Consider the following 144,179-nt stretch of genomic DNA (forward strand, 5'->3'; position numbering starts at 1 on the left):
CACATTGCTGTTTTCCAGGAACTAAATCAAGTTCAGCAAATTCATTGGACTCTGCAAGGGAATTGATGAATCTATTTGGGGACATTTGATCATTTTAGACTGCAGCTTCTACAACTAAACCCTGCCTGAACCAGTGTCCAAAGTGGCCTGTTTGGTTCCTTCTTGGACAGCTGGCACTCTCATGGAGGATGATATTCCTCTGAAGAGTTTAGTTTCAAACCTCCAGAAATGTGTTTACCAAGAACTATCCAATCCTAAAGTACAATTAATTGTGGACAATTAATTATCAATCAGTTGCCTTAAAGCTGGGACTACCTGGACTAGATCCAGTCAAGTTGCCTGCACAGAAGTGCATCACTACACACTCTCTCAAGAATTTAGGTCATGGATTCTGCCATTAAATTTTCATTTCTTCTTAATGAAACTAAACTTGCTTATTACAGCAAATATCCCAAGACTAGTCCCTTATTAAATTCTTTTCATATTGATACAGCTTGAGAAAAACAGAATTTTATTGGGAACTGCCTCGTATTCTTTGCTGGTAAGCTACAAGAATTGAGATAACATTAGTAAAAGGATTTCAACAGCATTTAATAAGAAGTCATTTAATAGTGGATAGGTGAGAGAATTAAAACAATCAACTAATTGCACAATTTATCTTGCAGTGCCTCCCATAAGGAGGAAGAACATCTGTAAGTAAAAATAATTAGATCTGGTTTTCAATACAAGAGACCACAGTGAAATGTTTGGATGCTCTCCTAGCAGAACTCCAGGTTTAATTCTCCCTAAATCCACAAGCACATTACCTTGCAAAGGCAGAAGAGCCATTTGGGTAGCCAAATGCTTGCAGCCTATTGTTTGTTTTTCCACATTGAATTAAATGAAGAAAACTCTCCCAAACCTTTAAAGGGCTGCCTGAAAAAATTACTTCTAATCTAAAATATTTCTGCCCTCAAATCCAATTTATAGTTTGGACTTATTCATGGGCTTTATGGCCTTTTTGAGGAAATACACTCAGACTTACATATTAGCAAGACTAGTTTTATTTCAACTTTACACTATGAAATACACCTAAATACACACAGGTGATTGGAAAAGAAAAAAATAAATACATGACTCACTATTCAGATTTTTGTACAAAACCAGAAGAACCTAAAGAACATCCCTGAAAGACACAACATTGAGGAAGGCTGAATCAGAGGCAATATTTCCAAGAATTCCAGAAGAACAGGATCAAACCTGTGGCAATTCTGATAAAGTTACTTTTTACTTCCTGCAGGTACAATCACACAACATAAGAGTCACAGACACTTAAACATGGTGATTACAGACAAATCACTCCACCATCCATTCATAAATAATTTAGGTTCCAGAAATCACAACTGCAGTTTTGTTGGGGGTTTGTTGGGATATACTTTAGACACAACTAAAGAAAGTAGAGATGGAAGAAATTCTCCAGAAAAAGAAGAAATATTAGTTTATGTAACACATTTTATTAAAATTTGTGTATTGATGTCCATGCACTAACAAAAGAAAATTAATTGTTGCTTTGTTTTGTAGAACTGCACGTTTTTCACTTTGAACATTAGCTAACAAGCTGTTCATTGTGAGAGAGATGGTACTAGATTGTTTACTTAATTAACAACTTAGTAGATTTAATTCTTTCAAGGCTGTTTTTGAAGCAGAAGAGTAGTAAACTTTTTAAAAATTTTCATATTTTAAAGTTATTTTCACAATTAGGTTTATATTGATTAATGAGCTTTTTTTAAACTTTTATTATTTCTACATGAGGTGTTAGTAAAGTAAGTTTTTTACTGTTACATGGACTACTTTTGATTTTTGATGGTATGGCAGACCAAACTTTATTTTTACAAATGACAAAGTTCCCTTGTGCTAACTGCAAAGGGATATGGAATGGTGGTGAAATGGCGGTGAAATGGCGGTGAAATGGCGCATTTTTGTACAAAACATGATTTGGAGCAACATTTGTAAATTTGTTTTTATTTTTACATAGGGAACTTTGCAATTTTTCTTTTTATCCTTGATCCTATTTATTCATTGTGTCAAATGTCAGACTTCACTCAGCCACTCCGCACCCCCAGGAGCTACAACAGCACTGGGCTCACTTTGAGCACAACCAGGGCTGAACCAGCTGCACCTGAGAGCCTTTGTACCCACACAGGGCTGCAGGGATTGGCATTGATCCTCTCACTGTGCCACACAGAAAACAACTTTAAAAAAAAACCAAAAAAACAAACAACACCACCCACCAAGTGTACTAGGTTCATCTTCTCACCCACTGCCATAACATGTTACACAATTATCTTATTTCTATGCACAATGTAAAAAATCACACCCAAATTTTCTCTTGGCTTGCTGGTGCTGAGTACTGTGGAAAGCTGCACTGGCATGAGCAATGTGCTTCAAACCATGAGCACACCTAAATTAAAAATACAGTGCAAGGATGCTTATTAGAAGACCAGCATTTGCTACACCCAAATAAATGGCCTGGAATGAGATTTTTCTTATCAGCCACGTGGCACTGAGCCAGCCCTATGTGATCTCCAAGGTCCCTTCCAGCACAAACCATTCTGTGATTCTGTGAGGGGAGGAATGGCAGCAATGGGAGGGGACAGATGGATTCTAAACCATTTTCATGGCAGTGGCTGCACAGCCCCAGCACACATGTGACAGCATTGCCTTGCCTGACTCACCTGTGCCTTATTTTCATTTGTACAGGTTATAGCCAGATCAGACACAATCGCTGGGTTCTCTTAAGCGCTGAGACACAAAGGATGTTTGTAAAGCACCAGCAGAGGTTCAGATGAGAGGTTTCATTGTCAGGAAAAGTGCTGGTGACAGGAGCCTGGAGGAGATCTGCTCCAAAGCAGCCCTGGTGTGTGTGACAGCCCCTCAGGGAAGCTGTTAGAACTAAAGAAATTCATCACCCTCCCATCTCATGCCACCTTTTCACCTCAATGCAATGCATAAGGAAGACCAAGGGAAGTAGAGAACACAAGGAATCACCCTGACAAATTTTCCTTGCCAGCCCTGCCAGCCTGGGGAAGCAGGTAATATTTCTCCCAGCCTGTGCAGCTTGCCAAACATGCAATATTTAACTGCCAGGGTGTAACCCCGGTGCAAAGGCAGCAGCTGCAAGCTGGGAGATGCCTGTGCTGGGAAGAGAGGCTGGAGCAGCTGGAATCCACCAGCCCAGCACAGGAGCCCAGCAGCCTGTGCCCTGCTGCACAAACACCAAAGAACAGAACAAAGGGCAGGAAAACCAGGGGCTCAGAGGTGATGAGAGGTTTCTACAAAGCCACCAGGCATCTCCTGCAGGGCAGCTCCCTCCTCCAGCCCCTCCTTCTGTGACACCAAGTATCCCAGTGCTGGGGCTGGACTGGGACCCACTCACTCCACCTGCTTTATTGCCCTGGCCACAAACACAGAATCAGCTTTTTACTCCAGTTTTTAATTTGTTTATTGCTTCTCAAAACCCTCCCCAAGGGAAGCAAGCTGTGAGTCCATGTTTTCTAAAGCAGCTCAGTTCACAGGGTGAGAGGAAAGCAAAAAAACAGTGGGGAAATGGCACAGCAAAATCCATGGACATCCAAATTACACCTGAACTTCAGCTGCAGACCCATCCCTGCCTGGTCTCACTATCAAGAAAGGGCCCAGTGTTTGTAACTGTAGAGTTATTCCCATTTTTCTAAGACAGCAGAAAAGTGTGAAATATTTATGCACAATTCACTGTGCAGAGCCACGAGCCCAAGCATAGCCCTGGGGGAGCCAGGCCACCAACCTGCACAGAGCCTGGCCAGCAGCAGCCCAACAAATGCTCTGACAACACAGACAAGGCAGAAAATGCCCCACCAACATCCTCAAAGCACTTCAAAATCAACTTTTTTTATAAAATTGAGAAGATTCGCAAGTAAGATTAACACTGACCTCTCCTGAGCTGAGCTTCCTGCTCCTTCCAAGCACACAGGCATCCCTCTGCTTGTCTAAAAGATTTATAAAAGTCTAAAATACTTTTGTATCAGCTGTGGGGGTCAGGGATAATTACTGATTTCTAAGTTTCACCTGGCCAGCAGATCAGGCAGACCAGGCAAGCACCAGCTGGGATGGGATTGTCTTCTGTCTCAGAGTTTGCATGGGTTTTTATTACTGGGATTTGGGTTTTGGTTTTGGGGTTGGAAGGTCCTCATCCCTTATAATTACAGGTTCTTTATGTTTGAATCAAGTTTATTAAATTTACTGCGTCATTTCCTCTCAGAAATACTGGTAGTTTACAGTAGGAAAGAAACTCCTAAACTCTGATGCCAGCAGCACCACTTCTTCCCTTCATGGAATTCTAATGTTTTTCTCTATTTTTGACCAATAAATAGGAGAACTATTGCTTAAAATAATAACTATTCACAAATTGTTGCTAACACACATCATTGCCTTCTAAAACAGCCATTTCCTGGAAAAAAAAAAAAAAAAGAAGAAGAGAAAGAATAGCATCATTACTGGAAAAGCAAGTTTTGGAAGAATTACTGTGTTTGGCATGGCAGACACACTGCCTTTAATTTGGTTTTGACAACCACACAAACGAGTCTGTTAAAAAATGAAGAAGGCATTAAATGGATGGTGCTCTCCTGAATCCAAACTTATAACAAAGGTGGTATTTAGGTTTCAGTTTCTTCTGTCACACTGTCAGCTGTGAGCCTTTAAAAGAGTCAATGGCTGGGAATTGGAATCATTGGAAACAATTTCCCTGCAAGCCCAGAGCACACTCACTAAGGTGCAGGAGAGGGCAGAGTCTGTCCTTAAGCAAACTGCACTTTTGTGAAATTATTCAGAGTTAAAAGGTTCATTATGGCTTTTGAAGCACTTCTGCAGTAACGGAAAAAACAATAAAAAGCTGAAGTCTTCCAGTAGGCTCTGCTTTTTTATTCAGCAAATCAAAGTGGATCCAATTTCCTGCTTCTTGGAACAGAAAATTACTTCTTGAGCTGAACTTTTTGGTACTAAACAGCTTTATAATTTTTGGTCTTGTTTAGAAATATCTATAACAATTTTGTTGAACAGCAGGAGAAAAATAATTAAAATTACTTTATGTGAGATAATCAGTGCAAATATTTTTTCTGTACAAAATTCTTTAAAATAACACATTTTTAAAAAATAAAACTCACAAAACTGTCAGCCTTGACATCCAGAAAGTTTGTGTGAATTTTGTTTTACTCTTTTGGGTTTGAAATCCAAGCTTACAAAATCATCACTGTAACTCTGTAACACCGTGACCCATTGATATAATGTAAAGCACCCAAGGACCTTTTCTAGAATTCACATTTAACAATTACTTAATTTCATGTCATTATTGAAAAGAAAATTCAGGCAGTTTTGTGTTTCAGTTATTTGGTGATCCATTTGGCACACAGACATTTCCCTGTGTAAAACTATGACACTTTCAGACAGAGATCTCTTGAATGTTTTCATGGCTGGGCACAGTGCCTGGCAAAATCCAAGTAAGTATTAAAGACAAGTTTTCCAACTCATTTTGAATGCTTATATTTGTCATTGAGATCCCTTTGCTTCTAGTGTTAGAATTAAAATATCAAAGAATGCAAGGAGCAAAGGTGGCCAAGAATCTCCTACAACAATTGTATCCTGTGCTGTCATAAATAAATAAAACCAAATAAACATTGTGGAAAAAACATTCCTAAAAGTGTTTCATGTCTCATATTGCATGTGAACAAATGGATGATGATGGAAAGCACAGCTTGCTTTGTGCTTGAATACTGATGGTTATATCTGAAGGAGCTGTTTTTCTGAATAAAATAATTTTTTGTCTATTTTAAGCAAGCAGTTCCATTTATGTTAGATATTTTTAAGTGATTACCTTAAAAGACCATGTAGCTTATTCCAACTTTTGCCTTGATTGCATAAATCACCAGTTATTTTAATTTAAGTGGAAAATATTCCAACTTGAGACACAAACAGGGCAAAATTTCTGTCTGCTGAACCATCTCTGCAAATTTAAAAGCTACATGTTATTCAGCCTGTCATTTCTGTTTACTTCAGTGGGGAAAGCTGTCTTTAATGCTGAAAGAGCAGCCTGGAGCCTGCAGGGTGTGGGACCAGCCAGGGCTAAGTGAGCAGCCCCACTGGTGATGCTCAGCTGAGAAATGCTGGGCTTTAATCACTGACACACAAAGTGCTTCCCAGGGCCTCTCCCCCATCTCAGCACTCTGCTCTCAGGAGCAGCAGCTAAAATAAAAATGCTTTCCCAGGGTGTGTTGGCCAGCAGCAGCTGAAAGCAGCAGGAGTGCTCTGAGTGCTGCCTGGGGGAGGGTCAGGAAGGATTTGGGGCCAGGGGGATGCAGGTTTGGGGGAGGAGGGTCCATGAGCTGAGGGCAGTGCTTGGTTTGGAGAAGCTGTGTGGGTACCTGAGAAAGATCACAGAAACATGGAATGGGTTGGAAGGGACCTTAAGGCCATCTCCTTCCACCCCTGCCGTGGCAGGTGTTAGGAACAAGTTCCTAAGTTTCAGTTTTCATGTTAATTGCTAGTGTTAAATTCCAAGCCTTACCCTGTTCTGATTCCTAATTAATGTTAATTGTTAATGTTAAATCATTGGCCCCATTCTGTTTCAGTCCCCAGTTGTCTCACCTGTGTGCCCTTTCCCTCCATCGGGTGGTGTCTCTGCTGCTCCCTGAAATGGCGCCTGGGAGGAAGGTGATGTCATGGATTGGTATGCAAATAAAGGAGTGTAAAGGACACTGGGACACTACTTGGAGATAAAAATCCCTTAAGACAACGAGCCCAAATGACATCTGGAACTGAGGATAGTGTTCCCAGATTGGGAAAACAGTGCAGAACACGAATTTATCATCCTGAGCTGCTTTGATTTCATCTCCATGATCCCAACAGCACCCTACCAAAATGACAGCCCTGGACTAAGAGCTGAAATCGTTTTCCTTGGGATTCTCATTGAGGACAGAAGCCCCAGCTCTGCCTGAGCAGATAAAGCTGCACTCCTCCTCCTCCTCTTCTACACCAGCCATCAGGAGCAGTGGTGGTGTGCGCAACGCCTCGGGCTCCCCACCCAATCTGATTTTCCAATAAAGGCCTTACAAAGGAGCTGGTCTCCTGGCCCATTTATCTCACCAGGGACACCTCCCACTGTCCCAGATGGCTCCAAGCCCCATCCAGCCTGGCCTTGGGATCCAGGGGCAGTCACAGCTGCTCTGGGCACCCTCCCAGAGGAGAATTCCTTCCTGATCCCCAATCCAAATCTTATTCCTTCTGTTTGAACTCATTTGTCCCATCACTCCATCCCTTGTCCCCAGTCCCTCCCCAGATCTCCTGGAGCCCCTTTAGGCACTGGCAGGGTCTGTAAGGTTTGCCTGGAGCCTTCTCCAGACTGGACACCCCCAGCCTCTGCTCACAGGACAGGTTTCTCAGCCCTCTGAGCATCATTTTTCATCATTTTTCCAGATGTTTCACAGGCCAAGCTGTTTGCTCTTTCTCCACAGGCTTCCAAGCTTTCAAATGAGGTATAAAACAAATCCTCTCTGCTTTGCAAATAATTTTTCTTTCTGTTGCCTATTTTTGTCTTCTAAGCTACAAATGAAGCTTCCAATCTGGTGCTGAAAAAGAAGCAGGAGTGTGGAGGAAGGGCTGGTGCCATGTCCAGAGCCTGCATTTGGCTTTTCCTCTGCCCAGTGCATGAGGAACCTTCCCAGAGCTGTGATGTGAATATTCACACAATAAATTCAACGCCATGACCCAACACTCTCCAGTTTTTCCATTTCAATGCAGCAGGCTCTCAGCCCATCAGGGTGATTTAGGCTTCAGTTGCTTTTTTCCCAGCTGGAAATGGCCACCTAGTCACCAAACCTGCTATGGTATCTAGCAATATTAATTAGTCCACCTAGTAAGCCTTATAAAGAGCAAAGCTTTGAATTTCTCTATTCTATTTCCTAATTAATTCACTGTATGCACTGCACAAAGTGTTTTATAAGGAAACAGGTACAGGCTGCCAAGTCTTCTTCCCCTGTAAAATCCAGGCTCTGCTGCTTGTATTGGAAATAATTTTAGCATGCTGAAAAAAAACAGAGTAAGGCATTGGACAGAAATAAGCATTCATATTGAGAGATTAAATATATTCCAGTTCAGCCATAGGGTTTTGAACATTTCATTTCCACCAGAGTCTCATTTTAGAGCATATAGGTAATTTTGCCCTGGCATGTAACAGAATTGATTTCTTTGCTGAAATCAGAACTATCCAAATTCCCAAGTAAGGAGCTCTGAGCTATGGACAAGGGGATTTGGATTTCCTTTCCCTCTTTCCTGTCCCATCCAGAATCCCTAACAAGTCCCTGCTTTGCTGTCAGCTACCATCATAAGTTGGAACACTTTTTAAAAGTGAGGAAAAACACTGAAGTTATTTGGTTTTGACACCCCAGAGGGAATGGGTGACACTCCATTGACACTCCCTTGGGGATGGGTGAAGGATCTATTTCAGTTTTCAGAGTTTTTTTGCTTCCCTGAACTTTTATATGACATTTTTCCTTAGCAGATATCAACCTTAATGCTGATACAAGATTAATGTAAATGTGATCTGGTTTGGGGAATTCATCCCTTTTTGGGTGAGGGACTAAACATTTTAGGGTGTGTTTTAGTGGTTTTGTGTTTGGTTTTTTTTAAAGGTTTTATTTCAAATAAGACATTTGATTGAAGAGCAAAAATAAACAAAGGAATTCTTCCTTTGCAAATGTCATGCAGGAAGGCTGTTTTTATTTGGCACAAATAGTTTTTAAAATATGTGTATTTCTTGGTTGATTCCTCCTTTCCAGATTCCAGATTTTATCCCACAGCTTCAGTCAGTCTGCCTTTAATAAGCTTTCACAGAGTAAGGAAAGAGTTGGGCAAAAAGTTAATTTGCAGCAATTTTGATCTTTGTGATTACACATTGCTGACAAGACAATGGCACAGAACTAATAAAAGGGGCAAGGGAAAAGCTGGGGAATGGGAGAGGAAACAAAGGTAAAAAGGGGTTTAATGCACTCAGATCTATCATGCAGAGTTGAAAAGCCAGACTGTGAAAAGCCAATTAGTGCACCAAATATGAAAAGCACCCGAATTAAGCAGAGAGAACATCACCAAAGAGAGCTGAGATAGGGATGCTCCCAGCATGCAGACATAAAAACATTTCAGAAGAGTATATAGGAAAATGTTTTTAAAAAGAAATGAAATGCAGTGGGAATTCACTAAAAACAAACCATAATGGGCAAATGATAGGCTGTGAAATAAAGTATAAAAGCCAAATCTTTGTAGTGTCTAACACTGACAAAACACTTTAAGGCTGAGTTTATGAGGTTCTGTGCCATAAACATCAAAACTTAAAAAGCACATTTGTTGCTTGATGCAGGTTTTTATTTACTCTCTTGGAGTGTTAATGAGCAGAAAGATGGATTCTAGTATAATACCCATGGTACCAGAACAAAAAATAAGGACCAACATTAGCATTGATGTTTTAAATTATTAAAAAATGTCTTGAAAATTGTATTTCCTGTTAATCAACTTAGATGCTCCTTGTGGTGTGAACACACTGAGAACTGCTTTGATATAAAAACCAAATTTTAAGTAATTTTTCTGCATTTGGAGTGGTAACCTGCTGGCTTTTATTCAAAGGAGATCAAACAGAAATGTTTTATCTGGTCCTCTTCCATTTGGATAAAGAAAACTATTTAGATAGTACAATAACAAATAAAAAGCTGTTTGAGTTTCTTCTAGCAATTACTGACAAAAATGGGTTTAAAACCCCAAATACAATGAGAAAATAATTTGGCAAAGTGTCTACACTGAGATATGAGAACCCTGAATTAAGGAATGGGGGTGCTTCCTGCAGGCTAAATGAATCCTGTCCCTGCATCCTTGAGCATTTGATATTTCTGGAGGCAGTCAGAGCCTCAAGCTTACATCAAGTCAACACCCAGGATTCTCATTGAGCTCAAGTTAATATTTTAGTTCAGTCACCATGCCAAGATGATTTGCAGTGCATGAGGAAATTGTGCTATGTCTGCTCTTCATATGAGGATTTTTTTCCTTTCAAATAATAAATTCCTCACAGTCAGAGGTTAGCTTTGCAATCAGGACAGTAAATACTGAATTGCTATGAAACCTGAGCACTGCCTTCATCTTTGGGATGGGGCTTTTTTTGCTTTTTTTTGGCTTTTTTTTGTTTGGTTGTTTTTTGTTGTTTTGTTGGAATTTTTTTTAATGTTTCACCTTTCTGGATGTGACTGCTGAGATGTTTTGCTCAAGCTTTGAGGGTAAGACTGCTCTGTGTCCAGTGGGAGGTGTCCACAGCAGGGGCTTGGAATGAGATGATCTTTAAGGTCCTTTCCAACCCAAATCATTCTACAATTATGAATTCACTGTCTCACTGATCTGTCCTCACTCTGACACACCAGAATCTGTTTTTCAGTCCTGGCTCAAGGACTGCATCATGAAATACAATGGCATACATAAATACCTGACAGGCCTTGGGTTCTCACCTCACACAACAAACCACAGGATCATACCATGCTGGATATTTCACTTCCCAGCAAAAGCAGCTCCATGAAGATTCCCTAAAGAAGTTAATTCCAGCTTTGAGCTGAAATGACAGAGCTGCAGGTTAGTGCAGACCTCAATAAATGAGTATTGCTGAAGGAAGGAGCCTCCTGCAGCTCAGCCTTCCAGAAAACATCCAAAGTTGCAGATGAACCAACTTTTAACTGTGTTAGAAATGCCAATTTTGTTACTTCACCATCTCTGAAACATTGAATGTTTGATTTCACAGCTCTTCAAGTGTTATTTTAAAGCTGTTGACTGAATACTGTGTTTAAGCTCCTGCTGATGTCTTTCAATTTATTCAGCGTGTAAAATTCAAACTTTTCCTATTTTTCTGTGACTAGTTCTTTAACCCACTAGTGCCCAACAACCTAATCAGGCACACTCTAGAGATCTTTGATAATTTTCTGGAGAATTTACATATATATGTGTGTGCCCATGTAAAAAAAAAGAAATATATATACATACATGTATGTATTTACAGAATCTCCACACTAACAAATATTTTTGGGCTGAGATAAAATCTCTCTCCTCCTGGAAGTTTATTTTGCTGACTGAATTTTCAGACAGCACAATTTTTTTTTTCTGAACTGAGTATTAAATTCAGAGCAAATGAAGCCCCTACCAGATCGCCAGCCAAGGCTATTACAGGCTGTCATTCCTTCCCACACCCCCTTGTCCCTCCAGATTAGGAAATAAGGCTCAAGAGTTGCTTTTCCTCATGCACTTTTTCCTATTTCCTTTGCCAGTGAACAGATGATGCCTCACAGACATCTCCAGCTCTTCCCAGCACTCTGCTGCCATTCCAAGGGCTTGCTTTGCTATCTTGTCTCAGAGAAGGAAAATGGGAGTTTTAAATAAGTACACCTGCTCCCTGCAAAAGGGAGTGCAGCATTTCACTGCACAAATATTATCTGGTTGGGACAGAACTTGAAGAAAAATCCTATTTCTGTCCATAAAAAGGTGGCATCAGTATGGCACATACATCCAACAGGAAGAGTTGTGCTGCAGAGTAATTAGTCACAAAATAGGCACAGAGGTGGCTGTAACCAGACTGGGAATTCCCCTAGACCTGGACAGTGGTGACTCCAGGCTCAGCATCTCAGCAGAGCTGTGCCAAAGCTGTGGCTGCTCCCCAGTGTCCCAGCCTGGCAGGAATTTCTCACAAGCCAGGTGTTTGTTTCTTCATTTCCAGCTCCTTCCTTCTCCCCCCTTGCACTGCAGGACACTGAGGCACAGCAGCACTTCCAGCAGAGGGAAGCTCTGAGGATGGGTGGGAATGGATGGGATTCTGAGCAGTGCAGGAAAGTTCTAAGGCTGGGTGGGAACAGATCTGACACTTCCAGCAGAGAAGGAAAGTTCTAAGGCTGGATGGGATGGATCTGACATTTCCATCAGTGTACAGAAGCTCTGAGGCTGGATTGGAACGGATTGGACACTTCCAGCAGAGAAGGAAAGCCCTGAGATTGTCTGGGAATTGTTCTGACACTTCCAGCAGTGCAGAGAAGCTCTGGGGCTGGATGGGAATGGATCTGACACTTCCAGCAGTGCAGTGAAGCTCTGGGGCTGGGTGGGATGGATCTGACATTTCCAGCAGTGCAGAGAAGCTCTGGGGCTGGGTAGGAAAGGATCTGACATTTCCAGTAGAGAAGGAAAGCCCTGAGACTGGCTGGGAATTGATCTTACACTTCCAGCAGTGCAGAGAAGCTCTGGGACTGGCTAGGAATGGATCTGACACTTCCAGTAATGCAGAGAAGCTCTAAGGCTGGCTAGGAATGGATTGGAGACTTCCAGCAGTGCAGAGAAGCTCTAGGGCTGGGTGGGAATGGATCTGACACTTCCAGCGGTGCAGAAAAGCTCTAGGGCTGGGTGGGATGGATCTGACATTTCCAGCAATGCAGAGAAGCCCTGAGGCTGGGCAGGAAGGGATGGGACACTCCAACCTTGGCAGAGCAGCTCTCTTGATTCCCAATTTCCTCTCCCCATCCCAGAGCCAGCATGCACAGCCAGCTCTGGGGGCTGTGGCTGTGCCAGGCTCAGTTAATCAGTGTTAAGTGGAGTGTGTGGTGCTGCCTGAGGGCAGGCAGCAGCTGATTTGAGCTGGGATGTGTTTGTCATCAATTACAGAGATCGATTTCCAATCTGGTCAGATTGGCCAGGACTGTGTTCCCAGGCAGGTGCTACAGATGCTGCCACATTCTAACTTGTCTCTTTAGGGACTGGCTTCACCTGGAGTTTTGTCTTTATGTGCACAGGTATTTACACCTGCATCATTCAATTCCTCTCCTGCAAAGTCCCCCAAGTTAATTTGTTAATTTGGGCACACACAGCAGGGCTGTGGGTCCTGGGGATGTTACAGCTGCTCCAGCTCAGCTCTTGCCCCACAGAAAAGCAAACACTGCTGTGTGCAAGCACACATCAGCTGAGCAGCAAGGAGCAGTTCAGGGGAGCTCCTGGAAATGAACCTGGAGGAATAGTGTGGATGTGAGTGGAAAAAGGAGTTTAACATCCACAGTGCACAATTTTCCATTCCTCTCATTATGAGGATGCACAAACCTCCTGTCACAGTGGAGTGGGAACTTCAGACAGGTTTTCAGAGTTTAAGTAACATTGTCCCACAAGATCTAGAGATGGTAAATCAGACATGTTTATATACAATTATTTATTATGACAAATGATTAGACAAAAGGCCTCAATCAGATTCATTTACCACACAGTATAAAAGCTAAAACTATTCCTAGGGGAGCATGATGGAGTCAATCAATAGGGAGAGAATCCCTGTTGCCCTCAGTTTGCTGCCTTGCCCCTGCACCACCACTCAGTAATTCAGTGTTTATTAGTAGGCAAGAGCTGCCAAACTGCCCCAGGTTCTTTCTCCTCCTTTTATTTACCTTTTCCATTCAGAGAGCCAGTTTTAAACTCCAAGGTACTGTGTCACTGTGATGGGTTGGTGGGTGAGGGGGGTCTCTAAATTTTCTAAATGAATGTTTTCACTGTTGTAATTGCAGCAGCCCTGCAGTGATCCTGAAAACTGTCATGGGGATATGGGGACAGACAGTTTCACTTGGGGGATGGCAGTGGCAGCTGTCAGCAGAAAACTGAGCTCTAGAGGGCTCAGATGTGTGATGGATAATTAAAACAATTTTAATGTTTGTTATGTCTTTCTCTACATTGCAAACCTTTATGTGTCATAGAGCTCATATAAATAAAGGATGAAAACCTTCAATTTGGCCTAAACCTGAGATTTATGCTCTAAAGAACTGTCTTTGATCCAAAGAAATGCAACAGTGTGTTTAAGCACAACTTATTTCACAGTAATTAATCCATTTTTCACCCTTCACTGCCTCCCCAGTTTTGTTCTGTATCTGCAGGTTCAGGAAAAGCAGGGTGATGGAGGAGCCAGGGAGAGCAGCACTGCTGCCTGCTACAGCCCAGGCACTCATTATTATTACCCATCAACAATTTTAGTTCCAGCACTGCCCTGCTTTGGTCCCTGTCCCAGCCAGAGCAGGACAGCAGAGGTTCTGTGTGAATCCCTGACCCTGCACAGCCCCTGCAGCAGCCACTGCTGGCTTTGTTTTCATTTCTATTGATTAAAGACCTGCAGCACACAAGGCAAATGCATTTGGGTGACATGTTCTTGCTCCTGGTCGTGCTTTGTGACCTTTTTGTCAGATTTTATCATAATCTCTGAGGCTGGAGCTCAGACAGTGTGTGAGGGTGCTTGTGCACACAGCAGCTTCAGGACCTGGGCCTAAGGGACAGAAAATATCAGAATAAAAAGATAATTTTTTAAATTTTATTTTTTCTTTCTTATTCCCCCCACCCCCAACATCAGTATCAGTTCTACAGCTCAAGTTTACAGTCAGTGGAAAATTAAAAAGTTGGCATAATCAGACTAGATGGGGCTTCCACTTGCTGACAGTGGTTTTTTTTCAGCATGAGGATTAAGCAGATGTATAAACATTTTCAGAATTAGCTTCCAAACACCAGATGGAAAAGTAATTGGAGTCAATGCAGAAATCTGTATTTTAAATCACTGGCGTATCTTTAATTCAGGGTTACAACAGGTATCTTTCATTTGCATTTTTTATCTCAGCTCTGATCTCTCTGGGCTTTATCATGCTCAGTGATCATGAATCATCAGCAGTGAAGGACATGGCTGAAATTCCCTTTCAAAATATCATTTACAGGGCAAGCAAAAAGGCAGAAGAAATGCTTTTTTTTTTTAGTTTATGAAGTGAGCAAACTCACCTGGGAAGACTAAAGTGACAAATAAATGTGTCATTTCCCAGTGCCACTCTGAGTGACTTTCCAGAACAGAATCACATTTTAACTTGAAAGTAAAAATTGCCCCTGCCAAGTAATACACAGTAAACAATGGGATTTTAATTACAGCTCAGTTTTTGTTTACTGAGTCAGAAAGTGCCTGGGAGACAACAGCCTGTCCTGATGTTCATCAAACCCTTTGGGTGGATTGCCATTAATTTTAATGGGCTAAAATTGATCCCTTGAAAGGCCTGTGTTTAAAAAATTTTAGGTATGACTTTAGTATCAAAAAGATTTCCTACTTGTATGTTTTTGCAGACCCCAAAGGCTTGAGAGCAATCCTAATGGGGTCACTGCTTGCTGAGTTTAGTGACAGGTACTGCAGAAGTAATTAAAACCTTGAAGTCAAGTAGTTAAAAGAAAATTCTGGCTTCTTTCTTGTGCAGAAGGTCACTAAAGTGAATTTAAAGCTGGTGTGATAGCACTGGATGGCTCCTGAAAGCCTGACACAGAGTTAGCAGAGTTTGACAGGGTGTGTCAAATGATTTCTGTGGAGCTCAAAACACTCATTTCTGATTATTTTGGAAGAAAAGTGACACAAGAATGTGGAAGTGCTTTTTCAGTTAGATAGTGAAATAAGCTGTAATAATTTAAGCTCATCCATGCCATAAATACCAAGCAACTTCCACTCTGGAATTTCTAACCCAGAAGAGGAGGCCAACACTAGCTCAGCAGAAGATAAAACAAGCTGAAGAAAATGTTTTTGATCATAGTAGTGGCCTCTAAAGCTCTGAGGGTGCTCAAAAAGATAACATCAGCTTTTAGGAGCTGTTTGACTTCAAAGAAATTGCTGTCACAGAAAAGTGAAAATTGATGATCCCATTTCTCTATCTCGCCCAACCAGGTAGTTCAGAGCTGCTGGTGCTGTAAAGGGAGCATCACTCCATAAAATCCTGAAGTAATATTCACAGCCTCCCAGGAAGGGAGGGGGAAAAGTGAAATATTACCATGGCAACAGAAAAAGCTGGAATCTAGAAGACAAACCACTTTTCCACAGGCTGCCCCTAATTCTGGGTCATTCTCAGCCATGAAAAGCCACTGATGCAGAAGGCTGCAATGAGCAGGGCTTTTCCTCTTTCAACCTTGCTCCAGCTGACCATTCCTGGGCTCTGTCACGGTGAGCTGATGCTTCACCTCCCTTCAGGGCTTCTCACAAGTATTTTTCTTTTGCCAGCCTGTGAGTTTTTCCTTTCTTGTTCCTCTTAGCCCACTAGCAGGGCAGAAGTTAGAAGGTAGTAGTACAACCCACGATAAAAGAATGCAATAAAAACCAGTTACATTAAAAAAAAATTGGTTCCATTCCAGAAAGAATTTGTTTAAATTTCACTCTGTTATTTTTTCAGGGCTTCACTGTTTCTATGATTAGTGCTATATTTGGTTTAAATTAGTTCTAAGTTTTATCCAGTTAGTGAACTAGAAGTTATTTGCATTGCAAGCTGCCAATACAAAAAGCAACAGCATAAAACAGTCAGTGTGTACACTGGAAGGAACTTGATTCTTTTTCCCCCCTCATTTAGCAGTGCTGAGTGTTTTCATACAGAAGTATGAAAGATTATCTTACAGTTTTCAAAATAACTTCCAGGCCACTTTAATCAGTGTCTTAAAGGATGTAAGCAAACAGGAAGGGATCAAAAACCAGGAATTGCAGAAGCCCAGGCTATTAAAGAGCTTTTTTAAAGGAAACAAAGCCTCTGTGAGCATCACTCTTTCAGAACTTTAATTAGGTCTCTGTTTAAAGTCTGTCAAAGAACAGATGGTTTTCTCAGTTAATAGGCAGCTTGGAACCAATCAATATCAGCTGTCCAGTTCTGACCAGGTGTCCCCAGGAACCTCAAGAGGACACAGTTCAAGGCCAGACCATCTTTCCCAAAAGGAAAAGCTCTATACTTGTTTGTAACCCAGAGAAGAGCCAAAGCAGTGTTTTTCTGTAATGGGAACTTTCAGTTTTTTCCATGCAGAGGCCATGCATGTCCTCCTGTCCCAGTGGTCAGACATTTACAGAGGCCAGTATCAATCAGGACAGAATCCACTCTTGTTTTGAAAGTCAGTGTCAGGTGTAGGACTTTGAAGCAAACTCCATCTGAAGCACAAATTCTTAATTTCAGGATTGTTTATTGGGCCCTGAATGTCATCCATGTGATGGGAGAAATCCCAGAAGAAAATACCAGGTTCAGAAAAAGGATTTGCAGTTTGATTCTGCTTTTCCTTAATAAGTACAAGTTACATTGCTGATATAGAAATGATCCTCTGGGTTTAATCCCTGTACTATCTATTAACTTAGCACAAAAGTTCTGCTTATGTTTAATCACTGTCTGTGCTCCCTCAGGTGAATTTTCACTCTTGAATTCTTTATTGGGCTCTGAATTAAGTGCTACATAAGAACAACTTCTCTCTTACTTTCAAAATCTAGATGTTAATGAAGTTCTCAATACCAAACAACTTTTCCAGCACTGACGAGAACTGGATGTGGCCAGAAAGTGAAAAGGTTCAAGTCAAAGAATCAAAAGAGACCTTAAAGATTATCCGGTGCCACCCCTGCCATGGCAGGGACACCTCCCACTGTCCCAGGTGCTCCAACCCCAATGTCCAACCTGGCCTTGGGCACTGCCAGGGATCCAGGGGCAGCCACAGCAAATCTGGGACCCTGTGCCAGGGCCTCACACCCTCCCAGGGAACAATTCCTTCCCAACATCCCATCTAAACCTACTCTAAAAGCAGATTATTTGCTCATTTTTGTTCATTGTCCTGATAGGTGAATGGGAGCTGTTTTGGATGAAGACTTGGACTTACAAAAATTGACTGCACTGTGATGAGATACAGACACTCACCACGATGTGGAGCCTCCCAGCCCCTACAGGAACTCCCATGTTCCAATATGTTCACATTCTGGCCTAAAACAATCTCATATCATAGTGACAGGCAGCAATAAAAAAGCTGAAGTTCTTCATGTGCAATTTGGAAATAACAAAAGAAATTGGATTTTTGACTGATTTCCCTAAAAGAGAAAATCTTGATTGCTTGGAAACGTAATAGTATACAGCTTTGGAAATCTGCATTTATATAACTGTACAAAATCAGGCTTTTTATCCTTGGAAGGGAAACAGAAAATAAAATACTGTATTTTTCAAGGTGCACTCATTAAAGGCCGTGTTTGGGACTTGAACATCTAACCTTTTTTGCTGTAGTGATGCACATCAATGGTTCAGTTTGTTCCACTTACTACTTCTGCTTTTTTTTTTTTCCCTGCAAGCTATGTGTGACCAGTCTTAGAGACTGGACTTATGTATTGATACAGGAAAGTGATTTACACATATTTATATTTTTTGACCCTTAATCATCTGTCCTAGAAAAGCAATGATCAGGAATTCCTATGAATAAAAAACACCTTCTATTTAAAAATTGTAGTGGGTGGCTTCAGGTAATAACAATTCCTCCTTTTAATAGCTGAGCACTCCAGATGGGCATTTTCCATGGTGAGAACAGAGACCATTATTCCTGGGTAACAGGTAAAGCCCAGCTGCAGGAGCCTGGTGAACACTGAAGCTTTGGTGAAGGGGATTCTCTGCTTTCCTGGAGGCTTGCAGGGCAATGCTGATGTTTGGAATGAAAAGCTGCCAACAAACAGCTGAGTGCTGTCCCACATACCTGCCCTGCTTGGAAATGTTCAACTAAAGCTGCACTTCAAGGTCAGTTCTTGCCTGAACAGCCTGGGTCTGTGTCAGATGAGGGGCAGAGCTCCCTGGTTCTGGTTTCAAGCACAGCAGGGCTGCTCACAGCCAGCCTTGCTTCCCTTTCTTCCTCCCCTCAGCTGCTGCAGCTGGGTGGATCTGTTCCTGCTGGTGGTGGGAGGGTTTGAGAAATGAAACTCAACAGGTGGTGGGATTGTTACTGGCAGCCCATTTATTATCATTAGCTGGTGCAAAAAAACAATGTTCAAGCTAAACATTTTTTTAAAAAATAAAGCGAGTGATGGGACTCTGATCCCTGTATTTGGCATTATTTTTAATTTCAACAAAGCCTCACAGCAACTATTCATCAAGTTCTTTTCCTGGAGGAATCTTTTCTCTGTGTACATTCTGAAGAGAGAACTTGCAAAAATTGTACAGATATGGTATCTAGGAAAAAAAAGGGGCTGGGACAGGCTCTACTTGTCCCCAGAAAAGTGTCTGCAGGGGCCAGAGAGCACTGGTGGCAGTCAGGAATGCACTCACAAGTTACAGAAAGGGCAAGAGCAGTCAACAGGGAGAAGTGAAGCTGATCTGGGTTATGTTTTTTGATCTTTCTGCTTTCACATCAGTGAGTCACAGCTCATGAATGTCCCATACAGGATGCAGTTCCCCCTGAAGCCCCTTGGCAGCTTTGCTCACGGCTCATGATATGGGAAAATGCTGATACACAGTTCCAGGAGAAGCAAAATGGAAATCCCTTTTTTACCTCTTAAGATTGGTAAAGAAAAAAAATCTTGGTTAGCTCTAAAAATGCCACAGCATGATGAAATGCACAACAGTGCTGCAGGACTTCCACAGAATCACAGGAGTTTAGGGAGCACAGTGGCTCCCCTGGTGCCACCTCCCTGCTCAGGAAGGGTCATCCCAGAGCACAGGGCTTGTGTCCAGAAGGTTCTGGAACATCTCCAGTGAGGGAGACTCCTCCCTTCTGTGGTCTCTATTCCAGTGCTCACTGCACAGGGAAGAAGTTATTCCTCATGTTCAGGTGGAACTTCCTGGGCACCATGTTCTGCCCATTGCCTCTTCATGGTGTTAACAGCAAAGAAAATAATAATAAAAAAAATAAAAGGCTGCTGGTAGCAAAGCCATAGTTAATGATTTTGCAAAGATCATGCCCAGTAATTTTATTTACTGTCTTATTTGGCTACTGAGCTGCAGGAAAATTGATCCAATTCTACACTAGAACAGCTCCAATTTTAGCAGAGTAATGTGAAGAAAGAGGAAGGTGGCTGTTGGCAAATTCCATCCTGTTTTGTAGAGACACAGGAACTTCTACAGAAAACTCCCTCAGCACATCAGATGAACTGGGCTCATCCTGCCCTTGGCTGGAAGTTGCTGTTTGAAAGCAGAGATGTTGCTCCTGTAGAACCAGAGAAACTCAAAAAGAAGTTTTGGCTGAACTTCTTTTCACAGCTTTTTTTATAAAGGGTCCTGAAGGTGCTGTAAAACAACCTTATTCTTTCTTATGTACAAAGATTGCCTTTAACAGTTTAGGTTGTCAGTTCTGACACGTGTATAGATGAGTTTATAATTTTATGATTCAGCTGGACAGCAGAGAAAACATCATCATATGTGACTGGTAATAGAAGCTGTACTTGTCTCATCAGTGTAAATGTATTGGGGCAACATTTTTTTTTCTAAACAGTTTAGGATTTTATTCTGATTATTTTATATTTTAATGAGGCATTTTGAATTAAGTTCATTTTTAATGTATGTTGAGTTTGCTCTGTTAATTAGATCTTCCATCTATTTTATATAAATGTTTTGGATGTAGTTTTATACTTTCTGCAAGAACACATTGCAACCATTACTTCTTATGAGATAATAGAAATGTCATAATTTCATGTTCTGTATTAGATATAAATGGAGCTGTCATGCAATATTCCATTTCTGACAAGAAACCAATAAACCAAGAGAAGAAAGAAGGTAAAAAACATTAAGAAAAAAAAAATCCAAAGAAGCTGTGATTGATGGGCATATAAGTGAGCTAGGATCCCCATGAATAATGTTAGTTACACAACATGCCAAAAGGCAGAGTTTCCAAAGGGAGTGATTTTGTGATTAGTTGTAAATTGTAATCAGGACCAGAATAGTTCCGGGAATTAAATGCTGCTAAGCACAGAAATGAAGAAAATGGAAAAGCATTCTGATGTTAAACAGGGCTTTGTTTTTCTTGGCATCATATTTTGTGGCAGCTGTCCTGCCTATAAAGTATTGATCTGGGGGATTTTTTAAATTGACAGCTGAAAAATGTTATTAAAACAAAGCCCAACCTGTGTTGCTGATGGTATTCCATGTTATTAAATCTGAAAGAACTTTTTAAAATCTGATTTTCTCTTCAGTAATTTACCACTCACACATTAGATGTCTTGGGCAATAAAAACATCTGTCATTATTTTGCTTTCTGGAACGTCATGTTTTAACAGGGGTTTGTAACATATGAAGTGCTCAGAGAGGTTTGTAGGTAAAACCATTCCTTTCATTTCAACAAAATGAAAATACAGGAAAATAATTTAATCAATTTTTCATCCTACAGAATGAATTTTGCCTTCTCACAAAACATAAGTTACCTGACAACATTAATAGATACAGAAGTGCCTGAGAGACAAAACTTCTGAAATTTGGTATTCAAGTCCAACATGACAGAATAATTAACACAGGCCATCCAGATTGGTAGAATTTCAGCCTGTAATTCTTTCCTTACTGCTTAGAGTTCAAACTAAAGGAAGAAAAAAATCATCAGTGTTTGGTTTCATGTCTTGCACACAAATTCTCTTACACAAGGTCAACATTGCTTGTATTGCTCTCCCATGGATTGTCTGCACTTACTGATAATTCACTCATTTTCTGGCTCATCAACTCTTCCTTCCAAGAGATTAAATGGCCTTTGTGTCTCCTCAAGAAATATGAGAGAGTTTGATTGTACAGGGATGACAAGAAGGATGGATGGATTGAATTTCTACATGGCTCCTTCCTTGGCTTCTCTTATTTCTCTGCTTCTTGGGAAAGAAACAATCTGCTGCCAGAGCAGGAAAAGCAGGATAGATCCATTGGGAAGTTTTGCTTCTCAAAAAACAACTTAGACCAGGTGAAATTTCCTTGTGAAGGAATCTTTCTGGGCAAGAGGGTGCTGCTGGCTGCGGGGGACTGGCACAAACAGGAGTCTCTCTGGAAAGTACTTTCTATTCTATTCTATTCTATTCTATTCTATTCTATTCTATTCTATTCTATTCTATTCATTTTTGTCTGGAAAAATTCTTGCTACTGGTCTTCCCATGTCAAAAAAGAAATTTTAATTAATTTCCATGGCTCTGTTTCTCTGTTCCTGAATAAAAACATGAACGAAGACCTCTCTGAAACCTTCTCAGGAAAAGTCTGTGTGAGCATAATCAATTTATGCTGCAAGACAAATTATTGTCTCAGAGCAAGATAAAGATATTAACATTTTCTTTGACCTCCTTTACTCCTGTATCTGACTGTTTAAGGTAAATAAACATTTATATTCCCCTTTGCATCTCAGATCTTAAAAGGAAGGACCCATCACGGGTATTTTCACATTGAAACAGGACTTTTGCTTTTGCTGCACATTTTTGTAGACTGCCTTTGCAGGGGTGTGGACTGGACAGGCCATGGAGAGAAGGGCAGGAGGTTGTCAGCAGGGCTTGCCCTCCAAAAACCTGCCAAGCCAGATCTAAATCCCACTGAAGCACTAACAAACTCCCATTCTCTTTCAACTGGCTTTCCATTCCTGATATGATTAATCCTCGTTTTATATGGTACTTCCCACATTTGGTACTGGGCATGAAAAACTGATAATTAGTTTCTGCTAAAACACCCTCAAAAAGATAAAATTAAAACAAGTTCTGCAGTAGATATATATATATATAATGGTCAATATTAACAGAGCTCCGAAAAACAAGAATTCCCCTGCAGAGGACATATCAGGGCTTCTCTGCCACAGTGCAGGGCAGAACCTGCTCTGGGTTTGAGCAGAATACACATCAGGCTGTGTTTAAACCAGTTGCTATTTCTGCAGGACATGAACACACCATGAACACAAAGTATCAGTTTTGCAGCACAGGTTATCTCATGGGCTCCATCTCTCCCTGAGTAAAGGCACTGTCATTATCTCTAGAAAAGTACTTAGAGTCATTATTTCATGTATATTAATAATGATACACTAATTGAATCCTGAAGCTCATTGCTCAGAAGCAATGGATTCAGGGCTGATAGTAGTATTTTATAGTTTTGGATAGAATGCAAGTGAGAGTGTTGCCAAGATAAACTCAAGGTTTGCTTTTATTGCTGGCAGGCATTGCAGGAGCTCCTTTGTTAGAGCTGGAGTTCTGCAAAATATATCAGCACAAAGCTCAGCCCCAAGTCCTTAACTCACTCTGCTGAAGGTGAAGTCCTCAATAATCTGTGCTGAAATTCCCTTACAAAAGAGAATTTAAGAAATTCCTTTCCATCCTGAGGGAATTCTTTCTTGAAACTCAGCATGGAAAGGTAAAGATTGTGGAGTTCATTGTTATTTTAAACAGCCCTCAAGAGAGCAAGAAATGAGACATTTATTACCTTTGCATTGCAGGTTGCCACTGGCACATGAAGTTTACCACTGGATAATGGGTGAGCTTGGACAGGAACACTTTTTATCCATAGCAAGCCCTTGTTAAAATATTGGCAGCGTATTTTGGAGCCAGACGTGGTCAGACACAGCACCAAAAAGCTGCAGGGGACACAAAAGGAATTGCACTGCTCTTGTTTGTCCTCAGACGTGCTGTGCATGGCTGCTGTGGTTTATCAGGCATCTAGAACAGACTCCTTTCCCTCTGTATTCTAATGGAATTTTCTGATCACTCTCTTAGGTACCTAAAAAGACAATTCATCCAGAGAGCTATGCTGTTCACATAGACCTTTTCTGGGCAGCTCTGGAGTCAAGGGACTGAGGAGCTCTGTAACAAATCTTGGCAAGTGGCACATATTCCCTGGATTTGAAACTTGGTACATTCCTAAGGGAACTGCTTACAAAGATGACAAGCCATCTGTCCCTACTTCTGCTGTTTTCTCTGCTTCCACATCCATAAGTTAAGGTAGAAATAATGTTTTCAACTCAAAAGCCTAATTTGGGCTGTAAATTGTAGGTTTGTAATGATCAAATCTGGTTTAAGCCAGGCAGTGAATATTTTTGCATTGCCCTTTGCTGGTAGGGATTTCTTCTTCTAGCACTGACGTCTTGCAGGCTACTGCTCTGTTATTTGCATTTAATCTGGTATTTTATCACATCACCAAGTCCACATTCTGGACTCCTGCTTGTTTCACCCAGATCCAGGATTATTTGCAGTAACCACACTGCTGCACTGGCTGCTCTCTCCCAGTGGATATTCTATTATAAAAAATGTGGGCCATGTAAAATAAACAAGGTTGCAGAATATTGCTTTGATTAGCAAGGTGCTGCAAGGGTGCCTTGGAGAGTTGCATACACTGACACCTGGAATGAGGAGTAGTAAAAGGAAAATATAATTTCATTTCTCTGCAGACATTGTGTGGGCAGAGCTGAGCCCTCCTGCAGGCTCTGAGCCCCCAGAGCTGACTCTGTGACCAGAAGAAATGAGCTTGGACTCGATGCACCAGGCAAGGAAGGGTTTTTGGAATGAGACATTTTCCTTGGGCAGGATAAGGGGATAAGCAGCCCTGCAGAGGCTGGAGCATCCCAGGTACTGTGCCAGGAATAGACCAGGAGCTGCTCAGCCACAGGAGGGTCCAGCTGCCAGCACAGACAAGTTCTCTGCAAAAAGTTTTTCTACTTTGCTCCCAAAACCATCCTTCACACTGGTTTTCTTAACAATTTCCAGCAATGAAGGTTGTAGAAACCCTTCCTTTCCTTCCCTGTCCTACCATCAGCTACAATTTTAAATACATTTGGTGAACTTCAAAATCCAGAGCCCTGGTAGTGAAAGCACAGGATGCCTCAAGCTTCCCTTAGGGCTGTGGCTGATAAAGCACCCGTGCTAAGCTCATTGAATTTATGCCTGTTTTGAAAGAGTTTGTCCTTCCTACAAATTTCCAAAGTTTCACTGCTGGCCAAGCCCAAACCCACAATATTTTTAGCCTTATATTAACTTCTACTGAACTAATCCCTAATTGCTTTACCCTCAGTGCTTCCAGTACAACATCTGATATGATTAGCTAGGCCATTAATTATCTTGTACTTTAACTATGAACCTCCTGCTGAAATTCAAGAAAAGGTCAATGCATATCTGGAGAAAATGATACCTAACAAGGTACATTTATCAGCAAATTAGGCACACTGTGAGTTCAGCACACACAGACTGTCCAAAGGGTTTTTACTCCTGTGCTAATGGTACTTGAGATTTTTTTGCTTGTAGTCAACAGGAGCCTGTCTGGCTAAAAACCTCCCATGGACATCAGTGAACAAAAAATCCTTTATACATTATAACAATGACTCAGATTAAAGAATGCAGAAGATATTTGTTAAGCAGTCCAGTCTGCACAGACACCAAATGACACCTGAGGAGCTGTTGTTGCAGACAGTGAGTCTGTTACATGTTTTCACCTCAAATAGTAAAAAAAATAGTTATTGCCACATAAACCTCCCAAGGAACAGCTTGACAAGCATTTGTTTCCAGCAGTGTTGCTGGCCTGAGATCCACAGCCCCAAGCTGCTGCCTCTGCTGTGGCTGAGAAGTTGTTTGGTTCACCTAAACCAGGAGCTGATCCAGAGGAAAAAGCTTGTTTTTATTTCTGAACTACTTTTAACCTGAGTCCAGGTTTCCAGGCAGCCTCACAGCTGCACAGACACATCCAAGCAGGCAGCTGAGTGGTCAAAATAGGGGAAGAGGCTTGTAGGGTGATGTTACTACTTCAAATATGTCAAAATAGCACCTGAGTGATTGCAGAATTAATTATTAAGTTCACATTGGGGTAAAAGGAGCCTGACACAAGCCCTTTGAACACAGCACAGATGTATTTCCACCCCTGCCTTGAATCTGCTGTGTCAGTGGTCTACAGTTGGCATTTTGAACTTAATGCCATTTAAAAGAAAGGCAACAAGTCAAGGTAATATTAAAAATATACTGAGGACATGTTAAAATAACTCAAGTGTATTTCAGTTCAATACATCTTTGAGAGTTTATAACTTTATAATTTCTCCTGGAGGAAGGGCTAAGCTTGGGATCTATTATCAGAACAAAGGACAAAAGGCTGAAGAAGCTGCCCACAGTCTGCACATGCATTTGGCACTTCTTTATGAGTAATAAAACACCTGGGTGCACTTGGCAGTTTTGCACAGATGGCTGAGCTCAGGAGGACTTGGGAGCCAAACCCAGTTTATTGCAGCTCCTGCCCAGGCAGCTCTCTGTGCCCAGGCTCTGAGGCTGCAGGGAGCTCCTGCTTCAGAGGTTACAGGGCAGAGGTTCTCAGCTCCTTTGCAAATCAAGCACTGATGTCCCAGGAGAAATCCCTCTTGTCTCCTCAGGGCTTTTCAAACAGGTGCCTCATTACATAAACACATAATACATACATATGCATTTATACCTAATAGTTAATTCTATCTCAGTTTGTAGTTTCTGTTAATAACTCTTTTGATGTTGCAGGAGCCACTGTTTTCTAAGTGTATTATCTCCTGAGAGGATTTCACAAATCATTCAGTATGAGATGTCACCACATCTCAATCAATAAACTTGTATCATGACCCTATTAACAAAGGGGCTTCCAGTGGCTGAAACCACATAGATTTGTACAAAGGCTGAGCTGAAAAGCAAAACTAATCTTGTTCATTGACAGAGCTCAGCTCTGAGAAAGAATGGTCCCTTAACAAATCATTTAGCCAAGATATTTTGCAGAAATGCTGCCACCTTCATGAAGGACTTTTGAGGTGATTTATTTCTGCTCTCCAGCTACAATTCCTGTTTTTCACTGTCAGTATTTTCTCCACATGGAGCTTCCACTGAGAAGCCAAGGGGAAAAACCAGAGGAAGTATTTGCCATGGCAAAGCTGAGCTCCCTTTTGCCTGACTACTTAATATGGGCAGAAATCTGAGAGCAGATTCTCCCTCAGATCCCTTCTCCAGCTCCCTTCCACACCATTTTACACCTCCCTGGTGACTGCTACAGCTAGAGCTGATTATTTAGATATTCAGAGCTGTATTTTCGTAGTCCTTCGTGCAGACAGAAAAGTGGGAGCATAACAATCATCCCTGATCCTGCAATGCAGAGAGCACTGTGAATGTGTTCTAAGCTACCAAGAGATGAATAACCAAACCTTTCACACACCTCAGCCTAGGAAAACTTGGCTTCTCACTACACTCAAGTGAGCTCCTGGTTTCTGAATAAACCCTGTCCTACTCATGCACTCAGAGCAGTCTCAAGCATAAACATTGCTTTGGTTGTATTCAGGAGGCATTTTAACAAGATTACATTAAAAGTTATTTGAACTGGTTTTTGGCAGAAAGTGAGCTACAAGGTCAACTGCTTGATTTGTTCTCCTTTTAGGCTCAGATGTTCTCTATAACAATCTCTTAAATAGACACACTTCACTTTTGATTGCCTGCATTTATATGGATCTGAAGCTGGTTTATAGACATATAAAAGATGTTTCTTTTACAGCCTCCATATGTAAAGAAAGCCTGAGAGTTTTGTGTTTTAGGAGCCATCAAGCACTTTGGGGAACTGCATTTTACCTTCAAGGGGGTGCATTAGCTGGGGGTCTCTGTTTTCCAAACAGCTCAGCTGAACACCAGGAGCAAACCCTGTACTCATGGCCACCTCTGCTCAGGTCACTGAGAATTTCCACTGTGGAAAAAAGACAAATACTTTGATCTGCAACAGAGGTCAGAGCTCTGTATGTTCTTCTGCCCAGAGGTCGCTTTGCAGTTAGGAATAAACCCTACAAGGAAGTGCTGGGTGCTGGTTGTGCTGCTGGTCAGGCTGCAGAAATGGGGGCTGTCCAACAGGAAAGCAGCTTTGCAGGGACAGCCCTGGGTCCTGGTGATTTCAGGTGGCACCTACATTCCTGCTTTCCTTCAGCTGCTTGCATCACACAGCAACAGAACACAAGGTTCACATGTTTCCCTGTCTGCTGGTCAAACCCCACTGCAGGGCCAAGGATGCTCCAAGGAGCCTGTTGGGATGCAGCAGATCCCAGCTCACAGCTGCAATGCCCATTGCTCCCTCAGCCTCCTCCTGGCAGACACCCAGGAGCTCTGTGGGACCCAGAGTCCATCTTCTGCTTCCCCTCACCCCATCCCTGTCACCACAGGAAAATGGGAACTCTGTGAGAACATCCCTGGTAAATCTGCACCTGAAGCAATAAACACCCCCTCAGTGGCTCTGTGGAAATGCCCTGTAGGCTGCCTGGAATCATATTTACACTAGAGTGGTTCCATCAGCCTTTGGGAAGTTCATCCTGATTTACAGTTATGAAAATCAAGTCTAAAGCCAAGCTGAGAGTTCAAGAGTTGCTGTTAGAAGTGTGAAAAAACCCCAGACTGCTCCTATTAAATGCAAGTAGGTGCCAGTGATCCCAATCTTTGGGTTAAGCACAGGTTTGCCAAGAGCACTGAAATGGGAACAGGCATGTGAAATGTTTCCCATTATTAAACAGAAATGATTGGGATTTACTATTTCAACTCTGGGGAACACACCCCAATTCAAAGGGATGGTTAATAGAGCTCTTCCTGAATTCCTGCTCCTGTTTTAAGATCCAGTCTCCACCAGCAGCACCTTGGCACTGACCATTTTGTAGAAAACACAAAATGCTAGATTTTATTATCAATCACATGTTAAAAAGAAATCACATGCAGGGAGAATCAGGGAGAATATTATTATGGGAATAGCATTTCAGACAGAGTTTGTAAAATGTTTGTCACAATCCAGGCAAAAAGTTAGAAATATTAATTACAGTAATTTCACGACCATAAGGCGCACCGGACTATAAGGCGCACCCCCCGGGAGCCGGCACATTTTGCAACTTTGTAGATCAGATAAGGCGCACCGGTCTATAAGGCGCACCGGGTTTTTTTTTGCAGCGAGGCTCCGCCCCCAGCTCCTCCCGCGCGCTTGCTGGCCGAGGCCCCGCCTCAATCCGGCAGCCATTGGCTCCCGGGCCTGCCTGTACCCGGCAGGGCCAGGCTATGCCCACCGCCGCTCCGTGCAGCATCCCCAGGGCCCCGCTGTTCTGGGAGTTCCCTGGCGCTCCGGGTGACCCAATGCCGGCAGGCTTGCCCCGTGCCGCCGCTGCCCCGATTCCAGCTGCTTGCCCCCTCCCCGCGTGGCAGCCGCTCCGATTCTGGCGGCTTTCCCCCTCTCCGCATGGCAGCCGCTGTGATTCCGGCGGCTTTCGCCCCCCCCGCGCGGCGGCCGCCGTGCTTCCGGGGGCTTTCGCCCCCCCCGCGCAGCAGCCGATCCGATTCCTGCGGCTTTCACACCCCCTGCAAGGGAGCCGTCCCAATGTCAGCGGGCCGGCCCCGCACGGGGGCGGCCCCGAAGCCGGCGGGGAGGCCCTGATGCCGGTGGGCCCGCCCCGCGCGGGGGAGGCCCCGATGCCGACGGGCTCTCACTTCCGGGGTGGCAAATGTCGCAACTTTGTAGATCAGATAAGGCGCACCGGACTATAAGGCGCACTTCCGGTTTTGGGGGGAGATTTTAGTCAAAAGGGTGCGCCTTATAGTCGTGAAATTACTGTAAACACTAATTGGGAAAGGACCAGGACAACTCCAGCACAGCTACTGGAATTTTTCAGAGCTGTGCAAGGCAGTACCCAGCACCAGGAGGAATTCTCTAACTATGCTACTTTCATGAAGAGCTGTGTGAGGAGGTGTTCCCAAAGGACAGGAACATTCTACTGGTAGAAGCAGAGTCATGGAACAGAGGGAGAGAAGCAGTGAATAAAAAGTTTCTCAAAAAAAAAAGTTTCCAATGAAAAATTCATTTCTGTCCAAATGAGAATTTTTTGGAAAGGTACTGGATTTCTTAGGGAGGCTCTGATTTTTTTTGCTTGGAATTAATTCATAAAAATTTCCTGTCCAACCTCACCCTTATTTTGATTTTTTTAAAAAAATCTTCTGGACTTTTTTTTTTTTTTTTTTTTAATGCTTACAAGCACCTCAGCACAGATGAAAATATAGCAGGGAAGACTTTAAATTTATTGAAGTGCAATTAGCCTTATCTGTTTAATTATGCATTATAATACATACAAAAATAAATCAAAATTTACTGGATATAGTGGAAGCTGTGCTGTGTATGGTGTGTGTTGCAGCACACAAGGAAGATTTCTGCTGAGGAAGCAAAGTATTCATTTGTAGCAGATTTAAAATCACTCTATAAACTCTATTTGTTTTTCCTTTGTTTAATATAACCATAGGTTGCAGTAATTTTTCCTTCCTTTATGTCTAAACTTGCATTTGCTTTTAAGAGGTAAGAATGGCTTGTTACTGTAGCTGCATCTCATTTTTTGTTTCTGTATTCTGTATTCCCAAACCAGTTTCTGCACTCCAGATGCTCCTCATTCCTTCAGCACCCTCCTGTTCCCTCTTCCATTGCAGAGGCAGCTCCTTGCCAGCCAGAGCCCTCTCACACTCCCATCAAATCTGACTCTTCTTGGTGCTGCTGTCCCCTCCCAAGGGGACGTGTCAAAGCCCAGCACCTTCTTAAAAATGCTATTTAAGCAAATTCATCAGATTTCTCAGTGTGGCACAGAGTTGATAAATACAATAACCCTCCACTTTGATATTTAATATGAAAATGAGGCCAGTGCTCATGGGGTTTTTGTTGTGTGTATATATATTTTAAAAAATGTGTAAAACTTTTTAAAATTCTGTCTGACAGGTTAATTTATAAAGATACAAAGACAGTTGTCTCTTTTGGATAAAAAGCTTCCTTTGGCAAACTTGCTCCCCAGAACAAGAAGGATTTTGGAAAGCCAGGTCAGTGGGAAGGCTCAAGACTCACTAGAGGGTCACAGCCCAGGGCAGGCAAGGAGATGCCAAGGGAAGTGCTGGGTCTTGAGAAGCCAAACAGGAAAATCTTGCCCTCAACATCAAATGTGAGAGTACTAGAGAAGACAGAAATGTTATTCTTGAAGGTGCAGAGAAAGGACAAAAGGCCACAGATAGGAGCTCCACCCAGAAAATTTCAACTGTGTGGTAGGAAAAAAATTGCAATCCTAGTAGTGAAACATTGCAACAGGGCCAGAGAGGCAAAGGATCTCCAGCACTGAACAAGGCCCTAAGCAGGGAAACTGGACTGAGCAACTCTCCAAGATATTTTTTGTGATTAAATACAAAACCTTGTTGTGAAGACCCACTGGAAGTAAGGTAATTTTAATTACAGCCATCAGTTTATATACACAATAACGTGTATTTTACATATATCAAGGAAAAAAAAACATACTGCATTTCAAAATCAGTTTACTGCAACAACAGAGTCAAATAGTCAGGAATAAGGTTAAGCCACTAGTATTAAGGAAAAGCACAATGTGTGTGTAAATTGAAGCCAGAGGAAAGCTACAGCAGCTCAGTATTCAGACAGGAATTCCAAGGGTTTCATAATGCCTAACTCACCTCAACCTCATTACATGAAAATGGAGTCTGGATCTAGATTATTACCTAGTACCCATAAGCTTCAGGTTCCTATTTACAGTAACTGTTTTGAGATGTTAAACTGCAAGGTCAAGGTAAGTGTTTTAGTTCTCACAACTGCAGCCTAGTTTCACTAAAATTGCCTTAATTAACTTAGAACAGTCTGTGATTCTATAATTACCAGATCAAAATGTCATTTTAAATCGTTCCTCATTTCAGGATATGTGAACACTGAACTGGCTGTTAACTAACTTCTAATATTTTCAAAGTCAAAAGTTCATTTTTACTTAAAAAAAAGCCACAATAAAACTCTTAACAGAGGCTTAAAAAGGTCTTTATAAAATAATCTCCATCACACTTACAATAGTAAGAAAATGACTCTGGTTGCTAGTTTTTAGTAAATATGAACTGGTTTGTGTAATCTGTATTAAAGACGGTAATAACTACAGTTCACATTTCATTTCTTAAAGATGGACAAACAAATGTGCCAAGAAAAGTAGAATATTGCTGTTTCTCATCAAGTCCTTTCTACTAAGGACATGCTGCCTTGGTAGGCAAAGCATGTCTGGCAGCCAGCTGAGACAGGAGAGCTGAAAGAGAGAAGTTATGATTTGCATGCCAAAAACCTTCTTCAATCACCTTATATTTGGCAATGGGACAATTGAAGTGATTCAAGATCAAAGTGTGTCATTCCATCCATCTCCTGAATGACACTGCTGATCATCTCATAACTTAAGTTTGCTTGAAGTGACACAAGAAGGCAGAATCCCAGCAAGTTCTGGACTGGCAGGAAAAAATCTTCTGATGCTTATCCTTTCATATGCAACTATGAAAACACCAGATGTTCTTCAGAGGGTTTTTCATCAGGTCAGCTGGAGCAATGGGTATGGCTGTGCAGAGAGAACAGAACATGGACATTAGATATAATCTATCAGGTTTTCTATTCCTGCAGTAGTACTCAGCAAATTAAATATGCCACCATTCCATTCTAGGAGGGTTCAAAAAGATCTAAAAATCCATACACGTTTTTAATCAAGTTTGTCATACAGTAAGCCTCTGCAATGGACTTTCTGTGGACACAAATTGCCAACTACAACTGCAAACAGAAAAAGCTCACAACAACTGCTAATAGGGTGTCATTCATTATACATTTTAACCAGCTGTTAGATACTTTAGCTTTTGGTAATAAATTATCCTAGTGAGGATGGTGGTAGTTTTTAGGTTTAATCTGTTGGTGCACTTCTTTCCATTGTTTACATGAAATCTCACACAAAGAGCAGCTTCAAGATGGTCTAGGAGGGTAAATCAAGTAACTCACACAAAATAAATGGATGTTGCTGTCAGAGGCACTACTGGATAATTAACTTCACACCGCCACCCTTCACATTTGAAGGTTTTAAAAGAATAGGAAAAAAGGGAAAAAACTCAAAAGATTGCTAACACTGGGGGAGAATTTTCCACTTTAGTACTTCCAGATTCCTTGTGATGTGATAGTATTTTGCACAGCACATGTAAAGACATCTCTTGTCCTGTAGAAAAGATCCTGGTCTTGTGGTGTGCAGCCTTCCCAAGACACAACTTTAGTGCATTCTGCCCTCCCATTTCAGCCTCTGGTATCTGAATCCCAGTCTCAAACACTGTCCAGTCAAGCCAGTGCTGAGGGACATTCTGAGGGATTCCTGATGAAATGACAGACTTCCCTGACTGTGCTCTGCTGTGTGACATCCTGCTAAGCTGTCCCCCAACTGTGTAGTTCTCAATGAAAAAAACAAAATTATCCCAGTGTCTGCTGCAGCTGAGCAACAAGCCTTGCACTGGTAAATCATCACATCCCATTCCCCCTGCAATGAGGCTTAAAGGCATTTCCTTTGCAATGAGATTCCTATGATTTCAACCAGAGCCATCATAAAGAAATAAGCAGAGAAAAAATTCTGCAACTGTGACTTGAGACTCTGCATAAGCCATTGTGATGACTGATCCAGCACTGTCAGAGCTGTGCAGCCTGCTGGTGCCTTTTTCCTTTTACTTCTCCATGCTTTAAAGAAATGCATTTGATCAGCCTTGACATTTTATTTTAAAAAAGCTGCTATCAACTGACCATCAGAAGCATTTGTTACAAAAGAGTACTCAAACTGTATGGTAGCAATGAAAGATACCTAAAATCCTCCTGTGAAATGTCAAGCATTTCTCTTCATGCTGGGTATTTATGTACCTTGACATTATCAGCTCTTCTGAAAATGGAGAAATACATCAGAAACTATCTTGTATGATTTCAAAAAGGCAAGGTGCATATTATTTCTTCCTTCCCTCTCAAAAAAAAGTATTTTCTTTTCTGTAACATCCAGTGATGCAAATTGGTACACTACAAATCCTCAGTTTGGAAACATGCATCTTAAAATAAAAATACCTGCAAGAATATTTCAGATCTAAGATACTAAATTATAATGTGTATTTAATTTCTTTTCAAAGCAAATTTGTATGCTGTGTTATTTCACTTGCTCTACTGAAATTCTTAATCTACACAAAGATAATAAAATACTGACCTATGTAAGGGTTTCATTAATTTATCTACAGCAATGTTTAACACCTTAGGAGACAAACAGCTTTTTGCTGTGAAATGTGCACCATTGGTCAACCAATCCAGAATGGGCATTAGAGCAGTGAAACACTGTTGGAGTTCTTTAATCAACTGCACTGCAAATAAAGTTTCATCATATCCAATTTCACCAAATTTTCCTATTCTTGAACATTCAGTGAACACAAGAACTTAGAGAGAAGAAGAAGAATAATAAAGAGATCATACTTTGTTGTATTTATAGTGGCAATTATTATCCACTACCAAAAGCACTAACATCAGGTATCTTCTGGCAATGAAATTAAGAACTCAAAGGCTTTCCCTGCATTCAAGTTTAGAAATTGTTTTTGCAATCAAAATGGCATTTTATGGCTGTTTGCTTCATAATTTAAACTTCAGAGGAGAAAGGCAAAGTAAAGACATCTAAGCTGCAGCTGAATTTGATATGAGCACAGAAGTTATGTGACAGCAAACTTACAAATTCATCTTTTTATACATCAATGCTGTGGCTGCTCAGGATTGATATTCATGGTCCTGTATATCTCTTTGAGAAACAGCAAGGCAGTGTCTTCAGATCCCCTATGAAGAATGAAACAAATTAAACAAAAGAGAAGAAAAAGAAATTTAAAAATTCAGTATGGTCCATCTTCTAATTCTCCTAAATCACATTCCATCCTATTTCAGCTCTCTAAAAAGTTTGCAAAACCTCTTGGTCTAGTATTTATTTTTTATGAACATGGCCTTACCTCTACCAACCTCCTTCAAGCTATAATTCTAAACAAGTTCTGAATTAGTTCTGCTATCAACCCTAGCCTATGCATTTACCTTTGTTCTAGTGCACTTCCTCCTGTCCTCCCTAACTTCCTATGCTGCAACTCCAAATCTCCTCCTCCATTCAGTTCTTTGATGTTACTTCTTTACCTTAATCTCCTCAAATAATGTATCACTTTTTGTCCTGAATACATTCCACACTTCCTTCTACTCATTTTGTCCCACTCCATTAATTAGCCAATTAATTAGCAGCAATATTCTAATTCTTCTCTAACTGGCAGGCCCATAACTGTAAACAGACTATGTTAAGTGCTCACAGTCTTCCTCCCTTCCTTACCACTAAAATGTTAGATAGCTCTCAAATAATTTAAAGATTAATTTCATTCAAGTGCCATGTTTAAAGGGCATGTTTTTCCTCCTCTTTTCAAAAATCAAAGCTTTGGGGTAGCTGAACTTAAAGTTAACATTAACAGACTACATTTTCTTCTTCATCTATAAAATGCTATTTAAACACACAAACAATACCAACATCAAAAATAATGATGTTAAACAGTAACAAAGTTCCAGAGCTGCAGGAGCTGTTAGATGTGTCCAGTTTCCTGTGTTTTTTAAAATAAATTATATAGGGAGCCAGTAAAGGAGATTTAGCTAGAACTGTGATCTTCCAAATGCGAGGAACATCATTTGCAGAACACCAATACAGAATTAAACATGCAAGCTAAGGGAGTATATGTATTTTCCACAATTCAGCAGAACATTTCTTGATGGTCTCTGCATTAAATGAGCTGCAAACAAGCAAGCAAAAGGTTCAACACAGAAGCTCTAATCTCTCCAACACTCAGAGCATTTCATTTAAAGCTTTTCCCACTATTCCTCAGGGGAAAAATGCTCTCCTATTTGGGTCATTAATCACTGTGCTTATCTTCCTTACTCGAAGGACAAAAACAGCTACAGGTAGCAAGTTTTTAAAGTCCTGGCAGTGATGGGCTGCCACCCTGTGGAAAGAACTGCCATTCCTGCAGCCCTGAGTGTGGAACAGCACTGCCACCAGCGGGTGACGCTGACAGAGCTCACAGCATCCCCATGACCCCTCCTCAGCAGGGGCTGAGCTCCCACGGGGAAGTGATGATGGCTCTAATGGGACCCTTCAGCTAATGCCTTCAGAGCTGGGCTGGAACCTCTGGAACAAAATATCTGCTGAAAATTACCTACTGAAAATCAAAACCTTCACAAAGAACGTACAGCACTCTTTGTCCAGCACCTGAACTCAAAATGAGAGGCCAGGCACTCTTCCCTCACCAACACCACTTTGCACAGCTCACAGCTGACACCCAAGGTTGGCTGTTACACACCAAGGTGTGGTGTTAAATATAGTTTACACATCCTTTGCTCTGCCAGAAGAAGCAATGAAGTTTTAGCACTTACTGTAGTCTAATAAAAATCCTTAGTGAATAGTTTTATTTGAAAAACTACAGTTGTGAAAATGCTTCCAGAGCTCTCCTTGTTTTGAAAAGGACAGTAGCTAAAAATGTGTGTTTGAGGTGTCAAAAGGTTGAGAGAACAGTGTGCAATGTCTTTATTGCAGATTTGTTCACTGTGTGCTAGCACAACACTTTACTTTGAAATAGGATTATCAACTAGTGACATCCAAGCACAACACCCTGAGCCTGACACTCCTGGACAATCACATACTCTGTGTACCTTTAGCAGTACTGGAACCACAGATATTGCCCTTACCAGTAGCACAGGTGGCTCTGCAAAGCAAACAGGTACTCATTGAAGCTCTCTATTGGCTTCTCTTGTAGAACATAATCAATGCGACGCCCTCCATTCAGCATCCCAACCTTCACTGAAACATCTTCATCTTTTGGAGGGTCTGGACTTTCAGTGATCTTCTCAGCTAAAAATCACAGAGTTTCAGATTTAAACTATTTTCAAGCACAGCCTGTTTGACTATAATTAAGAAATATTACCCATTTTTCCTGCTGTAATTTCCAAGTTTGTGACGAGACAATAACAACTCAGCATGGTTCAGAAAGGTTACTGAACTTACTTCTTTCTCAACAGTTTGAACAGTTTTCTTAAGAAGGAACTGCTGAGTGATCTCTCCCTGAACAACCCAGGAAGATTTCATTGTAATTTCTCTCCCACACCCAGCTGAGAAGAGTGACAGAACAGCTTTGGTGGGAATCTGGCATTTAGCAGAGACCTCCTTAACAGAGTCAGGGAAATCAATAACAAACACTGGAATACTTGTGTCAACTTTTTTAAGTAAGTTACAGGAAAGCAATAATGCAATAATGTGTCCACATACCTTCCACCACCTGCTTTTCTTCCTCCTCTTTAATTTGGTTAGCTACTTTCTCCAGTTCTGCTTGCAGCTGGGTTGAAGATGTATGAGCACGTGCAAATTCATTAAGGGTCTGCCATGCACTCTTCAAAGAGCTAATAAAGCCCTGCTTCAGATCAGATCCCATACGAGACAGAGAGTCCTTCAGCTCTGAGAAAGAAAAAAAAAAACAAACATTAATTCAGAAGGATTTAAATTACCAACTAAAACCAGAATGATCAAGTTCTGTTCAATAAACATCCCAATTACCAGGGGAAACAGCCTTGCTAATGTCAAAAGTTGTGTTTCTTGCTTCTCTATTCAATTTTAGAAGATTAGGTGAAATGTAATTAATACACAATTGACTTCTTACTGAATGGGTCAATGAATCCACCTACATCAAACGTAGTAAGGAGCAACAGACCGTATTTTTCTCCTTTACTAGACACACTTTTGGAGAGCTGTAACCTGAAACAAGTATCTTGGGTAGTCCAGCAAAGCAAACTCACTCTAATGGACAATTCCAAAGGGCACATGCTGCAGAATCCCTCTAAGTGCTTGAAGAGAAGCTTTCAGGAGGGCTCTGTGAACTTGCACAACAGCAAAACTGACTTTCCTTATTAGATGTGCAAAATTTAAGTAGAGCACCTCTGTCTGATGTGCAGCCATGAGCAACAAAATCAGTCCCTGCCCTCCAATGGCTACAGAACCTCCTTTTCCCTCAGGGTTCCCAACACTGAACAGACTCTGATTAAACACATCATGGTGGTCATCAATAAATTTAGGTTTTGTTCCACATCTTCTTAGAAGTGATCAAGCAAGGTGCAGCAATTTTTAACAGAACTTTGGCGATGAGAAGGTTACATCTGGAGGAAATATGATTGATACTTTTGAATGAAATTGTGAATGCCCAACTTATGAGGCTGGAATCTCCTCTGATGTTTAGGAAAAGTATGGAGTCAGAGATCCAGGGATATTCATTAGTCTCTTAAAAATCTTACAACACTCTAATGCATCAAATGAATAAATAATGAATAGGATTCATATGAAATAGGTTTTCTTTTTACCCAGATGAAGTCTTTTTCTGCCTTTATGATGTGGAATGAGAACTGGTTTTAAATCCATGTCTTCAATGATCATTGGTTCTAACCTGTAAGCTACCGGATCAAGCTGTTAAGAGACAACACATTGACATTTAGTTATCTTTAAAATTATCCTAATCATCACATTGCAGTGAAAAAAATCCCTACTTATTCTTTATAGACAACCGTTTTTGAATTCTGCACTATTTGAATTTACAGAAATTCAGTTCATGACATATTAAGCAGGTTCAAGAACTACTCTGGACCTTCTCCTACAGGAGGAGATTCTAATGAGACAACAGCAAGATTTCCTTGCACTCAATCTCTACCAGTGCTGAATTGTTAAACAAAATGAGACAGAGAAGAACAAACACTGCATGTAAAAATAAAAATATTCTACAAAAATCTAAAAGAGTGGCCTCAAATTAATGAAAAAACCCCAAACACCCCCCCCCACCCCCCCAAAAAAAATATTTAAAATTCCTTCTTAGGAAAAAAGGCAAATATTATCAAAACAAACCCATGCCTAGAATTGTTTTGGAAAATGTACATAGGGGAACAAGAGGTGTAATGCTCAGAAGGTAAAACTTGGTATTCTGCCTTTTTGTCATCTACATCAACTAAAATCAAATCTCAAAAGCACTGCTACTCACTGGGTGATAGATATTGAAGAACCCCTTGCAGGTAGGGAGCCTGTAGTTCTCATCAATCTTCTCCACACCCCTCACAGTAAGGAACACACCAATAGGGGAACCAAGAGCAAAGAAAATATCTGGTTCAAAGTCCAGGGCACTGTAAACCACAGAAACCTACCAGACAGAAATCAGACACATCATCTCTCAGAACTGGCAGCTTCAAAGGAAGTAGCGAAAGGTCATCAACATTAAAGAGAATATAGTGAAAAGAAAGGATTGATCAAATCCTTTAAATTGCTCAAATCATTTAGATCTATGTAGTCTCACCTGGCCAGTTCCAACTTCAAAGTACTCATAGTCAATGTTCATAGAGGACACGGATGCACCAACTGGGAGCTTCCTCTTTGAGTGCATCTGCCCAGACTCTGAAGGTGAGACAGAAGAAACTGCCTCTTTTGGTTTCTGGGTGTCTTCTTGAGTCTGGAGTGTGGCAGCCAGCACAGCTTTCTTTTCTGCTGCTGCTTTCTTCTGTTCCTTTTCAAAAAAGTTTTAAAGTTAGGGAGGAAAAAAAGTTAATTTCATTGTCAAAATTCCTTTAATATATTCAGGATGTTAACAAGAGTGTTCAAGAACAGAAGCTACTCCACAGCAAGGAAGTCTGTTTCATTTGCTGAATAACTTTTTATTTCAATCCTGAAGTGTACTTACCTGCTTGGCTGCTCTGTCTTTTACAAAATTAGCTATTTTCTTTCTTGGTCCAAGAGGGATTCCCATCTCCTTCAGGTCATCAACTGTACACATGAGCTAAAGCAACAAACACCAAACACATCAAAACACATTTTTCTAGTAGAAAAAGTACTTCTAAATTTTTTAGTAAAATTAATAATTCCTTACTGGCAAGGAGTTCTGAATTTGTTAAGTCGATTTATAAAGCTACAAAAAATCCAAAAAATTAAAAAGGCATGACACAAAGTGCCTTAACATAATTGGCAGGATGCACCACACCAAGAAACAAAAAAGAGCTGCAGAACATTCAAGTCTTCAAGTCATGCACTGATTATCTTATCTATGTAACTGCTCTTGTTGCCACAGAACTGAAAGGAAAAACAAAACAACAACAAGAAAACCCAAACATAAACCTCCATACCCTGAGCAACCCCTACAAGCCAAGTGAACATTTTTGTACCAGGGACTCCATGTCAATCCGCTCCTTTTCAAAGGTGCTCATGTACTCTGACAAACTGAGCATTTCCAGAGTCTTCTGCAGAGTAGGAACCTCTTCCTCTGCTTCAGGCTCACAGAGGTCATCAGCAGAAGTAGCAATGGAGGAGCCCAAGGAACTGGTATCTTCAGCCATCTCAACAAAACAGCACAGAAACACAATCACATCCTCTAACAGTGCAAAACCAGTAAGCAACAAGCAAAACCAAGTTTAACTACTTTATCCTAAAAACATTATCAAGCCACCTCAGTAAATATATATCCATTTTTAGTGAAGCAGGATATAGATTTTCAACTAAAACAGACCCGCAAATCAAATATTTAACAATTACTATGACACAACACTCAAAAATGCTTCCTTTTATTCCTCAAACAACTGGTCACCACTTTTAGGGTAAACACAGATTCTTCCCCTTTTATACATCTCCCCCATCACTTAGATAATGTTAGACATGTTCACAAGGGTCAAAGCTGATGTTCATCATCTCATTACTGGCCTACTTGGAACTTAAGAGAGATCTAATTAATTTGTCCAGAGAAATTACGATATTTACAAAACAGCACCTAGCCACTAACATGTCTAAATGTACTATCAAAACCCATGAACTTGATTCAGATAATAAATTCTGAAAAATTAAGAAAAACATGACTGAAAACATCAGATCTCATGGGTTGGAAATACCAGCATGCAAATTACCTGCTTATCATGAACAGCCACGTCCTTCACACTCCCATTAACACCAGAAAATGGTCCAGAATTTACTGATGAAGCCAAGTCCTTCTGGTTAGACAATATGTCAAACAGAATTAAGGAACCTGTAAATTAGATTTGCTTAGATTAGATTTGGAATTAGAGTTGATTTGGGAAAAATACCAGGTTTTCCTGTCCCTAAATCCTGAGCAAGATTTATATGCAATAATAATATCATGATATAGTTTGATCAAAAGAGATGGCTGAATTAAAACACCCATATATTAACTTGAACATAATCACTCAGCTAAAAGCAACCCCTTTTCCTTCCTGTTCATGCTTTATGTATTGCCATGACTAAATTATTGTTCCTTAAACACTTGAGACTGCTTGATGAACTAGAGGAAAAGTTCCAGTCCAAACCACTATGGTCAATATGCTGCACTAATACATTCGATCTTCCAAAAAAAAAAAAAAGATTGTACAGTAATTTCACGATTATAAGCTGCACCATTTTGACCAAAATTTTGGTCCAAACCCAAAGTGCGGCTTATAATCAGGTGCGGCTTATATACGGACAAAGAATGAAAAGTTGCTGTTTTAGTTTGGAGGACAGGTGTCTGCTGAGAAAGGCAGGAACTTCTCTTTGAAATGGAGAATGTAAACCCCCTCCCTCCAAATTATTATAATTTTGAAATCAAGGGGCTTTCAGGCAAAGATATGGGAATTAGGAATAACAGTTCTTCACTAGGGAAATTAAAATAGAAATACAGTACTACAAAGAAACAAACTCCAAACTCTGACAAAGTCAGAGTACAACCTGACACCCGTCAGGCAGGGTGTTGGCAGCAGTCCCATTCCATGGTGGCTGCATCCTCCTGCAGTGACAGATGTGGCTCAGCTGGAGCAGTGCTCCTGTACAAGGTGCAGTTTTCCTCCAGAGGTCCAGTGGTGATGTGGAGAAATCCGGTTTTCCTCTGGAGTCCAGTGGAGAAAGGGGTTCCCTTAGTGTCCCAAAACCTCTGTTTTTATCTTGGTAAGAAATGTTGGGCTCTTCCCCCTGGCTGGAGCAACTCCCAATGGGATGCAGTAATTTTATCAGTCCCACAGTGGGACTCAATGGCCATGAGCAGAAAATGACTGGCTGGAGGAAGGATGGGTTGTGAAAAGATAAAGAACAATGCCCTGCCTGGTTTCAATGGATGGCCCATTAGCAGAATATCTCCTGTTGAGATCAGGATCACTGCCCCACTCTCAAGAGATGGTGATAGAACAGATACCTTTTATCACACTCTGTGTTGTAACGTGCCGCTTATAATCAGGTGTAGCTTATACATGGACAAAGAATGAAAAGTTGCCAACACCTGGAGATGCAGCTTATAGTCAGTGCGGTTTATAATCATGAAATTACTGTACTTTTACTAGGTGGAGGTTCTCAGACACAGACACCACCCACACAACAAGCACCAGATAACCTGTCAACTTTTAAACACAGATTAGACACTAAATTCTCATGAAGGGAAGTCCTAAATTTCTCTCAAAGCCTGATAAACTCAGCTGTTGAGAGGAGCTTGTCAGCTGTTTTCTCAAAACCAGCCATGTCCCAACAGCTAATCTGAGTTTTATACATAACAAAGGGATCATTTTCCTTTAAGGAGGAACCGATTTGGGACAAAAGCAGCACTCCTCAATCACCTAAGCTGTGGCCAGCCACAGAGACTCCCCCTTTGAAGTCGGGGTTGCGGCTCATGAAGAGCGCGTACAGGCGGTTCATCTCCATGCCCACTTTATCCACGATGGTCTGGCAGTAGGTGGGGCTGTTGTAGAACAGGATGTCGAGCAGCGTTTCGTTGGTGAAGTGCCTCAGGCGACCGATGCTCGGCAAAGTGATTTTCTTTATGTTCCTGGTAACACAGAATCGTTAAAAGCATGAAAGGACTTTGTCAGCTTTTGAATTAATGCAATGTAAATGCTACAGAAAGGGTCTCTGAAGAGATTTTAAAAATCCACACAGCCTTCTGGCCTCGTTGCATATTCACACATTAATGCTACCTGCTGATAGTAGTATTTGAGAAACATACAGCTCCTTTTTTCTTCTCTACAGACTGAAAGGATGCCTGAAATAACCTCTTCTCTATTCCAACACTGCTCTCATAAAGTACCAGGGAAGTCTGGTGAGCAGATTGAAGTGAAAGAGAAAAAGGAACTCATATAAAATTAGAATCACAGTATGGTAATACAAGCCTGGCATCACCATCTGCCTGCCTGGAGTCAAGACAACTGCACTGGAATTGCTATAGACTTGAGACTGCCTGGTTTGATTAACAGAGTAAGGATCCCTCTTCCTGCAGTGCTGAAATAGAACACCAAGGCTGGAGGGAAGCAGTGTGATTTCACTGAGCCAGAACAGTCTGGAGAACATCAGCATCACTTCAAGTGGCACAAGTTGCCATCCATACAATTTTTACTTCCCCAGCTTTGAGCAAGAGAAACAGCTTGAAATGTGAGTCACAGCAAAGAAGGGATTTTAAAACAGATTTTGAGACTCCTACCTAAATATAGATACTTAGCTCAAGTGCCTAATCATAATTCAGGCACTCCTCTAGGACTGGACAGAGGGCTCAATGCGTTCCTCAGAAATAACTCCCAGGGTCAAACTCAATCAGACTGCAGGAAAGCAAAGAATAGAAACTCTCCACTTTAAATTGTCCACACCTCATGGACAGAACATCTCCAGGCTCACCACCTCATACTTGTGATCATAATTCCTACTCACTCATCATCAAGTATCATGCACTGGCCATTCATGCAAATCCAGTACTAGAAATTGTGTACATGAAAACAAATAAAAGAAATATTCCTCAAGCCTTTCCAGCTTTCTGAATATTCCTCATCAAAATGTTATTTTTTAAAAAATTGCAATTCTCTAATCCAGTTGTATATTTACTCATCTAGCCTGCTGAGCATATGAACTCATCTTTTTCTCCACTTCCCATAACCTGTTAAAAAGCAACTTTTAAGATGTTTTCAACATTAAACAACACCCTCACCTGTCTACACCTGTTGCATCTCCATGCAGAGAACTGTGCCAATGAACTGGAAGGAATTCCACCCTGCTCACTTTGCCTTCCTCCAAACACTTCTTGAAGTGAGTCTGCAACAACTTCAGAGAAACAGTCCTAAAATCATCAACTGTGAAGAAAAACAATAATGATAATCTGATAGCTGCAGTACTCAAATAACACATAAATAGTCCCTTCTTCCCCTTAATTTCACAGATGGTCAGAATACAAATGATAGAAACCGAAAACTGCAAAAATATCTTTATTACTATTTTAACAATAAGAAAGTATAAATTTTTGTTAGAGTAGATTTTCTAGCAAGCTTCTATTTATCTCACAATGGCTGCCTGTTCACTCCATAACCAAACAGGGCTTTCTTAATTTACTCAGTTATACCAGAGTGTATATAAAAAAAAAAGCAAACACAAAACCACACCACACATAAAACCACACAAAGCAAACACATCCACTCACACCACAAGGAGAAAAAGCAAAAAAAACCAATCAGCCAAAAAGCCCCTCACCACACATCCCAAAACCCAAATCACCTTGCAAGTGTGATATTGAGTACTAGTGATAACAGCTAAAGCTTCAAGAAAGAACACACATTCTGCCTTTGGAAAATCATCATTTGGAAAATAACTTCTCAACATTAGAGACTTTTCTTTAAAAAAAAATCATAAAGTTGTGCTTATCTGAATGTGAGCTAGAGAGAGCCACATTTAAACAGCAAGAATACAACTGCTCATTATACAAACCCAAACTTACCACATTCAACAATGCTTCTAAACCTCAAGTCACATACAGGACCTATGCCATGAACCATAAATACTAAATGGTCAATTTGGGACATTTCTCCTGCAGAAAGGAAAAAAAAAGAAAAGTTTCAGAGTACCAACATGTACTGCAGGAGTGAAGTTCAGAGTCTAGCAAGTGCAATATATACACTTGTTTTATAAAGCCTATTACATACCATGGTTCAGGACATTACAGAGCCCACAGGACTCCTTTGAGTAAAACTCCCCAAAACCAGCTGAGATGAAGGAATAACTTTAATTTTACTCCCAGTGCAGACCCAAGTGCACCAGGAACTCATCACCTACCATCAGGAACCTCATCATGGTCATCATCAATTCCACGTTTCACTACCCTTGGCCTTGCCTGCCCATCTTGAGTGGTGCCCCATTCATCTGGTGTGGCAGAAGGCTGGAACTGAACTATGACCTGCAACAAATACAGTTGTATTTGTATTTCCAACCACAGAAATCCCTCATGAATCATACTGCTAGTCTGAAAGCACTGCATGGTTGAACATATCTAACATATCTTTTGATTGTTTTACCTTCCATCTGAAAATCAAATGCTTTCTTCCACAAAATCCTCATTAGTGTGAAAGGCAAACAGATGACTCAAAGTAACCACTAGGTGAAGAAGCTGGGCCTGCTCAGTGATTCTGAACCATTTTAACTCCTCAGCCAAGCATTATTCAAGCTCTCCCTTCCTAGACTCCAGTATCCACTCTTCCTCAGCAGATTACTGCTAATGTGAGGAAATTGAATGCTACCTGATTTACAATAACTCTATCACAAAGAGAAAATGGGGAAAAAAAGAGGGCAGTGCTTTACAGGGAAGGACAACAATATCTGAAGTAGTCCAAAAACCCTAAAAAGTGAGGAATTCAGTAGTTCAGTTGTTTATAGGACTTACAGTCTGAACTAGTATTTATGACAGCAAGTAGTTTAAATGATCCTTCTCTAGGATTTTACTGGACAGAATTCCCTAACCAGGATTATTAAACACTTCAAGTAGGAGCAACCTGATCCTTTCTGGCCCTTGGATAGTTCTGCGTATTAATTACTGCATGTGTGATAAGTGAACAGTTAACAGCATTGATCTATAAGGCTGAAGTCCATGTTTTAATCACATGAGACTGTACACAGAGTACTTAGAGTAACTTGCTCTAGTTTCTTATGGCCTGAAAATAAGGAGAAACCTTCTCAGGCCTTACAGAAACTATTTACCTTATAGCTAGATTAATGCTCTTCTCCACATGAAAGCTCTTTGTTTTAATTATCTTTCATTTGGTACAGACTGAGGTTAAACTAATTCAAATTGCTTACCCTATGCTGCCAGTTATGAATAACCAAAATATTTACTATGCAAACTCTTATTCTCTTTAGGTTTCAGAAAGCATTGTCTTTCAACCACATGACAGCACATTGAAGCAAGCACAAGTTCAGTGTTCATCTTTCATGAACACACATCCAGAACAACCAACTATATGTTTCATGCAAGACTAAGACCACATTCAATTTATGCTTCCATCCATTTGCTCACTCCCTCTTAATGAATTGTGAGACACAATTGCCAAAATCTATTACCTTGGGATTATGCATAACAATTGTCTCCCCATTTGGAAATTCAAGTCGCCGATGCCACTGATTTGTAGTTACAGCCCTTTTATATTCTGCCTGAAACAGTAAACAAGTAACACAAAATCAGCGTGGTAACCTTCTCAGTATTTTGTGGCCTCATGTCATGCTACAGTTAAAATGTACATAATTTTTTTAATATAAAAATGTCACATGTAGAGCTACACAAGCAGATTTGAGGTTGCAGCAGTGCAGGACTGAAGTAGGAGCAATGCGGCTTTCTAGACACTTCTTCCAGGATTTGCTTACATTCCAGAAAGTGCACTCTGAAAATCATCTTCATGAAACAGAAAGAACTGCTTCTAAGGTGATTAATACAATGAGCTAACAAGGTGTCTTGGGTTATAATACAGGATGTGATCAAAAGTATCTATTTTATCACCATCTGACAAGACCAGGTGGGGCATTGATCCTGATCTCCATGGGAGATGCTCTGCTAATGGGCATCCATTGAAACCAGGCAGGGCATTGTTCTTTATCTTTTCACAACCCATCCTTTCTCCAGCCAGTCATTTTCTGCTAATGACCCACTGAGTCCCACTGTGTGACTGATAACTTTATCCCATTGGGAGATGCTTCAGCCAGGGGGAAGGGCCCAGCATTTCTTACAAAGATAAAAACTCAGATTTTGGGACACTAAGGTAGCCCTTTTTTCATCTGGACTCCAGAGGAAAACCGGATTTCTCCACATCACCACTGGACCTTCAGAGGAAAACTGCACCTTGTACAGGAGCACTGCTCCAACTGAACCACATCTGTCACTGCAAGAGGACTGCAGCCATCATTTAATGGGACTGCTACCAACACCTTGACTGATGGGATGTCAGGTTGTATTCCAAGTTTGTCATTGTTTGGGTTTGTGCTTTGTAGTACTGTACTTCTATTTTAATTTCCCTAGTAAAGAACTGTTATTCTTAATTCCCGTATCTTTGCTGAGTGCCCCTTGATTTCAAAATTAATAATTTAGAGGGAGGGGGTTTACATTCTCCACTCTAAAGAGAGGCTCCTGCCTTTCTTAGCAGACACCTGTCCTCCAAACTAGGACACAGGGTGTCTGTGACTTACTGACCTCCAGTTTGTCACTGAAGTCCTCAGTGTAGGGGACGAAGCGGCTGTCCTTGTCGCCCTTGTAGAACCACAGGCAGCGCCTCACCTCCGAGGGCTCCTCGTCCCAGTACACGGCTTTCCTCAGGCGCTCGTACAGGAACACGTCGTAGCGCCCGCCGTCCGTGCTCAGCACCACGCTCTCGGGGTCAGGCTGGACTGGGACACACAGCCACGCTGGTTACCACACTGACACAGCTCTGCTTCCCCAGCCCAGCCCCAGCCACTCCTGGGAACAGCATCAGGCCATCAGGTCATCAGGAGTGACAGTCACACCATGGCAGAGAAGCTTTGTAACACTGTGATGCTTTCTATATGCTCTGTATACAACAAAATCTTGGCAATACTCCCAAATATGAATACTTACTCCAGAACTGCCAATTTAACAAAAAGGCAACCCAAGACACAAATAGCAAGGAGTTCTGTATGAAAATCTGACACCTATTTGGGATGATATATCTCAACAGCATCAAGCAGTGATGATGTCAGTGAAGTAAATTAAGTGGCACAAAATACATCTTCAAAACCTTACATCTTACTGCCACACACACGAGTGGCATTACCCCAGTATTTTCCTTTAGTCCTTCTGCTCACCTCTGGACAAGACAGGACTTACCAGAATTATAGACCTCCTCTAGTTTAGCAGAATCCAGAATGCTGAATGGCATCCATATTTGCTTGTCCTCCACCTCCTTACAGTAGAACCAGTGGGGCTGAACTGGCTCGTATTGGTTCTGCAGCAGCACAGGAGGGGCTGGGACCAGGGGCCCTGCAGGCCTGGCAGGCTGGAGCTGGGACTGTGGAAACTGAAAAGAGATGGGCTCAGCACCTCAGTCTCACAGGATTTTTACAGACTCTTCTGTATTTGGCTACAGGGAATACTCTGAACCTTTATTTCTAATATGTTTTCATCCCCAAGAACATTACTTTTCATTCTAAAAATATTGTCCACTTTATCACGTGTTTGAGAACTTACACCTTCTCAAACTGAGAATGTGAAGTTTGTTACCACAAACACTGTTAAAAACCACCATGGTTTAGCATCATGATTACCTAAAATCAGTGAGACTTCAAATATGCTCTTAAATTTTCAAAACTTGAGACGAACTTGTTTTTTACAACCACAAAATTTGACATGAAAATAAAAACACCTTCTTCTCATTGTTAATGTACACATAATTATGCTTTTGCATAAAGACTCCCAATTTTAACAAGAGGCCACTTCAGCAATAGCTCACGTCCTGAAAAGTGACCAGAACAGGCAGATTTCAAACTTAGATGTAGCATCAGTGGCACAAGAGAATTATTGATTTTGAAAGGGTCTACAGCCTCCATAAAGCTCATGTCACACAAATTACAGAAAAATGCCAGTCAGTACAACTAAAAGCAAGTGATGTCAACAGTAGCAACTCCATAAAGCTCATGTCTTACAAATTACACAAAAATGCCAGTCAGTACAACTAAAACCAACTGATGTCAACAGTAGCAACTGTCTTGGTTGATGATACATTTAAAGGGGAAAAAAAAGGGCACCAAAATATTCTACAGTATATAAAATCCAACAAACAGAAGTCCTGAAATTACATAATCTAAAACTCCAGACTGTTTCGGTTCTACTGCCTTTGTCATGTTTTGTCATTATATAACCTTCACATTCTTTATTTATGATAACAGAAATATAGCAATAGCTCAGGCAAAAAGAAAAACAGTTTTTGCTGTTTTCAAGGCAAACAAGGTTTTATTAACCCATTGGCATTACTGTAAAAATGGCTTTTTGTAGGTAGAAAAGAATGAAGATTATTGCTTTATATCACACAAAATCCTCAACCAATGTGTTTCAAAGAGTTTGCCAACAATTTTATGTGACTTAGTTTCAAAAGTTCTGGTTTCACCAACAAAACCAGCTTGAAAAGATTTTTAGCACATATCTTCGAAATGGCTGAATGATCTGATTTAAAGCTGAGGCACAAAACATGCAGCAGCACAGCTGAAACTCAGCAAACTCAGAAACCCACAATAAAGAGCCACAGAGCTTCACAACCTGGCTTTGTTTCTGGGTTCACAGAACTACAGCCTCAGGGTACACCCACTTCAAAGATCAGGAAGTTCTCCTGAAACAACAGTTCCAAGCTACTTCTACCGTAAAGCTTTTGCTGTTATAAATGGTTCAAGACTTCTTGTAGGATTTTTTGCAGAGAAGAAAAATCTTCAAAAGACAAAATACACAGTTGAAAGATGAAAATGACTTGTTTTGCTGTGGTAGGAAGGAGTCACATACCTGTGTCAGTGGCCCTGGGGGTGTCTGGTACATCTGCACGGGTGGCACAGGGGATGCTGTGGCAGGGGGGTGGCTCTGCTGCAGCTGGGGTGGGGTGAGGTAGGGGTTGGCCCTGCTGCTCAGGGTGGTGTGCCTGTAGGGGTTGTAGCCCTGCTGCTGTGGGGTCCCCGTGGGCAGGGTAGTGCTGGCAGGGGGAGGACAGCTCTGCTGAGGGGACTGGTAAGGTGCCATTCCCACCTGGGAAGTGGGTGGTGCACTGTAAGACTGGGATTTGGGAATATGTGGTGGAAAGGCATTTTGCCCATCCTGGGAGCCAGACACAAGTGGAAGTGAAGTGGGAGGTCTGGAGAAGGCTGGTGGTCCGACAGGTGTTGAAACAGTTGTTAAAGGTGGCTGCCCAATACTCCCAAAGGGATCACTGCTGCTGGGAACTTGAGAGAAGTAGCTGAAAGTCTGAGGTGGGTTGGGGCTGGCTGATGTCTGTCCCAAGAAGCTGTCCTCTTCCCCAACGTCTGCAGAATCATCTGCAAAAACAAAAGGATCACCAGAGATCTCGTGAGAGCTTCAAATCACTGCATGGGGTCAAAATGTTCTCTAACACCACCAGCTATGGCCAAAACTGTTGGCCCCCATAAAGCTTACACATCCTTGATTCAGCACATCATAAAATGAAAACAAAGGATACCAAGTCTTCAAGAACATTTAAAATGGACCATAAAAGTCACTCAGTGTACACAGAAAAAGCAACAAATATTAAATAAGAAGCCAACATACAACTGGAGCCAGGGTCTTCCCAGGGCAGTAATTGTAAATTAAAGCAGTAAATTCCCAGTGCAATTTGGCAGGCACTGAGATCCCTCCCAACTTTACTTACCCCTCAAATGCCAGGACAGCCTTGGTTCATATCCTTTCACCACAAAAACAGCTACTAAGCATAGGACTTTATGCTCCAGTTTTTAGGATAGAGCTTAAAAACATTTCTAAATAGGCCAAACTTACAGGTTAAACCATCCATTCTTGCCTGGCACATGATCCCAGGCTGTGGGGAAGACAGCACAGAGCATTTCTGCTGCTCAGCCCCCAGGCAGAGACACCAAGAGTCTCTGCAGCAGTGAGCAGCCAACAACAAATGCCTTTATCCACAGCCAACATAACTGTAATAGGGAGCATCAAGGGAGTACAGGGGAATCCATGGAGAAGTCTCCCTAAGGAACCTGCTGTTCTAATTAATTAATCATAAAAGACACAGCTGCCAAGATTAAAAAGAACTATTTTAATCATCTTTTATTTAGTCTGTGCAGACAGTGTCAATTTGAGGCATCACCTGCATTTATCAATCCCTCCTGCTTTTATTTACAGCACTTGATCTCACTTTGAGGAACAAAACCAAAATCTGTGTGTGAACCACAGTGTGGAGAATGCTGAAACCACTTAGACCCAACGACCACTGTGAAGTCAGGCCTGGGGATCATCTCCTAGCTGTAAGCAGTAGCCATTTATACTAAATAAAAGGCTCTAAACAATAAAATCCACCTTCCTTTCACATTTCACAAACAGTGTGGGACAGAGAGAAGCACACTGCAGAGCTCACTGTCAACTCTCAGCTTTTCCAAACTTGCAGCAGAGCAGACCCTTCACCTCACTGTGTCAGGCCATCATACACAGGCAGCAGTGTACTCAAGAGTTCTGAAGGCCTTTAGCAAACAAATGTTCACAAAACACCTACTATTCTCCAGTTTTAAATAGGTTTTGGAGATTTAGCCTAAGTGCAGCTTTCCCTGCAAAATGAGGTTGCCAAAAAATCCCACTATAGGTACACATGTACACACATGCAGTTTTCCAACACAAAACATTACTGTTCATCTTGACTTTTTCTAGTTTTGCAAAAACTATGTTGTAAAAACAAGCAGGTCACACAAATGTAAAAAAAGGAGTGTACAGCTCTGACGTGTGCTCTCCCCATGCACAGAACACTCTTTCTTCACCTGTGACTGTGCCAACCTCCTGTACATCCCTCCCCACACAGAAAACCACATGTGCCATCAGTCTACGTCCTCACTGGAACACCCCTCCCATCCTACAGTAAATATATTGGTTACATCACCCACACCTGAGCCAGAGAATGCATCTTACTGTAAAACTCAGAGCTCAAAACACTAACTACTCACTCTTGGAGACAGATAAACAAAAGAATGACTGCACACAGCTCCCTAATGCTGGCTGTCAGGCATCAAACAAATCCCTGGATTGACTCTTAATACATTTTACACAATTTCAAATTATTATTCCAAATACAAGATATTCTACTCAGCAAGAAGATCCCAACAACACCTGACTGGACAGATGGTGAGTACATTTGACTGTGGAAACAGAACATTTAATAGGACATGGGCCTTACTTGGACTGACATAGAATGGAGTACAACCTCTGACAGTGAAATTCACTCCAGCTGCAAATCCATGAATTCTCATCTATCAAATTTTAAGCCACACAAGAGCATAAGACTCACCACATTGATCAAATCCCATCAGATTTTATCCTCAGCTGGCTTCAAACCGTTCAGGAAATTGCCAGGACAGTCATTTATGTAAAGCTACCAGCCAGATCAGCATTTAAACATTGTTTTATTTTCTTAATGAAAAATTAATGTATATTTGCATAAAAGAAAAACTATGAGGATTGCACAATTGAATTAGTAAATGTATCAGCTACCTAGATACCACAAAGTATATATAATATTTTAATGTTTTTATCCTTCCTGTCCAAAAAATTTAGCCATACTCTGCAAACATTTAAATTCTACAGGGAAATACTGCATTGATTTCCAGCTACATCAATATTTATTTCAGCTACGACAGAACAGTTTTGAAATAAAGTCTTGAAGACTCAGCATAGAATAGTTTGGGTTAAAAGGGACCTTCAAAGGTCATTAGTCCAATCCCAATATGTACAACACCCTTGAAATATCTGGTTTCTAGATGCATTTGTTTGGAGCTTTAATCTCTGACTGAACACATTCCCAGAAAAATCCGTTCCTTTATCTGAAACTGCCTGAGCATCAGATTTTAAGTTGCACAAGCATGTGTTGGGAACAGCATTAAAGCTTTAGGAGAAAAGGATATTAGAACCAGGATTAAATTAGCAAGGATATTTAAGGTGGCTGCTTAAAGTGCTATTTTCAAACCGGGAAAACAGAAGATAACATGAGAGAGGGATTTTAAAAAGGTGAAAACATGAAGTACACACTGAATGGAAGCACTGACACGTCGGTGAGCTGGAAGTGCGCTGATCAGCGCTAAAACCCACACTCAGAAGCATTAAGGAGGGGGAAGTAGAAGAAATTAAGAGCCGCAAAGCAGAAAATGAAATCCCGAGCAGCGTCTCTCCGGAGGCACCGTCAGGGACAGGCAGCCCCAGCGCGGGGTCGAGCCCACACGCACCGGCCCCTCCAGGCCCACAGCCCCCCTTGGAGCCCCGGCTGGGCTCTGAGAGCTCCCCCGGTTGGGCTCTGAGAGCTCCCCCGGCCCCACCGCCCCTTCCCGGTGGTGCCGGTACCATCGGGACCCCGCACGTCCCCTGCGCTCCGCCTGCCCTCCCTCCCTGCCTCCCTCTCTCCGTACCGGCGGGCAGCAGCGCGGGGCCGGGCGGCGCTGCCGGCGTTTGGCTGACGGGGATGAAGGGCACGTTGAAGCTGAAGTCGGTGGCGGAGGAGGAGAAGAGCAGGTTGGTGCTGGTGCCTCCCCCGGGCTTCCCCGCCGCCATCGCCGCTCCCCGGCCACGTCCCCGCCCCGGCCCCTTCCGCCCTCACCCAAGATGGCGGCGGCGGCCGCGCGCAGCCGTGAGGGGCGGGAGGCGGGCCCGGCCGCCATTCCCGCAGGAAGAGGAGGAGGAGGGCGAAGAGGAGGAGGAGGAAGCGGCGGCGGTCCCCGCGCTGGGCTGGCGAGCGGGACTCGGCGGCCGCAGGGTGCCGGCAGCCCCGCCATGCCGTGCGTGGGTGACTGGCTGAACAGCCCCCTGAGCATCGTGCAGGGCATCTTCGGTGAGGCGGGCCCGCGTCCCTGCGCGGCTGCGGGAGCGCCCTGAGGGCGCCCGGAACCGGACGGCGCTTTCCCTCGCGGGGTGGTGGTGGCGGGAGAGCGGCGAGGCCGGCTCTGTGTCTTAGATATCTGTCTTATATCGCATATATCTTGTATACAGCGTGTGTTTCGTTTATTTTGTGTGTCTCCGGGTTCCGGCAGCAACGCGTGCTGCCTGCTTGCTCTGCCGAGCGGCGCTGCTGTTGCCTGTGCCGTCAGCCGTGGCTGTTTCCGTGCTGGGCTTGATCTTAGCTAAAAGAATACCGAAATAAAAATTTCCTCAGCCGACACAGGGCGGAAAGCGGTGCCTCGGCTCCTGCCCTTTCCCACTGGGGTGTTGTGGAGCTTTCCCTGGCCTCCAGTAATGGCTTTGTGCTTCTTGGTTGGCCTGCAAGGGTTTGAAATGGGAAGTCAGTGAAGTGCAAGGGGAATAAATTAGTCTAAGATGCACTTACTTCCCTTAGAGAGAGGTGAAAGTTTGGTTTGATATGCTGGGAGAATGCTGGATAAAAGTCTCTTATGTGGTGCTAATAGGTGCATAAATATGTTGGTTTTTGTAGCCCAAAATGTTCCAAACTCTGACTGGGAGAAGAAGGTAACCGAATACTTCAAGGAGAAATTAAAAGAAAATAATGCTACTAACTGGGTAAGAGTGTTTTATTCATTTCGAGATACACTTTTTCTTTAGCCTCTTTTTTTTTTTTTTTAATTTTTTTGCAGTAGTTTGCTTTTGATAAGCCCTGTCTTTTCACGATAAGTGCGCAGCTGAATATCAGAGCCAGGTTTGGGATGTGGAATTTACACCTCGAATGCTTTAAGCTGAGTACAAAGCCAGGATGGGGAATCCCAGCCCATCCATCCCCTTGCCTTCAGCACCCTCCTTCCCCCAGGCTGTCCCTGCTGAGCGCTGCCACTCTGTAGCACAGTCAGTAGATGGCAGGAGATGACAAATATTCTCATTTTTGGGGAAGTGTGAGTCCTCAGTGTGTACCACGAGCTTCTCAGCTGCTGGTTATAAACCTGCTTTCTCAGGAGCTTTTATCACAATGCTGCAAACTTGTGTGAGTTGAATAAATAGTTGGCTGAACCTTTAGGTTTTAAGGGAAAAATGCTTCTCCTACTAAAACTGTGCTTTATTGGGCTGGGTCAGGCTAGTTTGGTGGTTTAGCAGGGAAGTTGTACTTCAGGTTTGAAAAATAAAACGTGCACTGTTGAGTTCAAAAGCTGGTACTTTTCTGAAAGACTCTAGCAGAAATGGCATAATGGGACTGATAAGGGGATTAGAAACTTTCATATCAAATCTGTTCTGCTTATAACTAAAACCAGGTGAAAATTATTTGTTTTCTTTCTCAGTGAAAGTATTCTGTACTTAGTATTAAATGGTAGCTTAAATCAAATCATAAATGGCAAAATGGAGTAAAATTTACGATGTCAGAAGGAATTGAAATCATATTTTCTTACTCAAAAAAAACCATGAGGGGATATACTTCTGTTTAAATGCCACTTCCTATAGGGCCACTTATGGTTTTTGTTGCATTTTAATGTGGGATGTGGGCTTTTTCAACAAAGATTTTATCTTTAAATTTAGAAAACTATTCATATTGCAAGTCTCATTCTTTGGAGTTATACCACATGCTTAGGCATTGATTTTTTTTCTTTTCCCATTGTCATGTAAAACTGTGTGAAAAAGACTTCCCAATGTGGACTTGGAAATTAACATACAGGTTTTCCTGGACCTTTTTTGTTATAAGAAATTATGCATGCAAATTGCTCTAGTACTGTTGTGGTGGAAGTGCTGTTAAGTAGAAATAAGGGAAGTGATAAATTCTGTTTAATCCTGCAGCTGCAATAATTCTAAATTTAAAAGTTGGTTTCAAATGTTGTACAGTTTTCATACAGTTCCAGTGACCTATAACCGCTTCTTTCATAGTCTGGTATTGGGACTGGAAGAATTTGGGAACTGTTAAATGGCTGATAATTGTAACAATTATCTGTAACAGCCATTGCAGAAAGGTGCTGGGATAGATACACTCTGTTACTGCTTAGATTAGGGTGGGAGATGCACTCAGAAAATACTAAGTGTGTTGTATATATAGGGGTTTGAGGAGAATAAACTGGATGGTTAAATAATTAAATTTTTGTGCTGGTTTTGTCTTACTTCAGAGCATTGCTCAATATACACCAGTTGTATAAAACAATCTCTTTTTTCATAGGTTCCATCACTGAATGATGTTCCAGTACATTACCTAAAACCCAACAGTTTGGTGAAATTTCGCTGCATGGTTCAAGACATGTTTGATCCTGAGTTTTACATGGGAGTGTATGAAACAGTTGACCCAAACACCAATGCACGTGTAAGTGAAATATTGATTTATTATTTTAGCAAATGTTTGTCATTTTCCACATTCTGGTCCTTGTATCCCTCTAGTTTGAGTTAAACCTATGGACACTGATAGTAACTGTGTTCAGCACCAGTGGTGTCAGTAAAACAAAACCTGCTGCATTCATAGAAAATGCTAAAATGATGAAAGCTTTGGCAGGATATCTGTGAGGGACTTTGGCCTGTGATTTTGGTGTGATTCATGTTCAGGATGCTGTCAGAAACAGGATGATTGCATTGTCTTTTCCCTCTTTGACAGGTTTTACATTTTGGTAAATACAGAGATGTGGCAGAATGTGGGGTAAGTTACATAAATTATATGAACTTAGAGAAGAAGTATTGGGTGGTAAGTTGCAATTTTATAAGTGTGACTGAGCTTCTTTGGTACTTGGCAATGGATTCCTGAAGACACTGCTCTAAATGCAAAATTAATCTTTGGTTTGCAAAATAGACATTCATAACTGCTCAGTGGCATCCTGATTTCAGCAGGCTTCCAGCTGTTTCTGTTGTATTTAAAATTTGTTTTGGTTGAGTGGAGAGTTTCATGACCTTGAAACTGTCTGCTGTGGAACACAGTTACTTTTGGAAGTGCAGTGCAATTTGAATCAAAACATTATATATTCACTTCTTCCTGAGTTATGTAGTCTTGCATGTTAATTGTAACTTCTGCCTGAGTAACTGAATCTATGGGGTTAATTTAAAAAAAAGAAAACAAACTGCAATCAGATTTTTAACAAAACTTCTCTTGGGATTCCAGCCTCAGCAGGAAATTGATTTGAACTCCTCACAAACAGTCACCTCGGAGAGACAGACTTTCTACTGTGTTCCAGTGCCTGGTGAATCAGCATGGGTGAAAGAAATATCTTTTTTGATTGAGCCAGTATTTTGTTATATGATCAGAGGTCACAAACTAATTAATTAGATTTAAGGAGATGAGTTTATTTTATTTTTTTTTTTAATTTAGTGAATAGCAGCATTTGTTTTGATTTAGAAGACATTTTTCCTTGGGAGAGTCTTGAAAATTTCTGTTGATTTCCAGTTACAAATGCTTGGGAGATGAGAAACTTTAGTTGAGCCATTGCTATTTTCTACAGCAAGACACTGTTACACAGCGAGAGTCTCCTATAAAACACCTGTAGCTGAGCATGTTAAGATCAGGATTTTGTTTAAAAAAAAAGACAACTACACCTTAGTGTGACTGAGCTTTCCCTGCTCAGCTGTGGCTTCCTTAACCCTCAATCCCACGCCTACATCAGTGCCAGCCAAGCCCGAGTGAGCCCTTCCACCTCCTACACCCCCAGCCGCCACAAGAGGAGCTACGAGGAGGATGAGGACATGGATCTGCATCCCTCCAAACAGAAGGAGCAGCACGTGGGTAAGAGTTCCTGTTGATGAAAAGTTGATACCTTTCCAGAATTTGTCAAAAATTCATTCTAAAAACTGAAATATTTGCAGCTGTTTTAGTTATTAGTGTTGTTGCAGCTTTTATGATTGGAGGCTTTGTTGAAGTCAGTGGATGGAAGGAGTGTGGGAGAGCCTACAGTGTTATATGTGTGTTGAGTGACTTGCTGACAATCCAGAGAGATTTTTAATATGTATATTCTGACCTTTTTTTTTAAAACATGAAGTGCAGAAAAATATTACCTTTGCAGTTCTGTGGACTGTAAAAAAAATTATTCCCCTGGTTTAAACATTGCATTTTGAAAATCAGATTTCTGGCCATGTTTGGGTTTCCAAGACACATAGATCTTTGCCAGTACTCTCTCTCACACTTAACTTGATTACATAAAATATGCACTTTTGAGATTTCTCATATTAAGAGTATATTCTGTCAAGTATGTTGCACTATTAAATATTCTTGTCTCAGGTGTTTTGTTAAATTAGTTTTATTCTGTGTTGTTTACTGAAGAAGTTGTGCAGTTCTGCATTTCTGTTTAAAAAGCCTACAAACCCTGTGTTTTTCAGGCAGTGGAGGTGATATCCATGGATGTGTGGAGCCAAAGAGATTAGAAACAGAAGCTTCTGCAGGTCATCATGTCATTTCTCCCAACTGCTCCCCTCCACTTGACCTCAATTTTCCCTTGCCAGGGGAGAAGGGACCAGCGTGTCTTGTAAAGGTGAGAGAAGTGATGAGCAGGGCTCTGCTCTCGGTGAGACAGACAGTGGTTTGTAGGTACAGAAATTGTCTCAAGTCCATAATTTTGTTTCTATAGATAATTACATTCTTTCTCTTCACTCACAGTGTGTTTCTCTTCTTGAGTGCTGCATTTGAATTTGTGGAATCCTTCAGCAGCATTTATTAGAGCTTGCACCTTCTCACCACACTTAGTTTAAAAGAAAAGATTCCAGTATTAGATACAGCTGGTCTTGAGCCCTGGTATTTTTCTTTTAGGATATCTTCTCTAGTTGAAAAACAGCTGTGAAAAACTAAGCTCTAAATAAACCACACATTTGTGTATTGAATTTGAAATAGTCCTTGATTCACTGCTATGCTATATTACTATGAAACTTTATCACAAAATTTCTGTTGCTGTATTGACTTCTCTCTTATTCAGCAAATCTTGATGAATCAGAGTAGAAAACAATTGTTTCCACTTGTGTGGCAAAGAATGCCAATAGAAAAAGCATGGAATGATAAAACTCCCTTTTCCAGTGTGAGTTTACTGACACTGAGGGTGAGGGGAGACCTCTTCACTCAGACTGTTCTCAGTCCACAGTTGAGAATCCCGAGTTTCCTTTGTGTTTTCCTGCTGTCCTGCATCTGACCCATGCCTCTGGTTTTTATTTTCTGTTTGGGGCAGGTCTATGAGAGCTGGGAGAGCTTCAAAGTCAATGATGTGCTGGAGGTGTTTGGTGTTCTGTCTGTGGACCCAGTGCTGAGCATAGTGAACAGTGAAGACAGGTAAGGCTGCCCTGACATGCAGGTTTGGATTGCCGTGAGCAGACAAGGAAATTTTTAAGTGCATGATAATTATGTTTAAGAAGTGAATTTTGTTGCTTAAAAATAGCTTGATGAGAAAAGTGTTACATCCAGCATCCTGGAAACTGAAGTCCAGTGTGCTCTGGTGCATCCATATCCTTGGATACCCAGTGCATCTTTTTTTAGGTTGTTGAACAGTCTGTAAAGCAGAAAATGCTTCTGTAGCTAAATGTTTTGTGCTTTTCATGTCAACTAAGCTTTCAGTGAATAAGTGGATAGTGAACAAAGCTTTCAAAGAAGCGTTAAAATGGTAAAATGTCCTTTTGAAGTAATTTCTAATTCTATGAAGGCTGTTACCAGAAATGTAAACATTTCTGAAAAATACTAAAAAAAAAAATGCGTGTCTGCATGAAGAGTGGTAGTGATCAAAATCAGTAAAAAAATGGGTTGATACTTTATTAATTAAGGTATCTCATCTTGTTAATCCACTGATAGAAACTTTCCTTTTCACCTGCTGTTCTGCAATTCCTTGCCTAACAAAATACAAACCAATCCAAGACATGAGGAATCAATTTTCAAAATAAAACTCCTGACCACAATCTAACATAAATACTGCTGATGTCTTGAGCCATTGCACTCTGAAACATTTCTGTTGGTGACTTTATCTGTCTGTACAGTACCCAGAGTGCAACGTGAATCCTTTATAGTGCCAACTTCTTAAAAATTAACTCAGCCTGGTCAGCTGCTTTTTGTTATCATCTGTGTGACAGCTAATCCCAGACTGACAGCTCAGTTGCTCTGTCACAGGTGCTTGTGGGTTTTTTCCTGTGTCATTCTGTAACAGGAAGACAAAATGGTGGCAGTATATTAAATGCAAACAAAAGAAATCTTTTAACGGAAAGAGTGGATGAACTGCTGAAGTGGCTTTGAAGGTACAAAGCCTGCCAACTTTTAAAACCAGTACAAGAAATTTGTGCTAAACTTTACTGTCATCTGGTAGTCCCTTTATCGATTTTACTCTCTAAAAATGAAAATGAAAAATGAAAAACCACCTGGATGAAATCTTGTAAAACATCTTCAGGGACAGCAGAGCTTGTGTATCTAAACTCTAAAATTAAGAGGTAATACCTCCAGGTTCCAGCAGAGGTATTGGGATTTATTTCTTCAAAATTCTTTTACTCAGCCAGTGATAGAGCTGTGATGTGAATGTCTTGAAGATCTTGTCAGGCTCCAGAACCTGGTGGGATGTGAAAATCCCACATGTGCATACAGAGACAAATGTAATAAATGACCTTATATTTTTTAAAGCTGCTGTTTAGACTTCATTCAGTACAGGCTGGACAGAACAATGTGTAATGTTTTACTTGAAGCTACAGCCTATTATATTGTGCAACAAATAATAAATGTGGTTTTGTTTGGTTCTAAGGGTTTGCTTTTATGGGATTTATTGTTGGGTTGTTTGATTTTCTCTTCAGAATAACGTGACTTGATTATTTTCTGAAAATAATAGAATCCAGCTATTTCAGGTCAAGCCTGCTGTGGTGTTAATATGTCATAATGCAATTGTGATTAAGTATTTCTGATGTTTATAAAGTTCCTAAAGAAGGAATTTGAATGTGGGAGGAGCCAGCAGGAGCTGGGAGCCGATGCTGTTTGTTCCTCTGTTCTTGGCCTGGTTCCAGCTGCTCGGGTCAGAGGGAGAGAAATTCCCCTGGAATGTTTGTAAGTCCAGCTGTGCTGTGCCCTCTCCCCAGAGACAGCTCAACCCTTGATCCCATGGAGTGCATGGACACCATGGAGGAGCAGAGAGTGCACAGCCCCCCAGCCTCACTGGTGCCCAGGATCCACGTGATTTTGGCACAGAAGTTGCAGCACATTAACCCCTTGCTGCCTGCCTGCCTTAACGAAGAGGAGAGTAAAACCTGTGAGTGTCTGAACCCTGGGCACTTTCCAGGACATCTGAACAAATACTGCTTTGCTCAGAGGCAAATACCTCAACAGCAGGGCTTGAATTTAAATCTAACTAAATGGAAGAGCCATGCAATGCTGCACAGGATGCAGATGTTTGTGTTTTTGTGATGTTTACATTTTTGTTTGGCTGAAATAAACGTGATTTATGTGGATTTTGGTTTTGCATTCTATGTGCCCAATGATTTTACCAAGTTGTTCAGCCATAAGATTTGATTTGTTTTCAAACTGACTTGGGAATTGCTGGAAAATTAGATTTCCAATTTAGTGTGATACTGGAAATAAGAAACATGCTGATAATATAGAGACTCATAATAGTGTGCACAAAACAAGGCAATTCTGCTTTCTGCCTTGTTTGACTGTTATTTTTTTCATTGAATTATTGCTTGCAGACCTCTGATATTTATAACTTTCTTCCTTGAGTGCCTTGTATTGCTTGTTCTGAGCAATATGTAAGGGTTTTTTTTCTGCCTTTAATGTAAAATGGAGCTGCTTATGGATTTTAAAAATTTGGCTCTACACTTCATAGCCTGCTGCAAATGCATTACACAATATCTAATTTTTTAAAAAAATCATTTCCAAGGAAGTGTTGAGTGATTCAGGTTATCCAAAGCAAGTTGGAAAAACTAAGGAACGTTTATTTATTTTTCCTAGACTGCTTTGGAATAAACATTTTTCTTCAAACTGTTACAGAAAGTCAAATTTATATAGAGGGAAGAGGGTGAGAAACATCATTTTCTGACATTTGTCTTCTGCTCTTTTTCCAGTTGTTTCTAATTTCATGTCTGAGCTGTCACCAGTGAGAGCAGAGTTGCTGGGGTTCCTCACCCATGCCCTCTTGGGAGACAGTTTGGCTGCTGAATACCTGATACTGCATCTCATCTCTACAGTGTGAGTATTTCCATGTGTGCTGAGAATTTATGTATTTATCACTTAAATCCCCTTCTATGGGGTTCTTCACCTGTCTGCAAATAAATGGCAGAAATAACTTAAATAACACTTATTTGAGTAATACTTTGTCCAGGTAGAGTTGTCCTGTCACAATACACAGAAAGGTAGATTTCAGTCTCTGAAATAACAGTAAATATTGACAAGAGACCAGCTTTATGGCCGTGTATCTGCTGCTTGGGGAGCTGACAAAATCTCCAAGACACTTTCAAACAGAGGTATGAAAACATCTTTCTGCCTCTGGCTTCTCCTAATTAGTAGGACATGCCACTGACTTCCCAAAGACAGCATTTCCTGACTGGAAATTATTGGAATTATTGCTTAGGTACTGAAAGGTACATTCTGGGAATTTGTTTAATTTAATGTAAACCAGCTTAATGGTAAGTTCAAGTTCTGTTTAGCATGTGATAGAAATTTATTCTTATGTTGATTTAAACTATCTCTGGGTGAAAGAGCAGCATCGTTAAAATTTTAGGTGTGACTCTTCAGATATTATAGTTGTCGGGCCCAAATATAATGTTAGTTATTTTAGTCCTCAAAATCCAAATGAGTACTTTTCATTCTTTTTAGTGGGACTGTAGTGTTCCAACACTTAGACTAGACTGTGTTTTCTCTCTTAGCTGGTATCACAGAAAGGTTGACAGTTGTCAAGAAGGGGGAGAAGAGACACAGTGAGAAGAGGGAGAGGAAAGCTGAGGGCAGGTAAAGGAGGTGAACAAGTGTGATAAGGAGGGAAGTCGAGATTGGGCACCAGAAAGGAAAAGAATGAAGTGTTCACTGAGTAACAACAGAGTACAATTAGATCAGAACGTCTGGAAAGCCACTGCAGGATGCCAAGCACTGTAAATTATTGCTTTTGTGTGGTGCTGCACAGCCTTGAGCAACTTCAGCCTGGCTCAGCTCCTTGGGCACTGTTCCTTCAGAACACTGTGTGCTCTGAAATCCTGCTGGCTGTCAGAGCCACCACACAATGCTCAAGCTGAAAGACACCTGCATCCAGTGTTTGCCTAACCTGTGCTGCTTTTGGTGCAGTTATGCCAGACGGGATGTGCTTCCTCTGGGAAAATTCACCGTCAACCTGAGCGGCTGTCCCCGGAGCAGCGCCTTCACCGAGCACCTGTACCGCCTCATCCAGCAGCTGGTGCCAGCAGTAAGCATTGCTCTCGGGGAGAGGCTTCTCACTGCTTCCACCAGCTCAGGGCAGCCTGCTGAAATGCTCTCCTGCAACATCAGAGGCAGGCTCTGGGGGGAAGGCTTCTCACTGCTTCTACCAGGTCAGGGCAGGCTGCTCCTGCTCCCCATTTAGAGAGCAGATACATGATAGCAGAGATATGGCTGGCCTGTGTGTGAAGCCTGTGTACCTCATCATCTAGGTTGAACATGCAATGAAATCCTCTCCTCAGAGGTATTGAACTGACAGGAAGATGCTGCATGCTTTATTTGGTCTTTCTGGCTTGATGTGTTGAGACATTTGGGTCATTTAATTATGGTGTCATTAGGGTTTGTGGATACTGCTCTGCAGAAAAACCACAGTAATTCCATTTGGGGTCACACTAACAGTATTGCTGCAATAAATCATTTATTATTGAACTCATCCTAGATGTGAAGAACAGCTGATAGGAATTCTTAACAGCAGTGTTTTCCTTTGGGAAATCTTTAAGTATACTTCCTTTGGGAAATCTTTACATATACACCATTTAGATATTTGGGATAAAGTGTTGCAGTGACAGGTTTTGTTTTGCTGTGCAGGTTCCCAGCCCAGTGAAGCAGCATTCCCTGGGAAGCTGGAGCACAGCACAGGTGCTGATGCTTTGTTTGTCCTTGCAGTCCTACCACCTCCGGATGAGCATCGAGAGCATGAACCAGTCGCGCTTCATCCCTCGCAAGGACTACACGGCCAATCGCCTGCTCAGTGGGCTGCTGCAGCTGGCCAGCAACACCTCCCTGGTCATAGATGAGACCCAGCTCGAGCAGGGACAGCTGGACACAGCAGGTACACAGCTCTTGGTGTCTAGAATCTCATTTGCAGGTGAAAAGCTGCTGTGTTTTAAGACAGTGCTGATAATCGTGTCCCGCTCATGAGAGGGATCTGTTGCAAAACTGTTTGTGGTTTCTACATCCTATTTCATTGCTTTGAAGCAGCTTCCTGCAGCCTTCTCAGCCAACTGAAGAAAAATTGGGAGGACTCTATTACCAAAATAACTCTGATTCATTAGAGTGGCCTTTCAGTTTCCTGTGATAGTGCATGAAGTGGGCAAAGCATATGCTGATGCCTTATGCTGTATACTTTTACTGATGTATCTGGAAACCATCCCTGAGAGCAGCTAAAAACTGGAGAAAAAAGTGCTATTACTGTGTTAAAAATAGTGGGGATTCTGTCTTACAAGCTGATGTAGCACTGTGTAGCATGCTTTCAGCAGAGCTTTAGGAATTGATTTAATTATAACTCACATGAAAGAGCTGAGTTGCATTTACAAGCTCAGTACCTGGAGAATGCACAGTACAGGTATCTTTGAGTCCTGGGGCTGTCCTGTGCAGGGCCAGGAGCTGGAGCCCAATGATCCTTGTGGGTCCCTTCCAACTCAGGAGATTCTATGAAACAACAACAGAAAATCAGCACAAGTAACTTAATTTTGAAATAAAAATGCTGTCTTGAAAAAGCTGCTTTGGTTTTTTAATTCCTGCTCTTAAAAGTTGCTAATTGAAAATTATTCAACTGCTTTTGAGTTTTCAGTATTTTTTGTTACTCAGCTTTAGTAAAGCTACAACATTTTGCTAAAGAAAACAGTAAAACTAGTAACAAGCTCTGTATTATCTGTTTCCAAAAAAATAGTTTAAATATTATAAACTCCCATTTAGAGAGAACTCTTGCTGTGTTGGTTTATAGGTTTTCTAAAATGTTTGTCTGTAATGTCTAAAAATCAACAGCATTTAGTGAAAAAATATTTTAGATAGTACAAGTTGCAGATAAAAAAGGCTTGTTAATTGTATTTCACTTTTGCTGATGTGATATTGTATTCTACTGAATTTAGAGTAAAGAAGTAAAAAATTTTTCATTTCTTACAGTAACATTGGGAACAAAATTTAATCCTAGAGAAGAGTGTCCTCAGATGTAGTAGTTGGTTTAATTTGATATTAAATTTGCCTTTATGTGCTAACTGCCTTTATTTACAATATACTGAATTATTGCTAATTATTTAAAGGTAAAACCATAACAGTAGTTTTGTCATTTGGTACAGTAACTGCTGAGGAAAAATTCGGTTTGTCAGGTACATGTTGGTATTTCAATGAGAGAATTCCAAGTGTTAAACAGTTAATTTGTCAATTTTAACATTTTATATTTTAAATAACTTAATTCCAGGTAAGGTGAGTGCATGCTATTAAAAAAAATGGCAAAATTAAATTGGTAGTGTTTTTCTGCTTTTGAGGAGAGATTTTGGTTTTGGTTTTTCTCTGTAAATTGATACCTGGCTTTGTAGGGCCAATGAAAACATGAGCTATATCCTCATGTACTAATGAACTAAGCCAGACAAAATTTAGGCCTGAAATCAAGAATTCTTAGTTCTAGTTCACATTAAGAAGTGACTGTCTCTGCCTGGAAGACACCTCAGGCACAAGAAGGAACGGGATGATTGCAGGAATCCTTCTGCTGACTGCTCCTTAAAGACAGATGGGAAACCAAAATCAGGGCTGACATTTGTTTCGGTCCAGTGGTCAGGGAACTTGTTCTTGCTCTTGCAGGTGTCCATAATGTGACAGCACTGGGTAACCTGATCACTTGGCAGAAGGTGGAGTATGACTTCAATTACCACCGGATGGAATTCCCATGCAACATTAATGTTCTGATCACTTCCGAGGGCCGCTCGCTCCTGCCGGTGAGGGAAGGGCTTCAGGCCCTGCTGGGGAGCTGTCACTGCAGCTGCTGCTCACAGCAGGGACAAGTGGGGACAGGAAATGTGTCTTGTGACACTGGCACAGGGAGGGTGTGACACTGCCAGTAGCTGCTGCCTTCTCCCTCGTGGCTGGAAACCTGGTCATGGGACAGCACAGAGACAGAGTTTCTCTTCTCTTCCCTCCTCCTTTCTGAACAGGAGGGTGAAGTAGCCAGGGATGGGTAAAGCTGCAGACATGTGCCACTCTCCAAGCTCCCTCTGGCATGCTGGATTTGAGGGGATGGGCACAGATGTGGCATTGCCCTGCAGCAGCCTGAGCTTGCAAACATCTGCTCTGACATTCCAGCTTTGTCTGCTGAGCCTTTGCTCTCCTGCTTCAATCAGGAGCTGTTCAAAATACGAGCTGGGGAATGTTTCAAGAGTTGTCTTGTTTTAGTTCTGGGAAACAGTGACTTCTGCTGCTTCTAAGAGTAAGTTAGTCTTGGAATAGAAAACAGTGGGATGTGGAAAGAGATGAAATGTAATTTTCTCTTTCAGTCAGATTGCCAAGTCCACTTACAACCACAGATAATTCCCCCAAACATGGAAGAGTACATGACCAGCCTCCTCACTGCAGTGCTGCCCTCTGTACTGAACAAATTCCGAATTTACCTGAGTTTATTGAGGCTGCTGGACTACAGCATATCTGAGGAGGTGACCAAGGTAGGACACTTCCCTAATACGTTTCCAACAGTGTATTTGGGTAGAAAACACCTTAGTAGACAGTTACTGTACTTCCTCTGTCTGTGATTCTCCTTCAAGTTTTGCAAAACCCAAACACCAGAAGTGTTTTCACATCCTGATTGTGCCTTCAAGGATTTGTAAAGTATACACTGAATTTATTACAGATAAGAAACAGTGCATGTAACTGCTTTCTAACACTCAGTTTGGAAAGGAGTTCTTTTCAAAGATGAGAAGTAACCTGGTTTTGCTCAGGCTCACTTCTGGATAGCAATGAGTTGAAACATTGAAATCTAAAGGTGGTTACAGTGTCCAGCTCCTCAAAACCTCTCATGGTGCAGATGTGTTTTGCTCCATAATTCCACGCTGTGTTGTTCCAGGCAGTAGAAGAAGACTTTGTGGAAATGCGCAAGAACAACCCCGAGAGCGTCACAGCCGATGACCTGCACAAAATGCTGGTGGTGGCCAGGTGGGTGTGGGGCTCCTGTCACCACTCAGGGCTCCCCAGCAAGCTGCACACTGAGCCAGCTCTCGCTGTGAGCTGAGCTGAGCTGTGCCAGCCTAACCACATGGAATCTCCTCTGCCTTGTTCTCTTAGTTAGGCTGAGTATTCCCTCCCTGCTTTCATCCTGTGCTTTCTAATTCCTGGGCCACTGAAAGAGCTGGGTTGGAGCAGTGCTGGGGCAGCAGGAGCTGAGGGAGCTGCTCTGACTCTGGCTCTTTGTGCTCCCCCAGGTTCCTGTCGCTCAGCGCGGGGCAGACGACGCTGTCCAGAGAGAGGTGGCTGAGAGCGAAGCAGCTCGAGGCACTGCGGAAGGCCAGGCTGCAGCAGCAGAAATGTGTCAATGGCAATGAACTTTAACACCTGCTGGATGTCACCCTGAAAATCTCTCTAATCCTAGGTGGAACCCATACCAAGATTGGAATATTGTTTATACCAGTTTTTGTAGATAATTTATATCAAAAAGTTATGGATATTTACCCTTGCGGTCTGAACACACTTAACTCTGTTCAGCCACCTAAACATATTTTATGGAATTTTTTTGGACCCTGTTTTGTAATTGAAAATTGGTAACATTGAGCAAATTGTTTGATATTAAACTTTAATACTGAGGTTGTGTAAACTTATTTTCTTTAATAATAAGGAAATTAAATCCAGAGCCCTTCATACATAGCGGTGGTAGGCTCTGAACTGGAGTACATTTGTGCTCTAATTTCTGCTTGACTGAATTGTGAGGATCAGCTCTCGGCTGGCCAGCAGCTGCAGCTGGAGGAGGTGCTGACTTCACTCTGTGCTGTTCTGTGAGCTGAGGCACATCCCACTCAGAGCAGCAGCAGCATCATTGTGATGATATCACTGTGGTACAAGCAGTGATTTGATCATTTTACCCATGACCAGCTCAGGTATGAAATATATGTGCCTTGTGCTTAGAGCAGTCCATGACTTCTCAAATTTCTCCCATGAGCTTGATCCTGGTACAGCTTCTGGACAATGTGTTATACTCCTGTGATCACACAAAACATCTTTTCTTTCTACCTTGGCAGTACTGCAGGGTGGTTAAAGGGCTTGGATAATGTCATTCAAGTATTAAGAATGGCCTCTCTCCATCCCTGAGTGCTGCTGTACACTTTGAGCTGGTCCTCAGAGGAGACTTGGAGAACTTGTTTACCAAGAGTGGTTTAAAGAGTGAAATGCTGGGAGTAATCCAGGGAGGCTGGCGGTGTGGAAACAGCCTGCAGGAAGCTGTGGTGGAACCACTTCCACATTTTGCTTTAATTAATCCTGTTCAGAACAAGATAAAAGGCTCCTGCCAAGTTTTCATTATTAAGTTCAGACCCCTTTTACTTACTGTTTTCTGCTGATTGAAGGGACAGGAATCCCTTTTTTAATGGCATTTTCCTGTTCTAAACATGAGGGGTTTTGCTGTACAGCCAATCTGGATATTTTGTCTCTTCACACTAATGATGAGTACTTATTATGAGAAATATTTTTTGTGTATTCTAAACTCAAGCCAAGTTTGGTGCTGTTTCAAATCACTTAGAGCTTATTTCTTTTTTTTTTTTTTAACTAAAAATGAATATTCATGGTTTCATCTGACTTGTGCTGCATTACTGTGAAGCAAAGCAACTGAACAAAGGGGGAAGGAAATTAAATCTCTTCAAAAGGCAGCTGGGCTGGGTTCTAAGACTGCCTCAGGGGCTGGTTTTGTGCACATTGCCATCTCCAGTATTTCACAGGCAGGGAGGGGACAGTTCCCAAACTGGAAGGACATTGAGCTGGAGAGGAACAGGGACAGGATCAGGGGTACACAAGTTGCCCAGAAAAGCAGAACCACTCTAAGATAAAGAGCTGAAGTCATGGCTGTGGCCCTTTACTACCATGGGATCATGTCTGTATCTTTGAAAGAAACCCCAGAGTTCTGCAGTCCCACATCCCTTAACATCACATACCAAACCCATCCTTTGATTCCACTTTTTTTTATTAAAATATCTCATGTATATTGCTCACATTAAAATACAGCAGTAGTTTGATTTTAAATATAGCCACAAGTGTAGACACTCAAAAAAAAACCAACCCCAAACCCACATCACTTTAATAAATTAAATAAACCCAATTTGTTTATCAAAGTTTCAGGTGATAAATGATTTCAGACACAGTACAAGTCCTAAGACACAGAGCTACCCTAGCCCAGGACACAACGTTGTGGGGACACCACGTGCAGCCTATCTACAGTACAGGAACGAGGACAGAGCCACTGGGTCTGGCAGGGTGGTTACACTCACAAACCACAGCACAGCAAGGTCCTGCTTCACAGCAGCTTCTGGACAATGGCCTAGACTAGGATGGCATGGCAAGGCATTCCTGGGAAGAAGTACTGAATAGATGGAATCCTTGGACACACACACAGAGAAGGGGATGTTTTATCCAGTTCCCAGCATGAGCAGACACTTTACCCTGCGAGGTGCAAAGCTGGAGTTGGTCACGAATTTGGTCTTGAGTAGATGCTGACAGCTATGCTCTAATGCAACCCTGATCTTACAAAGCAGTGCACTGGCCTTCTGCTTTAGATGGCAGTTGGGGTTTTGCATCATTTTTCTCTCTTAAAGAGAATCCTAGAACAGAGGGACACAGTGCCTGATGGGCAGGTATGTGGCTTGCTTTACAGAGACAAAAAATTAGAGCAAATTTGCAGAGTTTGGAATTTAAGAAAAAAAAAAATTACTTTAACATGGGCAAGACAATTCAAAGACATTTTTTTCATTTCCCCTCACCTCAAAATAAGTGAGGAAAAAACTCAATCCATAGAAGAAATTTGCACTGCATGATTGTGGGTATTTCAGATTGTGTCTTTTAAGCTTTATAATGAAAGTGTCCCAGGATGTCTGGAAAGAAAAGGATAGCAAAGAAATCTTACTTTCTGGTTAACATACTTAAATTCAACAAAAACACATCGGTTCCCATTGGAGAGGCACAATTCATAGAGAGCTGCATCTAGAACTTCAATGAAAACAAGTAAAAATACTAGTCCAAAAATAAATAAAATGTAATTTACCGGTACTTTATTTTGCTGGTGTAGTGCAAGGTAAGTAAGGTCAGAGAAGTGCAGTATCATCTTTTGAGTATAAATACTTTCTACATAATTCAGAAGAGCTACAAAATTAGTCTCCAAAAAATAACTGTGCAACACATCTAAGATAGACAGCATGCTTATTGAATCCCAGTGTCTAAGCTACCTGTTTAAATATGGTTTGTACAGGTTCTGCCGCACCTGCCTGAGGGAATTCTGAAGCTTGGTCAGAACCAAATTCATTTGCATCTCTCACTGCTTGTAAACAAGTTACCTGTTATCAATCCCAGTATCCAGTAGCAGTTCATGCCACAATAGTCCTGATGTCGTTGTGTTATTTTATTAGAAGCCACAGCTAGAAGAACACTTCCCAAATGAGCAACTAGATCTGAATTATTCGTGTCTGGCATTGCGTAAACATTTCTCTCAGTTCTTTTTGTTTGATTTCATTTAAAGCTTCTGGTTCTGCAGGGCTTTTTTGGACCTTTGCCACAGCAAAATTAATCCCTTGAGTCAATCCTGCCTGGGTGATGTTGGCAACCTGGACCATGGAGCTGCGGATTTTAGCGAAGGGAGACACGGCCCTGCTGCTGCTGCCGTCAGCAGGGGAGGGAGTGGTGTGGAGTCCTGGCTCATGGTTCCCAGACACTGATCCCGGGCTTCTGTGGGATTTACTGCAGTCAGGCCCACTGACAGCCAAGAGCTGAGGATTTGGCTCAGAAGACTGAACATCCAGCTTCGATGGCCTGGAAGGAATGTCTGCAACAGCTTCAGCCTTAGGTTCTGCCTTCCTGGCTGTGCTCCTGCTGCCTTGGGCCAGCGCGTGATGGGGCTCTTGAGAACCAGCCTCAGGCTCCACATCACAGCCCTTGCTCTGGGCATCCTGCACAAACCTCTGGCAGTACACATCCACGGGCTTAGCAAAGTGCAGCTCTGCACCGTCAGCAGAAGGCACGGACACGTCCTGGCAGTGCTGCTGCTCAGCTGGCACGGGGATGCTGATGCTCATGTCCGTGCTGCTGAGGGACTGCGAGCGGCTGCCCAGCCGCGGGGCCGAGGCGATGATGCCACAGCTGGGCAGCACATAGTCTGTGGGACCAATGTTCTCCAGGGAACCCGCCAGCTGCGAGTCCTCATCCGATTTGGAATTGCTCAGGAAGTCATCCGAGTGGAAGGAGTCATTGTCTGAGGCTTCTGTGTCAGACTCGCTCGCGGCTTTCGGCTCTACCCCTGCGTTCTCCAGAGTTTCAAGGCTGCTGTCTGACTTCCAAAGGTTCACTTTCAGATTTGGCTTTAAAAAATTGACTTTCACCTCAGGTTTGGCAAAGCTGCCCAGCTTCCGAAGGTTGCTGATGTTGACGTTGGACTTGGTTTGTTTCACCTTTTGGTTGAGGGAGGAGAACTTGCTCAGTAAATAATTCTTGCCTTGGGCCAGGGAGCCTCTGTTCTGAGACCGAATGCCAATGATGTCTTCATGAGGTTTGCTGCTCCTCCTAGAAGAGGAAAAAGATCTTTAATGTACAGTCAAAGCACCAAGTATTCACTGTCCTCCAGTCTATTTTTGGGCATTTTAGTTCCTAAGTTACCCTTTCCTTACATAAATAATAAATTTAATCCTTTTTTTACATAATAATATTGTACCCATATAAGCTAATCAAGCTCAGACCAACAGAAACAAAGGAGGGTTGATACAGAACAGCAGCCAAACAAGGGGAACAGGCAGTTCCTGCAGGCACTTTAGTTTTTGATGAAAAAGGATTTGAATTCTCAATTTTTTTTAACCCTGACTTTGTGTACACTGTACTCAGTAGCCAGATTTAGAAAATATTCAGTCTGCAATACCTGTAAAAAAGAACAAGGTTTTTTTTGCTGCACTTTCTGCTCAGCTGGGAGAAGCAGCTGAGTTGAGAGCAAAGGTGGGATTCAGAAGGTTCACATCATTTAGGTACTCACCTCTCCAGCTTCTTCTCAATAATGGGCACATCCATTCCCATTGCTTGCTTTGTGATTCTCAGCATTTCTGCAATGCACTGAAGAGTGTCTGAAATCCAAGCAGCAGCCTGTCAGACCCTTAAAAACACCCTTAAAAGCCCATATTCCACAATCTACAAAGACACAGGTCTAATTTTAATTTGTTTGGTTTTATTGCTTTTTTTTCTTTCACCCCACAGAGCAGTTGTGCCCTACAAGTTGTAATTCTGATTTAAAGCTTACAAAACAAACCTAAGGAATAAACTCTCCTTCAGCCCTAAATACTCAGCATTAAGTGAATCACTGCCACACTACCTCATTTGGGGAAGCAAGAGAGCCAATTTCATTTATTCTAATCCTTGCTGACAAAAATCAGTGCTCCAGGTATGAAGTGATATTTTTTCCCTTGTTAGTGTTTATTTAATATAGTTAAACAACAAGCAAGAACATTTCCAGACATTGATTTCACCACAGAAATCCATTTCTTTACCTCTTTAGGAGCTAATTTTAACTTCATTTTCTAAGTTTTTGGAGCAGTAAAGACCTGGACAGGGAAATTACTCTAGTTCTAGAGAGATGTTTTGTTTTAAAGCTGTATCTGAAACTTATTTTTCTTTCTATTAAAACAGTAACATCTGAGTGGTTTTTTTTTTTAATTGCTTTCCCACTTCACACAACTGGATTTTATTGGAGTGATTTCTGAAGAAGAATAAATTTTAAGAGCAATGGAACAAGTGTTTTTTAGAGCAACACTGATACACTGAATACACTTTATCTCTAAAACTTTTACACAGGATACAAACCTTTTCCATCTTCTTCTGGGCTGCGAACCACAGCCCTGAGAGTGTGAAAATATCCACTCATTTCTTTGTATTTGTAATGCAGCCTCATGCAAGAGAACTTGGGCTTGCCAAAGAGAGTAGGCTCAGGCCCTGAGAGAGAAACCAGGAGAAATCTTTAGAAATCTTTAACCAAACACTGAAAGAGATAGAGCACAGTCTGCACCTAAGGGTATGTAAGTGCTAAATCTTTTTCAGCTTTCATGTTTTCATTAGAGCAGGACAGACACTTTAAATGACAGATTTTCACATTAACTAAACAATCAATAACTTACAAAAAGCAATTAGACTCTCTGTATGTCTATTACAATCCAGGCTGAGTGTTTATTGCAGATCACCCTTTCAAACAGAAGGGAAAAAGAGTTTTACACTTTTTAAATCCTGTGGGATATTTAGAGAATGCTCCTGCATTCTCTAAATATTTTTATCAAGAGGATGGAATTGTCATTTCAAGATTTAGACCAAATACTTCAGCTCTTCAGTGCATAATCTGTAGCATTAAATGAGGTGTGGATGTTTCACTCTGTTCTGTACTTCAGGATACAAATCTCCACAATACACAAGTGAGGGAGACCTTTCCCCCAAACTCTTACAAATTGCTCAGGCACAGTGAAAGTTCCAGTCAGGAGATGATGAAATCACTGTGTGTTGTGAAATGGAGGATTCAATTCCATCAGGAGGCCACACACTCCCTTCTCTCCAACTGATCACCTTTGTCATGATTCAAAGACATCACATCTTTAATGCTTCCAGCAGAAAATGCTGGATTTACCCTGCAGATGTTACATTCTACAGCAAATAAGTTAAACCAGCATAACAAGGTGCTTTTAAAATAGCATGTTTGTTATCAGCCCTTGAGAAAGAAGTTTTACAAAGCTGTGAAACAGATCTAAAGTACAATTCTGAGCCAGTTGCTGTGTTTGGATCAAAGGAAGAGAGCACTGAATGCACAAACCCATGACTCATTACAGAAGCTAAAAAAATTGTTACTGCCACTTGATAAATAATGAAATCTGCTTGGATGACTCCATGGTTCTTTTAGGAGTTTGAAAGAGGGAAAATTTAGAAGCCTTCCAGTGATCAAAGCTCCCATTTCCAGCTGCAGGAAGAGCCTGGCATCTGTTATCAGCCAGAAGGGCCATTTCAAGGTGGGCTCAAGGACTGCTGCTTCAATACATTTGTAGGATGCCTTGATAAGCACTCAAGCTATTGTTAAGAACATTCAAAAAAAGACAGAGTGACTGTTTTCTTACCTATTTCTATTTTTTCCAGAGCTTCAAGACTCAACCTTTGGTACTGATTCACTTTGTCGATTTCATCATCATAACTAGAAAAAAAAACCCAGAATTTAGTGCTTCCTACTAATCTAAAGCAAAGCTACTAAAATAAACTACACAGAGTAAGGGAAAGTGGTAACTTACTAGGCCACATAGTAGGCAGAATTGGAAAGTAAAAGCAGCACATCCACATCCCTGTGAGTGGCATCGATGAGACTGAAGGGAAGAAAAATAAATACAGGATAAGTTTTATTTATTTATTTATTTATTTACATGCAGAGCTGTAACCCATGCCCACTGTGTTCTGGGGACACTCTTTTAAGAGCTGAACACAAGTTACAAGTTTCAATCACAGTGTGTTATCAAATGGATCCATGTAAGCAACACACTCTCTCAAACCTGAAGTTACCTAATAGCTCAAATACGTCAGCAGAAGGACAAAAAAAAATAGAAAGCCCACAAGCTATTAAAAATGCTACCAGAGAAATGGAAAAATACCTCAGACTCAGTGAGGGTGATGAGTCTGTGCCCCGAATAGCTGTCATAACAACCTGCTCTGCTATTTTTAGAGGCTGAAGTTCAACCTGCAGGAGATCTAACCACTGTTTTTTTCTTGCAAGCTCCTGAACTCTGAACTTGATAAGGAGTGAATTCAGAGTTTACACCCACTGCTTCCATGAACAGAAATCCAGACTGTCCAACTGCATTTCCCAAGGACTCCATCAGATCAGTCAAGTTACACTTTCCCTACAAAGCAATAAGGAACAACAGCTCCTCAAGCACTCCCTTTAACCACCTTTAGCTCTACAAGTTCTCTTCATGGTACCTGCCACATTTTGGCAATATTGACCAAATGCATCCATTTCCATACAATGTCTCAAAGGTGATTCCAGCATGCACCATTTTCATGGCACTTTGGGAAAAGCACATGTTTAGAGAGGACTTTTCCCTTTACAGCTACAAGTATCCAAACCCTTCAATCCTCTTGTCCTACAGAACTGTCCACTTGCTTTCTGTTCACACATCAGCTATCAAAACCTTTTAACATCAGTAGTAATTAACAGAGGTGTCAGAGTAGCAGCTGATCAATTTTAACTTTGTTCAACAAACCTTGGATCACAGTCAATGAGTGCCCAGCCTCCATGGAATTTTTCATCATCTGGCAAGAGCAGTTTCATGTAGCTCTGCAGCAGCTGGCTGATCAATTCCTGGTGGCTCCTCAGGTTCTCCTTGTGCAGGGCTTCATGCTCCTTCTCTTTTGTAAATATGGAATACAGGTCCTCTGTCACAGGGATACCTTGCATCAAATCTAAATAAACCCCAGAAAATACAAAGCAAGAAACAGTTAAAAGTGAGACATGGCAAGAGTTTGCAAATTCCTTCCAAATGCTGCATTTTATTGATGCTCTTGGTAGTCTTTCTGAAGAAAAGACATTCTCTGAAGAGAATGTTGCTTGTAACTGAAAACTCAGAAGGTGAAACTCTGCTTTCAGTGAAAAACGAGTTTCTCATGATTTTAAGAGATACTTGCTACATAAATTTAACTTTGTCTTAAAACAAAAAAGGGATGCTACAAGACATTTAATGCTAAAATGAAGCTGGGGCAGTCTCCAGTGAGTCAGACTGCATGCAATCCCTCTGAATTGAGTGTTTCTTAAATGCCAAAGTGAGAGAGACTCTTCCTTGCAGGGTCCAGTAGAGACATGTACCACTCCTGCTGCTTTTAAGCAACAGAGGCAAGAAAAATCAGTCAGAAAGATGAAACCAATATGATTTAATAATCTTTTCTAAATACCACAGCTCAGCTTGGTTGAAGTAGTGCTCTTACCTATGACTGCTTGCCTGTAAGCATCCCTGAAACGATTCAGGTAGTATCTGTTTGCAGAGTTCACTCCATCCTTCATCACCCCTGCCAGCTTCCTTTCACCAGTCCTTGTGAAGTCACCCTGTCACACACAACATGCAAATCATGCACACATCAAACTTTGGAGCAGGCTCAGCTCAAAGGATTTGGCACTCTGAAACTCAGAACTGAACAGATGGCAACTCAGGAATTATCTTCAAGTAACTATTTCATATAGAAGTGAAAATACTGATTTTTTTCAAAGAGCATCTTCTGGCATTGACTCTGCAGAGAATCCTGTGTCTTTGACAGACTGAAAATGCCAGTAGGAAATTCCAACAGAAAACAAATCTGGACATACAAGCCAGCTAACACTGAAGCAGGACTTTCAATACATCAATCACTGTGATGCTTCAATACCTCCAAAAGAAAAAAATTCCTTTATTTTTTGGCCTTTCATCTAAAAGGAACTACTGGAACAATAGAGAAGACTGAAGCCTACTGAAAAATGGTTTTCATCTCACTGCTTTTGCTACCAAAACAAGACAAACATAACATACTGGGGGAAAGCAGCACATCCCCTCACAACTCAGAAACAAAAGAAAGTTTCTAGGCCACAGAAGGCTTAGAATCTGAATAAAAAGTTGTTTTGGTAGTTACACTTCATTAGAGGATTCTATTTTCAGAGACACTCTGAACAAGGGCACAGAACATTTTGAAAAGCCACATCAACTCCTATGAAAAATATTTCAAGTGTGGTTCACTTTCAAATTAAAATTAATTAATTTAATCCATACACCTCAACAGTGAGTGGAGCAATCTTGCAGCAGAAGGCTTGAAAATTTAGATCTATAAATTGAGATCTGCACTTCAGATTTAAAGTTTAACATACTCAATGAAAACAAGCATGTCAGGCTGGTTTTTGTTTTTGTTTTTTTTTTTATGTTAGTGCAATCAACTAATCAAAGCTCAGTAGAGACATTTAAAGAGAGATTTAAGAGTTAAGCATTTCCACCATGATTTTTCCTATGCCAAATGCAAATATTACTAAAATTGGTTCCACCAGTTACACACAGCAAATACCACAAATTCCACGACTTTTCAAACCAGCAGAAGTAGAGCAAGGAGTTTCATGCTTGATCTTGGTAGACAGAGGGCATTACAGCTAATTAAGAAGAGTTTTTAGAAAATATAGATAATTAATATCACCCTACTACCTACATAGCCCGATCTCCAGAATTTTAGAGTACTTTTTAAGTATTTAGAAGTACTATAAGCCTATAAATGATATAAACTGTAAACTATAAGTACTATAAACTATGATAAAATAGAAATGGATGCAATAATTAATGTATCTCTCCAACTCTCATCTCTGCTGTGCTTTGTCCCCAGCCATGAAGAGCACAGAACCCAGGTGAGGAGCAGGGAGCGCTCAGCTCTTCTCCTCCACTGCAAAGCCTCATCTCTCCAGGACAAAACCACACAGAATATGTGGTGAACCCTTAAATACCCCATGGCTTTCCAAGGCACAAGAGCCCTGTAATCCCAGACATTTCTGGATGGGGCAGGTGAGATCTCCCCGTTACCTTCAAGGCTGCCGTGCCCGCGTACTGCCGGCTGATGGCATCGCCGTTGTTGGCCCACATGATCTGGTAGATCCTGTTGCACTTCACTGGCAGAGGTTGCTCTGGTGGCATCACACCCAGTTTTTTCAGCTGGAATTTGACATATGTATTAATTCAGTGCCCAAAGTAAAGGTTATTCTCACTATCAGAGTTTGGTAAAGTAAATGGAAACGCTTGCCAAACGTTTGATTGTTAGATTTTGTATGATGGGGGAAAAGAAGCCATTGTGCTGGTTTGACAAATTAAATTAATGAAATGATGGTTTATTGCTAAACCTCTTATCACTGGAGGCAGCAGTAACATTAATTATGGATGTTAACGCAATCATCAAAAAAATTAGCTGAATGAAAACAAGTTACTGTAGATTCTTAAGATACAGCAAATTTTTCAATAGAGAACCATCAAAAAAACAGACATCACAATTTTAAAATAAATAAGTTAATATGTCTCCTATTGCAAAGGCATTCATTACCTCAAAGGTCTGAAAACAAATAAAAATAACTTATGTTGGTTTATTATTAGTGCTTGCACATTTTGGACAGTTACTGTTTGTCACTGCTACTATAGTAAGATATCTCCCTCCTGGAACACCCAGTCCTTCAGTTTGCCCCAGATAAGCCTGGGGTACAATACCAACATCAGGCTTTGTACACTGCAATGCAGTCACTAAAGGGTAACTTGGAATAAATCATAGAAAAACTGCAATTTACAACTGAAACCAAATGCTCAAGCACTCTTTGCAAGTCAGAGGAAAATCAACACAAAGCTGCTCATTAACTTTGACAGCTATCAAGTTTCCAGATGAGAGAAAGCAGGTCCAGGGTTCCTGTGCAGTGTGAGGTGCCTGTAACCCCAGTCCTTCACTCCATGCCACTGACCCTGCAATGCTCAGGGCATTTCTCAGGCATGGACTCAGCCCCAAGTACTTCAGCCCAGGATGAGAATGATGCAGCACATCACAAGCTCACACTTCAGCCATGATTAGTGAAGCCTCTTCACAACGATCTGTGACACTCTTGTTTTTGAAAGAATTGCCTTGGAACTCAAGAGTTACCCTGGATAGAAACCCTGCTCTGAAATAATGACTGGGATTGCTCATCCCTCCCCTTGTCCTCAGTATGTCAGAAGCTCATAAAAGCAGATCAGGAAGAGGAGCTGCCAGGTACAATGGCCAGACCCATTTCACCCTAATGAAGCACCCACTTCATCCTTTCTTTCTCCTTCTCTTTAGCCATAATCAGGTTTGCTCATTTTGGGCTGTGACTGGGGCTTTGATGTTTCAGTTACAGGACATTAAGTCTGCATTAGGTCGTGTCAGTGAAGTCTTCACAAGGGAAGAGAGTCACCAGTGAGCTTCTAAAAAGCAAGGGAGGGCCAAAGCAAAGAGGAAAGCTAAAGGAAAGTACTCTCAGCCTGCTTGGAAATCCCTTCTCTGTGCAGAGAGAACTATTCCACACACAACAGTCACAGCCACCAGGGCTGTTTACATCATGAATTAATTATTCTTCTACACACAGAAGGGACAACTAATCTCCCTGCTTACTGCATCACAGCATTTCACTTCAAAGCACCTAAAATAGCATCCAACTTGTTAGATTTTAGCCCTTTAACATCACCTCAGTGAGGGACTTGGGGGGAAGGTGTCTTGTTTCTAAATTTTATTTCTACATAACTTAAACTGAAATTACTAAATCCAATCAAGACAATAATCCTCTCCAAGCTGTGGACAGTCAGTCCTTTCTGAAGGAGGACAGAAGGAAGCATCACTATTCTGTAATGTTCTCAAGTTTTGCATTTGTGCCTATTATTCCTCTCAGCTTTGTGGCTCTACAAGTATTTCGCAAAGACTTTTTCAAAGAGTTTAGCATTGTTCAAACACACAGATTTCTCTGTGGACAGCAATGAAGGTGTGAGGTGCCCAGCCCTTGAGAGAGCCCCTCAGTTTTACGTGCCTGCTGCTCCATGACCACTCTGGCAATAGCAGCCTGCACAACGTTGGTCCGGTCCAGGCAGTCCATGCAGTTAACCCGGAAAATTCCCTCCTGCTTACAGATCACTCCAGCCTGGTCAACCCTTTCAATAGGGAGAGAACAAAGGCACACTGAGACACTTAAAATCCAGTGTTAATTCATCAGCTTCTACAGACAGCAGAACATTTCACACTGGAGCACTGTTTATGGTTGCACTCACACCCCAGCCACACCGCACACTGAATTAACTCCTCTTGTCCCCATTTATCCTCCTCTTTAATCTAGGCTGGATATCAGACATAAATCTTGCTGAGGCCACAAACTTGAGATGCAATCAGATGCTGAATTCAGCTCATGCATACATAATACAAGCTTTCAAGAGCAAAGGCATTTAATTTCAAGAACAGAGAAGCCAATGATAATGACAGCAGTACAGAACAATACAGAGCAATTGGTTGAGGCTGCAGCCACACTTGTTACCCAAATCAGTTTAATCAGTTCAAACTAAAGGTCAAATATGTCTGCTTGCTGCCATTCTAGGGTTTGTGGATCAAATACAGAGGGTTTCACATTAAATGTGAGTCACCCTAAAAGTGTGAAATGCAATAAACCTCATGCAGGAAACAGCACCTGAAAATTTCTGCTGTTACACAGGTAGAACACCAACACCTCAGAAGACAAAAACTCTGACAAACAAGCTGGACACCAAAAGAGAAATATAAAACATATTGGTTTGGGGAAAATTAAGGCCTCTGAATATCTACTCTTTGTTGATTTTTTCCCCTACAAATGTTCCCTTCTAGTCTAAAAACAGTTAAGTACCTACCAGCACCACTTCATGTCCAGAATAATATCATGAATGGCATCAGTCAGTGTTTGAACATTTTCAAACTTCATTCCTCGGCTGAAACACAATTTTATAAAAATTAGTTTGAACTAGAACAGTGACTTTACTTAACAACTTTATCTTATTTGTAATGCTAACAAAGATAGTGTTTTTGCTAAATGAGAGAGACAAGCATTCCCTTCTGCAATGGGCTTTAAACAGGAGCCAATATTCAGAACTATTTTGCAATGTCCAAATCCAAGGCAAGAGGTTAAAAGATCATTAAATTCCCAAGACTTTGCATGTTTTAATACTGCTTCCATTGGGAAGAAAAAGTGTGCAGCTATTCAGGCATGTGCAACATTCTGTTCTCATTTTAGTCTCAAGAGAAGTAACTACTGCAGATTTGGAACTGGGATGTTGAGTTCTGCTTTGCCAGAGATTACAGAGAAAACCACCTATAGACACATCACCTCCTCCTCCCCTACCCCATCTGGTTATTTTTCAGGATTGTTCTCACTTTACTCATGCTCACAGTGCAGAAATAGTCCTGGTCACTACAGCTGTTCTCAGGAGAAAATTAATGAAGGAAAATGAAAATGCCCCTGAACAAAAGATTCATTATAAAATCAACCCAGGGTGCCAACAGTCCCACAGAACTGTCAAAGGCCAATTCTGTTCTGAGAGGGTTTCCCTGCCCAGCACCCTCTCTGACAATATCTACTAATGCCACACTCAGTCAGCCAGTAATGCTCTCCCAGGCCAGCTGCAATCCTTAGATTAAATTTGGAAGTGAAGATTAAACCAGAGTTTGAGGGGAGCAGGAGAAATACATGCCTGTGACAGAAGAAATGCTTGGGCATGTGAGCAGTGCTCTAGAGTATGGTAGCATCAGAGGGCAGTCATGAAAACAGCAACTACTCACACTGGATTAAGATAAAACCCATGTATTTTATATTAAAATAACATCAGGGTCCTGAAAGAACCCATCATGCTTTTACAGACACAAGCAAGAGAAACAAATAGAAAATGAAAAGCAAAATGCTACATAGTTTGAAAAAGCAGGTCAGCAACAGCTTTACATTCACAGCATGTTTAAGGAAACTCTTACAATGTGTGACAATTAAGCTTTGCCCAATAAGTAACTGCATATTTAACAGGTCAGGGACAACATCACAGACAGCACTGCTTGGTTACCCAAGTTATAAGTTTTATAATGTTTTAGTTTAAAAACTGTATTCTTGTTTAAAAGAAGTGTTTCATGCAGAAGTAGAAATAATAATGAGTTTTCTGTTCCTTGCCTTTCATGCCAATAAAAAAGATGCAAAGTGACATTTTTAAAAGGTTTCTTACCAGTGCTCATGGAAGTCAAATGAAACATAAGTCAGATTTGCATTGTTGTAGAGAAGAACTTGTTTAAGGTAAGCATCTCCAATAATCTTCTCTCTGCCTGTCTGATCCACCAAGTTAATAATAACCTGTTCAAAAGTTCAATTATTTAACACTCATCATCTGCCACACAACCTGCTTAGATTTACACCATGCAACAACAAATAGCTCAAAGAGTTAAAGATTTGTAACAATCTTGCTGAAGTTGCAATCTTTGATAGATTGTACCCAAAACAAGCTCCAACAGCTCCCAGCCTCCACAAATTTAAACACAGAGAACCTCTGACAGGTACACAGAAATAGGGTTTACACATTTCTATAAATTATTCCTGGTTTTATGGTTACTTAAAAGTATATTTGAAAAGCCTAAAGTAAAATTCTATTTATGTACCAACCTTCCAATTGTCAACAAGCTTCTAAAAAAACCCACAACACATCACCAAAGAAAACAACCTACAAACATTAAACTTCAGCCTCTGCATTTTCATGAGATTACTATTCTGTCATGTAGCACTCACCTGCTTTTTGTAATTTTTCAGCTGTTCTTCAAAGTGTGCACGAAAACAGGACACGGTTTCATTTTCACCTACAAGGCAGAGCAGTGTTAGACACAAACAGCCTGTTCAGCAATAAGTTCTGTTTGATGTGTTAAATCATGCCCAAATTTGTACTCTAAAATACCAAGATATTTTAGCTTACAGATAACATGTTGTATAAAATTATTTTTAAAGGTCTTTCGTTTATTTGCTCAGCTTCAACACTGCTGTTACAGTCTGGTGTACAGCAAACACAGTCTTGAATTTTGCTGCATTTTGCTTTTTGTGCAGAGGAGATGGGACAAAAATTTAACTTTTAATAGGCCTGTTTCATCCTTCCACATAAGCACCACACCCACATAAAGAAGAGCTCCAGGGGACCCTGATTTTTAGGGTTTTTCCATAAATACTTACTTTTGTCCAGCCGGGGCCGTGGGTTGTATCTGTATCCAACCTGGCTCCAGAAAACAGGCACAGAGCCTCGTGTTTGGATATAGGAAAGGGTGTGATTATGGACATGGATCAGCTGCTCTGTCTCAACATAATTTGCCACATTTCCATTTTTATCAACACCTCTCCGCTTATACCGCATCCCTAGGGGGAATGGGAATGGAGAAGTCATATGAAAGTACTTGCCTTGAACAATAATTTATGTTGCTGGTTTTGACAATGCTAACCCAAGACAACAGTTCTAGCCCAAATCCATGATCAGTGGTAGAAATCACTCATATCCTAGCTTATTCCTCAAAAGTTATTTTGACTATATGGATAAAGTTTTTTTACTGCTACACCATGAGCTGACAGGATAGGGAAGCTAAAAGTCACAAATACCTCTGATCCATCTTAAAAGACACATTTCTTCCTGTTCTGTCACATTTAGCACAAAGTTTTACTTCAGTGCTCAGTATTTTCCATGAACCTAAAGGCCCCTTTCACTGACAGAGGCTCCACTTCCCACAGTGATCCCACAAGCAGCCCAAGAGGGTTTGCATGTTCCACAAACCAGAAGGCTTCCCCTCCTTATTTTAACTTGTGTAACTAATTCTGCTCATTAAGAAGAGATAAAGCTCCTCTGACTACAGTTTTATGCCTACCCAGCTCTGAACTGCTCATTAAACAGAAATGTGTTTGCATATCCTTGACTCAAAGGAGAGTACATCATTATTTCAGAAAGGATGTAGGTGGTAGCAAAGGACAGGGAAGTGTAAGAGTTGGAAAAATATTCAAGGTCATGGAAATTCAGTTCCAAGTCCTGAAGTAGCACTGAATTACTTTTGAGTTGAACCTTGACAGCACAGAAGGGAAGAGGTTAAAAGTAGGGAAGGGAAAGGAATGTAAAATACCCATAATAGGGGAGAAATTGTCAGAGTAGCATTATAGTCTTTAGACAGGGAGAAAATTCTACACAGTTTATGTTCTGGACTAGAAATCAGATGAGCAAAGTGACATTAAGAGTAAGAAATTTTCTCTCTAAAATTCAGTACCTGTGTAACAATTTAGTATTAAAAAGGCAGACTCCAAACTAGGTACTACTCTGAAACCCTCAAGCATTTACTCCAAGTTGTTCTGACAAACCATTTTCCTTGGAACTGAATTAAATGCATCCAAGTGAGCTGTGGTACACAGGCACAGTGCTATAGCAGGGTGAGCTCAAAAGGTTTTTTCTGCATTTTTTGACATGTTAAAAGCCAACTGTGTAAGAATGGAGTTAGAGACATTGGAGTGTCTTCATAAAAATCAGACAGACTGAAAAGCCTGGAGTACAGCAGGATTTATTAAGCTGTAAAGTGATTCAATCTTTCTGAGATCCTAAGAGCAGAGGAAAATTGGTTTGCCTTGCTACTCTAAAAGTCAAAATGGGTACAAGACCAAAGCATGGTGACATCTCACACCTTGCCCCAATCAGCATGTCCTGGCACACAGGCACGCACACACATGGCTTTTCAAGCTGCTGCCAAAGCCCTCAAAAACATTTGAAAATTTAACTCCCACCCAAGCCTCACAAAATATATCAGCACAGAGTTACAAGCAAGCTCCTAATCAAGGGGATCTCTGCACAAATGGAGCTCTGCCTCAGGAATGGGACCTCCAAGGATGCACTCAGTGCTCCTGAGCAGAGCAGTGAAGCTCACTGAGCTGCACCCCAAGTGACAGCAGAACAGTGCTGTGGGCACTGCAGCCTCTGCTCTGCCTCCTCCCAGCAGCACAAGCTGCAGTGCAGACTCTGACAGGGGCTGCCTGGTGGAGTCTGTGAGCCAGGTGTCTCTCTGAACTTTTCAGACAGAAATTAGAGTGAAGGGATTAAATTAAAGTTTTTGGATGGATTGATGTTAAGCTACTCACACATAAAGTAGAGGTGTAAGTTTAAGTTTCAGCATAAGTAAGTCAGTAAGTAAGTGTTAGTGTGAGCTGCAGTGTTTTTAGTGAATAAAAGGTTTAAGTTGCCAGAGTAGAAGAACAAGTTTTAGTAAAAGGTTAAAAAACAAACTAATGTTTTCAGTAGAGGCTCCAGGAGCTTGTTGGAAGACCATGCTTAGATAAAACAGAATTCCAGTGAGAATATTGCTTACAATTTCTAGATAAAACAAGATAAATCACATGCACAGTTTATACATACTTTGGTGTGTTAAGAAATTAGAATTCTAACAGGTTAAGAGGTAGTGGTCTGAGTTTATGTGTTAAAAATCCTGTATAAGAAAAATTCTGTATAAGTTGGAAAAATCCTATATAAAGATTGGAAAAATCCTATATAAGACTATATACTGGGAAAAGCTGGTGCTTTTATGCCATTGCTTTTGCTTAATGTCTGTAGCTGTGACTTTGCTTTTAAGATTGATGTGTTTTGTAATAAACAGCCTTTTAGCAACTATCAACTGCTTTCATAATTTGGAGATAACCCGACACAAAGGGCGCATCAGGAGCACTGGAGGTTTCAAACCTCACAGCTGCCCATGTCCTGAGAGCTCAGCACTGCAGCTGTACCCCCTGCATCCCTCTGCAGTGCTCAGGAACAGCCCCAGGAGCTGCAGTGTGTTTGTTTGCCTACCAGCTCTGTGCCGACTGCGGCGCGAGATCAGCGCCACCAGGAACGTCGGGTGGATGTCATCCACACAGGAGGATTCCTGAGGAGGAGTTTCAGGACTGCTCTTATCATCATCAGAAGATTCATTGTAGTTTACCACAAGTTCTTCAATTTGCACAAATCCTTGAATGATGGGGATAATCCAGGAGTCCACTTCAGCATTCTGAAGGTGACAAAAAACATTTATTTTCCTGCTGGTCCAACATTACCTACAATTATTTCTGCCATTTCTCATGTTTATAAAACAGTGGCTTCACGTGCTTTTCAGGCTTTAATTTTGGCCATATCCTTATTTCTGTAAGAGATATCAGCATTTTTCCTCCATCAGGGCTTTTAAATCAGGAGGAAGAAAGAAAGCAACCTTTTGACCTGGTTTCTGCATTAAGGCAATTTTAAAACCTCTATGTGGACACATACTGTACCACATTTATCCAGGAAGGTAGATGTCAGCCTGTTTTCAGCAACACATAACAGTATAAAGCTTCATATGAGCTAATTTAGTCCTCAAGACAACTGGTTCATGGCTATGCACCCTAAAACATTGATTTCTTAAACAAAATAGAGATCTGAATTCCCCACTAACTCAAGGTTATCCATTTATATCTTACAAATGAAAAATACAACTCATTAAACTACTGCATTACACACAACTTTTCACAGAGGACATAGGTTTACCCTGCTGTGATTCCATAACCATTTATTTATGGATAATTATCAATGAAAGAGGAGCAGGGCATAAGGTAAGACATCTACTGTCATCCCTAAAGAAACTCAGAGTTGTCCTAAAGTGGCATACAGAAGTTAGCAACTTAGTCCTTGATCTACAAGGTTAATTTAAGATGAAATAAGGTCATATATTGAAGAAAGAGTGGTGGTTTGATGTTTCTTTATGTGCTCATTAGCCAGGAAAATGTTTTATTTACTCTGAACAGATGTTTAGAACAACTTGTTCTACACTGTTTGTACACTGATCAGTTACTGTGCTTGAGGAGACAAAACACTATCCTCCACTATGGAGGACCAAAATCTTATCTCAGGGAAACTTTGGAATTCAAAGGTTATTTCTTTTCTGGCTCCTCCTTATTGTCAAGTTCAGCTCTGTTAAGGGACAATCCATTTCACATAAAAATACAAATCAAATTTACCTTCAGAAGTCAGCACAAACATATCACACCAAGTTACTCCACATTACTGTAACAAAATTTTTGATCCAGCTGAAGTTCCCCCCTTAGCAGTGATCCCAGGCTGGCTGGGGAAAAAAGGCAGTGCCAGCTGCTCAGCTGCAGATTGCACAGCCCTGATCCTGACCTGGCTGCCAAGCAGGTTTGGAATCAAATGCCAACAAGGCCTTAAGCAAACATTTGAACTAAACAGATCTAAAGAATGGTTCTTGCAATAAACGTTAGAAATAAGACTCACATCAATGCTGATGAGATCTTCAATCATGTGCTTGTTCCAAAAGAATCTGTCATCCACCTGTTCAGAAGACAAAAGGGCAGTTTTTACAGTCTTACAGGTTAGGTTTGGCAATATCTGTGGGAAGCACACCAGTGTCCATCAGTTTATTCACTAAGTCAGTGCTTTTGGTAAAACACTCAGCTCATGCTGCTGCAGACTTTTGTTTCCTTGTACCTGGGCTGGTTACAGGGCAAGGTGTTCAGCTGCTGTAAAATGTTTAAGTAATTTCACGATTATAAGCCGCAGGTCCAGGTGTGGGCAACTGTCTGGGGTTACAATACAGAGTGTGATAAAAGGTATCTGTTCTATCACCATCTGTTGAGGGTGGGGGCAGTGATCCTTATCTCTGTGGGAGATATTCTGCTAATGAGCCATCCATTGAAACCAGGCAGGGCATTGTTCTTTATCTTTTCACAACCCATCCTTCCTCCAGCCAGTCATTTTCTGCTCATGGCCATTGAGTCCCACTGTGGGACTGATAAAATTACTGCATCCCATTGGGAGTTGCTCCAGCCAGGGGGAAGAGCCCAACATTTCTTACCAAGATAAAAACAGAGGGTTTGGGACACTAAGGGAGCCCCTTTCTCCACTGGACTCCAGAGGAAAACCGGATTTCTCCACATCACCACTGGAGCTCCGGAGGGAAACTGCACCTTGTACAGGAGCACTGCTCCAACTGAGCCACATCTGTCACTGCAGGAGGATGCAGCCACCATGGAATGGGACTGCTGCCAACACCCTGCCTGACGGGTGTCAGGTTGTACTCTGACTGTGTCAGGGTTTGGAGTTTGTTTCTTTGTAGTACTGTATTTCTATTTTAATTTCCCTAGTAAAGAACTGTTATTCCTAATTCCCATATCTTTGCCTGAGAGCCCCTTGATTTCAAAATTATAATAATTTGGAGGGAGGGGGTTTACATTCTCCATTTCAAAGAGAAGCTCCTGCCTTTCTCAGCAGACACCTGTCCTCCAAACTAAAACAGCAACTTTTCGTTCTTTGTCCATATATAAGCCACACCTGATTATAAGCTGCACTTTGGGTTCAGACCAAAATTTTAGTCAAAATGGTGCAGCTTATAATCGTGAAATTACTGTTTACAAATCAGCCAGGTTTGGACCCTGACCATTACTGGACAGCTCATCCCCCAGGTGGAAGAAACAAACACAAAGCACTCACTTTTCTCCACAGGGGCAGGTTGGTTTTCTCACAGGAGCTCTGCCTCTGCACAGAATTTGTCAGGTCATAGCTCAGGCTGTAGTAAAAAGAGTCTGAATCCATGAACATCTTGAACAACTCCTCCAATAACCTCTTCTCCAATCTCTCTTTCTCTTTGCTTTCTCTAATCTGAAGAGAAAAAAAAAATGGCTCTCATGTCTTTTCTCTGTGAGTGAAAAAGACTCCAGTCATATTTTCCACTTCTAACCTTGGATGACAAACATTTTCCCAATGATGAGCAGGACCTTAAAATTCCCAGCAGAAATAAACACAAGAGACAGCAGCCACAGAAGCATAATTCTAATTTTAATAACTGCTGTTTTGACTTCCTAATCCAAGCCATTATTGTGTTAAAAGCAGTTAGATGAGATTGTATGATGTTCCCCGAGGAACCAGGCACCAAATTTTGTGTCCAATTCTATATTATAAGAGATACTTATGCAAAGTAATTTCCAGAAGTTTAGAACTTCACTAGAAGATAAGACTGGTTAAAAAAAAAAATTCTATTAGCAATTCTGCCAAAATTATGTAATTACAAAATGAAAAAAATCACAGAAGAGCTGCAGTTAAATAATCAAAAAAATTAAACTGGGCATCAAGACAGTAGTTCCATATTCTGCAATTTTTTTAAGGTCTTTGTGTTCAATTTGATCATCCATCAAAATCTTTGAATAATAAACTCAACATTTTGGAACAAGAAAGGAAACAGTAGAAAACTTTACCTTCTTTTTATTTGGAGCAGACACATTAGACTTAATTTGAGTGAGAGTCTTCAGCAGGAATTTTGTGTCATCTGGGGACTGTGTTATCTTCTCTGGCTTGTTTATCCCAAAATGGTGCTTTTTACAAAGCTAAAATAATGACATTAAATTAAAGCCAACGTTTAAATTCTCTTTTAAAAGTTCAAAGAACACAAAGTCTCCAAAAGCAAGATTTTGATGTGCACACACAGAGGGGAGATACTGAAACAGAGGTGGAACATGGAGATTTCCATCTATAGCCCAACTCTCACTCTTCTATGAAAGCATTTTCTCCTGTGATTGTGAGAATCTCTGCTTCAATCTGACATGACCTGAGCACCCAGACCCACCCCAACTTCCCACCCAAATTAAATTAGCACTACTCATTTTTATTTTTGTTCTTTTATCCATTCTCTTTTGGGGAAAAAAAATATTACAACATTTTAAGTAAGGATTTCCCTTCAAGCCAAGTTATGGAATTAAGATTCCAAAATGAGATGAAAGCAAGGGAATCCATTAAAAAAATATACTTTCTCTTGGTTCAGTAGGTCTTATTTTTGTGTGGTATTCCCAGTGATCTTTATGAAATGTAGGTACTATTTCGTTGCAATTTCCCTCCCCAGCAGAATTTGTGATTTCTCATTTTTATCAAAAAACAATATTTAAAGAAGCAAAAAACGTTCAAGACTTTTGCTTATACCAGGAAAAAAGAAATAAGAGGCATTTGACTTTTATTTCACTAAAGCAGGAGGGGGACAGTGAGAGTTCCTTGAGGATGGCCATACCTCCAATTCCAGATCCTGAGGTTCTGTCTCAGAAAGTGGAATCACTGCAATCTTGGTTATTTTGCAGACCTCATGATCTCCTGGAAGTTTGCCAATCAATGCTTTCTGACGAATTAAAAGCAGCCACCATGGTAAATCTGTGAAAATGCAGATCAGTAGATGCTTTTACTTTTGTCAGGAATTTATTTTGATCAGCATGCCAGAAACCATTTGACTAAAAAGAATCCAGTGAACAATGATTTGCTATTGTTGTGTTTTTGTTATTGCATTGAAATAAAAGAAAAAAAAAAACTTTAAAATATTTATTCAGTCTCTAATATAATAAGGAGATTAACTGTTTTACAGACTTGCATTAAAGTTATCCCTGCTTCACCTATAGCAAGTAACAATCTCCAGGGTGATGCACATTCCCACTAATGGCACAATTTGAGAGCAGCTGGAGCTCAGACAGCAAGTCAGGAATTTCCCTTTCTGCCCCTGTCATTTACCAAACTGCAAACCAGACAGAGAGCTGACACCTGATTACAAGATTCATGAGTGAAGAAATCAGATGAGCAAACATGGACTGCACCATGAAGCAGTTCAAAGGCTCATGACATCATTGCTGAAGAGCACAAAGTGATGGAGAAATTTGTGAGATAAAAATTACTGAAGATATTGGTGATATATTCCATGCACACATCCAGCCCACAGTACTTGCAGCTGTAGCTTTAATGGGACAGGGAAACAGCAAACATTCCCAGTGACTGCTCAAGAGTGCCTGGACATTCCCAGCTTTCAATCCCCTGGCTAGAGCAGGAGTTGGATGCTGAGCTTTTAGAGCCAAAAGCAAAAGTTCTGCTAAGGCAGATGGAAAAGGCAGAGAAAGTCCTACAGACAAACATACACACTCACTGCTTCTCCCAGCTGAGAAACAGCCAACTGAGTTCAACTGAAAAGGTGATATAAAGACTTAAAAAGCCTGCTGTGATAGACTTAAATATGCTCCCACACTTGTGATGGCAGAATGTGTCATGTATCGTGCTCTGAATATGATTTACAGCCTTTGAAAAGTCTATTTAGCAGCTCTATAGCAAATACAAACTCAGTTCCCCTTGCTCAGTAAATTCTAAACAGCATTTTATCCTCTGAATGCTTAAGAAAAACACAGAAATCCCCAGCAGTTTCTTTCATCTAAAGAACAGGAACAGTCGTTGCCAACAGACAACTGTGTGCTGTGACACCCCACTCCTCCCTTTGATTCCCATTACTGCCTTTAAAAAAGTGATGTTTATGTTAGGTATTAAGAAACCTTTGAAAATTTTAGATCCTCATAACTACAAACATGCTGTGAGAGCCAGAGGTGCCTCCCAAAAAGGCAGGAGGGGAAGGGGGATGAAGATATGCACCACTGCACCACTTTAATATCCTGTAAAGGGAGTCCTGCACTGCAGCAGAATCCTCATCCCTGCAGATCAGACACCTCAGGTCAGGAGGGATCTCAGGGTGTCACTCTGATCAGCCCTGAGGCTGCAGCAGGTCACCCCAAGCTGTCACACAAGCACAATCTCCTAAAACTGGTCCAAGGACACCAAATCAGGAGAGGAGAGTGACAGCAAATGCCACTCAGTGCTCCTCCCTGACAGCAGGGGCTGGAACAACTCTTCTGTGCAGGTGGAGGGAACCTGCCCTGGAGAACACCAGCCTTGGGGAAAAGGAAGCTGAGGAAATCAACAGATTAGATGCAACAGCAAGGAGACCAATGAACAGGTTAAAAAAAATCCTTTTGCAAAGGAGGAATTGAAATGCTGCCAAACCCAGCAGCAGCACACAAAGATGCCTATCAGTTCATCTGAAGAGATCTGCCCTTCCCTATGCTGATTTCTAGAAGGCAAAGGCAGCAGTCTCTGAAGAGCAAGGGCAATCCAGGCATTGACAACAGGGCATCCAGGCAGATATTCCTGCTGGGCACTCCTGTAACTCACCTGTTCCCACCTGCAGAAGGTTGGCCACACAATTTACTCCTAGGAGATCACCAATGCATGTCAAGAAACAAAACAGACACTTCTAAAAAAGGCAACCATCTAGAGCTCCAGTGAATTAATCAGGAAGGTTCTACTGGAGATTAGTATAATGTAAAGGCATTTCTGAACAGATATCCCATAGTAAAAAAACTGGAAAAATAAAAATCTCTGCCCAGTCTTCCCCCTACCTATATTAACAAACCCTGCTGGCTGTAAACAAGAACTCAAGAGCTTGATACAGACAAGTGAGTTGAGAATCCTTTTGTCATTTTTAAAAGTGCACTGAAATGTCATCTTGGTGTACATTGCAAAACTCTTTGTATTATAGCCAGAGCCACAGAACATTGAAAGAAAACAGGAATTTCCCAGCAGATCAAAAGTAAACAGCCAGGAAGTAATTATGCAGATAAAGTATGCCCTGAAGTAAAAGTTTCAACAATAGACATAAAAGCAGCATATTGTTAACAGCCAGCAATATCTAAATAACTGAATCCCCAACTATAGAGAATGTGCTTCTACAGTCAGAAGGAAAAAAGCAATTCCACTGATCTGTTCTTGCCTGCTGAATGTGTGAGGTGCACTGCAGAACAGGACAGCTGTGTGCCTCTCCAGAAAAATGCACTTTCAAGTCATCCCTCAGAATATAATGCTCATTTTTAGTGTTTTATGAACTATGGCAGAGCAGATGGCAACAACTGGTTTGAAGTATTGCATCCAAAGGAAGCTATTACCTCTCCTTCCTCACTAAAATGGAAATTTACTCCTCTGTTGTTTCAACACTGCCAGCACAACACTGCTGTTTTTCTCCAACACTTCCCCAACAATCTAGCATTTACTTTCCCTCAAATGCTTCTGCAGCAATTGCACATGAGTGTATTACAAATGCTGCTTTCTGCAAGTGTTTTGATTTTAGCCAAGAAATTCTACGCTACTGATTTCATACTTTTAGTTACTTGAACAATTTAAAAATTGGCTGCATGCAAAAAGAATGCTTTGGGTTGTTGACTGTATGAAATTCAGTTATATCTCAACAAAGATATTTCAGATGCTGAACAGCCTGTAGTTTCTATCAAGATTCAGAGGCATGCTAACCAAAAAAAGTTGGGGATAAGGAAGGAAAAACTCCATTTTCCTCCTGTTTACAGAGCTTGTGGACTCTTGCCAGCAGCATTTAACCTGGGTCTTAATTAACCAGCACTGGAAGAACACTCCAAATGAATACAAATACAGGGGTGTGCTTTGACCAAGAAACAGAACCTGTGGCAGAAATTATTCTGTTAAGTGGCAGTGGCTGGAACTGGTTAAGAAATCCAGCTTTGGTTATATTCAGATTTACTGGACAACAAAATTAAATTCCATAAAGGAAATGCCTTATGTAAGAGATGTGTTTGCCTCTATATGGGAAGATTATGCAAAGACAATTTTAACTTTGCATCTTACTAAGAAAATCTGCCATGATCTGTTGCAGTAACATCTCCACAATACATCCTAAAACCCTTTTCCTTTTATTACCATTGTTACTCTGCATTTTCTTACAACTTGTTTTGGGATGGGCCAGTAAATGTTAAGCAATTATATTCTTACATTCTGATATTCAACCAAAGTTTTATTGTTTGGGTTTGAATTCCCCACACACACACACACAAAAAAAAAGTATCTGAATGTTTAAGAAAAATTCACTTTGGGGAAGAACAAAATACTGCTTTAAATAGATTTGAATCTCAAATGTGAGTGTATGGTTATGTTCAGAGGTACAACTGGCCCACTCATGTCAAAAATTCTTTGAAGAATTAAAAAAAATCATGTAATATTGGCTGGCTGGTTTCTATGAGATGGCTTCCCTGTCACAGTAGCTTTCCTACAAATTCTCCTGTATGAGGCAAGCAATAAAACCAGCAAGATTAAGAGTAAATTAAAACCCATCCCTAGTTACAGCTCATTGGCTAGGGTATTCCAATGTTGAATTACAGGCAGTCCATGACTGATTACAGGGACATTTCAAGGTCATCTTGGACAATTCCAGCATTCCTGCAATAAGCAAATCTTTCAAGAACATATGAGCATCTCTGTAAGTGCATACAGGCTTTATGACAGCTCTAGAGCACCCTGGAAGGAACCCTAACACTTAAAAAGACATTTGAAATGTCTGTAAGTGTGTGCCACTGTGTGTGCCAAGGAGTTTTAAAACCTCTTTTCAATAGCTGGTAACAAGGCTCTGAGCAGGACAAGCCCAAATTCACCAAATGAGCCTCAAACTAAAGTTTTCTGATCCTGATAACCCAGAGGCAGGGAAGAAGAAATCAGAGCAGCAATTCATCCTGTTGCAGGTCAGGCTTTTCACCCAGCTCCTGCAGCACAGTTCTCCTGCTGAGCCTGGACAGAAAGGTCCAGCCATGTTAAATATTTATACAACTTCTGCTGATAAAGTTTCCAGGGGACAAAGATTGATAGAAGAATAAGTAATGAAGACAGGTTACTATTACAGACTGCTCAATGATTCAGCCCCAGGATAACATCAAGCTCCACTTGAATATGATCAAGCAGGAGTTCATTGAAAACAGCAGGTTTGAGGAGAGCTATGCAAGACACCTGAGTCAGCCCTGCCCTTGTGACTGCAGCCTGATGGATGACACTCAGTAGCAAACAGCAGCAAATTCAAGGAGTTCTCAAAAGAAATGCAAGGATGAACAGCTGGATTCTGTCTTTCTTCAGACATTTTTAAATTAGAAAACAAAACACCATTTATAGGACAGTTGCATCAGTAAATACCAGAATATCTACAACAAAAAGAAAGGATGAACAGTTTGTGATGGTGTCATCTGAACAAGGCAGAGACAAAAGGAAACACTTCCACTGACCTAAGCAGCAACTGAGTGGAATGCCTGGAAGGGCTTAATTGATTCAGTAGCTCTATAGGACACATGGAAAGAAGAGATATCAGGCTTATTACCTGATAATCTTAATTTACCTGACAACAGCAAGCTGACACCTGTTGAAGTGTCACACTCTGGGGAAAGTTTCAACTCGGATTTCATAAGCAGAGGAAGCAGCTCACAATAAACACACATGCAAAGATCTTCAGTTGCCACAACATACTAAAAAACCTTCCAGAAAGCATTTGAAGTCTCCCCTTTCAATGGCTTTTATAACTAAACTCCCTAGAGAGAAAGGAGGAAGGTTTTTGTGTACCCAAGGGCCTGGTTTTAAAAGAAAACACCACACCCCAAACAAACACAAAAAACATGTGTCAAAGCCAATCACTGAGCATTTTCCCACAGCAGAGAAAGGTCATTACTGGAGTTTAGCCATCATTCATCATGGACAGCACATGCTGACCAGCACACACAGCCTGGATGATGAGAAGAGAAAATGAGATGGCAGAGTCTGAACCACTTCACATCACCAGATCTGTAAAAGGGTGGCTGAATAGATCTGGAGAATGAGCACAGACAAAATATCAGGTGAATTCAAAGAAGATGAAGACTAGAAGGAGGACATGATCATGAGCTGGATGGAGAGGTGGGCTCTGAACTATTACACCCAGAAACAGGGCCAGAGGTCACAGTGCCTATGGAGCCACAATAATTCCTAGGACTTATCTAGGACTTACACTCATGCCAGAGTGTCCCAGGCCCTGCTCTCCATCCCATTATTGCCACCCTGAGCAATCTGTTTCTATTCAAGGGACCACAAACATCTGATCCATTTCAGCACTTAATCCATCCTGCCCTCCTGGAACACACTTGAAACTTTACCTGTATTGATCATATTGCCAGGCACTACTTTAAATGCAGGGTGTAGGCACTCACAAAAAGAATGGGACTCAGCAAAGGTTTATGGATACCTTTCCTATCTGCCAGTAAAGAGAAAGCCAGAGCTTCACTGGCAGAGGTGTCTTCCTGGACAAAGCTGGTATATATCAAAATAAATACTTATTATGGCTACAGGAATTGCAGCTGATAAAGCAAAAGGAGTACTGAGTTTATTTTACAGGAAAACATTACTACTATCAGTTAGAGACAAGCTTATCATTAAAATAACAATGAATTCTACACCTGCATGAATTTTATAGCTCTGTCATTTAACTGCAAACAAGTTTAAGTGTTCCTTTTGTTTTCAAATATTCATCTACCAAGGAAGCAATTAACCTTCAGGTTTTCAAATTTCAGTTGAGAATTCAGGCCTTATACTTTGGTGAAAGCTTTCTTTATTAGTGTTTGCACTGTACCATAGGAGAACAACAGCAATCTCCTTGAAAGGATTATTCCAAAAGGTTTAAGAATTTTATAAATCTCACATGGAGATTCAGATGGAACTTCAAATACAAGTTTCTACTATTTGTGAATGCAGTTCTCCATTTTTACAAGACAGTAAAATCACAAGGCATACACTGGAGAGCAGAGTGAATTTGCATGTGCAGCTATAATATAATCACCTTAACAAGGCCATTTGGGGAGTTTTCCTCCACAGCAAAGAATATGACATTGTTCCACTGGAGCTATGCAGTATTATTTGTAATAGCACAGAACTTCAGCAGGAAATAAATAAAAAACCCATCAGAAGAGAACAAAGCACATACCTGTATGAAGCTGGACTTTACCAATGACTCCCTCTACCAGGCCCAGACAAATGGGATTCCAAGCCAAAAGAAGATCAGTGGCTGCAAAAAAGAACAAAGCTCCTGTTTTTAAACAGTAAAAAACCAGGGTAATTAATCCAGTGATAGTCACCCTCCCCACTTTCCCCACCTTAGAGGGTAGAAAATGTACAATAACTCCAGCAATAATAAGATGATGCACACATCCATTTTTGCTTGCTACCAAGTAGCTATGAAGAAATTACTAAGTTTCCAACATAAAGCCCTACCACAGATATTTTCCAGATTTTTGAGTGGGGGAAAGTAGCTTTAGGTGGCAGTAATTGAATTTAAGGGAGGCTGGCTTAATTTTTCTCACATCCACTAGAATTTTTAACAAGCAAATTTTTACATAGCTATAGTGAAACTGAATAGAGTACACTGAGTTAACAACACTGCTTCAAAACCCAGCAGACCTTGACTTTCACCCCCAGCTCCCTGCATTTGTATCCAATTACAATTACTTTCACATCCCCTTTCTATAAACATGCACACACAGACACTTCCTCTTTTATTAAAACACTCTCCACAAGTACATGGAATATCACAGCACACAAGGTTTAGGTTTCTAGTTCTCCTACTCTTAACAAATTCCAGTGAACCACTTAGGAAGTAGAAGAGAAAGCAGGAAGAAAATGAGTTTCTGTGGTGCAGTACCTGTTCAAGGATTCGAGAGTAGAGGAAATAATGAAATTCCTAATTCAAATCTTTAAAGTGAAAGCAAATACATAAAAGCAAGTATCTGTGTAGGAGAGAAAAACCTCAAAGAGAAAAGGTTTTTCAACACCATGAAGGACAAGTTTGTTATTATTTACCAAGACAAAAGAGTTTCTCCAGTTTTAACAAGCAGACAAATTGAATATCTTAGCTATTGGTGTAAGCAGATGAACATTTAAAAGAACAAACTCACAAAAGAGTACAAATCATCATCATAAATACTTTACAATCTTTGTTTCTTCTTGTAAATCTGAGATCTGCAGGTGACAACTGATAGTATGTTTTTTGGTTTGTTTTTTTTTTTCTACACATTTGTTTTAAATCTTCCTTGAAACTTTTGGAATTGAGGTCTTGATATTCCAGCAACACACACTGTTTTCCCAGCTTCCAGCATAACATTTAATAACACTAGATTCAGCTATTTTCCTCATTAAATACAAGCATTTCCATGAGCTACAACAGAAACAGTTGCAGCCAGGGTAGATCTGGAATGAACTCATTAAATGGGATGCATCACATGTGCCTGGACACAGACAAGCCAGAACTAAAAGCCCACAGCAGCAGAATTTAAAGTAATGTTTGCAGCAGCATGCAGGGCTGCAATTAATGTGTGTAACCATGCTGGATCAAATTCCTGTTTCTTCCTTTCTCTGGACAGTGACTTGAGCTGCACAGAATCATGGCAGAAGAAAATTAACTTATTACAGTGATGGTGGGTATGACAGACTGAATGGTTTGATGTGCCCTCAATCCCTGCTGAAGGACCTGAGCACATCTTGTATCCTGACAGATTTGTGCTCACACAAAACAAGTTTAGAGCAGCCTGAGCTGAGTTTCACTCCCAATAACACCCAGGAGTATCTCTGTGCTGAGTGGGAAACCTGCACTATCAGCAAAGAGGAATGCAGGCAGCCCTCCTCACTCCCAAACCTTCCACCTTCTTTCCCAGTCCACCCACACAATCCCAGTTTTGTCTAAACCCTGGGACTCCTCTAGAGCTGCATTGTCTCACACTTCATCTACTTATTGCTATCTTTGTGATTAGCTTTAAATTCATATTTCCACCATGACAGAGATATCAAGCAGCAAACAAAGCCAGGTACAGGAGGAATTTAAAGAACCAAATCACTGAAGGTTTACCATGGCTACCATAAACCTAGTAGCCTAGAAGACATTCTGTGTCTTTGTAAAACTCTGATTTCCTGCTGTGACAAGGTATTAGCAAGAAAACCTCACTTGCTATGCAGAGCTTTCCTCTAGGAGTTTACAAGAGATTAAAAAATGAAGAAATGAGATTTTGTTTTAATTAGAGGAACAAGGAAACAACATTTTAGACCTGCCTGTAAAAGGACACAAGAAAACTGGTGGTAGGGACTGCACAGACAAGTGGATGTTCCATTCTCTTGTGGATTCCTCTGACAAAGGCAGCACCAGACAATCCAGGAATCTTCTGTAAGAATCCTACTACCCCAGCAGCAGAGACACAATGAGAAATGGCTCTAAACTTTAAGTACAGACAAGCTTTGGAAAAGAAAAGAATGTATTTGGAAGCAAATGCATATTCCACTTTCAGAGTTTAAAGGCAGCAAATGTGGATCCACCAGCTGGGCAGCACTGGTTCTTAGATAAGTGAGATTATCAAGCTACTAATGGTAAAGGCTGACTGCTTGAAGAAAATTTCCCATGGGGAAGGCAGGGCATAGGGGGAAAAATAAAAAGACATATTTAGCAATATATAAGGGGATTACCGTGCTTTTTTCAGTGTTCAAGAAAACCTAGATGAAAGAAGCCTTAGAGGAGAAATGCTTGTAGGCTATGAAAAAACACCAACTGTGGAATCACACTGACTTCCTTCTGCTGACAGCATCACAAAATTTGTTTTTCATACACTATTTCTAGAGAATTTTCTATAGGAAAGTATGTGTGACAGCACAGAAGCAAGTCAGGTTTTTTAACTAAATAAAACATCTGGTTCCAACCTGATTACAGCTTTGTTACTGGTTAGAATTCAGTTTCCTGTGTGACAACCATAGCTCAGAGCCAACAGCCAATCATGCTCAGTAAATATCACTACAGTAAATACCAATATAAACATCTTGCTCCTGGTGAGTGCACTCTGGAAATAAGAGATGGATGAACCAAACAAAATAAAGGTTTAAATATAATTTCCCCACCTATCTCCAAAGAGGGGTTTCCATGCTGAGTGCACTCCTATTTACTCTGTACAGGAAGAAGCTGTCTCCAACTTTTGTCCAACACTAAAACTGATCAAGAATGTCCCCTTGCAGCCATTTGGTAAAACTGGCAGCACCAACCTCCAGTCACTGTCTGGTATCTTTGAAAATTATAACCAGTCTATATTTAAAATAATCATTACATAAGCAAAGATTCAGAAATCCAGGAATGTTAAGCCTGTATTTAACTGAAATATATTTTACAGAATTTAAGAGGCAGTCTAAGATGGTAGACAGTGAGACATGCTACAGAAGGTATCCACATCCTTTTAAAGTCATAAAAAGAAAATAACCCTACAAAACAAAACTGAAAATCCTCAGATAAAAGTTTTCAGATAGCACACATGAGACCTGGTCACATTTCTGACTGCTGAATGCTGAAAGAACTCATAACAAGCTTGATTCCTTTTTCTTTTTTAAAGAAATGCCTGTCAATAAGAAATAACCAGCACAAGGCTCTATCAAAGGAAACACTGAACTTTCCTTATACACCAAACAGACAATGTTTTGAGGTATAATGTGAAATACAATTTATCAATAGTCACTTTTGCTTCCCCACACAAACTTATCTTCCTATAAATGTCATACTAGTCCTCTCTTGAACCTCACAGAGCCAGGAATAAAGACTTAGCAACCTTAAAGTGCAACACAGTGATGTTGAAACAGACTTCTTACAGTGTTGTGTCGATGATAAAAGAGCAGTGCCAAAACAGCCACTGCAGAAAGTCAGGAGCTGTGTCCAGAAAGAATCACTGTGAGCAGTGAGATGAATCCCATGAAGATCCTCCCTGACTTGAGGCATTCTCTGCTGGCCTCAATGTGTTTAAATTTGAGAGAACTGCCAGTGTTTGACAGGTCTTAACATTTTGATGTATATACTTGCTCGCCAAGTTTCCATCCTGAAGTGCAAAAATTATTCATTCCTTCCCTTATCCTACTGAATAAATTCAAGCCACTGAAACAAATGTTGGGGTTTTTTGTTGATTCCTGTCAGAGATTAATGACCACTGCAATGCATTTACCATTCACAGTGATTGTATCAGCATCCAGTTGCAGCACAACAGAACTTCTGTCATGAATTCAGAACAAAACCAGCTTTGATGTGATTGACTTCCACCACCACCCCCAGAGCTCACCAGCAGTGCTGCAGAGATGTGCAACACCAGATAAAGTCTCTTTAATTCTTTGTGTTTACACAAACACAACCCTGATAAAGGTGATACAAAAGCAACTTGGAAGAGCATCAAACCCCAAATCTGATTTCTGGCTCTTTCTGTAGTCTACCACCAGCTGAGTTGAACCAAGGTCAGGCACAAACTCTGATCAGAAAACAAACCTCTGCTTTGGGATAAACCACTTGCTCAACACACTGGCTGGAGGCAAGTCTGGAGAAGCGAGGAAGAAAGAAAAATTCAATTTTTATCATTTGTTTCTAGCCCATACTACTGCCTGGTTCAATCCATTGAGTAGCTGTAATTATTTCTCTTCCAATCTTGCTGTAGTTCAGAGGGCACACACACACACACCTCTTATCTCCCTTGTTGTTGGCATTTGGGAATGAACTTCAGCTAGAAAGTGTTTCCTGCCAGTGTTCTCAATATAAAACATGCACATCACTGAATTTCCTTCAGGTTACACCTAAGTGTATAAGCATTAATGTGTCAATTCTCAAAAAGTCTTCCTGGACTCTGACAGAGCACTAATTCTCCATCACTTTCCCCATTCAATCTAAGCCATAGATATTTATATAGATAAAAGCAGAATGACTCACTTTGTACAGCCAAAATAAATCATGCAGCTCTGCCAATGTAAATTTTGACATCAGGAGTGTTAATTTTCAGGAAGAAGCTTCAGTTTTCAGGAAGAAGTTTCATTTTAAAATAGATTTCAGGGAGGTTTTTTTCCTTTAAAATGTGCCTGCTTTAGATAAAAAAACAACTGCAATACTTTATTATTGGCATTATTTGACCTTCATGACCTCCTGTGGCTTTTCAAAAGAAAGTCTGCTTCCAAGTTCCCGTTCATCTTTGAATAGTGTTCTGGAATTTTAACCAGGATTAAGAGATTACAAATTGACTGGGAAGACTTAAGAATATAAAGTGGAACTTCTTTCTCTTGGAGGAAATAAAGTAATACTTATGCAAATAAAACTTAGGCTAATTGAGTTTTCTTTTCAACACAGATTTCTAAAATTGTATTTAAGCTACTTGCAGAGAGATGGAGCATTAAAACATTCAGTATTACAAGCTCTTAATTGTTGTGAAGTGCTAACTTTTATTTCCTTTCATGTCCTGCCCCAAACATTAAACCAGTTATCCTTTCAGCTAATCACCTGCTCTATTGGGACAGTTCCCTCCAGTATCTCAGCATTCAAAGAGATGAACACAAACAGCTCAAGTACAATTTAGTGACAGATTTAAAGCAGTGGGGATGGGGACATACAATAATAGACATTTGTATTGCTGCTGCCAAAGCAGGATGCAAGTGCCAGAGAAAGCATCTAACAAAAATGAATCCCTACTACTCATCTTGATAAAGAAATACTTGTTTGTATTCTGGTGCAGTCAGAAACTCCCTTGAGTCAGCAGGCATTGCTTGGGAAACTGGAAAACATACGGAAAATGTTCAGTTGTCTGGAGAGTGTCCAGTGTTAAAGGAATTGCACAAGGAACCCCTGTACTGGAAGTGGAAACAAACTGCTGTTAGCAGTGTTTGCTCCAAGCAGAGCCTGACCCTGTGCATCAGTGCCCTCCAAACTTTTGTATCAAATGCCACATCTATAAAAACAAACTTAGCACATATCCCAAATAGGTATATTTATTTATTAGACCAGCATGACACACGATTAATTTATATTGCATGTATTATAAAATATGCAAAAGATAACAGGATTTTAATGAGTGAAACAAACACTATTTTTAAAAAGTCTTTATTTTTATTAATGGTAGAAAATATTTTCTTCCCACAATCCCAGTGAACTGCCTTGAGCACCCACATGGTGTGTGCATCCCACTTTAGAGACCATTGATCTCAACCCTTTGAAACAAGAATCAGCTCCTCACATCCCTTCCACAAACCCTAAACACCGTTCAGAAAACCACCCAGCAGGGACTCTTAAAATGCAAATAAGTGCCAAGTCACTGGAGCTTGGGTGTTGGTTTTTTGCTTGGTTGGTTTGGTTTTTTATTTTAACTTCAGAACTTCCACTTATTCTTCACATTGCTGAACTCTGTTAGCAAACATATTTTCTCAGAAGTAAAACAGAAAAGGAAAAAATATCTTTTATCCTTCCAAAAGCAACAACTCTGCACTAATTAATATTATTCCACACCAACACACATTCATTCCCATTTTTAGCTGGTATTTCAACAAAGCTCACAGTTGTTTGAGGATATACACTTAAAGCTAAGAAAGCAGTAGGTTGTCTGCATTTTTTGAAATCCTATTTACTATGCAAGAAGGAAACTATCAATCAGGCAGGAGATAGATTTTATTCAAGCCTACTTACAGAACTGACAGCTTAAACACTATGTTCACTCATTCTGAAGATTGTCTATTATAAGTTTGCTCAGCTACAGCTATACTGAAAGAACACAAGAAAGCAATTTCATGCTTAAAAATTTAAAATATCAACGTTTCCTGAGCAGTAGGATTTCACAATTACAGAAATTAGTTTGTTTTGCTAATCACTGAGCTGACTTATGCTAATGCTTCTTAAGAGCCATGAGAGAATTAACAGAGTGAGCCAAGTCTAAGCAAGGTAAAGTTTTCCCTCACTGTCACCTGCTCTTCTGATGCCATAATTAACTTTCCTCTCTGATTGTCCAACTAATCAGTCTCAAAGCACAAGAAGAGTTATGGACTGGAAACAACCATTTCTAACACTAAAAAAAGTGAGTTATACTCAAATTTGGCAAGTGTTTTAGGAACAGACAGGATTTCGAGCCACCCCCACCACCACCCCAATATTCCTCCCCTTTTTTTTTTTTATTTTAACTGTTAGGGACAATTTGACTACTCAGATAACAAACAACAACATATTATTTAAATGTTACTGGAAGGCATGCAAATATAGGGAAAAACTTAACCATCAGCCATATGTGCAAAAGTTGCTCTTTTTCCTTCACTGAGAAACAGACAAGGAAAAATACTGAAAGATAATGACATTTATTAATTTATAACAGATAAGCATATTTGCCATTTATATCTTGCAACTACCTCTTGGGCAAGGTAACTTATTTACTTTAAAATTTGGCTCAGAATTCTGCTTCCCTGTTCAAAGCACGTTCAAGGGCTTTGTTTTCAGTTTTTCAGAGACCCAGCAAACACTGCTCCAGGGCTCTATTCAAATAATATTTCTGCCTTAAAATGAAAACCTCAGAGTTCAAGTGCTATTACATTCATTTGGGTTCAGCTTTTCAGGAAAAAAGTCCTCTCCCAGTTTTTATTGGGGAAGACACTTGGAGTAAGAAAATGGTTAAGTATTAACATTCCAGTTTATTAAAGCCAAGCTCTAAAAAAACCCCAGTTTCTGCACTATTTCCAAATTCTTCCTCTAGATATACAACCAATATTTTTTCCTCAATACTCCACTCCCATTACTTTATTTTCTATCCCATCCCAATCTACAACAGTTGTTTTGGAAGAACACAAGCAGCATATCAAACAAGTGGCTGCCTTGTCCTGCAGTTCAGAGTTTAAAACTTAAAATCACAAAAGTTTCAATATTTCCTCACACATACAGCTGAAATATCACCCACACCATTAAACTGTGAAACAACCTAACAAGAAGAACAGTGTTCTCAGATGAAAAAACCACACGCCCTTAGTACAGATGCAGACCTTTCTTTATTGAAATCAGTGTCCTCTGTTCTAAATATTTTAGCTGCAGTTAGTCTGCAATTTCCTATTCAATATTTAGTTAATACTAACTCATGAGATCAAAGATGAGTCACCTCTGCCAGCAAAATACAAGCCACAGAAATCCACTTGAATTAGATTCATTTTAATTCCAGGGGAAGGAAAAAAAAAAAAAAGAATCAGCAACACCAGAATATCAAGATAAGAAGCATTAGGAGTTTTTCATATATTTAAAACCTCAGAACATTTCAGCATGGGCAGGAATTCCAAGACATCTACACATCTGAGTTGGGACAAGTTTGGCATTTTCAGAACTCTTCACAGAAGGAAAAAGGAGGGAAAAAAAGAGAGAGGAACACCCTTGTCATATTCAACTCATCACCTGCTAAGAACCAACAGGAAAGTAAAGAAACACCTCACCTCAAGGTTTGTTTAATTCTCACCAGGCTAAGCTTTAACTCACTATCAACCCACTTAAGTCTCAGTTGTAGTTTTACTATACTCTATAAAAAGAGCCATGGATGGAATTACAAAGTAGATCTTACTTACAAAAAGTAGAAAATATTTTTTCTCTGATAAATATATAGAAAGATTGCCTCAGAGTCAAGCTCCAACAGTGACTAATGTATGCAATATTTAATCTGAGGCAGGATATAGAGCAGCCCAGCCCACTCCCCTGCTCCCCTCTGTTCTCTCTGACAAGAAGGAAAAGGCAGCAACAGGGACCCAACTGCTGAAGGTTTTTCCAGCCTACATTCTCTCTGGGTTGCAGCTAAGGCAGATCAGCTCTGACATCTGGTTTGTCACATACGCCACAAGTACATGGTGCTGACAACCAAGGAAGGGCAGGGAAAAGAGGGAACAGAATGAGCAAGCAAGGGTGAGAAACAGTGCAGTACCACTGCAGCTGAAAAGGTGTCAAAAAACAGCTTGAGGTTCCTCATGAAGTAACTTGAAATGCGGAGGTAATTCTTCTAAAGCTCCAGCCTCCTGTGGAATTCATTTCCCAGAATAGACAGGCAGTTTCCAAGATATACTACTGAAATTCAGGCAGGAAATTTTGTATGAAATAACTCAGCAGTATGACTTCACACTCAGGCTGTCACCCTCAGAGCCATGTCTAGGACTGCTCTGTAGCTTAAACCTAGCAAGACATGTTTTGGTAGCAATGGCATCACTGCTCACACCATTCATTAGCTCAAGGCCTTCACTTGAGCACTTCCTGACCTCCCACAAAATACCTGCTCCTCCTCCTCCAGCCTACAGCCATGAAGAACAGCTCAGGAATTGGGACAAGTCATTTCTACATGACTCCTGCAATGCCTTGGAGGAGAAAAGCAAGCACACAGCTGGAATATTAGATGGCCTTATGATTTGTGATTCAGAAATGATTTCACACTAAGACACCTAACCTGAAATGTGTCCCCTGCTACTCTGAAAATATTGTTTGGTAACACATCCCTCACTAGAAGTATTTAAAGTGCATTGCTTCAGTTGCTGACTCACAATCATTTTCAACAGATGATAATGAATACTGTAACAATAAATTCCTAAAGTGTTTGTTTCAAACAAACAAATGCTCATCTGCCTCTAGTTTACAGTTCCAGAGGTAAAACACAGCTTAACCCAACTTACTCTTTCAGGCAGAGGCAATGGAGTCTTTCAGCATGATGTCCCCAAAAGTTGTGCTAGATTAATCCCAACCTGTGTACCCCTCAAAATATTTGGTAGGCTTCTTTCTCCAGAGCAGTGGGAGTCAGTATAGTTACAAGAAACAGTTCCAGTAGCAACTGTTCCCAATCTTATTTGACATTACTGCCTGGAGTATTACCAAGGCCAGCACAATGATAATAGAAGCTTTCACACCATAACAGTCTCATTGCTTCTTCCACTGCTAAAAAAATGGTGAGAAGAATTCAGTGTCTTCAACACTTTTTATCCTTTACACACACATATATGTATACATATGCAAATATAAACATAATAATAATTTATACAAACATCATCAATAAAAAAGTGTTTGTAATCTGTGTAGAACTACAATCAAGAGAAGCCACACAGAGCATAAACAGAGTAATCCAAGAGCGAAATCCTGACCAAGACCTGATGTAAGGCATTTAAGGCATGGTTGAACAGCACATGTTTTTTCATTACACTGAAGAAAGTACACTCTCAACAGCCAAATTCTTTTAAAAAAAATAATAATCTATGATGCCAAAGTGATTCATGGATTTCCTGCAGGTGACTCATTAGTGCTTTCACTTTAGAGAATAAAAAAAAACCCCCAGAAACATCTTGTAAACACAGGCTGACATCCTTCAAACGAGGGCCAACCTCAGACTTTGCTTAAGGCAAATATTTACCAAGATTATTTGCCTTTTTTTTAATTCAAGCTGTTATCTCCATGATTCAAAGAGGTCAGAAATACAGCTCTCAACATTACAAATTTCTGAACATGGCTTTATAGTTGAGGAAGGAGACTACTTTAAAGCTTAGCATCAGCTCTTTAGATTCAGACCTATCCCCTCCAGTAAAGATTTGCAAGGTTTACCAGAATTTTCTATTTCAACCCATGAATGTGCAAAGATTAATTCAGAGCAGCCTCTGTGAGACAGAATTTTGGAGGAAGGCCTCCAAAACCAAGCAGAGACACACAGCTAGATCACAGCCTTTTGACAGATTATTAAACACGTCAATGAACACAAGTTATGACTTTGTTGGGTTTTTTTAATATGCCAATGACTCATCACACAGAAATTCATTTACTCATTTCCAGGCAGTGGCCTCAGTAATAAACGGTCAAATGTAATAAAATTGCAAACTTGAGGATATGCAGTTTTGTCTTAATACAAGAAAGAGCTATTGATCCAAGAAACATTTCCTGTGAGAGAACTGTTTATTTCTTGGGCTTACTTTCATCCTGCTAAAGTATTTCATTTCACAGACCTGGAGTCCACTGTCAAGATGATCCACAGACAGGGCTGGAAAAACAAAGCTGCAAACACACGGAAATGGGAAAGCATTGCTAACAATTGAGAGTTTCAAGCTGGCCAGGGGACTTCAATATCACATTACCTTTCGTTAATCTGCAGGTCACACACAATAGGGATCACATGGAAACTGCCTGAAAATGCAGAGGCAGGCAAAGGACAAAATGCTGCTGGAACAGCAGGCAGACAAACTGCTGGGCACTGAAGCCTCCAGCAGGCTGAGGGACACCAAGAAAAAATAAAACACAGCAATGGCTGCATGAAAGGCATTAAGGATTTTAAAAGTTAAAGTTACCAGTGTCCAGAACTACAGATCACTAGTTTGTGTTTGAATTACTGTGGGTCAAGGAAGAGCTTTTAGCCCATGCAGGTGGCTGTGACCATCACAAACCTAAACCTGAGGGGTTTCTCCCCTGTAAAAGCACACATTTCACTACCAGTAATGTCTGCTAGCTTAACACCAATCATTTTGTAAGACCACTTGCAAATCAAAGTATTGCTGGATTAGTGAAGTTGATGGACAAGAATTAGTCATGCTAACTTGACACAGATTGCAATTTTATCTGAGACACAAACAAATTGCACTAAGACACAACTCACGGATGAAAATAACACAAGAACGCGCAGTATGCAAAACAGTTCTCTGGAAAAACACAGATAACAATGGTATTTGATGTTTTTGTTTAAAAGTTTGTCCAGCCTTTCCTAGAAGCTCATAAAGTCAGCTAGCCAGTCTGGTCATACACATGTTTATCCACCTTTTTTGACATTACACAGATCCCAGTTTTAGAAAGCTGTAAGCAACATCTGCGCAGCCTGCCACATGTTTGGTGAAACAGCTGTTTAGAGTTTCTTTCTCATACAAGCAGGGTCAGCACGGTCCTTTAATCAAAGCTACATATCAGAATCACAGAGAATGACAAAAACTCATAGAATGGCTTGGCTTGGAAGGGACCTTAAAGACAATTGCACATCCTGCCATGGGCAAGGAGCACACATTATATAAAGCAAGATAATCCCCAGGGGTCGCATTTCATTTTATAGACACCTTTACTGAGTAACCTCCTAGGCAGGACAGGATAATTACCATTGTTTCAAAATTCCCTTTTACACAACTCCAGTTCAGTTTTTGTTCGCGCTGCCTTAACATTAACACACGGTGGAATTGTCACTTACACAGCCTGTAATCACTGAGAAATTCAGCAGCACTTTAGAAGCCACAGAACGTCAAAGGGTGGAATGGACCTTAGCGATCACGCAGCCCCTTCCCAGCACAGCCACCTGTTCCATTTCTCCTGGAAGAGGCGACCAGGGGACATCTGCCCATGCCGGGGGAGCATCCCTTATGTAAGGCTGCCACCAGCCCCAGCGATGCTCCCGGGGGCCGGCCTGGGGACACACCGGGAGCGGGGGAACACCAGGCAGAGAGCCGGGACACCGGGACACGCGTGAGCCCCGCGGCCCGGAGAGCCGGGGCTGCTCCTGCGAGCCGATGGGCAGCGGCACCGAACCCCCGTGGGCACCGAACCCCCACAGCACCGAACCCCGCGGGCACCGAACCCACCGCGGGCACCGCGCCGGCCCCGCCGCCCCCCGCCCGCCCTTCCCCGCGCAGGCGGCGGGCGCGGCCGCGGGGGTCTCACCGGCTCGCAGCTGCAGGCTGCCGTCCCTCCGGCTGCACCACAGCGCCCGCTCCCCGCTCTGCAGGATGTAGTGCTCCTTGGCTTGGAACAGCTCCATGCTCGCACGCCGGGAGCCGCCGGGAGAGAGGCACGGAGGGAGGCAGCGGAGGAAGGGGCGCTCCCGCCGCTCCCGCCGCCGCGCGCGGCCCCGGGGCGGAAGGAGGAATGGCCGGCACGGGGGGTGAAGGAGGGGGGGGGGGGGGGGGGCGCGCTCCCGAGCAGCCGCGCGCGGGGGCGCGCACACGGGCGCTGCCCCGGAGCCGGAGCGCGCGGAGCGGGAGCGAGCTCGGGTTCCGCTCCCGCCGCCGCACGTGACAGCGCGCGGCCCCGCCCCGCGCGCGCTTAAAGGGGCAGCGCAGAGGGGCAGGGCCGGGGTGGGGCCTGTGAGGGCTCGGGTTGTGTTCCCGACCCTGCTCGTGTGCCCCTGGAGGTGGATGAGCCTGTTCCCTTCAACCCGGCTCCCCTCAGATCGGCTCCCTTCAGCCCCTTCTCTTCAGATCGGCTCCCCTCAGATCGGCTCCCCTCAGCCTGACCCTCCCTCAGATCGGCTCCCCCCAGCCCCTTCCCTTCAGCCTGGCTCCCCTCAGCCTCTTTCCCTTCTTTCCCTTCTTTCCCTTCTTTCCCTTCTTTCCCCGTCCCCTCATGTCCGCTCCCCTCAGTCCGGATCTTCTCCTCCCCTCTCCCCTCAGTTCGCTCCCCTCAGCCCTCAGAAGGTGATACACGCTATAACTGAAAGCAAACATCAGGACCATAGCACAGGGCTCATGGTTATTTTAAATATTTATCCGGAAGGCGGCAGCTCCTGATGAAAGGGCAAATCATTCCCTCTGTCTATTCTTCAGGCAACACTGGAAAATGCACCTGCAAACTTGTCACTGCTACAGACCCTTCCCAGCTTTACTGAGGGCCTGTCCACAGGCTCCCAGGGCTTTTGTTTGACTGTAGAAGCTGAAGTCCTACTCCCTGTGAAATTGAGGAAGAGATGGACACAGACGAAAAGCATCCTGTCCTGCATGCAGGTAGGGCAGAGATGGAGCAGCTCTTTGGGCACCTGCTATCCCAGTGAAGGGCTGCTGGCTGCCTCGTTTCACAAATTAAAATATCTGCCAATTATTGTTAAACCACCTACAGTAGGAGAAAAAACTCTACTTTCAAACCACTCTTTGAAAAGATTAATTTCTCCCATCCTATTTTTCTCCATTTATATATAGTAGTGATGCTACAAAGCACTAAGTGACTAAAGAACATTAAGAAATAAATCTCATTATTAAATGTGAACATTCAAGAGCCAAGGAAGAGCTTGATTTTGGGAGGTACTGAGCAGCCAGTCTAGAGAAACATTGAAGTGCAGGCATGACTTTAGAGGTATAATTTAAATAGGTTTAATTGAACATTAACATCTTTTAAGATAAGTGTGTACTTCAGAACTTTTCTGGTTTGGGATTAGGAACTGAACTTCTCCGTGGGTCAAAACATTATTTTTGTTCCCGTGTCTTTAGTCTGCACTATCATTCACTAAATATTTCTCCCTTGCAATATCATTTCTATTCTGCTTGCATTTCTGAAATAGCTCAGTGTTGTAGCACAGTGCAGAGGGTCACCATTAAAATGCTTGCAGGGATTTCAAGGACAGACTTTTGTTCTGCCCTTTTTCACGCTTTGATCAGAGCTTTTTTTTTTTCCCCCATGGGTAGTTTTCTGCTTGCATTCAGTGTGTTTTCCAGAGATTCACAGCTGGGTGCTGTTTTTATGAGCCTGTCAGCTTTAGTTAGCATAGGGGAAAAAACTGAAAGATTAATTTTGCATTTTTGCAATTCATTGTCACTAGCTAATGGTAAGGAAATGCGTAGGCTGGCAATTAGTCATGCACTCTCCCAGTATTACCTGATTGCCAGCAGCTTGATTTCAAGTTTAAATGTTGATGAACAGAAAGGGATGTGATTTAGTAACACTCCACACTTGGAAGTGCAGTAGGCTGGATAGATTGGACAAATACACCACTCTTCCTGAGGTGAAGGTGCCAGATTTGGAAGTGGCACTGTAGACACTGTGAGGAACTTTATTTCTAAATGTCGGTCATTAAAAAGTCATGAAACAATTTTTTTGTGTTTGTGTGGCTTCAATGCTCCTGGCATCTTCCAGAGAAATATTAGAAAAATCTTGGGTCATCTTTTTTGATGTCAAAGCAATTACAGAAGCCTTTCTTGTTACCCTTCATTCTCCTTGTCAGTTTGTAATCCAACTGTGCTTTGTCCTTTCTATTTTCATCCCTGTGTGTCCAAGGCAAAATTTCTGTACTCCTCCTTGGCATTCCCTACCCACTTCCATGTGCTTCTGTTTTCCTTTGGAGCTTAGGGGGGTTCTCTTAGTGAGGTTACTTTCCTCCTCTGAAATACGTTTTTGAGAAGGCTTTTGTGTGCTTTTTAGAGAGGGTCTGTTATGCCTTAAATGGAGACTGAAGAGTCTGATTTGGGAAGGGACCTCCTCAGAGCAAGAGTAACACAGGAGGGTCTCCTGACAGGCAATGTGGCAGATAAAATAAATTTGTTTGGGACTAGAGCATTTTCTGAAGTGCCTGTAAATATACTACTGAAAAATAGTTATGTGTTTTGCTTTATAACAGAAAAATATAAAACTACTGGCATGAGCATTAGCTTTTTGGCAAGAAAATGAAAACTCTCAAAACCCAAGGAAAGCAGTTCTGCATAAGAATTTTTGCCTGAATTTATATTTAGCTTTCTTTTCACTGAAATAACTTTTTGTGGCAGCTGTAGTTATCTCTAAAAGAAGAGGAACTCTGGTATTTCCTTCTTCCCCATGAATATGTCTTACTTGCAATGGGAATATTTCCATTTCAGTGAGCACTAGGAAAAGAACAACCTCCTCCCTTCAAAGCAATGTGTGTGTGGTTAATATCTGCAATACAAGCTGTGGCTTATGGACAGTGTATTGATTTCCCTCTGTTGCACTGGCTGTTAAGAGCAAATCAATGGGACCATTTTCAAAAATAAATGAGAATGTTTTGACTGCCTACGATTCTTTTATTCTGCAATTGCAAATTGCACTTTGCAGTCTACCAAGCTGGAGCACATAAAAAGATTCCTTACTGTGTTGTTGGGCTGCCTTCCTCAGTTAAAATAAGGTTTATACTATACCAAGGCCACATTTAATTCATAATTTCTCCAAAGTAAACAGCGGGCTGCTCTTCATGGCCATTGTAATACAATTTGCATCTCATTTAAAACAGATTCTACTTGATTTTCCTCAGTCTGAAAAAGCAATGGTTTTATTACCCTTTGGAAGAACTTATCTCCCTTTCTTTACTTTTAATTTGGGCTGGGGTTTTTCTAAAGAGCAAATAGCTCCCATTGCAAAAGAAAAATTCTGCCTTTGGAGAGGATAAAAATAAAATTTCAGGATCACTGGAATTTAATATGCTTTGTAGAAAAAGTCGATTTTTAAGAGGGTTTTTTTTTTTTATACCATTTACCCAATTTGAATTAATTTTGCAATTCGCTTTCTTGGAATTTGTTTTAATTTCCCTAGGGGTTTTTTTTTTCTATTTTAATATTACAGAAATGAAAAACATTGTCATCCTTGTAACATTACTGGTGTTCACTGAATCGAGCTTTTTCCTCAAAATGCATCAGTAGATTAGGCACTAAAACAGCAAAAGTAACAAAATATATATATTCCATTTTTGCATAACTAACTTTTATGTGCTGTGAATACTGTGAAGGCCAAGCATCAAATGACACTTGAAGAACAGCAGTAGTTGCCAAGTGTTGAAGTATTGTACATGTCTTTTTGTCACTTTTCCCTGGGTTTGGCTGCCCTAGGAAAAGGAAATGTATTAGCTATTCAGTGCAAAAATCTGTCAGTCATATGTGATGGAAATAAATGCAGGAAAAGTGGGTGGAGGGGAGGTTGAATCACATTCCTCTTGCTCCCTGTTCTCCTGGCTCTCATTATTTATACAATATTTATGAATTATTATGCACTGTTTGCATTCATGTCATGCCCAGGAGCTCCAGTTCTGGATGAGGACCCCCACTGTGCCAGGTGCTGTGCAGAGCCAGCAGTGTCTGCTCAGATTCCAAGGATTCAGAACCATTACAAAAGGCAAGGTCAGTAACAGAATGAGGTGTTCAAGTGATGAACATTAGATGATGAGGCATTGGAAGACAGTGGTCTCAGCATTCCAGGATTTAAACATTACTGAGTTGTGATGGAAAACATACTTTAGTACTCCATTCAATTAACAAAGTTTAACACTAAGTATTTATATTATATCACTCTAGTGGACTCTATTTTCTATATTGAATAACATGTTTTCAAAATAGCACATGTACAGCAGCAAAAACCTATGCAACAAATTAACTTGGGGTCAAACTCTCCTTTCCTCACACCAGAAGTTGTCCCAGAGGGAACTTTGCAGAGTAAGGTGTGACACGCTGTGACATTCAGCAACAATACAGAATGCTGCTAAAGCCAGCTTTAATAATCCTTTCCTCCTTCCCAGCTGTGTGTTTCTATTCCTGTCCCATGCCTGCACTGGATAGCCACAAGCATTTGTGCAGCATATTGTCAACTGGATTTGCAGATGCACAATAACCTATTAAACACTTTTTATGAACCTGGACTCCAAATCACAGTAAGTGAAGTTAGAACACACTTACCTGGCCTTACTGAGCAGAAGGAGCCTAATTTTGGGGTCAGGACTTACCTTAGTGTCACCCAGCCAGTGCCAGTGTCACACTGAGCACAATCAGATCATGTCTATGGTATGGATATGCTAATGCCAGCCAGTGCCATAGAATTGGAAAGGATTTGGAGAACTCAACAGCTGGTGCTCAGGATCCAGCTTCTGAACTGTGCACACTCCAGGGGCTTTATTGAAGATTAGATCTAGTTTTGTCCTACAGACCCCTTAGCAGCTGGAACCTGTCAGAGGCAGTTCTGAAGTAGGTCTGTTTTCTGTTGTAATTCTTAAGGAACCCAGTTCATGAACAGCAGAGCCCTGGGATGAGCCTCAGGGAATGTCATCCAAAGGAGCTTTTTCAGGGACCGTCACCTTTCCCAAATGTCATGAGGTGGAGCAGTAAGGGTGGCCTTCTGGAAGCCTTGCTGTATCAGACAGATTGACCAACACATGGATTGTGGAGGTGATTGTTTTTAACTCTGTAAGTAAAATTACTCTGGCAGAAATTTGGAGCCATGAAAAACCTCACTGACACACATACCCACGGGTCTCCAGGAGAACTCATACTTACAGAACCTCTACCTAACGCTGCATTCACACTGCAGATACACCTCAGGGTTTAAGAGAAGTAGGGAAGTGTGAAGTTCAAAGAGTGACACTCAACCCTCTCCTCCCAAGAGCAAAATCTCTAGCTGCTAGGCAACAATTTAGGTCAAAAAACACTTATCAGCTTTTCCTTCATCTGTGGCATGTGGATAAAATAGTCCCATATAGATCTGGCAATCCTCAAGCTCTTGATGCTCAGTTAAGTACTGTGCCGGTAATTAGAATTCTTATGACTCTCAAAGGGCTAAACCAGAAGATTAAAAGAACTTTATTTTCCTGTGAGATTATATGTTCTATGCTTGAGTGACTGGGAGAGATGATCATTGCTATATACAGACTAAAAGTGTTTATTGCTGGCTTTGCTTTTCTTGTGCAATGCTATGTAGGTCATTGTCAAACCCAGGGAAAGAAGACAGACATGAGACTGAAAAAGAGGACTGAAAATCAGAAAGCAGCAGTCCTTGTCCTTGAACACACAGCAGGTTCTTTGCACCACACTTTTCCATTCATGACTAAAGGTAACATTTGTTCCCTACTATGCAAAAGTATTATAGCCTGACTATATTGATATGTGTAAAATGTTTCAAACTGCCATGGCAACCGTTTACATTCGTATTTATATGCAGACAAATGAAAGCAAGGTCTATCTTTTATGGTAATAATGATAAAATAGAATTTATGTATGGCCATACCTCAAACAAATTGGGGAAGTTCTGTATTTTTGTTGAAGTTAGGTTCTGCATTTGCAGGGGGGACTGCCAGTGAGAATCAAGATTGGAGTGGAGCAAGGTGGAATAAGAGTGAAACACTTGGCAATGTCCTTTTCACTTTGATATTTTAGTTGTATTACAACATCTATCCAACTGAACAATTTATCTACTGCATTTCTGTACAAGATTTTTACTCTGGCTCTATGGCTATGTGTGATAAATCAGAGGGCTGTAACACCTTGACAGGTATGGAGCTGCACAAATTACTCAGCTTTACCTGATAATTCTGAGGTAAGGTTAAAGGCATTCCTAAACAAAATTTTGAAATATCCTAGAAACTGCATATAAAAGGGGAAGAGAATTGCAAGGCACCCTTTCATTTATTAAGGCCATAGACACCATTACACCATATAGGATGTAGGAGGAAATAGAACTATCCCTGAGTAATTACTGAAGGGAAAAATTACAAGCATGTGTTGTTGTTGTTGTTGCAGGAGTTATGCTAGGTCATCAGCCCGGTAGGGCCAGGTGGAGACATGATCAGCTTGGAGAAGTGAGTGCTGATCTTTGAAAACTGACAGAGGATGAGGCCCCAGAAAAGAGGAAAAGTATTCAGGTTTCTAATTTCCTATTGCTTTCCAATGTCTGTGAAGCCACTGGGAGTTTATAATTTCCTATATATTGAGGAATCTGTGCCACCATCCTGACCTTAACAAAGGGAAAGTAGGAATAGTCACAGAATTTTAGATCAGTCAGACCTTTTTCTTATAGGAAAAGAAAGAACAGAAAAAAATTATGAAAGTATGTACTTTTAAGTACCTGCAAGACAATGAAGTGTGTGAACAGTTAAGATAACAAACATGAGATTGAATCAAATCCTTTCTTAGGACAGGCTAGCAGTCCTGGGCAATACTTGTGTCTGCATTTAATGTGACCTTTGATCCTGTTCCTGTAACTACCTAGGGAAATAACGATCCACTTCTGGCTCCTCCACAGTCCTAACTTTTGGGAATTTTCACCTGGAGGCTGGTTAGTAATGGTTCACACTCTAGTACCTTTGTCAATGGCCCAGATAATGGAATAACAAGTGTACTTAGTAAATCACCAAGCTAGAAGGGTCAGAAAGCCCCCTGGGTATCAGGATTCCATTAGGAGGTTATTATGGCAAGCTGGATAAATTACCTGAAATGAATGAAATACCTGGCAAAAGGAAAAAGTGTCAAGAGTAATAATCATCTGTATAAATACAAGCTCAGGAACAGTTGGTTAATTAGAAGTTCTGGGGTAATCCTAGATCATAAATTGATAAAGGAACCAGTAACAAAAAAGTGAAATAAAAATCCATTTATACTACAATGAGTACACAGAGGTTATGCATAAGACCTGTGCAGCAATCCTTTTACTCTACTCTGAGTCAGACCTCAGTAGGAATTCTATACTCAGTTTGATACAACCATTTTAAGAATTATCTATAGAAAATAGGCCAAAGGAAATGAAGGGTAATCTGAACTTTAAAAGCTGTGATTTATTATTTGAAGAACAAGGATTTTTTTGGACTAGTTTCTCATTGGAAACAGGAAAACAGTCTTGAAACACACGAGAGTTGCTGGAAAAAGGACAAGAATAACTGGTTTCTTTGCCCAGTGTCACTGAACCATAGAATGGTGGAGGCTGAAAGATACCTGTGGTTCAAGCCCTCTGCTCACTGCAGGATCAGCTGGAGAAGGTTGTCCAGGTTCATGTCCAGCAGAGTTTGGGTATCTCCATAGACAGTGACTCCACCCTCACTCTGGGCAATCTATGCCACTGTTGACCACCTTCACAAAAAAATAAAAATTCTTAACTCTAAGTGAAATTTCCTGTCTTTCAGTATGCAGCCATTTCCTCTTGTCCCTTCACAGGATATCCATGAGAAGAATCTAACCCCATCTTCTTTTCTTCCTCCCACTGGGCATTTACACACTGAAAAGGTTACACATTGAAAATTTCAATTACACATTGAAAAGGTTCCTCTCTGAGTCTTTTCATTTTGAGGCTAAACAATCCCAAGTCTTATTCCAGAAAATACAAGTACTGAGCATAATCACAGGAAGAATGAGTTAGACAAACAAAGAATGAGTTAGAAACAAAGCATTTGGCTAAGTAGGCCTGGGAATAGACTGCTCTCTGACATTATCTGGGCACTATCCACCACTGGTGTTGTTTAAGAACAGGTTAGGCAAGACAGGAACCAGGTAATGTGATCTCTTCCTATTCACAACCTACAAGGATTTGCTGTACCCTAATTTTTATAGATCTCAGTCTCTTTGCCCATTTCCACATTTCTTTAACCTTCTTTTCACCCACTCATTCCCTGTCTTTCTTGTCTCATGCACATATCTGTCAAGCAGCAGGAAAAGTTTCTGCCAAGGTGTAGCAAACCCACAAGAACTGCAAATACTTGCCAGCTCAAGAAATTGCAGCATTCATCCTGCTCAACCCTCTTTGCTTTCTGTGCCTCTTCCAGCTGGGTTCTGAGCCTTCTGAGCCATGGTCTTAATGTCATGTCCTGTGTGCAGCTCTTGTGAGGTCACTGCCTCATTATAAATGTTGTGCAAATTGAATTAAGGCATCCAGAGCCACCTGAGAGATGGTGGGATTGTCACATTTCAGCCCAATGGATTCCCTAAGGCTGTAGATACTTCCCCAGCAGGTTTGGGCCACAGCTTCTCAATTTATTGTTTTAATTAAGAAAAGAAAGTCTCCTTCATAAGAGTTTTGTTCCTTTCTGTGACATTTGTCACTGGGTTTTTTTTCCCTAGGCAGCTGTTGTAAGCTGTGGAAGAAAAGGAAAAAGAAAAGACAAAAAAGGCTGACATTCCATTTGCCCCCCCTCAGACATATTTACCTCTTTAGAGAAAAAGCAGCCCTGAATGTGCCAAAAAACCCACTCCAAAAAATGAGAAAGCAAATATGAGCAAATCCCCAAATAACTTTCCAGTTTGAAATGAGGTTTCTGAGACCAGCTGGTGCATCACACAAACAATTGTTCTGTTTGGCTGATTTGATTTGCCTCGAGCTGCAATGTTAATTACAACGAAAAAAATAAACACAAACTCCAGATAAATTTGCTAACAATCCTAAAAACAGGAGCTCCTGCCCTACTCTTAATCAAACACAGCATCCAAAAGCAAACACAGTTTAACAAAACCAGTCGTGGTCATAGGATTGATCCTCAGTTTAGAGTATGTAATTTTAAATATCAGTATTGTTTAATATATTTGAATCACTTAAAGAAAGATACAATTCCTGCCACTGCTTTATAATGCCTATGGGGAAAGGATTTGGGAAGCAGTGGGAATCAAACACCACTGGGTTATATAACTGACACTGCAAATAATTGACTGTGCTTCTTATAAACTGGAATAATGGCAACATGACCTATGCCCATGGAGTATTTTATGACTAACAGGCACTTTGGAATCAAGTAATTAAAAGACTACATAAGTACACACAAGAGCATGCAAAGTTCCCTGAGATGGAAATTAGAAGAAAAATAACCCCCAACAACTGTGATAATAAGATTAATTTATGTGGACACTACTCCAACACACAAAGACCAATTTTGCTCTGAGCTTTACATATCCCCTTCTTACAGTCCAGTTTGTTCAAGGGAAGGCTGGCTTAGCTGTCAAATCATAAAAATTGGAGCAATCCTTAAAGTCAGACGTTTGTGGCTCCTTGGCAGCTTTTATTGGTGATGTAAGTCACTCTGAAGGGATATGCAATCACTTCCTCTCTGGGAAAAAGTGCCTTATATGAATTCTCACCCAGCCTGGCTTTCACCAAGAGCACCTTCAACAAAAGAATATTTTACTGAATAGATTGATTGTCATTTTAATATCTTGCCCTTTCAAAATGGGTTTTTCAGAGATCAGAGTGTAGTTATACCAATGCTGGTCAGAAGGGACCTCTGGAGATTGTTAGCCTGACCTTTCACTTGAGGCAGCACTTTATTCAAATGCAGGGCTGAAATTTTATATTTTATTATATTCTGTGTAAGGAAAAATAACTGATACAAAGTCCTGAAACTCTTATTTTGTAGTTTTGAGGTTTTGAAGGGTTCAGGCACCTCTAAGAGCAACACCTGAGCCAAAACCGCTGCGTGTGTGCCAAAAGAGCGACACGAGCTTTAGGCTGTGTGGCCAGGCGTGCGGAGCTCGTTGCGGCTCTCGGTGCGGCTCTCCTGTCCCTAGTGTGGCTCCCGGTGCCAGCCCTGTCCCCGGTGCGGGTCTCGGTGCCAGCCCTGTCCCCGGTGCGGGTCTCGGTGCCAGCCCTGTCCCCGGTGCGCTCTCCCGTCCCGCCGTCTCTCGGAGCTCGCGGGCTCGGGGCTGGCTCGGTGCGCGGGGCGCTGCTGCCCCCTGCCGGGCTCTGCCGTCGCGGCGGGGAACTGACCCAGCGCGGACGGGCTGGCCCGGCTGGCCCTGAGCAAGGAACTTTGTCACTCTGCTCTGGGTTTAATGCTCTAATGGACCATTCCCTTGGTCGCAGAATCACAGAATTGTCAAGTTTGGAAAGACCTTCAAGATTATCCACCCCTAAACCACAAACCACATCTCCTAGCTCCTCTTGAACACTTCTAGGGGTGGTGACTCCACCATCTCCATGGGCAATTCTCAATGCCTGAGAAGCCAGAGACTGAAAAAATTTTCTTCTAATACCTAATCTGAATCTCCCCATCTCAAGATTTGTATGATGAATGCTAAATTGCCATTCACTGGCTGTGCCTTCCATTGAGTGGATTTTGCCTTTATTCAGAACATCATGTAGCAAAACACGTTAGTTAGGAACAAGTTCCTCAGCTCAAGCCCAAAGAACTTCAGGAGTTTAGATTTTAAATTTGACAGACTCTTGAGGTTTTGTTTTGCCAAGATGTGCCTTCTGCACATGACCTGCTTGAGTCCCACTGGAAATGTCCATTTGAGCTAACACAAAAATGGAGTCTTTTCTTGCTCTGTCATTTACATAAATATATTCAGGCTCTCTTCCAACTTCTGGAAGCAAATTAAGCTTTGGCTGTCCAGTTCTTGAGACAGAAAATCCACAAGGGAGGACAGAGGAAATTGTAAACACGAAAAGCTCCTTAAATCTTGCCCCTGAGAAGAGAGCTACAGGAGAAGAAGCAGCAGGAGGGGATTACTGGGTCAGGCTTCATCAAAACTGCTGGAGACTCATGCAGAGCTCCCAATGGAAAACTGAGGGACAAAAAGTAAAAATATCACTATGTGACACTGAGAGAATTTCACCCTTTTGGTGATATAGCTTGGATAGTACAAAATGTGAATCAATTATAATTGCTTTAAGCCTTTCTGTAAAAATCTGAGAACATATATTTAATTTTAATGTAATTAAACCAAGAAAGCATCACTTACAGTAAAGAAATAACTTTTATCAGATTTATCAGAGGAAAGTACAATACACACTCACAAATAATAAAGATATGTCTCAATTCTATATTCCTCACTTGATAAAAACCACAAATTCAAGTGAATGAATAAAATTTGCAAACTTTTCCTGGGTGAACATGATACAGGTCCTGGTTTTGTAGCTGGCTGATTCATTCTCTCCAATAGAAAAGCCAGGCCCATCACACCAGCACTGACCTGCTCACTAATCTCAAAAAGAAGGTGTCACTGAGAGCAAGGTATCTGAAATCACACGTGCCCTCAGTGGTTTTTCCACTTCAATTTACCACCCTTTCCCTCAATTAGGCTGTGCTCAGTTTCAAGCCTGCAGGAAATTAAGAGCTGCTGCTTGTTTTCACTCCAGAAGAACTGCTGGGAAAATTCCAGGTTTGTTCTTTCTGACTCTGCAGGCTTGTATTTCTTTTGAGATTTATGGATTAGGATTGTTGGTGATTTTGAGATTTGGAATGAGGATTAGAGTTGTGGTTATGGAATAAAGAGGTGCAGAAATGAGCCAATGGCTTTCTTTTGGATTTTTAACAAACTGCAATGCCTGTGTTGGAATAATTATCTTCATGTAGATCCCAGACTGGAAAAGTTTATTGGTTTTATGTGAAGACCAAGAGTGTCACATGCAATCAGGGTTCTACAAAAGCCAGTTTGGAAGCCAAATCTGAAAGTATCCCCTGTTAAAGTGCTGGATACGTCAGTGTTGTTTGTTATAACTGGAACTGCAGGAACCCAAGGCCTCCAGTTCAAACCTGACACCTTTTATAAGCTTTGTAAAGAAACCCTAGGAACGCAGGCATCCCCCAGAGCCTGCCCACACTGCTGGGGAGCATCCTGCCAACACGGTGGGCACATGCAAGATGAGAATCTTCTCTTTACTCTTACAGGAAACCATTTCCCGTCGCGGTCCTGCTGCTTTACCAGCACGGCAGGAGGAAATCGTGGTGCTGGCAGGCACTGAGATGCTGCAGGGAGGAAATTCTGGTGCTGGTAGGCACTGAGATGCTGCAGGGAGGAAATTCTGGTGCTGGCAGGCACTGAGATGCTGCAGGGAGGCGGCAGTGCCGCGCTGGGGGCACTCGCGGTGACACTCAGCTGGATTAGGTGACACCAGCAGGCGAGACCCGCGCCCTGCCCGGCTCTCTGCCAAAGCACATCCTGTAAGGTGCCTCAGGTTCCTGTGCTGTGCCACAGCTGCCTCTGACAATCCCGAACCACAGAGGGGCTGCCGGGGTCACGCCGTGAATCCGAGGCACGGCAGGAACCAGAACCCAGCGATTCACTTTCTCAGCTCTGTCAAATCCACGTCCTCTCATTTCACAACCGTGCCTGTTTCTCAGCGTAGTCAAGCACAAACTATTTAAGGCAGGGATTCCCTAGGTAGGTAATTGTATGTTATATAATAAGAGTTATGTGTCTAATTGTTACTGAGGGGAAAAAAGGTATAACAATAATAATTGCTATAATTTCTGCCTTCTCCAGTAGTGCCTATTTTCCTTGGAGTAATCAGGGACTTGTTGCTAGGTGGTAAATATTAAAGGTACCTTAAATATTTTAATGTGTCTATGCCTGCTGTTTCTAGGCAGCAATATTTGTTTATGATATTGTTATCCAACTCTACCTAATATCCTTTATTCAGTGTAATCTAATATATCTATATGGCAAACTTTGGTCCTGATACTTGGATTTGCCACAGAGTAGCATACTGAAGTAACCACTCTTTAGAATGAAAAGATTCCTCTGATGTGCAAGATTTAATCTTTGTCAGGGTGCTAATTAACAATCCTAGGAACTAAATGAAACAAATAAGGCCATTTAAAATTTGGTAGTGCTTCGATGCACATTCAGCACCAGCAGATGCTTAGATCTGCCATAGTGCAAATTTCCAAAGTTTTAAAGTAAATCATATGATTTCACTGTTTTTGGGGGAGAGAAGCCAATTTGGATTGATTTACAGCTACCTTGATCCTTGTTTTCATGCTTCCAGGCATGTTCCATCTTAAGAGCTGGCTTTATCCTGGCTATGCAGTCATGCAGAAACCTTGATAAACGTTTGAGTTTATTGACTCAGGTCAAGATTACCTTTAATTGATGAGGGGGGTTAGACCTGAACCAACTCCCAGCACTTTTTTTGACCAAGCTCTCCAATTTTTTAAGATAAATCTTCACATGCAAATCTTCTCTATCTTGCTCTTTTTTTCTAAGTGGTAATAGGCCAAGGGAAATAAACATTTTATGGTTGTTGGAAAGGCAGCTGGGGAGAGCAAGAATAAAAATGAGACAGGAGCTCATCATCAGTTGTGACCCAAGGGAAGATCCTGGGGACCAAGTACTCACCAACACCTACTGGAATGCCCAGCTAGGGATGTGTGTTATTATTTCATCAGTCCTTTGGAAGTAAAAATCGTTGTATGTGTGGCTGCTGGACAAAACTGCTTTAGGTTTTCCTTGCTTTCATCTCATCCTCATTTAAATAAAATAGGAAAGCTCATACTGGGTTAAACATTATGGCTCTTACTAACAGATTTTACAATCTGAGCTGTGCACTTGGAGTGGCAAGACAGAGTGCTGACAACTCCCATTCTTTGCCACAGATCAGTATGGGCTGCAGAAAAAAACACATTATCTGCCTGCCAACCCTGTGGGAAACACACAAGGGAATTATTCCAGACACTGCTCATTTCTGCAAATGGAAGGAGCAGAGCTTTCCTGACAAGACAGAAATGGATGAGAACTCAAAGTTCATGAATTGATGAAAAGCAATAAATCAGGGCTTCAAGTAACCCATGTGGATGATTTTGCAAATCTCATCTGTTCACTGTCAGGGGCTGCAGAAATGCAGTAAAAAAACAGGCTAAGTTCCATAACCCCTTTGTTGCTAAATTCAGTGTATTTCTTCTACTGTTTTAAAACTCAGGTAACCCCCCCATTTTTAAAAATTATTTTATATTTGAGAAGTCAGATGACAAGCAGACAAATCATCCATCCATTGAATAGATAGAAGTAGTAATATTTCAAAGTCACATTTTCTTGCCTGCTCACCTCATTCCTAACATAGGCACCATATTTCATTAGAAGGAGTTAATTATTTTCATCTCTGTTCTATCTCCAGCCTTTTTACCAAGACTTCCAACAATGTTATCCTTTAGTGCAAACCCTATCTGTGTTTGTTGTGGAACACGTCAGAGAACATTGCACAGCCCTTGAATAGATGTCAAATGCAAAGAACCAGGGGTGAAGAACTCCAGATTACATTTTTAATTCTAAAACATGAAGTGTGTCCTTACAGATCAACACCTTTTGGAATTATTTTCTGAAATATGTGCTTTTGAAAATGTGCTTTTAACAGTCCAAAACTTCATGTAAGATCCTCCACTTCTGCTTGCCTTGCAATTTGCTGTTGCAGGGACACATGGAAGCTAAAGGCTGGCTGGAACTGTTCTTTCCTTCCATGCAGATTTCCAGCTTCTGGAGAGGAAATTCCAACAGGAACAACTGAACAAGCCTATTTATTCTTTTAAAATTGCTTATTTACAGATCCTGGAAAGGTGTTTGACTGAAAATTGGTGTGTTCCCCTGCTTTGTAACCAGCCTCTTGCCCATCTTAAAATAACTCTTGCTGTGGATTACAGGGGCTGGCATTCAGTTACATTGGTCTCTAGTGTTACAGCCCATCCATGCTCCCTTGTGGCTCACAGACACAGGGACTGACCCCATCACTATCCTATGGATGTGTTCTTTGGGCAGAGCTCAGGAACCAAATTATCCAGTCTTAAAGGCTGATTCTTTGTGCAACCAGGCCAATGTATCTCAGTGTCACCCATTTATCTTTAAGCAAATTTATCTTAAGAAAAAATAATTTAAACACACTAGCTCATCTGGCTCTCTTGTACCATTGCACATAAATAGGTGAAAGTGATAATAAAACCAGTTTGCTAAATGCTAAAATGACTGTGTTCATATTTCATTGATGGCAGTACTATATCTACCCAGAGAAGTTTGGCTTTGGTGTTTTAATATTTACATTAAGGCTCCAGGAAATGGTATTTTACATGGTTAACTTCTGGCTTCAATCTGTATTCCACAGCTGAGCTCAGATTAGTTTTTCCTGGAGGCTTCCTTTACCCAAGTGGCCCAGAAGGGCTGGATTTGTTTCTGTCAGAAAAACTGTTTTACTGCTGGCTTTTGTAAAAAATCCAAAGTTTTATGATATTCAACTTTTACAGTATCTAAATTTGTTTCTAGGACATCTGCATTTTATTTCTTGGACACAACAGGACCAAAGGCACAGAAATTATTGCCCATAATTAGACCTCCAGTCTAAGCCAATTTTCCTCCATGTTTGTGTATGTCATATGTAAGTTCATGATACAGTGCTTTCTATTTGGTTACCCGAGTATTTAAAAAGATCAATACATGCTCTTTTAAGGAGGGAGACTGAAAATATAGCAAATTAAAACCTTCTCATAATCATACCTTAACTGAAATTTGTCCTCTTCAGCAGCTGTGTGCCAGCCACCAGAAACTATTTTTTTAAATTATGTTTAAAAGAAATCCCCTCACTGAGGACACAGGATCAGGGCTTTCCTAGACTTACCTTGACCTGAGGTGCAGGGGCAGAACCTGCCTCTACAAACTGCTGTGCTGCTTTCCTGCCTCCTGGGTGGAGTGTGATTTGTACCCCTTTCCTTCCCCACCTTGCCTGCAAACACAGCTGAGCCAACACAAAGCTGAAAGCAAAACAGATCCCAGATAAAGGGTTTGTCCCTCCCTCTGGAGGAGAATCAGACACCATGCTGTCTCCCTGTGCTCCTGGGGGCAATGGAACTGCTGCCCCTTCCTCAGGGCATGCCATGGGTTGGCAGTCTGTAAATAAATAGTCAAAATGCTATATTTACAGGAAACACAATGCCTTGCTGCTGTGAGGGTTTAAAAATAGAGAACAGGCCACTAGTGGCATTTAAAATAGCACTAGCTGGACAAGATAGTGCAATCAGAAAATAGCCTAAGCTTTTACTGTGGTTCTGTGTACAGCCTTTTCATATCCCTCCTGCTACTCTGAAATGAGCTGAAGCAGTGCCTTTCACTGACAGGGGATTGTTTGCCTTTGAATAAATTGCATTGCTTGACATTTATTCAGTTTTTTGAAATGGCTACTGCAAATGTATTGTGTATTTGAAAACCATGCATTCAACAGCACAGCTGCTGTTTGTTGTGCACAGCTGTATTCAAAAAGCAATGTAACAATTCTTATGGTTTTAAACTCTTAATTATTTCCTACCTAAGTTTCAAAGCCAAGTTCCCAGCTGCCACCCAGGGTGAAAGCACAGAGCAGGTACAACCATCCTGCAGAAAGGCAAGTGAAGGAGGAATCCCCTTCCTCTGCCAGCTCCACACACCATCGGTACTCAAGGCAGCAAACAGGCTCTGCACAGAGTAGGTCAGGAGCTCACAGGGAATGGGTGGGAATCTTCAGCTGCTTCCTCCTTGGCCACTCCCTCCTCCCAGCCCATATGCAGGATTTGTAGCTATGCTGATGTGTCAAGACATATAAGCTGGACTGGGTGCAGTTTAGTCTTGAGCAACAGAGGAAACAAAGAGAGACTATGAGTCAGAGCACCAGTCTCCAGCTAGGCAGCTCCAGGGCAACCAAATGTACTTTCCCTTATTAGGCCACATCATGAAACCTCACTTTGTTTGAGTTGTACCTAATTCTGCAGTAGTAGCACTGACTTTAAGAATCAACTTCTAAAGCAGCACTTGGCAGAGTGCAGCTCTACCTCCAGCTTTGCTTCTTAAAAGAAGCCAAACCCAGCAGTTGTAATCGAATTTGACTCCACCCACTCTGACCAACACTGAATAGTGTGACATGAATCAGGCTCCATTAGTAGCAGATGACATGTATTAAAAATCTAGCACCTGTTTAACTTCCTGTAAATACATTTTTAAGACTATAATCCTAATTTATAGTGTACCACCTCAGTTAATGAGGTAGTTTTGATCTGGATTATTTTAGTAGTCTACTAAGAGAAACCATTAAGAGATAAGGCCTTATATCTCCCACAAACTTGGTTTAGAGAGCTCATTTCTAAAAATCCACAGCTGATTTTCCTCAATTTAAGTATTTTTGTTACATGATGTCAGATGTGACCTCAGCTGAAATGTAACCCTGCATGAGCAATGTGCCACTGAAATGAGTTCATGCAGGAATTATGCAGGCAGCTGAACTTTCACACCTCTTCTTCCAGAATGCCTCAAATGCTGCTCCCAAAGCTGGAGCAGCCAAAAGGTTACACGACATTGTGTATTCTCACACAGTGCAGCTGACTAAGAAAATGAAACTAAAATATGCATCAACCTTCTACCTACAACTAAACAGAGTTCACAGCCCAAATGCTACACATATTGCAGTGTAATTTACATGCTATATTGTTACTTAAAAATAAAGAGTGACAGTTCTCAATGACCACTCTCAACCTGCCTCTTAGAAAGATTTTCAGATGGGTTTAAACTTCATTTCAAATCCACTCTCATGATTCTAAGTGTAGCTTAGTAAGTGATCAATTACCTCGAGCAGATCTGGTTTGGTATTCATAAATTTGGGGTTCTATTTCACAAACATGCTACCAGGTAAAAGAAATTTGCATTTGTAAAATTAACAAGTGTAATTGCTGGTTCTAGTTAGGACCCCTTCCTTCCCTGCACTTACCTTGCTGCTTGCATTTTATATGGATGTAGCTGAAAAATGGTTTCTCTCCCTTGCTTAAGCACAAGTTGCTAATCTCTTTGAACAAACCATTGCTTAAAACTGTTCACAAAGTGAGAGGAATCCTACTGACTCCGAGTACAAAATGTATTTCTAAATACAAAAAAGTATACTTCTGCATACAAAATTCCATAGTTAATAAAATAATGACTTTGCAGAAAAAGTTAAGATCTGGAAACTTCTGTAAGACAACCACAGATCTCAATGTTACAAACACTTTTGTTAAATGGTGACTTCCAGGGTGAGGGGGCAGAAATGCTCAGTCAAATTCCTTCCTCAATCCATAGATGTGACACAGCAACAACATCAGAAGGGAGGACATGAACAGAGAAAGGAATGTTTTGCCTTGATGAGAAAACAGCTGTCAGACTTCAACTATAATGCTGCACTAACAAATCTGTGTTTAGAAGAGTGTATTGAAAGCCAATTACTGCCTCTACAGTTCCAGCTTATAAAATCACAAGACTAAATTAAGCTTCCATATTATTTTATTTCCCTCTTAAAATATAGCATTGAAGTCCTGCACACATATAAATATCCCTACAGTTTCTTACACACTTTCTATCCATCATTACTTAAAGTGCCCAACTGTGAACATTAAAAGTAAAAACATTACTGTTAAGAGTGGCTATACTTGTAGGACTGGTATTCTGACAATGCAGGCCACTGATTTTACAAAAATCACCTGCAAAAGAATACACCTTAAACAACACGCATCAATATTAACCCTGAAGTCATTTCTCTTTTCCATTCAGCTGACCTAAAAGCAATTAATGTACAGGGTTTCTTTTTGAAACATGTCTTTTACATAGTGTAAGAATAAAGGATAAATGCATCACTTTCTTTCTAGCTCCCTCCTTTCCCCACAAAGTGTTTACTGTGTCCCAAGCTGCTATGTTGATTAAAACCAGTTGAAAAGAGCTCCGGAAATGCATGCAACTTAAAATTCACTTAAACACACTTTAAGTTATAAAGTCTGAGAGATTTTAACTTCAGCACATGGCTATGGTTCAGTTGGGTTGTTGGATGTGTTTGTCGTGGTGGCAAGATTGGTAAACACTTCTTCCTTAGTTTCAGGCTGATGTCCTTCTGTTTTGGTTTCCTCTTGAGCATTTTTGTTACTGCTATCTCCCTTGCTCTTGACTACCACAGGTTCAATCTCCATGATCTCCTGTGGCTTAGGCTCTGACAAATTTGGCTGAAGTCCATCAACTTGAACAGGTTCTGGGACATCTTCTGCTTTCTGTTCAAGTTTTTCCAAAATGGTCTGGACCTTCCTCACACCATCTCTCCTGGCCTGGCGCACATCCGCACGACCCTCAGGGTCCACTGAGTCTAGGGCTAGCAACTCTTTGGTCAAATACTCTTCAATCATCAAGTACTTTTTGTCAGTTTTCTTGCCTTCAAAGGAGTTGACTGCCTGCTCAAGCATTTGTACTTTCTCCAGAATTGCTTCCACTTTCAAAACACCAGGATGCTTTTGAGGTTCTCCTGTTTCCACCGTCTTCGGTGGCGCCGCTTCTTCGGGAGGAGGCCTTTCCTGGGGGGGAGCAGCCTTAGCTGGGGAAGGAGCCTTTTTGTCAGCTTTCTCTGCCATGGCTGGAGGCTTCTGGGGTGGTAGTTTAGGATCTGGTTCTTGGTGGGTGACCTGGATTGGGATGTATGTGGAGGGTGCCTCCGTTTCGGGCGGTGGGGCTGCCTTGTTTTCAGGCTTGATTTCAGGAGGAGGGGCTGGTCTTGGTGGCTCCTGAGCTGGGACTTGTTGCTGAGAAACCTGGTGAGCAAGGCAAGTTTTGTGTTGAGACACAGCGCTCCTGATTTCCCTCTAAAGAACAAGTAATCTAACATCTAATTTTCTGTACTCCTAGCAGTGCAATTTCACACACACAAGATGATTAATCTTCCCTGAGCATTGCTGAATTCTACCATTTTAAACTGAAAATTGCACTGTGCTGAGCAGCTATTATTGTCACCAATCAACTCTCTCAAACACTGAATTTCAACCTACCAAATCCTGCCCATGTTCAATAAAATCAGCCACATAACCAGGTTTAAAAGACAGGACTTTTAAGCAAAGCCTCCACCTAATTTAAGTCAGTGAGATTACCTGCAGTGGACTAACACAGCCAAGATGTCAGCCCCTGTTCCAGTAATTAAAGGCTCATCTTTCTTGAAAAGCCAACTACTTTGCTGAGTTTTAATCACATTTTGGGCTATTCTCATCCTATTTCTGTTTTCAGGACATTGCTTTTTTTGTTAGTGCTTATTTTTAATCTTTAACCTATTTACATGCAGAGGTTACTGTGTCAATCTTATTACACTGCAGTGATTAGAGACTATCCTCAGGATTACTCTAGTTTTAAATCATCGAATCAGAAATCTCTTGAAATCGAGAATAGTTTTGAAATTTCAGCAGAAAACTGAAATTTATGAGATCTGTATTTTCCTCCCCATGACACCCTTTTTACTTACTTGGGCACATAAACAATGATTTTGAAAAATAATAAATCCAGCTCTTGTGGATTTGAATGGCTGGAGTAAAGTATCTGTATTTTATTTCAAACAAGTACATCAATGGCCTGCACTGAAAATCTGTTGCTGCTTTACCTGTTAAATATAACATTTGATTAGGGAGTGCAAACACATACCCACAAAAACAAATCTGCACTGACCTAGAATATGCCATTAAATCTTGAGTCTTCCTTGTTTTGTCCTAGCCTGGGTTTTCAAAACTATTAACCTAGTTCTGCTCCTGTCATTTTTAATGTGAAAAATCTCCAGAGAGGAAATGAAGACTTGTTTCTGTACATATCCCCTTCTACACACTCAGTTGTCTAATTCCCAGGAGATTTTTAATTGTAGTTTTATTAAGACTTGAACATAGTCAAAGTTTTCAACAAACAGCAAGTTCTGTGACGAAGAACATGCTTCAAGTCAGAAGAATAAAAAGCTCTGGATATTGCTTATCCTCTTTCTTCATAGCAAAAATTACTTTGTGCATCTGATGCTATCCCCTAAATGGTTCTGAGACATCAGTGAAGTATATTTACATAGATGTCCCAAATCTCACAGACCTGGTTTTCTTCTCATAAACATAATGCAACATCAGTGACCTCAGTGTAATTACACCAAATTATACTCTGACAAGAGAAGATTAAATTGTGTGTTAAATCATATTTCAGTGATCCACCACAGTCCTGACAGGTGGAAAGGCAACTTGCTGCTTATCTCAGGATCTCCCAGTCTGTTTAAATCCAGCACTGGAGATTGCTTTATGTGCTTTCATGTATGTGTTAGTACAAGCTCATTTTTCAGCTCTAGCCACCCTCAGGTCCCTGGCAGGTGAATCACTTCCCCATTCTACATACCTGGGGTCTGTCTACTACTGTCTGCACTCGGATGGGAGCTGGGGGCTGCATCTGGGTGCTCACTCTGGCCGGGGAACTCTCCCGACTAGAGGAGCCTCTCTGAGCCACTCTGAACGGAGACTGCGCTCGTGCCGCCTTGGGCTCCCTCTCCTCTGGTTGGATTTTGTGGAACACCGGCTGGTGGGCTTGGAACTCGCTCTGCTGGGCAGGGTAGTGGGTCTTCTGTGCCTGGTGGTAGGCTTGTGCTGGCTGGCGTGGCATATTTTCATGGATCACAGGGATTGGAATATAACCGCGAGGAAGCGGATGGCTCCCCGCGTTGGGTCTGCCAGAGGTCTGAGGGGAAACTGTTGGAGGGTCAGATGCTCCAGGAGGTTGTGGCTGCCATGAAAACAAAAATCCATTATTAAATGTTAACCACTGTGTGCTCACAATACTTTCCTTTTCTAAAGAGAAAAGGGGACAAACATAGAAACTGAACTTGTGTTTCCGGCATGCAAGGACTCCATTTCCCTGGATTTTTGGCCAAGAGCCTCACTAGACAAACCACGTAAGTTGTGAGAGCATCATTATAACAAGTAGGAACCTGAGCTACAGCATTCCCAGCCCTGAAATGAGCAGGGAGTGGATGCTCAGTCAGAATGTTTGCTGCTTTTGCATGGCTGTTCCTGTCTAAACCTGCTAAATTTGAGGTAAACTAAAGCTAAGCAAACAAATTACGTGCTGGAGACAAACCCAAACCCCTAAGAGCACACAACACTAACTTCTGATCCTGGCCACACAACAGATTTCATATGTTTTGTTGGGGATTTTTAGAGCATGTCAATAATGGCTAATTCCCCTTTGCCCCCTCTCCTGTCAAAGGCCAGACTGGAGCTGCAAGAGGGGAGGGCAGGCAAGGCAAGAGAGAAGGAGAACAAAACCTCTCTTTTGGTGCTGACAAACTGCTCAGCTGCCCATGGAACAGCAGGAACCTTGAATAAATAAGTGATGGTTTGCATTACAGCATCCATCAGTGGCACTGCTGATGTGCAGTTTAGAGTCACCAACACTCTGCAGACAAAGCAAAGCTGTCCAGAGTTGGGAGAAAGAAAAACTGAGCCTCTTGCCCAGGTACTGCATGGACAGGCATGGTTAGTCAAGACAGCTGAGAAACCTGCCAACAGGATCTTAATTACATTCTTCAAACTCCAAATGGGTTTCAGAGAAAATGCCACCACTGTTGAATTACAGACCTGATATGTTTTCAGCTTGGTGAAGGCTGAATTTCCTGCTTGTCTTACTTTGACTAAAAATGAGGCTTGTATTTTCATGCATTACAAGAATGCCAATTTGCTAATTCTCTACAGAGAGCAGGCCAAAAATCCCATCTTCCAAAACACAAAACAAGCAAGGTGACCTTTTTTCAAAGAAGTTTGGAGTCTGAAAATATTTTCACATGCCACTGAAGGACAAAAATACTTTACCATTCACTTTTAAATCTGTATATATGTAAATCCATTCCATACAACTAAAATTTGCAATTAGGAAGCAAAGATCTTCTGAAGTGGCCTGGGTTGTTAGCTGACTGGACACTTGTCTCTCTCGCTTTGTTCACCCAGTTTGACTCATGGTGCAGAACACAAGAGGCTTGTCTGCATCCTCCACTTGTGGGGGAACCCTTACAAACCCTACAACACCCCTCCCCTGCCACAGGGCCTGCTCAGCTCCGCATTTCTCTCTGCAGGATCATTCCAGAACAGAAGTGGGTGACGCTAGAAAAAACCCATACATATTTATACTGCCATGACTGTGCACTTTCAGTACTCTGCAAGTGCTGGGAAAACACAACCCTGCAGCGAGCTGGGCTTTCCAGGGGCTAAGCTGCCCGTGTGACATTCAGGCCATAAATGCTGCAAAGACACTGCAAGCAGAGCCCAGCAGCGCTGACGCTCACCTCGGGTCCGTGCGTGGCCGGGGCGGCCGCAGCTGCCGGTGTCTGTCCGCATTGTTTATCGGCCACCACAGCCTCTGCCGGGCCCCTCGCCGGCGACTCAGGGCCACCATAGCCCCCCCTGAGGGGTGGCTGAGCCTGCCCTGGGGTGGGCACAGCTTCTGTCTTGTACCTCTGCAGCCCTGGCTGCGGGGAGGAGAAGCAGGGGTGCTGCTGCCGGCCGTCGATGCCCTCGTGGATGACAGGAATGGGGATGTAGCCCGCCCGGAGCTTGGGGTAGCCCACGTGTCCTTCTCGGGCCGCTGGCTGCTTGGGGCTCTCTCGAGATGGGCCATTTGCTGAGGACTGGCCTTCCTGCAAGGGAAAACAGCACAGAGCACTTGTAGTAAGAGAAAGCTGCCCTGAAGGTCTGTCCTAAAAGCAGCATCAGCCGTGTATGAGGAGCTCATAGCCTCTCTGTGCAGGGCAGCCAACACTGCAGGCAATGGGGGGAAGCTAAAAAATCTGCTTATGTGTGAGGCTTTCCCCTCCACTTCTCATAAGCATTCACTTGTGCTTTGAAATACCTGCCTAATTCCACTTGGATGTCTTATTATCATGCATCACTAGCACTTTAGCCCACCTTTTCAGGGGGAGCTCATCCAATTCAAACGAGTACTGATGGGACCAAAGACATTTCCTCAGCACCTCTCAGAAGACATCTGTGCTACATCTGAAAAGACACTTGCAAGGAAGACTAATCCCAATAGGAGCACAAATTTTGTTGTTATCATTCTTCCCACTGGCTATTTGAAAATGTATTCACTTCCAGCTAAGGAGGATCTGGTTCACTAAACATTGAGGGAGACAGAAAGTGAAGACAGGCTAGCTTAACAAAGAGGAAAACACTGAAAAGCAAGATTTAAAAATCCCTGTGTTGTCTGACTACACTCACTGGACAATGTCAAAGCTCTGGCAAGGGTGGAAGTGGTTTGTACTAAGAGCCCTCACAAGTCCTCTAGTAAGTTCTTCCTGCATCGGTCATTCTATTTTGAGACCCCGCAAGGGCCAAGTTCCAGATGTATCTCTAAGTCAGATCATATAACAAGCACCTCTGTCATTCAGAGGGTAATGTCATTATTCAGTAAGAGGAGAATTTAATAAGGGGACATATGGTGCAAGTGGTGGAAACCCTATTTTTAAAGAGTTGTTTAAGCTGCAAGAATATTTCATGTTGCTCCTATACCCATTAACATACAAATTCCCCAGGAATTCACTATTTTACCAACCAGATTATCAGTGTTCCTCCTATACGATAATATCACCTTAAAAAGTGATTTCTGAGAATTCCTCTTAGCAATAAAACTGTAAGACAATAGAGGCTGTTGTTTATGTAAACTAACAAAGACAGAAAGGAACAAGTTCACAGTCTGAGCCTCACTGTTCCATTTCCTTTTACTCATTTAAAAAAAAAAAATCTTCCACAAAGGAAGAGCTCTAGAAGAGGCACAGAGGAGAGCCAGGCCTAGAAAGTTCGCAGAGAGAAGCAATCTGAAGTTGGCTTTCCCAGCTGCAGAACAAGGATGATCTCATGCCAACGTCTGCACCGGGATCTGCGGATGAGTCATTTCACATTCACCCTACCAGGAAACCACATTGCTCTGCTGCACACCGACTGTCTGGGGGCTCTCAGAACCCCCCACACCAACAGCACTTCTCCCACCTCCCACCAGCACCAGCCTGACCCCACAGCTCTGCAGGGACACGCTGTTATGTCAGCAAACTGCATTTGTAGGAAAACCAATCTGAGGTGTGCTCAGCTGACAACAAGGCGAGGCTGTGCCGGAGCCAGGCGGGGTCGGAGCCGATGGATCCCGGTGGGGAAAGCAGCACCTCGGTGGTTTCCCGGTGGGAAAGCAGCACACCCCGGTGCTGTGCTGACCGCAGGCTCTCTGCCCACGCCAGCTGCTCTGCACCGTCCCCAGCGCAGTAACCCGAGCGGCCGCCCCACCTACGGCCCCGGCTCCGCCGCTATAAAAAGGAGATTCCCTCACTTCCAGCGGCTCTGCGGGAAGGGTTGAGGTGCTACAGGTGCTCAGACAGGTGAAGGCTGTCAGCCAAAGCTCTGCTCTACCTGGATGTACAGCATGCCCAAAGGGAGTACTTGTTTTGGGGTCTTTAATGGCTCCATTTGGGGATTAGACCTCCAGTTTTCTGATAAATCATTCAGCATGGACAGTGTCCCACTTCCCCCTCCCTCCACGAACCCCCCCAAGAGTCCAGCCATGGGCTTCCCCTCCCTTGTTTTCATGTCCAGACCTGCGAGGCTGCCCTTGTTTTGAACCTTCTGAGAAACCTGAGAAATCTGCCACTGCAACTTAAGCCCTGCTAGCAGATACAAAAGAGGCAGCCCAAAACCAAAGCAAAAATCAGGTTGGACTGCTTTTTCAAAGCACTCAGTTTATAAATGAAAAACTCTGTGAATACTTTGGGATTTTTGTTTTGTTGCTTTCTTTTTTTTAATAGACTACACTCCCATGATTTCTCACATATTCTTACAGCTTCAGACAACCTGTGCTGCTCCTGTGGAAAGTTAGTATTTCAAACTGGTCCTTTGTTGCAGGCTTTTTTCCCCTGTAGTCAGGTCTAACCACAGAGGCCTCAGCTGTGCAGTCATGCTGGAACAGCCCTCGGTAAGAGAACAAACACAGCGTCCTTGTTTTTCCCACCATCAGTGCCTCCAAGGCACAGATCAGGTTTAGGAAAGGTGCTCTCATCACAATTGCACTTCCTCATCTACATTGTCCCCTTCGACACTTAATTAATGCTTAACTCTACAAACAGTTGCCTACATGAGCCACTTTATATCACCACATCGTTAACATTCTTTCTTCCCTGTTTCTTTTCTTCCCACTGCCCAGCAATCACAAACAAGGACAATCCGGGCATTCTGGAGCTCCCATCACTGGGGAATGGCACCACCAAGGAGGCCCCGGGTTCAGGGAGATGCTGCCCATGGTTCAGGTCTGTATTTAATGAGCATCTGACACAGCAGCCAGTGCGTGCAGATCCCAATGTCCCCGTCCCCAAAGTTCTGGCCAAAGCAGTTCTGTTTTGTGCAGGAGAGCCTGTGTTTCCAGCCTGAGCAAACAGGTTCTGGAAGAGACTTCAGGAGGAGCTCAGGGGTGCCTGGGGACACTGTGGCAATGGGGAGGAATGGAATCAGGCTCTGGAAAACTCACCTCAACTCTACATTAAAGAAATCCACAGATTCCCTCCTAAAGCTTTAATTCCACAGCACAACAAAAAGTAGCTTTTGTTTTGCTTTGTTTTATTTGCCTTCTATCACATACAGTTCTTGCTTGTTACATTAACAAACTTGTTACCTGGAAAAAGTCCAGAGCTCACATTTAACTCCAATCTGCACAAAGAGAAATGACCAACAAATGAATGACAAATCTTAATCCATTATCCTTCCCACTTTAAGTATAGGAAAAAAACCCAACCCAGGTTTCTGCTTTAAAACAAGTTGAAGCAAATTTCTCCTGCCTTCATCTAAGAAAACAAGAAGTTCCTTAAAATTGAGAGTAGCTACAAGTGGAGTATCAACTAATTTTCACTAAGTACCAGGACTATCAGCAATCCCAGCTGTGATCACACACTTAATTCACCTTGACAAAAGCAAATCCCTCAAAAGGAGGGAGCACAAAAAAGCAGAAAGTGCACAACAGTTCTAGTCAATGTTTCAGGAAGCCTGAAATACCCTCAGGAAGTCCAAGGCGATGCAGCAGCTCAGGAGGTGCTGAGGTAAGTCATCACAGGCAGGCAAATGAGAGGTTTGGCCCAGCTGCAGGAGGGACAGGGGAGCTGTGCCTGAAGATCTGCTCGGGGCAGGGACAGCGCTCACGCCTCTCCGGACCAGGACCAGCGTTTCTGTTGTGAGGCCATCACCAGGATAAATAAAGGTGCAGCCAGCACGAGTTGTGCAACTGGAAAAAACACTTCATACCCCCACATCCTACTGCTGGCTTCCCGTGGGAAGGGCATTGTCAGGACTGACACTAAAATCCTCCAACTTGCTCCCATTTTAAGGGGTTCTGAAGCCACGAGTCACTGGAATGAAAAAAAGCAAGAGCAAAAGCACAACCTTGCACCAGGATTGCCAGTACAGCTGTACTATCTGGAGTGGATAACTCCCAGTGTGCCCCAAGTCTGCTCAAGTGTTATTCCAGACTCAAACACAGAAACCTGCAAATTCAGTCACTGCTGATGCCAGCAAATTGCCACTGGAGTTCTCCAGATGGCTCTACCATGCAAAGCAAATTTGTCAAAATATTCTGTATTCATGTTAAATCACTTGAATAGTTCTATCAAATTCAGAATCTCCCTTTTGAGACTCCTTACATAACACAATTGTCATTCCCCCAATACTAAAATAGTCTACAGAATAAAGTCTGAAAGCCTCCTTTGTTGCCATTACATTCTTTCAATTTTTCTTAACCTGCACTGATGTTATTTGCAGTACAGTCAATTCCATCTCTAAAGCACTTTATTCACACATGTAGCACCCCTGGAGCTCCTGCAGAGCAGCAGGGCAAGTATTTAAATTGTACCTATTTTGTAAATACTATGTAGCAAGGGAAAAACAAATTTTACCAACACTGCCAAGAGATTAAACAACTTTTCTGCATGCAAACAGCTGGTCCACTGACTACAGTGCCATTCTGAACTCGTGAGCTGCTGCTACTGAGAACCATGCAGACAATTCTTCTGATTGCTCAAATGACTGCAAAAAAAAAAAAAAACAGTACCTGACAAAAATCTTACTTGAGAACACACTTTTCATAACTTTAAGCCCAAATCCTACATATTTAGGAAGGAGGGAATAGCACGATTCTGTTCTTTCACAATCAAATATAGCAATATTACCAAAATGAGTGACATAGCCAAGTTTTGTTCACACACTTGCTCAAACCTGTATTTTACCAGAAATTGCCATGAATAACCAAAAAAAAGGCAGTGGTACCCAGTATTCAAATTAAGAAAGAAATAGCTATTCTATTTATTAGAGAAAAGAGCATTTTTGTCATAGAAAGGCAAGGTTTTAACCATTGGAATTAGATTCCACATCCACTTGTACTTCACTTCTGGCCAGACCTTCTTTCCTTGTCTGTTGCATAAGCTACACAAACACTACACTGCCTTTGCTACCAATAGAAATCAACATATCCCAAGTATTTCTAAGAAGTTCCTCACTGGTGCTGTGTGTTGGAACATATTAATAGCACAACATCAGCATGAGCTGGGTTTTACCAACACTTCCCAGAGAAGTACACGAGCTGGAAGGCACCCAGTGATTTACTCTCAGTGCTGACTCCAAACTTCTTACAGCTCTGCCTCAGCTGCTGCAGACATTTGCATTCTCACCCTTTTACTCACAGTTTGTGCTTAAATATATAGACTGAGCACATAGGCATTTGAGCAAGATATCATTAGCTAATGACTGAAGGAAACCATGAATAAGCTTAGCTGCATGAGCTGTCTCAGTAGACCTTCGTGTCAGTCGCATCATGTAACCCAATTACAGGCCAAGCTGCTTTTGATGTTCTACTTGCTGAATGCTGAGTTTTATTTCCCAACATACACATGTGTAGGCAAACAGGCCTTTTGTTCTCTCTTGTAATTATCAAGTTGTGTTATACAAGTATCACATTAACATGCACTCTAACCCATGCCATTAGAAATAAACACTGTTAAAAAATGAAGGAGAAAACTAATCCTAAGCTTTTCAGAACAGAGAGCCTTACTGGAAAAAATACGTTGGCTATCTTGCAGATCAATCTTGTTGCAAGAACAAAACCTGTACTCTTTTAATCACTAGGAAGATTCTTTCTTAAGCTAAAATGCCTTGGCAAAACATGACAACACCTGCCCTGTGTGCCCATGAGAGGAAGTTGGCACTGGAAGCACCCAATGGGCCAAACTGAACATGTCTGAGAAAGAAACAATGAGTGCTCCGAGGAGCAGAGCACTCTTAGAGAGCTGGGATCACCACCCACCCAGCCAGCTTTAGTGGATGGAGTTAGAGAAAAGCCCTTCAGAGCACTAACATAAAAATCCTTGTCAAGGGTGATGAGAGTGACACTTTATTCAGTTATTTCTGTTCACTGCCTCATTACCTAAGAAACAGGTGGTCAAACTGCTGCTTTCCTATTAGTTATGACCCAGGAACGTGAAATACATCAGAAAGCACAACACTCAAAAATTTGCAACATAATGCCTCATTAAAAAAAGAATAAGCAGATAATGGTCAAAGAGTGGGCTATGAATTTCAGTTTATAGTCAGGCTTCACATTTTCATCTAAAATTTCATTTTGTACACAGCAGTTTTCTGACTTCGCTTCCTTAAAGAGCAATTTTCCAACACCATAAAAGCACTTTCTACATTGTACTCCATTTATTAATTATAAGGCTTTGCCATCAGCCATAGAAAACACTTTTGTGCTACCCAGCCCACTGGGTGATATCAGACAAGTCTGTTCCCCACCCTATGCCTGATTTTCCTGTCTGTAAAACCAAGAGGGGAAAAAAAATAATCAAAACAACAGCTTCTGCAAGATTTTAAGATACAGCATTTTTCTTTTTGCCTGTAATTAAATAACGTGATCTGTGTGAACAAGCCATTTCTTCTAACTTACATTTTACCTTTACCTTGGCATGAAGGGAGATCACAGCTTACCTATAGAGTGATACTGTCTGCACACCCCAAAGCATGTTGGATTGTTACCTGCCTTATCAAGGCTCAAGTGGGAACAATTCTATTTTTGCTACATAGTCATGGAAAAGTCCTGCCTGTGCACACAAGTGTTAAAAATACAGTCCCTAGGTAAGAATCCTGCCACCTGGCACAAGTATTCTTCCCTTGTCCTTTAGATAAGAGGCACTTGGTGCCAGGGGTTACACAGAACCTGCAACACCTTCTCTGCTTTTCCTCTTGCATTATTTCCAGTATCGTTTCTTCGTGCTCCTGTCTCTTATTTCCGATTAGATCCACCCCTTGTTCTCAGGTTAATTGATATGTCCATAAGTTAACTCCCTGCTCACCATGTTCTGTCAGGAGGGGCTTTAAATAACTACACCAAGCAGCTGCAGGGAATCTGGGCAAAGCCAGGACACAACCCTCCCAAAAATCCCCTACTGATAATTTTACCACTCCTACCTATTAAGCCTTTTCTAGGTAGTACCTTTTTAATCCAGTAACTAACTTATTAGCCTGACAGAATGCACATCAGCATTAGGAATGCAAAAACACTGCAGCAGGAAGAGACTTGAATTGTAACTAAGCTGACCTCACATTCCCTTCCCCTGAGGAGAACCACTGTGAGAGGGACAGCTTCAGAGAGGCTGATGTGACCTCTCAATACAATTTCTAATTTGGTCTACCAGGGATTTTTCAGTCAACTTGACCATGAGAAGTCAGTGCTCAAAAATAAGCCCACTGCTAAAGAGATATGGATTGAGTGACTTCAGACTTATTTGGGGAAGCAGAGAGAAAAGAGATGCAACAGCCATGAAGGGAGAGGATGGAAACTTAGGTGTAGTCAGTTGTTCCCCAATGAAGCATCAGCAGCAGGGTGAGATGGCTTCTTCCTTTGTTTAGGCCTGTGCAGTCATTGCTGCAGCCAATTCTGATCATAGATCACTTTTATGGCTGCTCCCTGACTCGTGCCTGGCTGCTGCAGCTTTTATCTCAAACCCAAGGCACCAGTGAGCTATTGATCACTTCAATATCCATCAGTGAAGCTCAGCACAGTCAATTCCTTTGGTTTATTTTTAGCTGCATTATTTTCCAGGGAATAATGTGGGAACAACACATAGAGGCATTGATAAATACCTATACAAACCTTTGTTTTCTTCTTTATATGCAATTTATTTTTATCAACACTTTGGGGAACACCAAGTTACCAATTTAATGTCGTAAGACAATCCTGCAGGAAGTATGCAGCTCTGTGATACCCTAAGTTAGCACAGAAAACAACTACAACAAATAAGCATAGGAAATTAGTAATTCTATTAAAAAAAAAAGAAGTGACACTGCTAGTAAACACATTTTTTACTAGATGTATATATATCTTCACAGTATTGGTTGTATCTTACTCCTTAAATGTCTGACTGTTAACTAATCAGATCCTTGAAAGAAAATCATTAGTCTACCAAGAAGCTTTATTAATAAATATTTTGCTGTCATTTGCAAAGTCATCCCTTATTTCTCACTGAAACATGAGATTTTTCCTCTTTCGCATGAAGGGTTCCCCAATCCATCCTCATGCTGCAGTGATTTCTTACATGTAACAGAAACAAACATGCAGAAGAACACCCATCCTTCACGTGGGTAAAAATAAAAAAGGTCAGACTGAATGAGGAAATAGAGAGCCATCTCAATTCACAAATGCACTTAAAATACAGAGCTAGATGCAAAACCAAGGTCTGCTTTCATTGCTTTAAAATGGCTTTGTCATGAGTTAAAATTTCAGAAGAGCCACTTCAACTTTTACCTGATTATGTATCTGGCACAGATTACTGCAGTCAGCATGGCTGCACTGATGTTAAGCCTAGGGTAAGTGAGAAGACCAAGATCAAGCACTTGGGAACAACAAGACTTTGTTATGACACTGCCTCAGCTGTACTCTTACTGAGCTAGAAAAGCTCACTTACCCCTAGATCTGTGCTCCAGCCATTGCCCACTGACAGTGCAATACCTCATTTCATTGCCTAATCTCTTCAGAAAGGAACAAACATTCAGACAGAATATTGGTGGATATAGTGCAAGACCACCTCAAAGGTGGTAAAAAATTGCTAATCTCACTGTCAGATTTCAGCAAATCAGTGTAGTGATGGAGTCAGCACAAATTTGATATTTGGATAATTATCCTTGAAAAGGTGCATGAAGTCTGACACATGCAGTCAGCTTTTTGATTTTCAGATCACCTGTAAAAGCCCCCAGTTGCCATTTGAGCTAGGCTGAGAATGAAGGAAATTAGAAAGCTCTCCCCATCAAATCTTTTTTTTTTTTTTTGCTTATATTTGTGGTTATGTCCCTCCTACCTGTTTAGGTATTAACAGAAGCCTGGTGTCTTCAAAAATCCTTGCAGGATTTGAAATTCAATGTCAGTGATTTGCCTTCCTTGGCATTGCCTAGCTAAGATAATACTTAGGAAATATTTTCCTTGGGCCTGATTCTAAGATTCTTTTGCTAACTAGTACCCATCCTTGTGAAATACTCTGGTACTCAAACTGATGATTTCAGCAGCTGTCCACAAATTCCAGCGCACACATTTAACTCAAGGCTCTGATAAATGGCTCTGTGAGAGCAGTTACACACAACTTCTACCAGCATAAACTGGAGAACTTTTTAACTAGGAACTCCCAAAAATCAGCAGTTCATCTCAAGAGGCATTTCTCTGTCTCCCAGCGAAGAAACCCAAAGCACACATCCCTGCTTACAGCCAGGAGTAACAGATTTTCCTATTTGGAAAAAAGACTGTATTCCACAAAAGCTGATGCAGCTTTTTGTACCTGTGACAGCCCTTGCAACTGGCAGAAGAGGCACAGAACCACTTTTCATCACCACAGATTTCACACGAGATAGGGGTGAAAATTTGTTTTGTTTCAGGCACCCACTCAAGCAGAGGCTGATCCATCAAACAACTTCCAAGTCTCCTCACACAATTACTGAAAGCAGCTTGAATCTGACTGTTCTGCTAAATGAGTTAGTCTCAAGTGGTATTCCTGGAACAAAAGCCTTTGAGTAAACAGCACACTTTTCTTCTCAAGTACATTCTATGGTTATAAAAAACCACATTTTTATTTTTACTACCATAACAGCCAGTGCTAGCAGGTGCCTCCAAAAAGGAGAGAAAACACTTTTTCCTATGCTAGTTTCAATATTCCTATTATCAAGTTAAATTTCTCTAAGACCTCTGTGTATTATCACTAGAATTTATTCATAGCTCAAACGAACTAGAACGTAAAGAGCTCCAAAGGGGGTCAATTTGTGCTAGAGAAGTACGTCCCTTCCTTTCCAAGACCAGCTGCTCTCACACCGAGCTTTCAGTCACGGTCTGCGCTCGCAAACCGGGCAATTACTATTTTAAGAAACGCTAAGTTCATAAAATAATTAACGCTTCTTCAGCGCTTCGCTCTTCACTTTGTACATAAGGCAAGGAGAGGTAAAAAAAATTTAACAGAGGTCGGGTTCAGCCTCATCCCGCAACCAGCGGCTCTTTTCACACTGCCGCGACCCTGCTGTCCCCGGCTCCGCGAGGATTCCAGCTCCATCCCCCCGGCTCGGCGGAGTTCCCGCTGTCCCTGCTGTCCCCCGGCTCCATCCCCCCGGCTCGGCGGAGCTCCCGCTGTCCCTGCTGTCCCCCGGCTCCATCCCCCCGGCTCGGCGGAGCTCCCGCTGTCCCTGCTGTCCCCCGGCTCCATCCCCCCGGCTCGGCGGAGCTCCCGCTGTCCCCCGTCCCCATCCCCCAGGCTCGCCGGGGCTCCCCTGGCCCCGTCCCTGCTATCCCCCGGCTCCATCTCCCGGCTCTCCGGGGCTCCCCTGGCCCCGTCCCGGCTCCTCCCCGGCGGCCGCCGGTCCGGGCCCCGCTCCAGCCCCGCGGAGCTCCGTGCCCGGGACGTGCCCGAGCCCGGCCGGGAGGGAGCCCCGCTCAGCCCGGCGTGCTCGGGGTTCCGCGATGTTCCGCGCAGAGACCCCGGGGAATCGCTTTCCCACCGGGCAAATCCTACTCGGCTCGAGTTTCCAGCACTTTCTGCCCCCAGCACGGCCGGGGAAGCTGGCCCGAAAGGGTCACGGCTCAGGCCCGGCCGCTCTCCCCTCCGCGCTCTCCTTCCATGGACATATTTGGACTGAGATGCGGCTTTTCCCCGAGCGTGCTTCGGGACAAACCGGAGCGGCAGCTGCCGGCAGAGTTCGGGACCAGGGAAAAGAAAACGGGCAAAGAAAATACAAGTCACAGTCCGAGCCAGATCTCTCCTTTTTTTAAAGGCATCCAACGCTCGGGCAGTTCACAGCTGAAAAATAAATCAGCTTCACCTCTCCCCTGGCAGGACGGGCGGACTTAACCAACTTTAAATAAACATTACAGGGCCGAGGTATCAAATGATTGAATGCACAAAAAAGGGACTGCAGTGCGTCAGAGACAAAAGGCAGCTCCTGCTCTCACCGCATCGCCACGCACGGGGGGAGCGCGGCCCCCTGACCCCCCGCTCCCCCCGGGACCCCCGGCCCGCCCGCCCTACCTGCGGCGCTGCCCGCAGGCGCGGGTCGCTCCAGGTCGTGGTGCGGCTGTTGTGATCCACGAAGAAGGGCCAGCCGGTCTGCGGGTCGATCTTGATCTCCCAGCCGGGGGGCAGCGGCTCGGCGCTGCCCTCCATCTGCGGCGGCGGCGGGGTCTGCGCGGCGGCGCTCATGGCGGGGCAGTGCCGGGGGGGCCGCGCCCGCCGCTTTATCCGCCGGGGCCGGGGCGGGGGCGCGGGGCTGGAACTGTCTGGAAACGGCGGCGGCGGGGGAGGGATGAGGGGCGGGACGCGGAGGAGGAGGAGGGCGGAGGAGCCGCCGGCTGGAAACTTCTGGCTGTGTCCGGCGCGGCTCGGCGGACCCCGGGGGAGCGGGGAGGGCGCGCTAGGAGCGCCGCGGGCGGACCCGGCTCTGGGAGCGGGGAGCGCAGCGCTGCTCACCGCGGGTGTCCCCGGCTCTGGGAGCAGGGAGGACAGTCCTGCTCACCGCGGGTGTCCCCGGCTCTGGGAACCGGGAGCGCAGCGCTGCTCGCTGCGGAGTCAATGCAGCTCCTGCCCGTCCCGTCCTTGGGGAGCCCGCAGCCCTCCGGCACTCGCCAAGGCAGCTCCGAGCCACTGCCCCGTGCACAGAGCCAAGGATCAAAGCTCCTCCCCAAAACGCCCTGCCCCGTGACTGATAATTCGAGGTTATGGTTGATCAACAACAAAAATAATGCTTCTCAAGTGAGGGTGTGGGCAGGCGTTGTTCAGATTCAACCGGCTTGAACT

General features: G+C 41.8%; 4 protein-coding genes across 4 annotated transcripts; 1 reads left to right on the top strand and 3 right to left on the bottom strand.

Moving 5' to 3' along the window:
- Nucleotides 1-36,337: 36,337 nt before the first annotated feature.
- Nucleotides 36,338-53,219, bottom strand: LOC116999782 (SEC23 interacting protein). Its single transcript, XM_042779522.1, has 17 exons — nucleotides 53,059-53,219; nucleotides 49,439-49,962; nucleotides 47,777-47,966; nucleotides 47,126-47,319; nucleotides 46,006-46,095; nucleotides 44,728-44,848; nucleotides 44,393-44,482; nucleotides 43,613-43,754; nucleotides 42,258-42,466; nucleotides 40,569-40,687; nucleotides 39,837-40,007; nucleotides 39,355-39,454; nucleotides 38,978-39,075; nucleotides 38,669-38,824; nucleotides 38,001-38,103; nucleotides 36,919-37,104; nucleotides 36,338-36,504 (listed from the first exon to the last, which is right to left on the bottom strand). The coding sequence occupies exons 1-17, from the start codon at nucleotides 53,198-53,200 to the stop codon at nucleotides 36,338-36,340; spliced, it is 2,802 nt and encodes a 933-aa protein (XP_042635456.1). The 5' UTR covers nucleotides 53,201-53,219.
- A 111-nt stretch (nucleotides 53,220-53,330) lies between these two features.
- Nucleotides 53,331-67,456, top strand: LOC116999783 (minichromosome maintenance complex binding protein). The gene is made up of 16 exons (XM_033066758.2): nucleotides 53,331-53,477; nucleotides 54,075-54,160; nucleotides 55,728-55,868; nucleotides 56,154-56,195; nucleotides 56,652-56,753; nucleotides 57,140-57,269; nucleotides 57,860-58,011; nucleotides 58,696-58,796; nucleotides 60,569-60,738; nucleotides 61,550-61,673; nucleotides 62,763-62,880; nucleotides 63,558-63,723; nucleotides 65,472-65,605; nucleotides 66,161-66,325; nucleotides 66,724-66,812; nucleotides 67,079-67,456. The coding sequence occupies exons 1-16, from the start codon at nucleotides 53,420-53,422 to the stop codon at nucleotides 67,203-67,205; spliced, it is 1,905 nt and encodes a 634-aa protein (XP_032922649.1). The 5' UTR covers nucleotides 53,331-53,419; the 3' UTR covers nucleotides 67,206-67,456.
- Nucleotides 67,457-69,882: 2,426 nt separating this feature from the next.
- On the bottom strand, nucleotides 69,883-108,733 carry INPP5F (inositol polyphosphate-5-phosphatase F). The gene is made up of 20 exons (XM_033066756.2): nucleotides 108,552-108,733; nucleotides 96,051-96,131; nucleotides 89,469-89,605; nucleotides 88,666-88,794; nucleotides 87,905-88,072; nucleotides 86,690-86,746; nucleotides 85,235-85,433; nucleotides 82,603-82,782; nucleotides 82,171-82,238; nucleotides 81,617-81,741; nucleotides 80,264-80,341; nucleotides 79,420-79,540; nucleotides 77,429-77,557; nucleotides 75,828-75,945; nucleotides 75,110-75,308; nucleotides 74,144-74,215; nucleotides 73,976-74,049; nucleotides 72,687-72,815; nucleotides 71,866-71,953; nucleotides 69,883-71,405 (listed from the first exon to the last, which is right to left on the bottom strand). The coding sequence occupies exons 1-20, from the start codon at nucleotides 108,646-108,648 to the stop codon at nucleotides 70,295-70,297; spliced, it is 3,360 nt and encodes a 1,119-aa protein (XP_032922647.1). The 5' UTR covers nucleotides 108,649-108,733; the 3' UTR covers nucleotides 69,883-70,294.
- Nucleotides 108,734-127,297: 18,564 nt separating this feature from the next.
- Nucleotides 127,298-143,595, bottom strand: BAG3 (BAG cochaperone 3). The gene is made up of 4 exons (XM_033066693.1): nucleotides 143,415-143,595; nucleotides 132,132-132,482; nucleotides 130,196-130,576; nucleotides 127,298-128,601 (listed from the first exon to the last, which is right to left on the bottom strand). The coding sequence occupies exons 1-4, from the start codon at nucleotides 143,583-143,585 to the stop codon at nucleotides 127,831-127,833; spliced, it is 1,674 nt and encodes a 557-aa protein (XP_032922584.1). The 5' UTR covers nucleotides 143,586-143,595; the 3' UTR covers nucleotides 127,298-127,830.
- Between the last annotated feature and the right edge of the window lie 584 nt (nucleotides 143,596-144,179).

The sequence above is a fragment of the Catharus ustulatus genome, chromosome 8 (genome assembly GCF_009819885.2).
Source record: "Catharus ustulatus isolate bCatUst1 chromosome 8, bCatUst1.pri.v2, whole genome shotgun sequence".
In the NCBI taxonomy this organism is placed as follows: Eukaryota; Metazoa; Chordata; class Aves; order Passeriformes; family Turdidae; genus Catharus; species Catharus ustulatus.

Excerpts from the sequence above, each read along its gene's own strand:
- LOC116999782 (XM_042779522.1), bottom strand. The coding sequence starts at position 53,200 with ATGGCGGCGGGGAAGCCCGGGGGAGGCACCAGCACCAACCTGCTCTTC. Across the intron at positions 38,104-38,668 it reads TCTTCAATATCTATCACCCA|CTTGATCCGGTAGCTTACAG; the intron begins GTGAGTAGCAGT and ends GTCTCTTAACAG. Across the intron at positions 37,105-38,000 it reads CAGAAAAAGACTTCATCTGG|AGCTGAAGGACTCTCTGTCT; the intron begins GTAAAAAGAAAA and ends TTTCTTTCTCAG.
- LOC116999783 (XM_033066758.2), top strand. The coding sequence starts at position 53,420 with ATGCCGTGCGTGGGTGACTGGCTGAACAGCCCCCTGAGCATCGTGCAG. Across the intron at positions 57,270-57,859 it reads ACAGAAGGAGCAGCACGTGG|GCAGTGGAGGTGATATCCAT; the intron begins GTAAGAGTTCCT and ends TGTGTTTTTCAG. Across the intron at positions 62,881-63,557 it reads TCCAGCAGCTGGTGCCAGCA|TCCTACCACCTCCGGATGAG; the intron begins GTAAGCATTGCT and ends TTGTCCTTGCAG.
- INPP5F (XM_033066756.2), bottom strand. The coding sequence starts at position 108,648 with ATGGAGCTGTTCCAAGCCAAGGAGCACTACATCCTGCAGAGCGGGGAG. Across the intron at positions 96,132-108,551 it reads CAGCCTGCAGCTGCGAGCCG|CCACTGATCTTCTTTTGGCT; the intron begins GTGAGACCCCCG and ends TCTTTTTTGCAG. Across the intron at positions 85,434-86,689 it reads AAGATCTCATCAGCATTGAT|AATGCTGAAGTGGACTCCTG; the intron begins GTGAGTCTTATT and ends TGTCACCTTCAG.
- BAG3 (XM_033066693.1), bottom strand. The coding sequence starts at position 143,585 with ATGAGCGCCGCCGCGCAGACCCCGCCGCCGCCGCAGATGGAGGGCAGC. Across the intron at positions 132,483-143,414 it reads GCCTGCGGGCAGCGCCGCAG|GAAGGCCAGTCCTCAGCAAA; the intron begins GTAGGGCGGGCG and ends TTTCCCTTGCAG. Across the intron at positions 128,602-130,195 it reads CAGTAGTAGACAGACCCCAG|GTTTCTCAGCAACAAGTCCC; the intron begins GTATGTAGAATG and ends CTTGCTCACCAG.